The sequence below is a fragment of the Salvia splendens genome, chromosome 20, assembly GCF_004379255.2.
Source record: "Salvia splendens isolate huo1 chromosome 20, SspV2, whole genome shotgun sequence".
NCBI classification, from domain to species: domain Eukaryota; kingdom Viridiplantae; phylum Streptophyta; class Magnoliopsida; order Lamiales; family Lamiaceae; genus Salvia; species Salvia splendens.
The window spans coordinates 20,420,104-20,562,166 of NC_056051.1; the positions used below are offsets into that span (position 1 = coordinate 20,420,104).

Genomic DNA, 142,063 nt, shown 5'->3' on the forward strand with positions numbered 1-142,063 from the left:
TCATCCTATAAAAACGAATTGAGTCTAGATTCTAGTATTTTGTCATGTGGACGTGAAGGCCATGCATGAGAGAGAAATGGGAGTGTATCATAAAGATCTCTGGTAGATGATAAATCATGTATATACAACACATGTTTGATTATGATAAGGGGATAAATGCACAGTGCGAAGATAGGTGAAATTTGAAAAACATATCAAAAGGGTTGCGTGGTGTGTTATAGATGGGACCCACTGTTCAACAGGGTCATCTAGCACTAGCAGAATGACCCATTTCTTCCATGGACCCCTCTCTCTTAGACTCATTGCCAACTGATAGTGAAACCAAAAACATAAAAAAAATAAAAATAAATATGATACATGGGGATGCATGTTTGTTATGGACACATATGATCAATTTCTGTTGTGTTTTACTAACTAAATGGACCTCTCCTAACATGCTAGTTTTTTAGAATGAGATATCCTATATGGTTTGTAATATCAATGCTTTCATCGAGAGCCTAAACGACTCATAGTAATAGCCTGTGGAATAGAATTGTGCCTAAGGAGTACATTTGGAAGCCAACGTAGAGAGGTGGCCCGTGGAGTTGTTTTTCCAACAAAAAGCTAGTTATGACCAACGATAACTAGGAGTGGTGGTCTGAAAAAAAACTAGCTATGACCAATAAAAACGCTGGCCCTTCGGGGGCAGGGGGGTCAAAGTGTTACAGACTCAATATTTTACATCGGTTGTGATAGCAATCGATGTGAGGTGTTTATAGACCAAATGAAATATTTATGCTAATAAACTAGTTTTTTTTTACATGTTCTCCTATTTTGGTATGTAATACTCCATTCGTCCCTCTGTAGCTGAGTCGTATTCCGTTTTGGATTGTCCCACTGTAGCTGAGTCATTTCCTTTTTTGAGGAAAAAACAACAACTTTTCTTCCCTCTTACTTTATTCTCTCTTCATCTCTCTACCTTTTTTCTTTTCCTACTTTATTATTCATTACTTAACTCATTTAACACAACTTTTCTTAAATCCAGTGCCGAAAGAAACGCCTGTATACAGAGGGACGGAGGGAGTAATAATATCACTCCTTTATTTGCTAAGGGCATTACCCTAGCTATATATACCATTATATACTTGTGTACATATTTATTCCTTCCATTTTCTCTCCTCAAATCAAAACCCTTCTTGAAATCTCATTTCTAGAAACTACATTTCCTAACTTGGAAATTACACTTCCTAACTTGGAAATGTGAATTGCACACACACTGACTAAAAAAAACAGCAGATTACTAAAAATAGCACCTTAAAAATCATGGCCGCTGCAAAACACACAGCGTCGGAGACTTGCTCATTATATCCATTCCCGCCTTCCACGCCAGCACTCTCGGAGGCGGAGGAGCCGAAGATCAAGCGGATTCGAGAAGCCACCACCACCACCGGCGGCAAGCATCCCGTCTACAGAGGCGTGCGGATGCGGAGTTGGGGGAAATGGGTGTCGGAAATCAGGGAGCCGCGGAAGAAATCGAGGATCTGGCTCGGCACCTTCCCCACGCCGGAGATGGCGGCGCGTGCGCACGACGTCGCCGCACTGAGCATCAAGGGCGCCTCCGCCACCCTCAATTTCCCCGAGCTTACGTTGGCGCTGCCCCGCCCGGCCTCCCTCAGCCCCCGCGACGTTCAGGCCGCCGCCGCCAAGGCCGCCGCGATGGAAAAATTCGAAATCGTATCGTCTCCGTCGTCGTCGATTGATTTGTCCGCGGCGTCGGAGGAGCTGAGCGAGATCGTGGAGCTGCCGAGCTTGGGATCGTGCTTCGACACGGTGGAGATGAGGAGCGACTTTGTTTACGTAGATGACGACGCCGCGATCGAAGGGTGGCTGGATCCGCCGCCGTGGAGCGGCGCCGTCGCTGACGACGGTTGGGGTTTCCGGACTCTTCTCGTTGTGGAATTACTGAGAAATGATTTTAACAGATTTTTTTTAATTTACTTAATTTCGGTTTTGAGATTTGATAGTAATGTTGAGTTCGGGCGTACATAGTCAAACTCCTCAAATTTTTTTTTTCAAAGGTTGGGGGTAGTTGTTTTGTGTGGTCCATCATTGAATTTACTCATTTAGGTCAGCCCTTTTTTTTATTTTTAGATTTAAGGGCTAAATATTTTCCTTTTATCAGCTCTTCTTGTACAGTTTTAGAGTTTAGTCCTCATCATAATTCATCACATATGTTCTCTCTAGACACAATTGCGAATCTGATTCAGGTCTTCTAAATTATGCATTGATTAAAAAATTGAATCGAGATTTCTAGTCGTAGTAAATATTGAATGCAATATAACTGGTCAAGTGTGAATTTACATTATATTTATATATTTATGGCAATAATCCAAGCGGTGTGATATGGTGTCATATGATTTATTGTTAATGATCATATCTCTTTCTTTGAATATATATTGATCACTCTTAACTCTTAACTATTTTACTCTTTAAGATGTTTACAATCAAAAAAAATATATAATCATTAGATTTGCCTATAAGAGTGTCCACTGCCGGGTGAGTAAAGAAGCCTTTCAAATAACAAATAATAAAAGATTTGAGATAATAATAAACAATTAACTAAAAAATATGCAAAACCGAATCAAAAAATAATGCTTAAATTCTGAAATAGGTTATTTATTAAAACTGCTATATAGGAATATAAATAATGTGAATTTCTATGCATTGTGTATTAAATACAGATCCCATTAATTGTGCCAACTAACAGCCCTATTAATGACTAACATATTGTGTTCCCCTATTAATATTTGCCCTATTTTGCAGGAATACAAATAATAAATAGAAGAATATCTAATGAGAGAATAGCCGCCTCTCATTTTCAAGGTAAAGGAGAGAGAAATATAGCTGCAACAAATACAAAAAGAAAACCCTAGAAGATGCACGCCTATAAACCTCTTCAAATCTGCAACCTAAACCAGAATATATCAAATATAAGAGAAAGAATAAAGGGTACAAAATACATCTGAAATGCAAGGAGAAGGAGAGAGAATAAAAGAAGCAATAATTACAGAAAGAAGGCACAAAAGGTGCTGCATGGCTGAAGCCTTTTGGATTCTACACTCTACAAAGTAGATAACAGAAGAGGAAGAACGAATTACTCTGAAAAGGTAACAAAGTTTATAGATTATGTACAGCTAAAATATATTATCTTGACATTAATATACTTATCCACAAATGATTTAACTTGCAGGATTTTAATAACAAAAACATTTGAAGAACCAAGAGAAGAATTACAAAATCATATCAGAATTATTCCAACAAGTACTATTAAACCTATTACTATACTGTTTCAGTTAACATCCATATTCTTTTCAGATTTACATACTAATGTTCCAATGATTTCATTTGCAGGGTATCTATTCAATAATAATTGCAAGACTAAAGAAGGATTTTACATACTAACATCATAATTTGTCCAAAAAAAGGTATTACTCTTATTTATCTAATCTACACCGTGATGTTCAAGGTTAGATGTTTTAAAAATTAATTTAGCTCATGCTTTTTATAGATTGTTGATTGTTGATTGTGGATTGTTGATATACTAATCATTATCTCTTGTTATTCCTCTTAATTAATGCTATATCATAATCAAACTTGCATACATTTCTGTATGACTTATAATTAAGTATTTCATATTTGCAATAGTTATAGATGACTTTCTCAACTAATTAATTTTGATGAGGCATTCCATTTAGTGTTAATATCCTACTCATTCTCTATTTGCTATTTTACATGTTGCTATATGATTATCAAAATTGAATAGAATCCATGTATGACCTTTAATTATGCATTTCAGATAGGCTATATCTCTAGATGACTTTCAATATACAATTGTACATAGAGTTCATATTTCCAGTTCATATTTTAGTTATAAAAATGCAGTTATTTAATTTTCACCTCATATTTTAGTTGTACAAACATAGTTATATAATTTCATCCTATTGTTTATGTTACAAATGTATGAAAACCAATCTATTTTTTTATGTTTGTTCAGGTTGTGAGTTGCATTAGAACTTGGAGTATTTTTGTATCTTAAATCCTATTCAAATATGTATATATGTAATTCTCTATAATACCTATTTATTTGTAATAGAATAGGTTTAAGTACACACCAATGGAACTTTATATATGTATAGATGTCTTGTCGTGTTGATATTATTTATATTAGTAGTACTATATTATACGTGTGGTATAAGAGGGCTCACTCTGCAAATTATAAAATTCAAAGCTATATATATTAATTAAAAGCTTTACTTTTATGAAAAATTAGTTGTGAGTTTGAATTATTGAGTTGCAATATTTTTCTTGGATCTATATTTGATGTCTCTAATGAACCTAAAGCAACAATGGTTTGTTGATTTGCTAATTGATGACTGTTTTTTTTTCGTCTTATTTTTTTTTATCACATATATGAGTACTAGGTAATAGATCCAACATACTACTTAATTAGATCATTCAAGTTTTGATTAAAATCGATGACCAATTTTGTGACACCCTAAATATTAAATCAATTTTTTGATCCAATGTACACAAATAATATAACTATAATCTAAATTTAGTAAGTACTGTATTAAATTTGTTGCTAAAAACAGTTTGAAGCTGAAGTGATTCAAAAACTATATGGGCCTTTATTAATATCCAAAAGAAATGGGCTATCAAAATGAAAGGGATTAATATTTAAATGTAAGCGATTTCTGAGAGCATCCACAACGGTGGCGTCCGTCGCCACGGCGGTCCGCGCCGTGCCAGCGAGCAGCTGACGTGACGCGCCCTCATTCGTCAACGGCATAGCCGTTGTGTTTAATTTTTTTTTAATCGGTTTTTAATTAAAAAAACCGATAAAAATAAATAAAAAATTTCACTTCCCAAAAAAATTATATCCGTTTATAACCGTTTTTCCCACTTTTTAATTTTTTAAAAAAAAATTTACCCCAAAAATACACACTTTCATCTATAAATACCCCCAATTTCACTCCCAAAAATTCACATCAATTGGGGTTGGTGCCGCCGGATGCGTAGTCTTCCTCGGGTAATATTAGCCAATAATTGTGTAATTTTTAATTTTTAAGATTTTAATTATGTAATTTTTAATTTTTAGTATTTAATTATGTAATTTTTAATTTTTTGGATTTTAATTATGTAATTTTTAATTTTTAGGATTTTAATTATGTCTTTTTATTTTATTTGTAATTTGTAATATTTATTGTGGTTTTTTAATGAATTTTAGTATTATGGAAATATTTTGTGTAATTGAATTTTAAATTAATTGTGCTCGTCCTTGCGGAAGAGCACAGCTGTGGGTGTTGTGCTCTTGCCAGAGAGCAGGCAGAAAAAGTGGGGTCGGGGCCCACAACCGTGCCGCTGGCAAGAGCACGGTTGTGGATGCTCTGAAAGTATTGCTAATGTAAGCAAATTGTGACAAAAGGCCCAATTAATAATTAGTACTAGTACTATGTAACTAGGTATAAAAATAATGATAATTATGTAACTTGCTATATAAGATATTCAGTCTGAAATGTTATTTCTTTCCGATTAAAACAAATAAATGGTTGTTTTTCATTTTGATGGTTTCATTATGTATATTTCAAAAAAATCTTTATTTCAAAATTTTTGGTTTGGCAGTAGAAAAGAAAAGAAGCTTCCGCATAATCCATTTGATGATTTGTCAGTTCATTTACGGTTTTCTATTTATTTTCACAAATTTTGGTTGAAATAATCAAAATCTTGAAATTAAGACGTAGGAAAGTAACTATATGAGTGAATGGACCCGTTGACAAACAAAGTGATAAAACTAGTGCAGATGCAATATGTATTCATCCAAATATCAAATCAAGTGGTGTACAATATTTTTTCTAGAATTAACTAATAACTATATATACATAAATCTTAAAGGTAGGTTGGTTTTAAGTACTATGCGAATTCTTGTATTATTTGTGAACTTTGAAAATCATAAATTATGAGATTGGGTAAAAATTTTACATGGCAGGTCATTCTTCAAAATTAGCGCGTCAAAATAATATTGTTTCATATTATAATTTAGACTAAGTCACACATGTATTTCACGGCTAGCTATGTGCATGTGTTCAAAATCTACCAAAAAAAATCTATTTGTATCGTGTTAAGAAAATTGCATACTTTCAAAAGTTTGTGATTTCTTTACCGAGAGATTTTAATTTAATTTATAGTATTTAAAATTGCATACTGCTATATATGAATATAATAAATAACGTATCTAGTTGAATCATAACAAGCTGTAGCATTGGAAATTTTTAAAAAGTCAACTTACAATTTTAGTGACAAATTTTATATCGTTCATTTGTTTCAATAATTTGATCAGTGATTTAATGAATGAAAAAGCTAGTTGAAGGCCTAAAAATTAAATATTATAACTTGTATTGTGGTGATCCCTAATTTTTGTCCGCCACAAATTGAGCATTTATTATTCAAACAATTCAACTTTGGGTTAATTTTGTTGGAATCAAACGAAACATGAGAGCACTCAACTAATTTTGATGGTTCATTTTGTCCCACATTTTGTAGTAATTCCAAATACCAATTTGTGAACATTAAAATACACAAAGTGCCCACTTTCATTTAAAAAACGTAATTTAGTTGTTGGTCCATCTGTTTTAGCTTTAATAGTTTATAGTCGTCAAACAATAATTAGAGTAACGTAATTAGATGAAATTCTAAATATTGCCCAGACTATAAATTATGATTAGAATCATTTGAAAATATCAATAGATGATAAAATAATAGCAACACAAAATGTCAATACAGTATCAACGGTTGATGTTGTGTTGACATTGTGTTGACACTGTGTTGACATTTTGTTGTTATTTGTCATCTAATGACATTTTCTAATTATCCAGATTATAATTTGAAGTTTGTATAATATTTAGAGTTTGTATTTTATTATCCCAATAATTAGATACATACAAACTAATTATATAATTTTAAGACTGTTAGATATTAAAAGAATGTAATAATTCAAATAATTAGAAAAAAAATCACAATGGAACACTTAAAGAAATGGAGGGAGTAATTGTTTTATTCTACTATTAATTTTCTGAAATAATAATGATTTCATAATTGAGGTCCATTAGATATTTCTAAAATTAGTTTTTATTTCATTCTATTTTCCTCGTCCGCCACTGTCGTCATCTCCCTTACCATTGAAGAAGTAGTTGCCGCAGAGCAACTCATGCCCCACGCCCCCACCGTTTTAGTAGTGCAGTGTTAAGAGATGAGTTCTCTTAACAAGTTTTCGGCGTCGCAAAAGCAATGGGCGGAGGGATAAACGGTAGTCACAGGAGCTTTGTCCGTCGATCAAACCAATAAATTGCAATGCAAGAAAAGGAAAAGCGTAAAAGATAAAATAGAGTTTTGATATTTCTTCATTGAATAATGTGGAAGGATCCACACATATTTATAATATGTGGATACAATAATATTCTACCAATCAAATATTTAAGAAGATACGGGGAAAGATATGCTAAATTAATACTTAACTAAATAATAAAGATATGGAGATATTCCTAGAGATATGCTCATATTTAAGAAGATACGGGAAAGATGTGCTAAATTAATACTTAAGTAAATAATAAAGATACGGAGATATTCCTAGAGATATGCTCGTATCATGTAGCCATGAAGGTGCATTAGTGCTCGTTGCTGCTAGTCGTCGTAGATCGATATGTGCACCCACCATGTCGCGAGTCTCATCCCTTACCGGCTTAAATCAACATTTTTCTGATAAATTGGCTAAGTCATTTTCACTCTTAATCCCGACTATTTTTTCGACTGGCACGTCACACTATGCATTACATAGTCTTGGAACAGTCGATTGATGCAGTTAAGTATTTGGAATGGTGTTTTTTTACTTTGATTAATTTTAAGAAATTATTTCACTTTATGAAATGAAGTGGATTAAAGTGGATGAAAGAAATTAGTGAAATGTGAGAACTATTTTTTTTATGTATAACACTATAATATAAGTGGAAATAATGAGTCAGTGTTTGATTTAGTATAAATGAAAAAAAAAACTAGTTTTATGGATCGCACACGTAAAATGGATCTTTGAGAAGTGTAAATTTTTGCTGTTGATAATGCATCGTTACATGGCATGCCACGAATTCAATCCGATCATTGCATTGAATGGTTATTTATTTCGCTATTTGACTGATACTTTATTCAATATTTTATTTCACAATATGCTAATTAATCTGGATTCTACTTTATAATTATGGACATATCGTTTGGACTGTTTGGATTAATCTGTACAGGCCAATGCGGATCATTGGATTCAAATTGTAGACACCGGTCTTTAATAAAGAAAAATTAGACATGGGAAGATACGAGTAAACTCGTATCGGAGAATAATGGTGAGAAGTCGCCGGATAAAGGAGGTCCATTCGCGGAAGGAATTCCGTCGAGCAACTGATGAACAAAGCGGAAAAGTAAATTGCAGTAAAGTAAGAGACGATAAAGAGATAAATTGTATTTCTTCAATGATTCAATTAAAGATAACAAAGACTCTTATTTATAATACTCCATAATAACCTAACTTAGTGATCAAGAAATAGGAAAGATACGCTAAATCAATAATATATGAAATAATAGAGATATGAGAATATTACATAGATATACTCGTATTATGGGACTATAATAGGGAGTACTGCATTAATTATTCTTTGACATATAAATACTTCTTTCTCAGTTCCAAAGTACTCCAGTTAGTAATAAAAAACAAAATTCAGGTATTTCAAAAAAATAGTACTCCCTCTGTAAAAATACAATGATTTTAGAAGATAAATTATAAATAGAGCATCACTGTAATAAGAGAAAAGTATTATTTATAATGTACAAAAGTATAAATTAATATGAAAGTATATCCAAAATATGATACATTTTCCTTTTGGAAATCGTCATTATAATTCCTTAATAATGATTATCGACCATATAGAGGCTAAACATGAGTCACATGACTATGCTCCAAACGCTATGATCCAACTTTACTTGTCAAAAAACATGAGAATGGAGATTCAACGACTTTTAGTAGAGCTCAAATTAATAATTTAAATCTTGTTATTGCGTGGCCAGACTATTTCAATTAACTAGAACAAGAAAATTGTCGGATACCAAATTTCGCCACACCAAGACAAAATGTTGCAATCCCAATTAGGAGAAAAAAGATATATATATCCGCTAAATTAATGTCGAGATTAAGACTTTGTGAAAGTAATATTAAATTTATTATTATATTATGCATTAACCCAAGAAATACAGCATAATTCCACACGTCTCTTGATCAGGTGTGAGTGAACCTTAATTAATTACCTACGCACAACAAGCAGATGAAATTTCAGCTGTTTTCGTCACGGATTATTATTTATAAAATTATTTAGATCTTTGCACCTATCTTCTTATTATCCTCGGAATCAAATTAAACTCTACAATTTTGGAATATTTATAAGATTAGAAGAAAGGGGTGTTTGGTACTAACAAGTTAATTGAGTGCTATTAGAATCATCACCTACATATATAAGTTATATCCCATATATATTTGCAACCATTTAAAAATTTGATCCGTAGATATTCATTTTTTTTATACAAAAAGACTCAAACTAAAAAATGGTGAGCAAGAGTTCAACGACAATACCCAACAAAAATAAGATTTATTCAGTTATTAGTTATCATCATATTAATATTCTCAAAATTTGTAAAACCAACTAAATAGTGCATTAACAAATTATTGTAATTCATTTAATCACGTTTTATATCCATCCATAATAAATCTACCATTATGAGAAAATCATAAATGCATATGATTATTAAATTATACTACTCCCTTCGTTCCTCTGCAGTAGAGGTGTTTCATTTTCAGCACTTGTTTTGAAAAAATAATAATAAATAATTAAAGTAGAGAAAAAGTAAAACAACTCTTCTCTATATTATTCTCTCTTACTTTATTTTTTAAAACGAGTGCTCAAAATGAAACGCTTCTACTACATATTTTATATCCAATAAACAGAGGGACGGAGGGAGTACTATCCAATAAACAGATTTTATATCCTGTAGTATTATTTTATTTGAGAATTGTTATTAGCCCTATCATATTGAATTGAGATACCGATACTAATCTGGGTAAAGCTACGCCTACGTATAAATATATGGAGTATTATGATATATGAAGGCTTATAACGCACCCCTGAATGCATAAATATATTCTCGTCGGGTCATACTAATCTTCCCAACAAATATAGATCTAGTATTTATGTACTGTGTAATATAATTAAAATATATACTCCATTAGTTTATCACTAGAAATCTTATTTCTTTTCAATAATGGAATATATATTTCAATAATATATATATATAAAGTATTAGTTTTAAATTATATATGAGTAAAATTAGTTAATATAATATGAAATCTCTTACTATTTAGAATAATAATGAATTGGGATTTCTATCAACAACTTATCCAAAATAGAAAAATGAAATTTCTATTTGTCGACGGCACAAAATAAAATAAAAAATAATAAAATACTCCTTTGCGGGAGTTAATTTCTAAATAATATTTTAATTACTTTTTCTCTCTATCTCTCTCTTACTTTATCAATTTTGTCTTAAAATCTGTATCGAACTCAAAATGCATATTACTTCATCGGTCTCAGTTTAAGAGTAAAATTTAGTTATGACACGAGTTTTAAGAAATTAGTGGAGTGTGTAATAAATGAAGTGAGGTAGTGGTTGTTGTAGTGTGTAATAATTGAAGTGGAGTAATGGAAAGTGTAATCCTTTTGACTTTTTGTATGTTTAGAATTTTATTTTATTTTATTTTTATGAAAGTAATGTCATTTGAATGTAAATTTGATGAATAATGAGGTTAAATTTTATGTTCAAATATGGTAGATTCAAAATGTGTCTCTTAAACTGGAACGAAATTAAATGGCAAAATGTGACTATTAAAGTGGAACGTATGGAGTAATGGACTAAAAACAATTTTCAAATTCCAATGTGCTTTTATTTCTCATTTAAGCTTTTGACTTATCTATTTTTTTCTAGAAAGAGGCAACTACAGTGTCACGTGAAAGCTGAATATTATTTGGAGAAGATAGAATTATACAAGTCCCTATACAGCAAATATTTAATATAATAATCCGTCGACAATTCCCTATACAAAAATCAGTTTATTAACCCCTCTTAATTATAATATCTTTTTTAAGATATAATAATACTTAGTATTTTTCAAGAATCGAAATGATATTTATGAATAGAACTCCTTCCATTCGATTAAAAATTGCCTCCTTTTGCTATTTAAGATAATCGCGCTTTAAAGTTATACTCTTTCCGTTCCAACTAAGTTGAGACATAATTTTTGAGCACGAAGATTAAGAAATTTTGTTGAAAAGTAGGAGAGAATAATAAATTAGAAAAGATAAAGAGAGAGTAAAGTAGATAGTGGAATAAAGTAAGAGTGATTAAATGTTTTATTTTTTGTTATAAAAGGAAATGACTCAACGTAGTTGGGACATCCCAAAGAGGAATACGACTCAACTTAGTTGGGACGGAGGGAGTATTTTTTTTAGTAGATGAATCTCACTTATCACTCAATTAAATATATATATATATATATATATATATATATATTCCACTAATTTATTTTTCTATTTTTTTTACAAAGTCAAACAATTTTTTAAAACCTGTGACAAGTCAAAATAAGACTTAAATAGTAGACGAAGGAAGTATATTATACCTAATGTTTTAAAAATCATACCTATAAGGCTACTAGTTCACGGTTTAACTGAGTTTAGTATACTAGAAAAGCGTCTTTCGTATGGGTATATATGTTACTCTTTATCCATTTTTTACCATATTTATGAGAATAAATATTTTATTACGATGTATTTTGCTTATATATTTATATGCAATGTGTTTTACATATAAATGCATAAGAAAGTAAAATGAGTCTAAGTTTTCAACATAGTTGCCGAGTTGTGAGCAGCGTTCACAGTAGGTAACTTGTCGATTCTTGAAGAAGGAAAACTGTTTCACAACTTAAATAGACTTTGACCACTTATCGTGAAAGATGTGACGTTAGTCTGAAAATTGTCTTATCTTGGGAAATGAACAATGTCGGTGTGGTATTGCACTATAAGGACTAACGCTAAGATAAGTCTTTTGTGGTATTAACTGGAAGACAAGGTCTTGGTGATTTATCGTTTCTTAACCAATGTTAACATAACATTTAGCTTTCCATATTAATTGAAAACTACTTTAACGGATTAAATGGTGAGTGTCTTTCATTACCCAAGAATCCCAATAAATTGGGTAGTGATTATTATTATCTAGGTGGTGCTAGTATTGCAATGTCACGTGTGCTGGAAAAGTCCGATTTGATAATATATACAAGAGGTGTTCAAAAGAAGTTTTATAATTCTGTAACCTTGACGGCATAAAATTTATTCTATAAATAATAAATAGGGATTTCTAAAAAAGACCACTCTTGAAAAGATTAATTAATACTCCATATGTCCCATTAAAAATGAAACGTTTTCCTTTATGGGTTCCAATTAAAAATGAACGTTTCAAAAAATGACATCATCTCTACTTTTTCATTTTTCTTACTTTATTCTCTCCTCATTAACTCTTAAAACAACAGTATATAAATCTTGTGCCGAAAAGTAAATGTTTCATTTCTAATGGGTCGGAGGGAGTATAAGTCAGGTAGCAGACTTAATACTACTCCATCCGTCCCATTAAAATATGTGCACTTTGCATTTTTGCTCGTCCCATAAAAATATAGACACTTCCATTTATGAAAAGTTATTCCCAACACATTACTCATATACATCAATTTATTTACATCTTATACCACTATGTCTACCATTACAACTCATTAAACACTGATAATAATGTGGGTCTCAATATCCATTAACATTACTTTAACTACCATTCTTCTCATCTTTTTTACTTTACCAATTGTGTATTAATTCTCTGGTTATTTCAATTGCCCATATTTTTATGAGACGGAGAGAGTATTAAAATTTATACTCCATTTGTCCTATTAAATATGCAACATTTGGAAATCGGTACGGGTTTAGGGTTTAGGGAATTGAAAATTGGCTCGGGTTTAGGTTTTTATGTAGTGATGTTTTGTGATTTAATGTAGAAATTAAAGTAAGAGAGTTGAAAAAGTAGAGATAGAGATGTTTCTATTTTAGGAAACGTTTCATTTTTAATGGGACAATCCAAAAAGGAAAACGTTTAATTTTTAATGGGACAGAGGGAGTACATAATTAAGTAAATAAATATATTATCTATGTATAGGATTGTACTAAAATGACAAACCAAATTAAAATGACAACCTACCACTAATGAGGAGCCTTAGATCTAGGAGTAGATTCAACCTTAGTCTGCCACGTGGCAGGCTTGCTTGCATATGAATAGCGGATCGCTTGATTATCTCTGATTTCGTATCACGGATTGCTTGGAACAATATGTCGAGTTGCTTCCCTATGTATCGCAGATTGCTTGCTTATGTACCGCACATTGCTTGCCTAAGTTATCATTTAAACTATGGTGTCACCATAGTGCTCTGATTTCGAATCACAGATTGTTTGGAACTATATGTCGAATTGTTTGACTATATATCACAGATTGCTTACTATCGTAGATCGCTTGCTAAAATTGTCAAGTTGTCATTTTAACTATGGTGTCACCATAACACACCCATGTATGTATATTATAGATTTTATTGTAATTATAATAAATACTCTTAATATATAAATTTCTAATTTTAGTAAGTATTTATTTACAAGAATATAAAATTGAATACATATAAGTAATAAATTTCGGGGGTTTATATAATTTTTAATAAAGTTCATGTTACGTCATAAAAATGAAAATAGTGGAGTGGTGGACATAGTTAAATAACAAGGACAAGGAGGTCCAGGGTTTAATTCCTTTAGGACTAGTTTTATAATGTTTGAGATATATATAAGAAAATGAAAAAACTGATTCAATTGGTCACTGATTTCCGGTCAAACCAGTCGATTTACCCGGTCCAGTCCAAAACGACTCAACTGTCAACTAGTTTAATAGCACAAACTAGACTGGACTAGGCACCGATTCACGGCCAAATCGATCCGACCGGCTATTCCGGTCCAATTTCTAAAACACTTGTTATATCTATGTGTAGAGCTAGGATTTGGAAACTATAATAACTTAAATGCTTGTATAGGGGTATTACAAGAATACTAATATGTTAAGGTGGTGATCGGTTTCCTACATAAAATAGTACTAGCAAGATATAATCTATAATTAAGTTGTGTGATTATTTTAGTTGAAATGGATGGCTATGACTAAATATTGATAACTATCCATCTAGGATTAAGTTGTAAAATTCAATATCATAAAATAAACACAATACATATTTAATCTCAAGATATAATCTTGCCAACCGAACGATCCCTAATAGTATTAGATAAGTTTTGAACATTTTTCAAGTTTTAAATTTTGCTTTGAACAAGACATGAATGAATACAAAAGTTGTACTGTTAGATTAATTTTATCGCAAATAATTTTACATCCACCAAATTAAAGTTATACTATTAGATTAATTTTGTTGCAAACAATTTACATGCACCAAATTAAACTTTTACTCGGTGTGTTAAGAGACTAGTAACAAAGAAGGGCATTCCCATTTTTTTCTTTAGTGATAATGAACTATTTCGCCCACAAAGCGTCCATGATTGTAGGTTGCCATACCATGTCTTATAGTAAAATGGAATCCCATCATTCAAGATTCCACTACTTTCCATAAAAAAATTACTCAATGATGGGGTACGAACTAAACCCTAATGGCAAGCCCAATAACAGTGACGGCCCATCAGCCCAGAGCCCAAGAAAGAGTATCTGTTCGGCACCAAAGAGTTCGGCACGACCAAAGAGTTCGGACTCAGCCTACAGCTCGGTAAAAGCCGACCAGTCAAGCTCTCCTCTCAGATCGGCAAGAGCTGATCGGTAAAGTCCAGCAGTTCGGTCTCAGCATTCGACCGAACTAGGAGTTAGTGGACTCATGAAAGGCCTCCACGACCTCCACTATACCCACGATCTATTTAGTGGTACGAAGCAGTTATTGAGCAGTTATTGCTCACCCACGATCTTGTTAGTGGGGCTGCAAACCACGATCCTAGTTCAATGTATAAATAGGACTTAGATCAGATAGACAGGGTTAAGCTCTCTAGAGATAAAAAATCATATAGCAAGTCTGTGTTGTAAGCTGTAATCCCAGATCAAGCAATACAATCTTGCCCTCCCTTCTTCCCGTGGACGTAGATTTACTTCAGTAAATCGAACCACGTAAATTCTTTGTATCGTTCTTTAAAGACTGATCCCCTTTTTAGATCGATTATTAAAGACTATTGTGAGTCCAAGCTTCTAAGGAGGATATAAGACCACAATTCAGCTTAACAAGCAGTCCGTCTGAAACGAACTGCAATAAGCCAACGATTGTGAGTCCAAGCTTCCAAGGAGGATACAAGACCGCAATTCAGCTTAACAAGCACTTCGTCTGAAACGAACTGCAATAAGCCAACGATTGTGAGTCCAAGCTTCTCAGGAAGATACAAGACCACAATTCGGCTTAAGAAATAAGCACTTCGTCTGAAACGAACTGCAATAAGGGAAAGTCCGATCCACGCGATAAACCTCGCCGAATTAGGACGACCAAGTTCGGTCAAAGAAGTTTACCTCATAAGACCGGGGACGACCACGTCTAGTCAAAGAGGTTTACTGCATAAGACCACTTCGGTTAACTGGGAAAGTCCGATCCACGCGATAAAACTCGCCGAATTAGGACAAGGGAAAGTTCGATCCCGGCGACAAAAATCGCCAAATTAGAACACAAACCAAGTTCGGACAAAGATGTTTATTTCATCAAACCAAAGACGAGTCCGGTCAAAGATGTTTATTTCATCAGACCAAAGACGAGTCCGGTCAAAGATGTTTATTTCATCAGACCAAAGACGAGTCCGGTCAAAGATGTTTATTTCATCAGACCAAAGACGAGTCCGGTCAAAGATGTTTATTTCATCAGACCAAAGACGAGTCCGGTCAAAGATGTTTATTTCATCAGACCAAGGACCAAGTCCGGTCAAAGAAGTTTACTTCATAAGACCAAGGACCAAGTCCGGTCAAAGAAGTTTACTTCATAAGACCGAGGACAAGTACGATGAAATTTTTTCGCTAAGCTGTAAATACAGTGTTAGAAGCGAAAACAAAATTTCATTTTTCAAATCTTGTTCGGCATACAACTCCGCTACCCTACAAAATGGCGTTACGCTATTACAAAGGACTATTCTACTGTCCAGGGTTGCTGAAGTTAAGCCACCTATCTGCAAAATCCTCTGGAAGCCGAGTTCGGTTGTTCCGAGCAGATGAAGAATAAGCAGGTCGACGAGATGCTATCCTCGACCCAACACCTCTTCCGCGAGCCCCAGAAGCTCTAACCCCTCGGCGATGAAGAGTCTCTGCAATAAGCATCTGCTGATCTTGCTCGCTCATAGTCACAACTCCTCGGCGAATTTCAGCCCGTTCTCGTCTTGACGTTTCCGGCTGTTCCGGAGTTCGTTGTTGACTGGGAGTAGGATTTTGAACAAGGGAACCAGAGGCTTGATCTGGAGTACGAGCATCTGTTGGCGGGAAATGCCTAAGGAATCTCCCGATTGAGGGACGCCGGGAAAGAATGATGTCGTACCGAGAAGCCCAGCGCCGCAATGATTTCACAACTTGTTGGCAAGCCGAGCTCTCCAGCGCATTGTTCCTCCGGAGTACATGATATTCCTCCCACAGTTCGTCAACTCGACTCTGAACATCTGATATGGTCACTCCCCCGCGCACACGGATGTAATCCTCGTACGCAGTCCTCTCAGCAATGGTCGTATTCAGCTCGGCCTCCAGATCCTTCTTATCGGACTCTAAGTCCTTATTATCGGCCTCCAGCTTCACTAAACGAGCCAGAAGCTCGTCATTCTTCGTCTGATCGGCTATAGCTCTTTTCTCAGCTTCGTCTAAAGCCGAAGAGTACAGCCGTTTCCAGTGAAGTATCTCCATCTCCTTGAGTACAAAGCAGCTATATTAGTTCGGCAGCTGTACCGAGCAGATAGTGAAATACAACAGGAATAAAGGCGAGTACGAAAAGCTATACGAAGACAAGTGTAGAGAATTTTTCATTCACAAGGAAAATTTTTACACTAGGAGGGCTTCAAGGCCATTTTACAAGGAAGAAACTAGACTAAGAGAAGGGAGACGAAATCATACTCCGCCAGCTTCGTCTCCGGCTCCTTGGTCTGGTTCAGCTTCTTTCTCCTGAGCTACCTCAGCCTCGGCCTCGCATCCTGCCGGCCTCGCCTCCGCCTCCTGATCGGCTTCCTTCTCCGGATGCCCGGCCCGCTCGACTTCGGCCTCCAGCTCCAGCGACTCGGCCTCACCCTCTCCGTTGTAAGTCGAAGCGGGTGAAACGGGTCCCACGGAGGCAAAGATAGCCTCCAGGTTCTCGTCCCGATCAGCTCGACAACTCCGGACTCGGTCTGCAGAAAGCAGGACCGAGGATGAAGCGAGCTCCTCAAGGAGCGGCAGATTCTGAAGCCGAGCTGCTATCTCTCGGCTGTACAGAGGCAGCACGACGTCGGCCCCCTGCTCGCCCTTATCGGTAATTAGCCTTACCAGACTACCGACAAAGGCAGAGAACTGGCTGCTCAAAAAGAGTTTCTCCGTGTAAACACGGAGAGCCTCCCCCTGGGCAGCCACGGCGGCAGCCTCCTTCTGAGCCTCCCGGTGCTTCGTCTGCTCTTGCAGGATGATGAGCTGGTTTTTGGCTGACCGGGCTTCATCCTGAGCCGAGATCCTAGCAGCTCGGGCCCTCTCAAATTTGGCCTCAGCCTGTTCGGCCAGACTACGAGCAAGATGCAACTTCTTCTGCATCTCCTCGTAGTCGTGGGATGCTTTGGAGAGCTCCACGGAGACGAGCTTGGCTCTCTGAAGATGAACAAGGAAAAAACTCAACAGAATGGCCATCAAAAAATGTGGAAAAGAAGCCAAGTCAGAAAGCTTACCTCCACAAAATTCGTCGGCCATTGAAAAGGCTCAGGGACGTGTTCCGGGATGTCTGCAACCACCTCGGAGATGACCAGGTCTTTCCCCGGCACTCTTGGGGACTCATGAAATTTCCCCTTCCCTTTAGCCGAACACGACTCCGGCACTTTCGGATCCGAAGAAGAGGTTTTTTGCCTCTTCGGATTCTTCTCGGCTTCAGACGCCGAGCGAGGGGCTCTCTGCCTCTCCGGCTCCACAAGCTCGGAGGACTTTCGGATAGCCTTATTCAGCATGTACACTGCCAAAAAGCAAGAAAGCAAAGTCAGATTTTCTTCGTTAAAGCAGTAGAGCATAAAGATAAAGAGAAATCCTCACCCTCGGCCTCTTCGTCCGAAGACGAGATGTCGAACACGACGTCGCCCTTGACGAGCTCAGACTCCGTGTATTGTTTCCTAACTATGGGAATCTTGTTGAGCTCGCCATCGAGCTCGTCCAACGGTTCAGGCCGAGGATGACGGATAACGGACTTCGGCCCTCTCCAGGGAAAACTAGGAGCCGCGGTCCTATCATAGTAGAAGAAGCGGTTTTGCCACTTCGGCCACTTCGTTTTACAAAAGGCCCTAAAGGGCTGTACAGGGATCAAGTAAAACCAAGACCCCTTCCTCTTAAATTGAAAGAATTTAAGGATCGCCTTCAAAGACAAATCCCTTCCTAACTTACGGAGTTCGGCAGCGAAGGCCGACAAGTGCCTCCAAGAGTTCGGAGTCACCTGGCCTAAAGGAAGCTGAAAAAAATCTAGTAAATCTATAAAGGCAGAAGGGAGGGGGAAACGAAGCCCGCATTCTAAGCTGGCCTCGTACACGGTGGCGTAACCCTCCGGCGGGGAGTCAGCCCTATGATCACCGTCAGGTACCACCGCCTTCCCCCCAGGAAAAAAGTATTTTTCGGGTAGGGATATCACAGTATCCTTACTCAAAATACTATGGAAATACTCTACGGTCTTCTCCCCGGACTCTTTCCGGCCAGAAGACCCCTTACCGCCTTTCCTACCGCTACCCGACTCCGAAGAAGAAGAAGAAGACATTTTTCTTACTTTTTGAACGTGAAGAAAGTCTGAAGAAGCTCTTGAAAGCGGAAGAAAATTTCTCGAGAAAGAGAGAGTATAGAAGACGCAACAGCAAAAGTGTTCAAATGAGGAAGAAAGAGCATATTTATCAGATTCGGGAAAGATTTCGAAATCGTTGCGCTGTTTCGAATCCCACCTTTTCAGGATTCAACGGCCGGATTTTACTGTCGCATTTAATGCAGGCACGCGCAAGGCACATCCCCTGACGTCAGCCTCCCCCTTACCGTTATCCAGAATGCCGAAGTGACTCACCTCGCCGAAGTGATTCACTTCGCTTTTCGGGGGGGGGTAGTGATGGGGTACGAACTAAACCCTAATGGCAAGCCCAATAACAGTGACGGCCCATCAGCCCAGAGCCCAAGAAAGAGTATCTGTTCGGCACCAAAGAGTTCGGCACGACCAAAGAGTTCGGACTCAGCCTACAGCTCGGTAAAAGCCGACCAGTCAAGCTCTCCTCTCAGATCGGCAAGAGCTGATCGGTAAAGTCCAGCAGTTCGGTCTCAGCATTCGACCGAACTAGGAGTTAGTGGACTCATGAAAGGCCTCCACGACCTCCACTATACCCACGATCTATTTAGTGGTACGAAGCAGTTATTGAGCAGTTATTGCTCACCCACGATCTTGTTAGTGGGGCTGCAAACCACGATCCTAGTTCAATGTATAAATAGGACTTAGATCAGATAGACAGGGTTAAGCTCTCTAGAGATAAAAAATCATATAGCAAGTCTGTGTTGTAAGTTGTAATCCCAGATCAAGCAATACAATCTTGCCCTCCCTTCTTCCCGTGGACGTAGATTTACTTCAGTAAATCGAACCACGTAAATTCTTTGTGTCGTAGTCTTTATTCTCTACCAGCATTTACTAACATCAGAAATTCGCGGATCCATCACTCAACACTCTACTTCTACACTATACCTAAAATTTTTTGCCAACCTCAATTAGCACCTATAAATACGTTTTCGCAGCCTTGTTTCTTTTGCCTCACAATCACAATCACAATCACAATCAAACATACAAATACACACTCATCAACTCTTTAGCATCAATGGCTTCCTTAAGAATTTCTCCCATCGCCCCCTTCACTCAGTCGAAAAGAATCGACACCTCTCATCGAGATAAACATGGGTCGTCCTTGTTCAGGAAAACTTTCCCGAATAGGGTTTCGAATGAGAATCGCCCACTGTTAGCTATCTCCCAAGTTGCTACAAACCCCCCTTCTGAAGTTGTTGCAAATCAAGAAGGTGAAAATGTTAATGAGAAACATGTTGCTTGGACTAGTGTTAAGCAAGAGAGATGGCAAGGAGAGCTTCAAGTTCAAGGAGAAATCCCACAATGGCTGGTATGCACTATGTGTTTTCAATCTTGTTATGATCGAAAATGTTCTTGTAATCTAAAGCACTAAAAAATTAAAATCAAGGATTGATTCCTATTAGCAAATCATGTGACAATAGGGTTGGACTATAGTGACGTGCCTAGTCCAATTCCAAATTTTATTTTATTCCACCATAGTCCAAAATGCATACGTGTATAAAAAATTAAATAATGTCACAATTTTGCTATCATGCAGAACGGAACATATCTAAGAAACGGGCCGGGCCTATGGCACATCGGAGACTACAACTTCCGGCACCTCTTCGACGGCTACGCCACCCTCGTCCGCCTCAACTTCGACTCCGGCCGCCTCATGATGGGCCACCGCCAAATCGAGTCCGACGCCTACAAAGCCTCCCAAAAAAATAAAAAACTTTGCTACCGTGAATTCTCCGAGGCCCCCAAAACCGACAACTTCTTGGCCTACATGGGCGACCTAGCCAAGCTCCTGTCCGGCGCCTCGCTCACCGACAACGCCAACACGGGTGTCGTGAAGCTAGGCGACGGACGGGTTGTTTGCTTGACCGAGACCCAAAAGGGGTCTATTGTCATAGACCCCGACACTTTAGACACGTTGGGGAAGTTTGAGTATAGTGACAATTTGGGCGGGCTGATCCACTCAGCCCACCCAATTGTCACTGATACTGACTTTATTACTTTGTTACCCGATTTAATCAACCCGGGTTACCAAGTGGTTAGGATGGAGCCCGGGTCGAATGAGAGGAAAGTGATTGGGCGGGTGAATTGTCGGGGCGGGCCATCCCCCGGGTGGGTCCACTCGTTCCCGGTGACTGAGAACTATGTGGTGGTCCCGGAGATGCCACTTAGGTATTGTGCACAGAATTTGCTAAAGGCGGAGCCCACACCTTTGTATAAGTTTGAATGGCATCCGGAGTCTAAAGGGTTCATGCATATTATGTGCAAAGCTAGTGGCAAAATCGTAAGTTCACTTTGTTCCCCTTTTTTTTTATTATGTGCGAAAATAGTAATATTTGTTTGTTTTATTAATTATAAGGTGGCAAGTGTGGAGGTTCCTTTGTTTGTGACGTTTCATTACATCAATGCTTACGAAGAGAAAGATGAAGATGGGAGAGTCACGGCCGTCATTGCTGATTGCTGTGAACATAACGCCGATACTAACATTCTTCAAAACCTTACGCTTCAAAATCTTCGCTCGCGCAACGGCCAAGATGTGTTGCCTGATGCAAGGTCTAGTCTCTTTCTAATTAGTATTTGTTTGTTACTATATCTATATCAATTTTGATGTTCATTTTTTTTTAATGATTATGAAGGGTTGGGAGATTTAGGATTCCAATTGATGGGAGTCCAAATGGGACATTAGAGGCGGCATTGGATCCAAATGAGCACGGTAGAGGAATGGATATGTGTAGCATTAACCCTAACTTTTTGGGGAAGAAATATCGCTATGCTTATGCTTGTGGTGCTCAAAGGCCTTGCAACTTCCCAAATACCCTAACCAAGGTATTCATTACTCAAAACTTTATTCCAAAAAATATTTTTCTGTTGTATCTGAAGAAACATCTTAAATTTATAAAATTACCTTATTTTCAAAAAGGTATTCATTACTCAAGATTTCCTTAAGTTTGGACTTGTGAGTTTGTGTTAATTTAATTATATTGGTATGTGTAGATCGATTTATTCGAGAAGAAGGCTAAGAACTGGTCTGAGGAAGGATCTGTGCCCTCAGAGCCCTTTTTTGTGGCTAGGCTTGGCGCGACAGAGGAAGATGATGGTGAGTTTTTCGATCTCGAGAATTAATTACATCTTATATTAGTAGTAAGTTTGATTATTGAAGATCTAATTGTTGTATACTGAAAATGTAAATATGGTTGCAGGTGTTGTGATCTCGATGATTAGTGAGAAGAATGGTGATGGATTTGCGTTGGTGTTGGATGGAACTACTTTCGAAGAAATTGCGAGGGCGAAATTCCCGTATGGTCTCCCTTATGGTCTGCATGGAGCATGGGTTCCCAAAAACTGAATTTTGAAGTTTAATTAATGTTTTTGCATTTCAGAATGTTTAAGAGATTATTATCTTGTGTATGTTGTGAGATTGCATCTGAATTATGAAAAAGGAAAATTTGAAAAATTCTGCGTCGTTTGTTTGATTATATTGAATAATTCTCGTTTTCTAAGTAGTACTACTATTAGAGAATAATATAATCCATAATCAAGCGAATACAATTATAATTTATAGGAATGAATATCTGTCATTTGTTTGAAATATACTGCATAATTCTAGCTTTGCATGTGTTTTCTATTTTTATTATTATTCATTAAATTTCACTCTTTTCAATGCGCTATTAAATTTATTTAAGAATTATGAAAAATGAAAAAAATTCTAAAATGGCCCCTTTCAGCAGTAAAATCCTTCCTCTGCGGTAACAATCAAGAATACTTTTTTCAATATTTCAAAACAAGTTTAAAAATTGTGAGTAATAATGACAAATACTAAAACATTATAGTTTGTATGTTATACTAAAAGTTTTGACTGGGGCTATTAAGTTAATAATAGAAGCAATATTTGTCATATTGTATTTAGGTTCATACTAAAAATCATCATAAGATCAATGGGACAAAGGGACACATGAACTATACATAATTTAAAAATCAAACTAAACTTATTGTGTTTTAGCCTTATCCCATTTGAAAATTCAATGGGATACAGGGATCAAATAAGAATCGAATATGCTATCCATTATTCATGATTTTGTTTGATTTAGTTCTAATTACATATTGGGTTTGAACTGATAGTTTTCTTGCTTCACATGTTGAATGACTCCAAATCTATGTAATTATTTGTTTCTTGATATATACTATGTGGCACACACGCACAGAGTGAAGAGTGAAGAGTGTGTGTGTGTGTGTGAGGGGAAAGAGAGAGAGATTACAACTGAAAAGAGAGATTACTATCTTCCAAACTATTTACAAAGAAAGATTTTATGATCTTTTGAGTTGATCTGATCAACCAATTCACCCTTTATTTTTACAAATTTTCATTCTTGCTATCACTATGAACACAAAAAACAAAAAAAAAAAAAAACTTGTGTGTAGACATCTACAAACAGTAAAGTATAATGACTAAGATCTAGTCTGAAACACTCTATTATACCAAATAGAATGCAAAATCATATGAAAAACATCATACTTCACTGGCTTTTGATGCCACAGAAAATGCTGCTGCACCTTCTTCACCCTCCCCTGCATCTCCGAGTACCTCTTCCTCGGTATCGACTCGAGTATCCTCTTCAGGTCCGGTATATCCTTCTCGAGAACGAACACAGCAAACGCCTCCCAGTTCAGCGTCTCAAAGAAGGGGGGGACGAAGTTGTCCGAGATGATCACGGGCACGCACTCGTAGAATATGGCCTCCACCACCCGGGGGCTGTTCACCTCGAACCCTCGCGCGCAAATGCAGTACTTGCTGCTCTTCATGTACTGCACGTAGCTCGTCTGCCCCCTCGCCTTCTTGCGTATCTGCCCGAATATCTTCATGTCGGGGTCCTTGCCGTGCCACTGCTTAAGCAGGATCGGCCGGAGGTAGCCGTGCATGTTGCCCGCGAAGAAGGCGAGATTCCGTCTCTGGGACGGGGGCCGGCCCCCGAGCTGCCTTAGCGGGTTTTGTGGCGTTTGGATGTACGTCTCAGGGAGGGATGTGTCTTTGCCGAACGTGAACCCTTCTTTCATGTCGGCGTTGCAGAGGGACCGGATGCAGTTCGTCATGATCTCCCTCGTCTCAGCCGGCGCCTGAGGAAGAAAAACGAAATAATAAATGAGATTCTGATATTGCGTTTCTCTATCATTGACAACGATGTATGTAGGAAATGAGATATACCCAATCGTGACAGGCGACGAGGAAATGATCGGATCCGGTTGTTCTGTTCCAGAAAGGGTATTTGGCGGTGATCGTCTGGATGTAGTTGCTTAGCGTGTCGATCAAGGGCTTGCGATCGTGAGAGTCGGGAACGTAGAGAGAGACCTCCAACTGACGCGTGCTGAAAGGCAAGTAGAAGAGGTGGGCCTTTTTAGGCTTTTTGGTGACGAATTTCTTGTACGACTTTAGCTGCTTCATGAACCACCCTTCGGAGGCATATATGCCTTTAAGAGGCGGCTGGTGAAATATAGGCCGTTCGCCTTCAGCGTAGATGTAAACCTTGAGAGTCTCTTCCATCAACTCGTAGCTCCTGCACTCAACAATTTGGAATCGAATGAACAGATGTAGATAGTAATTTTACGAGCATGTTTCTCACATGAAGCAAATCGTAGTCTTATCGTACTGAACAACGCGTTTGAGGCAATATAGAGAAATTAATCGATTCAAGATTGTTTCCTAATTTAAGCTATGCTAATGCAATTTAAAGCCCGAACTTCCAAAACCACATTCATAACATAAGCAAACATTAAGCACCTAAACAAGTAAGCTCGAATCGTGAAGAATTTCAGCAACAAAGAAACAACACTTGCAGAAATTTACAAGGAGTTTTAAGTTTTCTCACCTTTTGAAAGCAGAGAAGTTGCGAAACAAGCTAACATCAAACTGAGGATCATTTTCTATCAACGGAGCATTCTCGATCAGGGCTTTTGCATTTCGTAGTTCACGATCTGCAGGTGAAGACCATTGAATCTTCTGCAAACAGATTAAAAATTAGTGACGATGGACCATACGCTCCATAAGTGTCTAACTAACACTAATTGAGTGCATATATATACCGGTGGTTGGTACGAGAGCTGACTCTGCTCGAGCATATTGCTCATTTTAGATATTGTTAGTACTGCAGGTTCCGGTTCACTAATTCTTTCTTTCGTTCTTCTGGAATGATCTGCATTCGGAATGCTGGGATTTTCACTTTTCAGCAGTAAATTGTCGGACTCTTTCCCCGTTGTTACATCTGGAGGAGGAGATTCTGTAGAAGTGCTTCGACTTGGTTCTGGATTTTGTGGAGGGAAAGATTGGGAGAGCAAACTAGACGGTGATTCAGCAACTGAAGGAGTTCCCTTAGAAACAAGTTCTTCGTTTCTACCAATACTTTGAACGATGTCTCCATTCCCATCATGCTTCATCGAATCATTAGCTCTGGAAGCTTCTTCCAGCTCCTGAAGCCCGTCATCAGTGCTCTCAATATAATTCCTCACTGCTGTATCAATGATTGAGTCGCGATCCATTTCCAACGAGTCCTTCAAAGAAATCTCATCCTCTGGATCAATGCCATCTTCGTCTATGGTGCCATTCAAGAAGGTCTTTCCATCTCCCAGACGAGAATCATCATCGCCTAAAGTATCGTTCAACCCATTTTCCAGATGAAAACCACCACCTAAAGTATCAACGATCCTCGTACCATTTTCAAGAACAAAGTCATCACCAAAAGTATCATTTGAAGCTTTCCCATTTTCCAAACCAAAACCATCACCTAAACTATCATTCAGAGTCTTTCCACTTCCCGAGACAAACTCATCTTTACCATTCCTTGTATCATCATACCTTCCCTTTATAGCATCTGGCCCCTCATCACCAACACTCGAATTTGTAGAATCTCTATTAATCGGATCCCTACTGGAAATGTTCTTAATAGTAGCTACACGAGACTTGCTAGTCTCGAACACAGAGGATAAGACATTCCCATATGGACGCTCGAAATACTGTACAAACAAAACCAACCCGAAAACCACCCCCATTAGCAACAGCATCCTCCTTGTCTCCACAAGGCATACATAACGGAGCTCGTTGCCCATGCTCAAACCCCTAAAATATTCAGAAACACGCAATCAAGAGCTAAATTGAACCTAGTGTGGCTCAAATGCATATATGCAAATAGAATTCAGTACAACAGAAGATGACAAATAAATACTCAATCCAGTTCAAAATTCTTAAAAGATCCCACCTCAAAGTTTCCAAATTTGAGATGGGATTCTTTAAAACATAGGCAAACAACGCAACAAACAATACACATTCAATTTATTCAAATACAAATTATATAACCATGGAAACAATTAAACCTATCACTAACAAAATAGCAACTCAATTATAAGATCAATATGGATTTTCAATCATGAAATACAGTAGCAAAACTCAACTTTTTCACCAAAACAAGCAGCAGCAACAACCATATCAATCACAAAACCCAAAATTCAAGAACCTAACAGAGTAATGAAATCAATTAATACCCAGAAAAGAAAATAATTGAAAAAAAATGCAAGAAACATATAAAAGAAAACCTGAATTGGTGAGCTGCAAGAACTACACTGGAAACGAACCTTTCAACTCAAAATCCGATTAATAAATAAACAACCAACAAATATCAATCATTGCATGCAATATTAATCAGTCAACTGCAACAACAATTGAATATACAAATTAAAAGAAGCAGCCATCTTTCTCGACCTCAAATTAGGTGAGCAGATTTTCCCAATAACAACCACGTGGAAGCGAAACTTCTGAAATTGATCACCTCACCTGCTCGATATGTAACAATTACTCATATATTCGATCCAAGTTCACTTTTTTTCCAATGGGTTTTTTATTCTGGCGTTGCTTCAGTAGTCGGTGAAAGAAAACAAAGAAAAAAGAGTTACAATAGTAATACACTTTTTCGTCTGTAATTTTCCATTTTTGGGGGTTTAGAAAATGTGTTCTAACACTCTTTTGAAATGACGAATTTAGCCTTTGACTTGTAATTTTCACGTCATTAAGTTTATTATATAGTAGGAGATCTATAACCAATAATAGATGATCTTTTTCCTTAAAATGGAAAATTAAAATAAATAATGTACTACTACTAATGAATGAAACGAATTATATTTATTTCCTAACATAAAATTATGAACAAATCTTTTGGAAGTTAGTATTACTGTATTAGACTATTAGTAACAAAAGGATTTCACTTTAATGTTATTTAGGGCATCAGCAGTGGGGCGCCCTAAGGCGCGCCACGTCATCAGTTTTATCGTCCTTCCCCCCACCTGCAGTGGGGCGCCCTAAGGCACGCCCTATGGCGCGCCACATCATCATTTTATTGTTTTGTTTAATTAATTTAAATGTTTTCAAATAACAAGTAACGAGTAAATAAAAAACGTCTAGATAACAAATGGCGACGCATTAATAAAAAAATGTTACACCATTCAACTTACAAAAAAAAATCACTAAGTTGGTGCAATTCCCAACTTCCGACGCAGCTCATCAATTAACGCCCGGAGATATTCGGCTTCGTCGGGGTCAGTACACTTCGTGAGGGCCTTGTGCGTCTGCAATAACGTCCTCGCCATCGACGTTGTTGCCAACGACTCAAACGCGGTGGCCGTCTGGGTCGGGAGCGTTTCCGAGAACGGAGATGGGTTTGCAGCGGTCGAGGATGAGGTCGCGGCCGCCTTCCCCTTGGCCTTCGCAGCCTTGACGCCGGGAGGACGCCGGGAGGACACCGGTGTGTCGGAACTCCCTTCATCCACGTACGTCCGGTTGAGGTCAACCGGGTGATTGCCGCTGCCGCTGCTCGTGTAATCACCAGCTTCGGTGGTCTTCGTCCTCTTCGGTGCACCAGTGTGCAGAATTCCACCTTGGAACTTCTGCTTGTCCCTCAAGAGCGCCCAGATGGCCTCGTGCTTGAAGTCGCCGTACATCGACCGGTACGACAACAGCGCTTTAGCGCGCACGTCGCTCAAGCTCTCGCCGCTCCCCTGTGCCCGCGTGGACTTCTCGAACTCCGCCGCGTACAAGTTCACTTGCTTCTTCACTTGATCCCAGTGCTTGCAGAGTTGCTCATGTTTGCGCTTGTACGCGGTCGGCGGCTTGGCCTCATTGTAGAGGCCGGCGATGCGCTCCCAGTACGCGCCCTGCCTCTGGTTGTTCGCGAAAATCGGGTCTTCCGATATATCTACCCAACACCGGGCCAAAATGAGGGTTTCGTCGTCGGTGTAGTTCGTACGGCCGGGGGCGTACTCATCGCAATTTCCAGGAGGCGGCAACTTCTGCGCCCGCTGCCGGTTCCGCTTCTTTTTGGCTGGGGCGGAAGCGGTCGCGGCGGGTTCGGGATCGGGATCGGAAGACGGCTCCATGTCAGACAACCCGTACGATTCCGTACAGAAATCGGGATCGTACTGGGTGTCGGCGTCGAATGAACGATATTCGCCGGGTTCTGTACCCGGCCAACGCGCATCTCCGCTAAACATAGGCCTATTGGGACTTGAATCCATTTCGTAGTAATTATGTAAATGTTATAATAAGTTTCGAAACTGAAATCGTGAAATGAAATTACAAATGAACTCTATTTATAAAAAACGAAACCGCGTGCCATCGTCCGCGTAGCCCACAGTGGGCCGGACGATGGTTCGGACGATGACCTATCGTCCGCGGCCATCGTCCGCATAGGCCGCAATGGCGCGGACGATGGACATCGTCCGCCCTATACTCCGCGCCCTTAGTATAGGGCGCGACGATCGTCCGCGGCCTATGTCAAGCACCCGCAATGGGGCGGACGATGGCGGGCGCGGACGATGCGCGCCATCGGGCGTGCCATCGTCCGCCCCATTGCGGATTGCCTTATGAAGTGGTTTATAACAAAAATATTTGTACTACAGTGTTTGTATATTTTTGGTACTTAATAAAAATGAATATCACAAGAGAATTCTAAACAAAATCATAATAAATTTGAGATATTTTCTTTATTATTTTGAATTTTTTTTCTTTACCTTTTTACCTTAAGGACTCTTTAGGTACATTTATTTCTCTTTCATCTATTATTATAATTCTTCTCATCTTTCTTTTTCTCTAATTTCACTCTCATCATTTATTCCATGTATCCATTATTATTTGAACTCCTTTTATATTATCATAATTATATCAATAAAATTGTCTTATTTTACAAATTTTATATACCTTGTTATATATAGACAATCATGTAAGGCGATATTATATCTATCTAATTATAGTTACAGATATATACTTTTTCATATTTTAATTTTAATATAAATATAATATTTTAGTGCATAGATTTAATATATTGAATACAAGATAATAATCTGTAACAATACATAAATATAGATATAATATCTTTATACATGATCATCTATATATAATGGAGTAGTAATAATATTTATAAAATTTTCTAAAACAAGTCAAATTTTGTTCATATAATAATTAAGATAAAAGAAATCCAAATAACAAAAGATGCATGGAATAAATGATAAAGAAGTAAAAAGAAATCAAACTATAAAAACTGATGAGAAATAAATTAATAATGTAAAATGGAAAAAAAGTCTGAAAATAGTGGGAAAATACCTCAAACTTGACACTCCCTCCGCCCCATAAAAAGTATGTGCATTTTCCATTTTTATCCGTCTCACAAAAATATGTGCATTCTATTTTTAAAAAGTTATCCTAATTATTACCACTATACATCAACTTATTTACATCTTATACTACCATTAAACCACCATTCTCTTCTCTACTTTCTTATTTTACCAATTTTATCTTATTTCATGTGCCATATCAATTGTCCATATTTTGATGAAATAGAAGAAGTATGTCTTAGTCCGTCTAGAAACCTCATATAATATATATGTTTATTAATTAATGAAAATATGCAAATACCATTGTTCGAAGAACTTTTTTTATCTCACTTTTATTTATACTAGTATTACACGAACTAAATTATTTTCAAAATATTGATCTAGTTTAAAATTAATTAAATGAAATTAGAAACAATATCATTGTATAAAATGATAAACAAAAATGTATATAATAAATATAGATTAAAAATAAATATGAAACAATCAATCACTTGTTAAATCATACAATAGGAGATAAAAGACCCATCATATTGAAGAATTGAACAAAAGAGGAGAATCACCCATTAATTTTTTAATACTTTTTTATACACTACATTACCTTTAGAATTAAACTAGCATATTTAAAGTTTTTAGGTTTTAGTACACCCATTTTAGTATAAATGTCACATCAAATATAATTTTACTCCAACAATTTACACTAAACTCAAACTTAAAAGAATACTATTTACGTTATGCTCTTTTTACTCACAAAATTTGGAAATTTTTTAAGTTTAAGTTTAGTGTAAACCTAAAGATAGGTAATTTTTTACCAAAAATTCATAAATGAGACATTAAATTGTAGGTATTATGAAATTGCAAAATGAGACATTATTTCACGAACGGACGGAGTACTAGTTTTCCATTAAAATTCATGAACGATTTTAGCTTCTTATACTGTTCCTCTTCCCGCTAAACCCTTCTTGTCCAAAACCCTAGATTTGAACTTCAGCTTCATAGAATTTATTGTTAAATCTTCAATTTAGCTTGGAACAGAGCGAAGAGCTTCAGAAAAAATTGATCTTCAATTGTGATTTGTAAAAATATTATAGAGATCGCATATCAATGGATGTAGAGAGAGCAGGTGGGCGTGGTGCTAACCAGCTGAGACCAATTGACTGTTCTCGCGACGTCCTCAGCCGCGCCCATGGCTCCGCCAGCTGTTCTCACGGTACAACTCATTTCCCCCCTTTCCTCTTTCTCTACATTTAGGTTTTATTTTTTCGATTAGATGTGAGCTCGCTTTGTTTTGTTAGTCTTATCTCTCCGTTGATTGTAGTGGCCTGGTTAATGACTTTAACAGTAAAAGCTTCGATTCTGAGTTTCTGATTTTCATTGCCGCATTGCATTTCTTATGTTGGTACTAATTTTGGTGATGACCTAAAAATGCTGAGGAAATCTTATTTAGGGCTAATCAATATCAACTCCAGAGTTCCTAATTGCCATTTCTTCATTATGTTTATGCTGAATGTTTTCTAGTTTACGTTTGCTCTGTTTCAGGAGAGACTAGGGTGCTTGCTGCTGTTTTCGGACCTAAAGCCGGGACGAAGAAGAATGAGAACCCTGAGAAAGCTTGCATTGAAGTCATTTGGAAAGCCAAAACGGGACAGATTGGTGAGAATTCATATAGTGTGTTACCGATTTCGTATATGTGTAGCTAGAGATGCCAGTTTCCATTTAAATGTTTGCAATTTTGTGAGAAGAAACTGAGTTTATGCAACATATGTATTCAAGCATACTTTTATACTCCCTCCGTCCCCCAAATATTGTCTCACTTTGATTCGGCACGGGTTTAAGAAATGTAATGAAAAGTGAGTTGAAAAAGTTAGTGGAATGTGGGTCCTACTTTTATATATTAGTTTTATAATAAAATGTGAGTAGGAATGAGTTAGTGGAATATGAGGTCCACTACCAAAAATGGTAAAAAGTGAAATGGGACAAATTTTGTGGGATGAACGGAAATGGAAAAATGGGACAAACTTTCAGGACGGAGGGAGTATTAAATATTCTAGTATAACGCTTGATGCATTTCATTTCATTTGAGCTTCTAAGCTTTGCTGGTATTATGCTAAGTTTTTTTTTGTTTTTTTAATCATGTTCCAATATGTGTCCCTAAGGGCTAATAACTGTTTGTACTCTTTTAAATTAATTTATCTGTTTGCTACTCATAGTTGATGTGCATGTGCCATTTGCTAATTTTTGGATATGGGAATTTGTTAGGAAAAATTGAAAAGGAGTTTGAGATGATATTGAAGAGAACATTGCAAAATATCTGCCTTTTGACCGTTCATCCCAACACCACCACATCAATAATAGTTCAGGTTGTTCACGATGATGGTTCTGTATCCTTCCTCGGTTTGTTTGTTTTCTCTAATAATAGGATTCTGCCTTTTGATTTGATACACTCACTGGGCAAAGGAGTCCATGTTACTCCTAACTGTTTTTAAAATATGAATATTGTTACACACCCTTGTTTCTTGTCTGGTTTGGTTGCATCCTCATTTTGAAGTCCTGTAAACTTCTGGATTCCTTGACCAAGCATTTGTAAGCTTCTTCCATGTGCCATACACGCAACGTGTGCTGCTCTTGTAGATGGTGGAATCCCTTTGAAATCTCTTGCTGGTAATACATTATAGTAGTGTTTATTTCTTATGTTTCTATCATCCAGCTTCTATAGATTGAGTAGAGTTTTGATGGTATTGCATTCTATTCCTCTAGTCTCCTTATGCTGTTGTCTCACCGATAGTGGGCAAATATTACTGGACCCGAGCAAGCTAGAAGAACAGGTAATCTTTTGTTGCAGTTTTTATTAATTTAATTTCTTCCTTATTATCGAGACCTGTGCAACCTGTCACTCTTTCGTGCTAGTTTCGTGTGAAGTTTCCAGGCCATTGCTCACATACAAGCAAAGTGAAACTCATCCCATGTTTTTCTGTTTGTAGTTATGTAATTTCACAAGATTTCTAATCTGTGTTTAGTTGGAATCACATTTGGTGCATTGCATTTATGTCTACATAAAATGCTTCTTTTTTTTGACATGGTAGTTTATTGTGGCAGAAAATGAAGGCATTTGTATGCTTAGTATTTCCCAGCTCAATTCATTGTTTACTCCCTGAAGAATCAACACCTGCAACCACAAAATCAACGGAGCAAGAGATCATTACGTCTCTTACACATGGTATAATGACAGGTAATCTGGCTTCTTCCAATCTTTTCATCAAATCTCACAACATTCTGATTGTCGGTGATTTTTCAAAAATGCACTGTACACAGTGGACGATTACTTTCACTGCGTAGAACAAGGAAGAGCTGCAATTACCCCGCCCTGTCCAATATTCTGAAAAAGAAGATGCGATCACAATCTGCAGGTAACTCATCCAAAGCAGCTTGACCTTTGTTACAGCCAAAAGCAACAATGCAAAGGAAAAATCATATTGCTGGGTATTGAAATATTCTTTAGATATAGCATATGATTTCAAATTTGTAGTTTATCAATTTCTCTATTTTTTTTGTGATATACTAGTATACAGTTTATGCATCGTTGTTTGTTATTGGTTTGATTTTATGATTCTGATTAACACCTTATGATTTTTAAGTATTGTTGTTTTAAGAAGGGTGGTGTAGCTAAATCAATTATACATCTATCCAGCAGATTTAAAACTTTTAATTGATTGTTTAGCTTTAGACATTTTTTTCGTATTTAGTTATGTGTATTAAGAAAATAGATCTTGCCTATTAGTATATGACTGTAATTAGTAGTACATTACAATATAGCAAAATTCAGATTACATAATAAATATGTTTGTAAATAATGATTAGATCTCACTATTTTCCCCAGTCAATTTATGCAGCAAAAAATCAATTCATTCTAATTCTAGTAAAAAATAGTAAGAATTTTCTCATCATAAAGTTTTTATTCACGTGGGAAAAGATATTTAGTATATTAAGTTCTGACCATTGTATGTATTTCCTCTCATTTTTTAATGTTTCTGTTTGTATGGTTTGTTGTAGTCAAAAACAAGTTGTTCATATTCATCATTCCCTCTGATTTCCTAAGATGTTTTTGTTTGTATTATTTGTTATAGCCAAATACAAGTTTCCAATGTTAATCCTTCACTTAAGATGTTTATGTTTGTATGGTTTGTTGTAGCCATACATAAGTAGTTAATGCTAAGAGCATCCACAATGGGGCGCCTTATGCACCGCCACGTCAGCATTTTATCCTCCTGCCCTTCCACCTGCAGTGGGGCGCCCTAAGACGCGCTCTAAGGGGCGCCCTAAGCATTTTCTTCTATTTGAATATTTAAATAACTACAAAAATTAGGAAAAACCTTCATTTTATTTATAAAATTAATACATTACAATACGAATTAAAAAAATATGCAAACTCAGGGACGGCGGTTACGGGCCCACATTGCGTCTTGCACGACTGCATTTAAGGCTCGAGTCAAGGTCGGACTACCGTCCTCCGAGGAACTCCGGTCGTCATCGTGGTTCATTTTGGTTTGTGAGAGATGAGAGAAATGAGAGATGCTAGAAATGTTCGTATGAAAAATAGAATGACAATCAAGGTTTAAATAGACAAATTTCGAAAAGAAAAAAATAAAAACGTGTTGCATCTTCCGCGTCGCCCACAGTGGGCGAACGATGTCGCGGACGATGCCCTATCGTATGTGCTTCATCCGCGGACTAAGCTTAGGGCGCGGACGACGCATCGGCCTATCGTCCGCCCCACGCCCTACTGCTTCCATCTTCTTTCTTGATATGTTTCACTTTGTAAGGTTTGTTAATGTTAATCCTTTTTTTAAAAAGTTTTTGTTTGTATGATTTGTTGCAACCGAACACAAAAATTGTTAATGTAAATTGTTTTAATACAAAATTAAATGTGGACCTTCCCTAATTTGTTCTTTGCTTTGCTTGGGTCTTCTTGGTCTAAATTGGCATTTCCAGTATTATCACCATAGATTGGCTGTTTCACAGATAATAAATTGTGGGAAGCATTCCTATGCGCGCATGACTCGACTTTTTATTTTTGAAAAAGAGTAACTCTGATAATATAAAACAATAATAATTTTTATTTATAATAACATAATCATTTTCAATAAAATAATTTTTTAATAAACTAACCTTATACGGAGTAGTATACATTAACAATTATTTTTTCTTGAAACTCGTAGTGATGGTGAGTATAACAATACCTCTTTTGTACTCCTTTCCTTTCTTTGGAAAAAATTAAAAAAAAAGAAAAAAAAAGAATTCAGTGAAGGCTGAACTGTTATCTTGTGTGCCATCCGTCCCTTATTAATTCATATTAATTTTTTTTCTGTACGTTCCTAATTAATTGATATCCTTACATTTTACTATTTTGGTAATGGACTCTACGTTCGGGTAATTCATTAACTCACATGTTATTATAAAATTAATATATAAAAGTAGGATTTTAATTTCACTAACTTTTTCTATCAATTTTCTACTACGTTTCTTAAAATTCGTGTCAAGTCAATTGATGTCAATTAATAGAGTACGAATACTAAATTAATCAGAATTTACTTGAACGCCATTTCCCTCAAAATTCGAATACAACAAGGCTCCAATAATTGATTATATAAAGAATGAAAAAAATATACTATTATTGGTTTTGAAATTTTAAATAAAGCCACCATCTTATCATATTGCACATACTTAAATCTCTTTTTCCAGATGCTCGAAACAACCGATGCAAATGTAAATAAATGTTTATCAAAACCAAGATTCAGATATGTGAGATGTCCCTGACCTAAATAAAATTCAATCTTTTCTAATAAATATGAATATCATCAAGGATGATATCTATGTTAATCTTTCAAAAAAAGTATGCACATATTTATGTGTAATATACTGTCGTTTGTTTTCTAAAAATAAAACTCTTTTTTTAGACTGTTTTCTTAAATAGAAATTCTTCTTTTAGAAAATGGTCACCACAGTCCAATGACATTAATTCTATTAATTTTTTTCTTTTCTCTTATTTTATCCATATTTCCTCATCCTCTTTCTTATTTATCAAAATCCACGTTGTTTCCAAAGTTCCTATATTTAATAAACGAAGGGCCTATATTATAACTACATAAACTTCATGTGCTATATAGATTCGCCAACTGTAGATGCAGAAAGATGCTACTTGAAAAGACAAAAAATGACTCATGAAAATAAAATCTCTTCTAAAATATTGATTTGTCCAAAAACCAACGCCTTATTTGTTTTATATACATGCAGTTTGGGAGTGAGTTGCTCCTCAATTAGACCTTCATGTCCCCCTAAAATCAACCATCATTCTCATTCTTCTCTCTCATATTCTTCCACCACTCTCAAGGTATTCTTTCTTCAAATGCTTACATATTTGTATACTATCATTACATGTGTGTTTCAGTGTGTGTGTTGACAATATGTAAGCTTATGAGATCTTTGGATATATACAGCCATTGCCGAAGGAGCTCCACAAAAGCAACCCCATTTTGCTCCAAGTGTCAAAAACGATCAAAGAGGCCTCACTGAGATTGTTGGATGCATTTGTCGATTCTGTATTCCACTTTATTGATCAGCCATTACTCCCATCTCAAGTAACACTTCTTGCAAATGGGATTCATAAAGTTTCAATCTTTTCCATAACCAAAAAAGAACGATTTCATTTTTTGTGAAAATTTCATGCAAAAGGGATTCATAAAGTTTCAGTCTTTCCAAAAACAAGATTTAATTTTTTTGTGAACATTTCATTCACAGAGCAATTTTGCTCCAGTGGAAGAGATCGGAGAAGCAGTAGACGTGACAGAATCGATAAACGGAAGGATCCCAGATGGTTTTCTGGCGGGCGTTTACATCAGAAATGGTAGCTTTCTTCGTTACTTCCAATATGATATTCTTTGTTTACCAGAAATTACCGTTATCAGATTAAAAATATAATAGTTTATATATTGTTCATATATTTGTGCTGCCATTGTGTTTGTAAAGCAGATTTGTGTCTGAAAGATAAGTCTTTGATAATGAAGTAGACAGTGACATAACAATGATCTTTTTTCTCATGTAGTTGGAGTTTTGGAGATTGTAGGAATCTTTGTAGTAAAAGCCAAAACTAGAGAATTAGTTTTTTGTTTGATGTAGAATAAAGCTCATTACAAGGATCTGTGCATAAGGCTCCAAAAATTCCTGTATGAATCGATGAAACAAACAGATCCATTCATCTATTGTTCTGCTTCACTTTGCAAGTTCCGTTTCTTGTGTTATCCTATGATGATTCTGTCATATCTGCTTGATTCTTACTCGTTGCCACCTATACGCACCGTCTCAAAAAAATTCCTTCCGTAATTGGAAAGGACAAATAGGTCTAAGATGTGTAAAAATGCATGGTCTATTTCCTAGAGTGTCCTTTCTTACACGTATATGGGATTATTACATAGTGTAGTAACATGGAATGTTGTTCCATTTATTTGAGGTTTCTTGAATTTTCCTGACAAAAGATGATAATGTTGCCTTTGGTGCAGGGCCAAACCCCCTATTTGGAGGTTTAGAATCGACAATTTCCGTATTTGGAAAGTCTAGCCACACTTGGATAGAAGGAGAAGGCATGCTTCATGTTTTATACTTCTCTAAAAATGGTGATGGAAGATTGGAGATTTCCTACAGAAACAGACATGTTGAAACAGACACTTTCAAGCAAGAAAAGGCTAGGAAGAAACCGGCGTTCCTCCCGGCTATAGAAGGAGATTCTCTAGCTGTATTGTCTGCTTATCTTCTTAACTATGTGAGGATTGCATATTTTTACAAAAAATTAGGTGGTTTTTGACCTTTATTTTTCAAGCTGAGATCACTGATTAGGTGATTTCTCTGTTTTCTGTTAGTTGAGATTCGGGTTTGTGAACAAGTATCTGAGCAACACCAGTGTGTTTGAGCACTCTGGGAAGCTCTACTCATCTGCAGAGAATCATATCCCTCAAGAGATGGACATTTTCACATTAGAAACGGGGCGGAATTGGGATGTGAATGGTTCTTGGAATAGGCCATTTACCAGCCATCCAAAGGTACATAACTTAATTTCAAGTAATTTTTTTTCCTTTTACTACTTGCTTCGTGCATTGGTTAACCTTTAGCAACGCAGAGAGATCCAGACACGGGAGAGCTTGTGATTATGGGGATTCACCCGGAAAAGCCTTACTTCGAGCTGGGAGTGGTCTCAGGTAGGAATGCTAGAATCTTTTACTACATTATTAAGAACTGAAAATTTTCATGGTTGAATCATTTACAATGAGTTTTCTTTAGTTGGTGGAGATAACTGCTTCACAAAGTAGATCTCGGACTAGACAGATGCTGCCTTTGCCACGAAATAGGGATCACAACGAGGTGAGAGCTCGTTGCAGAGGAAACTATATTCATTTTTTGGCTTCATTTATGCTGATGGATGGCCTTGTTTTGATCAGGTACAATGTAATCATGGATTTTCCTCTGACCATAGACATAAATCGACTGATAAGAGGCGGGCCGTGAGTGTTCTTCACCTTGATCATAAAAGTATCTGATAAATATAGAGCCATTTTTGATTGATTGCTCACTTGTAGTCTAATAAAGTACAATGAGGAAGACTATGCATGGATTAGCATCATGCCTCGTTATGGAGAAGCTGATTCTCTCAAGTGGTTCAACGTGGAGCCAGGCTGCACCTTTCACATCATCAACTGCCACGAGCAAGACGATGAGGTAGTTGTCTTGGCCTGCAGGGCCCGTGACTCCATGATACCAGGCCCCGACTTTGGCCTTAACAAGCACGAGTGGTTCTCAAAAGGGCTTGAGCAGACTGGTGCAGACGCCCAATTTCTTTTGCGTGTTTATGATTGGAGGCTCAACTTGCTCACAGGCGAAGTGGTGGCTGAGAAGAACCTCACGGGAACGGACTACTCCATGGAGTTCCCAATCATCAATGATAAGTATATTGGCAAAATATGCAAGTATGCCTACACACAGGTTTTCTGCTAAAAGGCCAGCTCCACATCAGGTAGCTCCTGTCATATTTCTAACGAGAAATCAAGCTTTTATAGTCCATAATAAGGTTCACACGTCGTCTCAGGCACACCAAAATATGGAGGGCTGGCCAAACTTCACCTACAAGAGAGGGATCAATTTGATGGGCAGGTCAAGGTTGAGCACCACAAGCTCCCGGGGAACACCTTCTGCTCGGGCATTGCTTTCGTGGCTAAAACAGGAGGCGGAGACGAGGATGATGGATGGATCGTTGCATACGTACATAACGAAGACAGGAACACATCTCATGTAACTATGACAGAATCAGTTTTAGTGATGAAGTTTTTGGTGAATCTTGACACATTTTTCTTGTAGGTGTACGTCGTCGATGCCAAGAATTTCTGCAACGAGCCAGTTGCTGTAATCAATCTTCCAAGAAGAGTGCCTTATGGATTTCATGGAGCTTTTGTGCCATGTTGACTTTGGAGAATCAACTATATTACATTAGGAAACAATAGCCATCACTTTGTCAAAGATATGTAACAATATAGTTTAGTGTGTTTGTGTCATTCAAGTGTTGGGACAAAGATTTAGAGATACTGTCTTAAATCTTGAACATTAGAAAAACTGATCATTCTTGTAAGATTTCACTGTATAATGTCTTTGTATACACATAAATTATAAAGATATTTTTTGTATTTAACTACTTTTCCCCTTTTAAATGTTTAATTCATCTAAAATAGGATTTAGATGTGTTAGATGTCGTTGATCAAGTACATAATCAAACTTTATCAATTGAATATGGGTATCATCATGCATATATGTTCATCTTTCGAAAGCAATTGGTGTATCAATGTTTGACATAAGTATATAACTAATCTCCTATAGATTCCCCCACTATAGAGGCAGAAAGATTCTTCTTGAAACGACAAAACATGACTCAAGAAATAAGATCTTTTCAAAAATAGTATAGTATTGATTTGTACTAAAACCCACACCTTATATATATACTACATGTAACTGTAAAACACACACAGACACATAGTTGAGATGGGCAGTTTTGGAGTGAGTTGCTCCTCAATTAGACCTTCATGTCCTCCTAAACTCAACCATCATTCTCATTCTTCTCTCTCATATTCTTCCACCACTCTCAAGGTATTCTTTCTTCAAATGCTTAAATATTTGCATACTATCAATACATGTGTGTTTTAGTGTGTGTGTTGACATGTAAGCTTATGAGAATCTTTGGCTACATACAGCCATTGTCAAAGGAGCTCCACAAAAGCAACCTCATTTTGCTCCAACTGTCAAAAACGATCAAAGAGGCCTCACTGAGATTGTTGGATGCATTTGTCGATTCTGTATTTCACTTTATTGATCAACCCTTGCCCCCATCTCAGGTAACACTTCATGCAAATGGGATTCGTAAAGTTTCAACCTTTTCCATAACCAAAAATAAAAGATTTCATTTTTTTTGTGAAAATTTCATGCTAAAGGGATTCATAAAGTTTCATTCTATTCCATAACCAACAAAAAAGATTTCACTTTTGTGAAAATTTCATGCAAATGGGATTCATGAAGTTTCAGTCTTTTGCATAACCAACAAAAGAAATTTAATTTTTTTGTGAAAATTCATCCAAAAGGGATTCATAAAGTTTCAATCTTTTCAATAACTAACAAAAAAAGATTTCATTTTATGTGAAAAATTCATTCAAGAAGGATTCATAAAGTTTCAATCTTTTTATAACCAACAAAAAAGATTTCATTTTTTGTGAAAAATTCATGCAAAAGGGATTCATAAAGTTTCAATCTTTTCCATAACCAACAAAAAGATTTTATTTTTTGTGAAAATTTCATGCAAATGGGATTCATAAAGTTTCAGTCTTTAAAAAAAAAGATGTCATTTTTTTGTGAATATTTCATGCACAGAGCAATTTTGCTCCGGTGGAAGAGATCGGAGAAGCAGTAGACGTGGCAGAATCAATCAACGGAAGGATCCCAGATGGTTTTCCGGCAGGAGTTTACATCAGAAATGGTGACTTTCTTCGTCAGTTCTAATATGATATACTAGTTTATCAGAAATTATTGTTTTCAGATTAAAAATATCATAAATTTATGCATGCAAGTTGTTATAGTTTTTGATCATGAAGTAGACAGTGACATAACAATGATCTTACTCTCATAAAAATAGATGGAGCTGTGGAGACTGTATGAATCTTTATAGTAAAAGTCAAAACTAGAGAATTAATTTTTTGTTTGATGTAAAATTAAGGTCATTACAAGGATCTCTGCATAAGGCTCCGAAAAATTCCTGTTTCAAGCGATGAAACAAACAGATCGATTCATATAATGCTTGTTCACTTGTTCTGCTTCACTTTGCAAGTTCCATTTCTTGTGTTATCCTATGACCGCTTCTTACCACCTATACCCACCTCAAAAATCTCCACAACAAATAGAAATTTAGTGGCATCAATCATAGTTGTAAAGGAAAAATAGGTCTAGGATGTGTAAAAAGGCAGTCTCTTGCATACAACGACCTTTCTTACACGTGTATGGGATTATTAGATAGTGTTGTAAGATGGAATGTTGTTCCATTTTTTAAGGTTTCTTGAATTTTGTAGACAAAAGATGATGATGTTGATGTTGCCTTTGGTGCAGGACCAAACCCCCTATTTGGAGGTTTAAAATCAACGAATTCCATATTTGGAAAGTCTAGCCACACTTGGGTAGAAGGAGAAGGCATGCTTCATGTTTTATACGTCTCTAAACATGGTGACGGAAGATGGGAGATTTTCTACAGAAACAGACATGTTGAAACAGACACTTTCAAGCTAGAAAAGTCCAGGAAGAAACCGGCATTTCTCCCGGCTGCAGAAGGAGATTCTCTAGCTGTGCTGTCTGCTTATCTTCTTAACTATGTGAGGAACACAAATAGTACGTGGTTTTCGACCTTTTTTTGGAGTTGAGATCACTGATCATTAGGCAATTTCTCTGGTTTGTGTTAGCTGCGATTCGGGTTCGTGAACAAGTATGTAAACAACACCAGTGTGTTTGAGCACTCTGGGAAGCTCTACTCAGCTGCAGAGAATCATATCCCTCAAGAGATGGACATTTTCACACTAGAAACGGGGCGAAATTGGGATGTGAATGGTTCTTGGAATAGGCCTTTTACCAGCCATCCAAAGGTAACTAACCTGATATCAAGTTTTTTTTTTACTTTAACTGCTTGCTTCGTGCATCGGTTAATCTTTAGCAACGCAGAGAGATCCATACACGGGAGAGCTAGTGATTATGGGGATTCATCCGGAAAAGCCTTACTTCGAGCTGGGAGTGATCTCAGGTATGAATGCTAGAATCTTTTACATTATCAAGTACAGAAATTTTCCTAGTTTAATCATTTCCAACAAGTTTGTCTTTAGTTGATGGAAATAGACTGCTTCACAAAGTTGATCTCGGACTAGACAGATGTTGCCTTTGCCACGAAATAGGGATCACAACGAGGTAAGAGCTCGTTGCAGAGGAAAATATATTCATTTTTTGGCTTCAATTATGATAGCCTTGTTTTGATCAGGTACAATGTGATCATGGATTTTCCTCTGACCATAGACTTATCGACTGATAAAAGGCGGACCGTGAGTGTTCTTCGCCTTGATCACAACAGTATCTGATAGAACAAGAGCCATTTTTTAATTGATTGATTGATTGTTCACTTGTAGTCTAATAAAGTACAATGGGGAAGAATATGCAAGGATTGGCATCATGCCTCGTTATGGAGAGGCCGATTCTCTCAAGTGGTTCGACGTGGAGCCAGGCTGCACCTTTCACATCATCAACTGCCATGAGCACGACGATGAGGTAGTTGTCTTGGCCTGCAGGGCCCGTGAGTCCATGATACCAGGCCCCGACTTTGGCCTCAACAAGCACTAGTGGTTCTCTAAAGGGATTGAGCAGACTGGTGCAGACGCCCAATTTCTTTCGCGTGTTTATGAGTGGAGGCTCAACTTGCTCAAGGGCGAAGTGGTGGCTGAGAAGAACCTCACGGGAACGGACTACTCCATGGAGTTCCCAATCATCAATGATAAGTATGTTGGCAAAATGTGCAAGTATGGCTACACACAGGTGGTCTGCTCAAAGGCCAGCTCCACGGCAGGTAGCTCCTGTCATATTTCTAACGAGAAATCGAGCTTTTATAGTCCGTATTAAGGTTCACACATCGTTCTAGGCACGCCAAAATATGGAGGGCTAGCAAAACTTCACCTGCAAGAGAGGGAACAATGCAATGGGCTGATCAAGGTCGAGCACCACAAGCTCCCGAGGAACACCTTCTGCACGGGCGCGGCTTTTGTGGCCAAAAGGGGAGGCGCAGACGAGGATGATGGATGGATCATTGCATACGTACATGACGAAGACAGGAACATATCTCATGTAACTAACTATGACAGAATCAGTTTTGATTTTATGTTTTAGTGATGAAGTTTTTGGTGAATCTTGACACATTTTTCATGTAGGTGTACGTCGTTGACGCTAAGAATTTCTGCAACGAGCCGGTTGCTGTAATCGATCTTCCAAGAAGAGTGCCTTATGGTTTTCATGGTGCTTTTGTGCCATTTGACTATGAAGAAACAACTACATGAGATTAGGATAAAATAGTCATCACTTATTAAAAATGCTAAGAGATGTGTAACATTATAGTTTAGTAGTCCTATGTTTGTGTCATTATAGTGTTATGACAAAGATTTGGAGTGACTGTCCTAAATCTTGACCATTAGAGAAACTGAGAAATCTGTAATATTTCACTGGCTGATGTCTGTGTATAATTGTATATACATAAATGAATAAGATTCCTTTTTGTATTTAACTACTTTTCTCCTTTTATGAATGTGCAAAGACATGTATGCTTTACAAGACATAGAAACCTATCACACCACGAGACGTTGTCAGTGAGTTGGGTTGTTTGGGAACAAATTCCGTGCAATGCAGGCTCTCGATTCAACCACCTTAGAACACAGACGTAGTGTGCGAGTCAACGGGCTAGTAAACCAGTGACCATTTAGACAAATTATAAGGCAACTGGCAATAGTTGCATTTGTTTTATGAATTGTCCTTTTGTGTATGAAAACAAAAATTATATTATCACTGAAAGCTACATCTGGAAGCAGTTTTCAATTTTCAATATGCTATAATTTAAGAATTCAATAATGGAGAGTTGACAGAGAATGGTGTAACAACTAACAAATAAGAGCATGGTTTTTATGGTCAAAAAACAGCCAGCAATTCCTATTAAAATATACAAAAAGCCCTCCATTTGAAAGTAACATCTTGGCTTCTTGTTTCAACAAGATAATGGCATCATCAATCAATCAAAGATGCTTTCTTGAAAATAAATTAAACATATGATTTAGGTGACAGAAAGATCCAAGAGTAACCAAAGGCATCATCATCACTAATAACTAAATTTGACTTAACATAATCTCTTCAACTCATGATCAAGAATCACATTGCATCAAGCAGAGTATTGATAAATTTGGAGAAAAGATCCATCTAAAATGGTTCATCTGAGACAGATGATTGCTGTCCTGTCCTTGCTGATATGTGTGGAAGCTCAAAACACAACCAACGAGAGAGATATAAGCGACGTAAATCCACTCCATCCAAGCATGCCGGTTGTCCTAGTAGTCCTATCCATCATGTTCTGCCTCACTTTCTTTATTCTGGCATATGCCAAGTTCTGCCACAGAATCAGATCCGAGCCGTCTGATCTGATACAGGGCCCTAACAGGGCCGTTGGATCAAGATCCCGGTTCTCGGGTGTAGACAAAACCATCATAGAGTCACTCCCATTCTTCAGATTCTCCTCACTCAGAGGCTCAAAAGAAGGCTTAGAATGTGCTGTGTGCCTATCAAGATTTGAAGACACGGAGCTCCTTCGTCTCCTGCCCAAATGCCGACACGCCTTCCACATGAGCTGCATCGACATATGGCTGGAGAATCACTCCAGCTGCCCCCTCTGCAGGAACAAGTTCGACGCAGGAGACATCAAGAGCTTAAGATACAGCAGCAGCTTCAGATGCCCGAGCAGCTCGAGGGAGGAGCCTAATCTTGAGTTCTTCATACAAAGAGAGCAGAGTCAAGGGAGGTCAATGAGGTTCAACTTTGCCCACACACTACAGAAGTTAGCTAGAGGGAGGAGAGACAATCCGTTGATTCAAGGATTCAAGAATCAGAGCGATGGAACGCAGAATCTGCACAATGTCAAGCACAGGATCATTGTATCATATGTCATACACAAGAGCAGGTGGAGCGATGTCAACTCCTCGGACCTGATGTCTCTCAGCTCCGAGATGCTGAGTGTCATGGAGGGAAAAGAGCTGTCCACAAGTGGGAGGTTCAACGACGAGGATGCAGCCAAAGAGCATATCTCGAAGATCAAGGAGGATATGGAGAGGAAGAGGCTGTTTGAGTCCAAGATTGTTGCAAGAGCTGAAATTACTAGCTCTGGTGAAACCTCTGGCTATCCCAACATTGATTTGGACTCTACCATGATGACCAAATCATTGGATCCGTCCCAGAAAAGATCGATGTCTGAAATTACAAACGTGTCGAGGTTCACAGAATTGAACTCAAGCAGCAGCAGGATCAGTGGATTCTCAACTTCAGTGAATTCAGAAAGAGATGACAAAGTTAGAAGGCTTTGGTTCCCTATAGCTAGGAGAACCATTCAGTGGTTTTCCAGTCAAGAAACGAGCTCGGGTGCCAGACAACCTACGGTGGATGTCTGAGTGCATCCTGCATCTTTTATTCACTTTTGTTAACACCAAATAGATCATAGTTGGCACAAAAACTGTATCTAGAAATTCATGACACTTTCTTGATGTTATATATTCTTGCATTCGACTACATAAAAGCTCGGTTATCTCCATCTACACAAACTGCGTCACTCATATAACTAAAACCAAGCAGTTTTCTGTCAAAAACAGAAAAAAACTAGTACAAATGATAGCCATGATCTGAGCTATCTACATCTGAATTAGTACTACTATCATGGTTCCTTCTCGTCGTTCTCAGCTCATCAACACGACTAACGCTGCTATGCGGGCTTTCCTCCTTAATCCTATTGAGCTTCGCCTTCCTCCATTTATACTTGTTGTACCAGTGCCTGACCAGCAGCCAAGCAAGCCCGGAGAACACCACAGACGAGCATCCACCTCCGAACACCAGCAGCTCCACGGACACCCAACGAGCCCCCTTATCCTCAGGCATGATGGTCCAGATAGCAGCTATGTAGGCTGCAGTCATGAACAACGTGGACAGCCACATCACCTTGTGCGTGGCACTCATGAGCTTCATCATCGTCCTCCTCGTGATGGGGATGATGCTCACCAGGACATTCACCACGCCCACGGACAGAAATAGCGCAGCTATGTTGCAGACCATGAACACCTTGAAAGCTGCCCTGTCCCCCCTCAGAGCCTTCCCATTTCCTTGGCTGAATCCACCAGGGGGGTTGATCCCCGCAGCAAATGTCACAGTTGCAATTAAGACTGCAACGATGGTCACAGTCTTTCTTGCGTTCCTCAGCCCCTCGTTCTGCAGCTCCAGCTTACTAGCCCTGTGGCGATTCTTGCAACGAGGGCGGTGGTGCTGTGGAGTTGTATTAGGCCAAGGCAGTGCCTTCCTATGGCTAACCTCACTGAACCTTCTAGAACTCGACTCGACCAACTGCTGGATGTCTCTCATCCCGGGAGAGAGCTGATCGCACCTCTTCGCTCCCGCCTCAAGCAATGCAGGCACGATAGCCAGAGCACCCGAGTTACTTGCATCAGATTCCACCACATCCAGAGCTGTGTATCCCTTCCCATTCAAGCAATTCACCTCAATCCCAATTTTAAGCAGGTATATAACCATCTAAAAACCATAAAAAGATTCAACTTTGAGACAATCCCACAACCAAAAATGATTAAAAAACATCAAGATTCACTCACAGCAGTTAGTTTCCCAGCAGTAGCCAAGTGCAACACAGTGTTTCCGTCGTTTTCTTGTATATTAAGAAGCTTCGTCATGTTGAGAGACTCGGTTAAGTACTTGACAACTTCATACTGATTGTTCCTGACAGCCAAGTGCAGGACAGTCTCCCCATTTTTGGTGGTGGCCTCAAAGAGCTCGAGGCTGAGAGAGAGGATCTCGTCTATTATGTTGATCCGGCCCTTGATAGCCGCGCAATGGAGAGGGGTACGCCCCTCTCCGTCTTGGATCAAGCAGAGATCAGAGTCCAGTTTCACAAGCTCCCTTGTTATCTCAAGGTGGCCCTTGCTGCAGGCTAGGTGCAGAGGAGTCCACCCTTGGGGGCTCTTTCTCCACGCCAAATCCGGCCGTCGATTCACAATCTCCTTCACTATCTCTGCACCACCAAACCACAAGGCAGCATATCATAAACACCCAATTCATCCACAGAAGCAACTTTTTTTCTTTTCTTTTTTTCTTCTTTTAGTCTCATTTTTTCTATTTAGACATACTAACTAACTTGATGTCCATATCTCAACTATACTTTTTCAAGAAACAAACCATTCCAGTAAATGTGCCTCGTTTCCCTTTTTGGGCCGTCCCACTTAAGTGAATTACTTTTTACAAACAAAAAAAATTCAAATTTAGTAAGCTCTCCTTGTCTCCTTATCCCAGTTTGAGAAAAGGTTTGTTGGATTGCAAACTCATCCCACATCGGAAGAATGAAGGAAGTTGAAAGCAGTATATAAGTGTTGTTCAACCCCAATTAGTTCGAGTCCTTTTAAAACTGACCCAAAAACAAATATGTGCGAGCTACTTATAATGAACCTGTATATCCAGAAGAAGCAGCAACGTGAAGGGAAGTGAGCTCCGTATCAAACTCCAGCAGGAGCAGGGCAGGGAAGCTCTCGGCGAGATGCTTCGCGACGAGAAGGCGGCCTGCCTGGCAGGCGGCGAAGAAGACGCTCTCGTTTCTTGAATTGAGCTTGTAGGCCACCCGTGGATCGGTATCCAGCAGCAGCTTCACGATCTCGAGGTGGCCTTGTCTGGATGCCTGGTGCAGGGGCGTCTCCAGCTCGGCGTTCTCAGCCGCAGCCATCTCCGGCCACGCGGCCACCACCTCGGCCGCGTAGTCCACGTGGCCGAGCATGGCCGCGAGGTGGAGAATGGTGTTGTTGTTGTGGGAGTGGGACCCTAAGGCGGATTGTTTCATCAGGTTCTCGTTGAGATGGTTCAGTTCTCGGAGAGCCTGGACGTCGCCGCGGGTCACGGATTCTTGGAGGCGGCGGTCCATGGCGGAATGCGGCGGAGGTATGGCTCGTGGCTGTGGATGTTGGATGTGGAGTAGTATTTATTTTGTACGATTAATGCATGGGTTTTTCCACAAGGGGAAATGGCTAGGAAGGTTCGGAGACATGTTGCAAAACGCAACCTTTTTGGGTTTTTTGTGTGTTTTAATTTGATAAAAAAAAAGACTTTATGAATTATCATTTGATTTAATGAAGTTGGATATCTTCGTATTATGTAAAACATCGTGTGAAGATATGTGGAATGACTACTATATTTATAGACGTAGTCTATTGTATGAGCCTGTTTAAAATAATGTTGTCATTCGTGCAGATGTAGAAATTAAATCGAGTGTAGTTGATCCGTTACTATGGTACAAAAGTTAAGTTAAGGCTCGATCCAAGGGCATGTCGTCCGGCGGCCGTGGTGGCATGCATCTGGACTTCACAACCGGTCACTTGTTGACATAAATCTCTTAAATACTTTTTTTTTAATTAATGAGGGTTCATTTATCAATATAATAATTAATTTGCAGATATATTGATATTATATACTCTTGTAAGAAATTTTAATCCACTTTCTTTTATTCATTATGACTCAATTTGGAAAAAGCGAATACGTAACGAATATCTGTTCGGAACGTATGTCGGTTCGGTACCATTTCATTTTATAAAATTAAGACTTTTGTCACTCATATAACCGGATCAAATTGGGTTGACCGGGCACAACTCCAACATTTTATAGTGTTTGACCGATTTCAATATTTTACACAAATATGTGATTTGTTATAAATTAAATGAATAAAATAATAAATATAATTAAAAAATTTAATATATTAGAATCAAATTAAATATATAAAACAAAATAAACAATGAAAATGTGCTTCAAACAAGAATGATGTCATATAAGACTTCATATAAGGCATCTAGCATATCATTTCCTTCAACCTATATATTTATATTTGATAATAAAATTTAAGATAGATGTCATCAGAGCAATGTTTGGCATGTACTAGAACAAGTTTCATGGGACTATACATTCGAATTAGTTCACGGCTGCCTAATTTTAGGTGTGGGCTTTTTCATTTCTTTTAATAAACTGAAACATCTCCTTATCAAAAATACTTATAAAATAAAAATAAAATATGCGTGCTCGTGTATATGCTTATAACTTATAAGATGGTTTTATATGTTTGATAATGTCGTTGCTAATTAATTAACTTTCGTACTAAAATTATTCCCACAATTGTAATTTATAAGCGTTTTGAATTTCTTAGCATGCTTTTTATTTCGTAGAGCAATATTAAAATTCTAGTACTACTAATTTTGAAGCTATGGAGCAATAAATTTCTATTTCTATTTTTTTTTGTCTTAATTTTTTTGGCAATAAAATTCTGTGTCATTTCAAGATTATATATTGCATGTTTAAGCTGTGATTCTCCTTTATCTTATTAATTTAATTCCTTTTGAATATACACTGTATGAAGTATATACAGTTGTATATATGTCCCTCCAAGCCTGAATAAACTTAATTAAAATAATATATTAATCAATCAAAGTTGTTAATTGTTACTCTTACTCCTATATAAAAATTATCATAAACATAGTTCTCAGCCTTAATAAACAATTCAATTCACGCTAGTTACCACAAAGAAAAAAATGAAATAATTTATGTTATGAATGGTACCAACAAGACCGGTACATGAAATAAAGAAAGAGAAAAATGTGATATATTTGCTTTCCTATTATAATAGAATAAGTTGAATATTGATGGCAAAGTCGGCAATGATCTAAGTCAAACATGGTTATTAATAATTAAGTTTCATTTTCAGATATTCTTAATCATTTCAATAATTTCCACCAAATTTCCACAAGATTATTTTATTAGTGGAATTTGTGAGCGACACATAATTTTTTGTGAGTTGACGACCTTTAATTTAGTCTTTGCCTTCTTTATATACTGATACACACCTCGTGTGTGGGTGGTGGACTTAATTTGGTTGATATTCAATCAATCATATAGTATATTAATGAATAATAGAATTTAGACGATTTGCATGCTTTTCTAATTATGTTTAGCTTAAAGGATTAATTTTAGGTGAGCTCATAATTGAAAATTCACATATTTAAATTTAAACGACTCTTTTTACATGTAGACTGGTGTGGCTATAGCAACGAAAACAAAGTTTACAAAAATAGCTATCACAATTGAAAAAGAAAAAAAGATACTTCCAAAACGGCATAAAAATGCAAAATTGACCCTCCCTCTAATTATTATATCTACTATTTTATAATACGGTTTATTTGCGTGATCATCCATGTAATTACTTTTTTCATTTCAGCGTTACACTATACACTCCCTTAGTCTATAAATAAATATTTATATTTTGATTTGATATGAATTTTTAAAAATATAAAGGAAAGTGATTAGAAAAAAATAATAAAATATATAACTCTCACTTTTATATTAAAACTTAATTAAAAGTTGAATATAAGATTTATTTACAAAATAATAAGATATTAAATAATGAATGAAATGAAATATTGAATTGCAAAACTATAGTTGGTGTTCGAAGCATCCTTAATTAGAGTCACAACGTACTTCCAACCCCGTGTTGCCAAGCGTCACGTAACATGTAATATTGTAAACACTACCATGCAATATATATTTGTGGAAGTTGTTGATACATTTCTGCAGATTGCATTTTAGTTATAGGCAGATTGCATTTTATATTGTTGAGTTTTGCATTATATCATAAATCGTCTACAATGCAAAATAAACTATATATAAATGCAATTCGTCTATATATATAATTCAAATTAAACAGTTTATGTCTACAATGCAAAACTCAACAATATAAAATGTAATATGCATATAACTATCATGCAATCTGCCAAAATCTACCTACTGTTTGCAATGTAATGTTTACATTATTGCATGTTATGTGCCACGTCACATGTGACAATACAAGGTTGAAAGTACGTAACTTTAAAATTAGATATTTTTTAAGCATATGGACATATGTCAAAATATCCGATAAATTTCTCTAATTCTATGTAACAAGAAGGAAAATGGAAGGAAAATCCATGAGCTAGCTAGAAGACAGAAAACAGAAAAATCTAGATAATAACTCATTAAAGATACAAGTGTGAAAGCCAAAAAAGTATGTGAGAAATTAAGGCTTGTTTATAAACTTTATGACAAATCAAATAGTTGATGAAGGTAGTACACTATGTGATCTTGTCCGATAATATAGCATCAAAACGTGTAACATTAATTAGGATTTCAATTTTTTAATACAGTTTGTAATTTAACTAATACTGAAATTTATTTTATTTTGAATATATAACTAAATGGATATAAAGTTAAAACGTGTAACATTAATTAGGATTTCAATTTTTAATACAGTTTGTAATTTAATTTATACTGAAATTTATTTTATTTTGAATATATAACTAAAAGGATATAAAGTTTAAAATGAGACCATCAACAATGTAAGAAAATAGAAGGGAAGATTGTGGGTGCTGTTTCATACTCCCTCCGTCCCACATAATTTGGGACACTTTGACCGGGCACGGGTTTTAAGAAATATAATGAAAAGTGAGTTGAAAAAGTTAGTGGAATGTGAGTCTCACTTTTATATATTAGTTTTATAATTAAATGTGAGTAGGAATGAGTTAGTGGAATGTGGGGTCCACTACCAAAAATGGTAAAAGTGAAATGGGTCAAATTATGTGGGACGACCCAAAATGAAAAACTGAGTCAAATTATGTGGGACGGTGGAGGGAGTAATTAATAAGTCAAAAGTAATGAGACCATCAACAACGTAAGAAAATAGAACTAAAGAATAATTAGGAAATAAGTACTTTTTCCTATCTTAAATAAATGTTTCATTTTTTATCGGTTTAGATTTTAAGAAATTGTGTGATTTTATAAAAAAAAGGATGTTCCATCTGTCCCATATTAAGAGTCACTCTGACTTCTTCTGCATTCGTTTTATAAAAATGACACTCCCTCTGTTCCGCGGTAGTTGAGTCATTTCTTTTTCTGCACTTGTTTTAGAAAAATGATAATAAATAATTAAAGTGGAGAATAAATAAAGTAAGAAAGACAATAATTTTGATAAGACTCTTATCTACCTTATTCTGTCACCTACTTTACTTTCTTTCCATTTTAACTATTTATTATCAATTTTGCAAAACGAGTGCAGAAAATGAAATGACTCAACTACCGCGGAATGGGGGGAGTAATAAATAGTTAGAGCGGAGAATTGGTAAAGCAAGAGAAAGATTATTATTTATTACTTTAATAAATTACTCTCTCCATCCCTCATTAATTGTCCACTTTCACTTTTTACCATAAATGATAAGTAGACCTCACATTCCACTAACTCATCTTACTCACATTTTACTATAAAATTAATATATAAAAGTGAGATTCATATTCCACTAATTTTGTCGACCCACTTTCCTTTATATTTCTTAAAGTTTGTGCCGAAAGTAAAATGGACAATTAATAGGAGACGGAGGTAGTAGTTAGCTAATTAATAGAAGGTAAAATAGGGCCGTGCTTCACTATCTGAGGTAATGGCCCAAATGCCCCAACTTTACTTAATGGGAATGAACAATGCCTTTTCATGTGGGCCAAGTGGGCCGAGTTTATCAACATGGGCCTCACATTTTGATATCATAACTATTAAACACAACAAATATTCTGCTAAGTCAAGAATAGTATCTAATCATGTCTTTAACTATACTGCCAAACAAACACTTACAAAATTGGTTGGGCCACTACTGGGCCACTGTAGCCCAAGGGCTTAACACACTCATGACTCCTCAGTGAGTACAAAAGGTGAATTCTATTTTTATTTTACTGCTCTTGTCATCGTCCCTGAAAATTTATTACTTATTTTTATTAAAGTTCATCCCTAAAAATTTATCATATTTCACTTTTACCATTTTTTGTAATGATTTATGGACTTCACATTCCACTAACTCAATTTCAATCACATTTTATTATAAAACTAACATATAAATGTAGGACCTACATGCCACTAATTTTTTCAATTCACTTTCTATTATATTTCCTAAAACCCGAGTCGGGTCAAATGGCGACAAATAGTGACGTAGGAAGTATTAATTTTATAAAGAATGCTGAGAAAAATGAGTAAGTAGATTGGGGGTCGCATTTATTGAATGAAAAACGTAAAAAAAAATTGGCAAAATGAAATAAAATATTTATTGAATGAAAAACGTAAAAAAACTGAGACATTTAGTAGTAGACGAAAGTGTTTTATATGATCAAACAAAGACAAAATCAAATAGGACGTGGATTAAACGAGTAAAATTATGGTTTTAATTTATAAGTAAAATCATCTTTAATGCCTAACTAAAAGTGATATCCTACTGTGGTGTTCGGTTGCCAATATAAATAATATCAAGATATAATGTATGATTGAGTTGTGAGATTATTTTAGTCATAAGTGGTTAGCTATGACTAATTATTCCATGATTATCCATCTAGGACTGAGTTGGAGTATTGAATTTCATGAACCAAACACACTACATATTTTTAATCCCGTATACAATCTTGTAAACCGAACACCCCAATGGATTCGGATCCTAGAAGCGACATTATATCGGGAATATAACATATTGTCCTATTGTTTTAAACGTGTTGATGTAAGTTGTTTTCGTGAGACGACCTAAAAATGTGGTCCAAGGCGTTGAGAAAGTTAATTTGAATCTTAATCTGGAATAATAATTATAAAAAATAGTAGTAGTATTTTTATAAAATGTAGAGAGGTGAATATAAAATAGAAGAATCAAACAACATTGCAGTTGCAGGTTACGTAAATCGTAAATAGTGCGGTGATCAGCTTTACCAAAATATGCACCACTACCTACCAAAGGTGATGCATCTTCAATGCCAATTAAATTCGAAATCAACCCACACCAAATACTATATCCAACTTCTTCAATTCACAACTCTCACACCGTTATGCCTATCTATACTTTTACAATATTAAAATAGGCTTAATCCTACTTCTTGTCCCCGGCCATTTATAAGCCTACTTTCTCCAAAATGTCTCAATTTATATTTTTCTTTTAGAAAATAGTACTACTATACTATTTAATTTCGCAAAAAGTTTGATTTATGTCTCACGTGATATATTCTGATGACAACGGAATAATGAATCAGCTTGTCAGATGCATTATATAAATTCCAAACACCCTAAAACACTCTCAATTCCCCAAGAGCCATGGAACACTATACCACACAAACTCCTCCTCCATGCACCACCTTCTACGACGACGGCGACGCCGCGAAACCCTACCAATCCCCGCCCCGCGCCTCCTTCAAATCCCTCCCCCAGCTCTACGACCACCACCATGACAACCTCCTCTACAGCCCGCCCCGGTCCTCCTCCGCCGCGGCCAGCCCCAACTTCTACTCCCTCCTCCCTCCCCCCAGCCCTGACTCCCCATGGAGCCTCTCCCCCCACCAGACCCCCTCCCCGGCCCTCCTCTACCACTGCATCGCCTCCCTCCACCGCCAAGACGGCACCATCTTCTCCATCGCCGTCTCCAACGGCCTCGTCTTCACCGGCTCTGAGAGCTCCCGCGTCCGCGCCTGGCGCCAGCCTGACTGCACAGAGCGTGGACACTTTAGGGCTTCCGCTGCCACGGGCGAGGTCCGCTCCATCCTCGCCCACGGCAACACCCTCTTCACCTCCCACGCGGACCGCAAGGTCCGCGCCTGGACATTCTCTGCCCCCGCGGCAGCAGAGAATTTCCACGCCAAAAAAATCGCCACATTCCCAAAACCAAAATCACTCTTTTCACTCTCCAGGAGCCCTAATTTCAAGCACAGGGACAACATTTCATGCATGGCGTACAACCACGCGGAGGGGATCCTGTACACCGCGTCGTGGGACCGCACCGTGAAGGCGTGGCGCGTGTCGGACGCGCGGTGCGTGGACTCGTTTGCGGCGCACGAGGACCAGGTGAACGCGGTCGTGGTCAACCAGGACGACGGCTGCGTGTTCACCTGCTCCTCGGACGGGGCCGTGAAGCTGTGGCGGCGCGTGTACGGGCAGAGCTCGCACACGCTGACGATGACGCTCCGGTTCCAGCCGTCTCCCGTGAACACGCTGGCGCTGAGCGCGTCGTCGTCGTCGTGCTTCCTCTACTCCGGGAGCTCGGACGGCGTGATCAATTTCTGGGAGAAGGAGAGGAGCTCGGGGAGGTTCAACCACGGCGGATTTCTGCAGGGGCACAGATTCGCGGTGCTGTGTTTGGCAGCGATAGAGAAATTAATCTTCAGCGGATCGGAGGATACGACGATTAGGATATGGCGGAGGGAGGAGGGGAGCTGTTTTCATGAGTGCCTGGCGGTGCTGGACGCGCATCGGGGGCCGGTGAAGTGCCTGGCGGCGGCGCTGGAGGTGGAGAAGGTGGTGGTGATGGGGTTTCTGCTGTATAGCGCGGGGTTGGATCAGACGTTTAAGGTGTGGAGGATTAAGGTGATGCCGGAGGAGGTGGAGGCTTCGCAGAGGAGGCCGCCGCCGGTGGAGACGGCGGCGAAGGGAGGGGAATATGAGGCCAGTCCGGTTTTGAGCCCGTCGTGGGTGGAAAAGAAACTTGGTACTGATCCGTTTCACAGATTTTTTTTTTTATATTTTAGTCATCACAGCTCTTTTATTTATTCTATTATTTTGGATAATATTAAGGGATATTAATCCTTTAAATCATGATTTTTTGTCTAATTTTGGTATTTTCCACAGATTTTTAGTCTACTCCCTTCGTTCCATAGTACTCCCTCCGTCCCGCTTTAGCAGTCCCAGTCACTTTTGAGCACTAGTTTTGTAAAAATGATAATAAATAGTTAAAGTGGATAAATGATAAAGTACAAGAGAGAATAACGTAGATAAGACTCTTCTCTACATTATTCTCTCTCTTACTTTACCATTTCTCTACATTAACTATTTATTATCATTTTACAAAATGAGTGCGTAAAAGTGACTGGGACTGCTAAAGCGGGACGGAGGGAGTAATAAAGACGGTTCTTTTTGACACAGAGATTAAGAAAAATTATGTTAAGCTAGTTAAGTAAAGGGAAAATAAAGTGGAAAATGAAAAAGGTAGAGAGATAGAGAGAGAAAAAAGTAAAAGAGTAAAGTAGGTGTGAAAAAATGTGTTGACTTTTACTACAAAAGAAAATAATTCTATTACTATGAAACATATCAAAATGATAAAATAACTATATTATTATGGAATAGAGAGAGTACATTTCATATTTTATTTTCCAATCAAATCATGTTACGTTGTTTTCAGCAAAAAGTTGTTATATTTGGGAAATCGTGTAACGTATATATGATTAAAATTATACTAGATCAATTTTAAAGTTTACAAGAAATACCAACAAAAATTGATGATAATGTTAGCTGGAACGACTTTGTACTAGTTTCCCTATTTATTTTTCTTGTTAGGGGTTTCCCTAATTTTAAAGTTTACAAGAAATACCAACAAAAATTGATGATAATGTTAGCTGGAACGACTTTGTACTAGTTTCCCTATTTATTTTTCTTGTTAGGGGTTTCCCTAATTATTTTCCCATCATTTCATTTTGTTGCTTTGTAATTAATTTGTCTAATATATTCCCACCTTGTATCGTCTTGTAAATCATCTCTATGCGAAGTTTTAAATTTAATTTCAGTTTATAATCGTCGTTTACTCATTCGAATCTTTCGCTTAAAATGTTTTATCTTCATCATCGAATTCCACGTGCGACTAATTTCTCCTTATCCGGACGTAAAATTTCCATGTTGGCCCCCTCTGTTTGCCTTCAACTTCGCCCCGAAGACCGAAAAAAATAATCATATCCGCCCTAAACCAAGCTGATAATGTACTCCCTTCATCCCTCTGTAGTACAGACGTTTCTTTTCGGCACATGATTTAAGAAAAATTGTGTTAAGTGAGTTAAGTAGATGAATAATAAAATAGAAAAGAAAAAAAAAGTAGAAAGGTGAAGAGAGAATAAAATAAAAGAGAGTAAAGTAAGAAAGATGAAAAGTTTTTGCTTTTTTGCCAGAAAAGGAAACGACCCAGTTACTGTGGGACAACCCAAAAAGGAATATGACTCAGCTACAAATAGACGGATGGAGTATATTCTGCCTCCTCCATTTCCGAATTCTGGATTCGCCATTGTTTGAATCCTCTGTCGATAATGTTCATTGACATTGCTAGAATTCATTTTTTTTTGTTAATGTGGTTCAATATTTTGATAGCTAGTATGCATAATAGAACGTATGTTTGTACATTAATATTTTAATCAAAACAGCTTTTTCAATGTATGTAGTAAAGCATAGTAATAAGGAGAAAATTAATGTTCATTGACATTGCTAGAATTCATTTTTTTTTTGTTAATGTGGTTCAATATTTTGATAGCTTAGTATGCATAATAGAACGTATGTTTGTACATTAATATTTTAATCAAAACAGCTTTTTCAATGTATGTAGTAAAGCCTAGTAATAAGGAGAAAATTAAAAGGAGACTTACAAAATTGATTACTATATTTTCTAATTCATCCATAAAAATTAGTTAATTTTACTTTTGTACTATATGGCACGTCATTTTCCCAATCTGTCTCCTATTTTCTCTCTGTCACCATATTAATGTTATGTAATTTGACGAGTCTCATTTATAAATTTACTAATTTAATTAAAAAAATCTTAAAATAAGCATTATTAGTAATACATAATAAAGTAATTTGCAAGCCTTTTTTGTGATGATGAAGTTTTTGCATAACAAGCAAGCAAATATCATAAATTGGATAAAAGTATATACACTATAAATAAATAAGGTTGGTAAGGATGAAGCCTTCTAACTACTTAGAGCATCCGCAGCGTTGAGCAGGACGGCGTCCGTCCATCCGTGCCAGCGGCATGACACCGATGTCCGCCGCTGCGCTCTTTGAAAAGAAGTTACGGAAGCTATGCAGACACACATACTGGAGATATGTTTAGAGAGAGAGAGCTCAAATCGGCATTTTTCATTGATTCAAATGTTTCAAGACACAATGCTTATATTCTTAATTCGAACAATCTAGAACCTTGCACTAATCTACTTTTTATGCTAAGTTAAACATGTTTCACTTTCTTTATCAAAACAGACTCTGCAAGTCCTTTCTCTTCTTTATTCAATTGAGCAACACGTCTCTCCAAGTACAATGGTGGTCCTCCACCTTAGCTGGCGTGCTCGGCTCATTCACAGCTGTAACTCGTGCGAGCTCTCGGATTGGTTCTTTTGGCGCAACGACCTTTGTCCTTTTTTTGTCTTATCTATCGCCTTGGCTTGTTTATCACGTGCTTCTCGCTTTGTCGCCATACACTGATAACCATGGCTAGCAACCTCAGCATTGTACGCAACAGCTTGATCAAATCGGCATGCTGCGACTTGATCAACAGCTTGATCAACTTGGCATGCAACGGCTTGATCAACTTTGTCAGCAGTAGCTTGATCAACTCGACATGTAGTGGCTTGATCAACTTGGTCAGCAGCGGCTTGATCTAGTCTCGGCATGCAATGTGAGCGTCGGCACACAGCAGCTTGATCAACTTTGTTAGCAGCGTCTTGATCATCTCTTCCAACACACCCCCTCAACCCGAGCGAGGCTAACGACACTATACCCAACCTTTCTCTTAGCTTCACGAAGGGTTGACGACTCAATGGCTTAGTGAAAATGTCCACTACTTGATCTGCCGTAGGAACATGCCTCAACTCAATTTCCTTACTCAGAACTTTGTCTCTAACAAAATGGATGTCCAGCTCAATATGTTTGGTCCTTGCATGAAGCACTGGGTTCGATGCTAAAGCTATAACACTCATGTTATCTACCCAAATCACTGGACTTCCCTTCTTCTTTATCTTCAACTCACCAAGCATTTAAGATAGCCAGCTCACCTCTGCAGCAGCTTGAGCTAGACTTCTGTATTCAGCTTCTGTGCTAGATCTAGCTACCACGGTTTGCTTCTTCACACACCATGACACAAGATTCCTTCCATGATAAGCACAAACACCCGTAGTAGACCTCCTATCATCCAAGTCTGATGCCCAGTCTGAGTCTGAAAAAGCATAAATGTCACCAGTCAATTTCCTAATCTGAATTCCATGATCTAAAGTTCCTAAGAGATATCTCAAGATCCTTTTAACTGCCCTCCAATGTGTGTTCAATGGTTCTTCCATATACTGACTCACTTTGTTTACAGCAAAGTTGATGTCTGACCTAGTGATTGTAGCATATTGCAAGGCTCCAACTATGCTCCTGTAAAATTTTGGATCAGATATAGGTTCCCCAGAATGCTTGCTCAACTCTGAACTTGAGAACATTGGAGTTGGACACCCCTTTGCACCTGTCATGTTAGCTTTCTTTAAAAGATCTTTGATGTAGTTAGATTGACAGAGGTGAAGGCCTCCATTGATGGTCTTTACTACTTCAACTCCCAGAAACAAACTCACCCCCCAAGATCTTTTAAAGAAAAGCATGAATTCAATTGTGAGATGACTTTCTGTATAGAAGCTTGAGAGGAGCCAGTAATTAGCATATCATCAACATAGATGAGAAGATAGATAATGTCTCCTCCCTTCTGTCTGATGAACATTGAAGCATCAGCCCTTGATTGGATAAAAAAACCCAAACGAATGAGGACAGAATGCACCGTGAAGAACCAAGCTCTTGAAGCTTGCTTTAAACCATAGATGGCATTGTTGAGTTTACATACCAAATGAGGTCCACCTTGTTCAAAACCCATAGGCTGCTTCATATATATATATATATATCTTCTTTGAGTTCACCATTCAAGAAAGCATTATTTACATCAAGATGAGTGACTAGCCAACCAAGGAAGACTGCTAGTAGAGGTCCCCAATCCGAACCGAACCGGACGAACCGGCCCGGAACCGTCACCGGCGGTTTCGAACCGGAACCGTCGGCGGCGGTTCGAACCGGCACCGGAACCCCCGGTTCCGCCGGGCCGGTTCCGGTTCTAATTTTTCGCTAACCGTACCCGCGGCCGCGGCCGCCGGATTTGACCGAAACCATGGGCGGAAACCGCCGGTTTTCACCGGCAAAACCGCCGGTTCCGCGGAAAACCGGCGGTTTCCGCCGTGTTTTTCAATTTTTTTTTTAAATCACAATTTTCCCCTATAAATACCCCCCAATCCTCTTCATTTCTACTCACCCCATTCTTGTGTAACTGTGTTAATAAGAATTTCTCTCACAATCTCAATTTCTCTATTCTCCATTTGATAAGTATCTTATTGGTGAAAAAAGTGGGTATCTTTGGGGCAGATGGTACTAGAACACAAATTTATATATGGAATCTGGATGAATGGGGATCAGATTATAGTTTAAAATGGGAAGCTGGGTTCACTGGCGGGAGTTCGTTTCATCAGGCCATCAGGGTGGTATATTCATCTGAGTCCGACGATGAAACGAACTCCCGCCAGTGAACCCAGCTTCCCATTTTAAACTATAATCTGATCCTCATTCATCCAGATTCCATATATAAATTTGTGTTCCAGTACCATCTGCCCCAAAGATACCCACTTTTTCACCAATAAGATACTTATCAAATGAGGAATATCTTTTAATGATCTTCTAAGTCTTTTTGTCAACACTTGTAAGTTGTAAATTTGTAAATGTTGTAACTTGTATTTAAATTTTTCGATTTGTAATTGTTGTAACTTGTAATTGTTGTAACTTGTATTTAAATTTTTCGATTTGTAATTGTTGTAACTTGTATTTAAATTTTTCGATTTGTAATTGTTGTAACTTGTAATTGTTGTAAGTAACTTGTATTTAAATTTTTCGATTTGTAATTGTTGTAATTTGTAATTTTAAAGTTGTAATTTGTAATGTTAAGTAATAAGTTGTAATTTATAATTTTAAGTTGTAATTTGTAATTTTAAAGTTGTTTGTAGTTTGCAATTTTAAAGTTGTAATTTGTAATTTTAAAGTTGTAATTTGTATCAATAAAATTGCATTTGAACATCGCTTTATTCTAATTTTATTTATGCAAATATATCTACATATTTTACTTGAATTACAAATTTAAAATGCAAAAAAAAAAAACCGCCGAACCGGATGAACCGGCCCGGAACCGGGCAAACCTAGGCGGTTCCGCGGTTCACATGAACCGGCGGTTCACGGTTCCAAAACCGGAACCGCCGATCCTTGGCCGGTTCGGTTCCGGTTCTATTTTTTTTCGAAACGGAACCGGCGGTTCTGAACCGTGAACCGCCGGTTCCCGAACCGTGGTGACGTCTAACTGCTAGGCTGAGAATTATTCGGATAGTAGTAGGTTTCACAACAGGACTGAAAGTTTCATTGAAATCAAAGCCAGATTGTTAAGAGAAACCCTGAGCTACCAATCTAGCCTTATATCTTGCAATAGCACCAGATAGATGTAATTTAAGCTTAAAAATCCAAGTACAACCAATAAGATTCTTGCCTGGAGGAAGTGTTGTTAATATCCATGTTTTATTGTTAAGAAGTGCATTAAACTCACTCAACATAGCAGCTTTCCAGTTATGAATCAGAAGGGCTTCTAGAGCAGATTTAGGCAAAGGGGGAGTTGACACAGAAAGAGTGTAGATCTTAGGCTTGAAGATGCCAGACTTTGATCTAGTAGTCATGGAATGAGTGACTTGAGGGGGGGATTGAGCTAAGACATGAGCGGGATCAGTGCGAGATGATCCAGATGAATCATGGGAATGAGTATGTGGGTGATGCTGAACTTGAGTGAGAGAGCTGGCAGTAGAATCTGTGGAAGGCATTGAGGAAGGAGATGAAGGTGAAGCAGGTGGTTGTGGACTATCTGGAACAAGAGAAGGAAATATGTGAAGAGAAAAAGAGTGATGGCATGGGGTGACTGATGGAGAAGATGGAACAGAAGTAGAAGTCTGGAAGGGAAAGGTAGATTCATCAAAAATGACATCCCTAGAGACAATTATTTTTCTATCAGGCAGGAGCACTTTATAGCCCTTATGAGATAAACTGTATCCTAAAAAGGTTCCTCTAACTGATTTGAACTGAAGCTTGTGTTTGTTATATGGTCTGATGTAGGGAAAACATAGGCAACCGAAGACTCTCAAGGCAGAATAGTTTGGCTTTTCAAGAAAGAGTTTTTCATGTGGAGAGAAATTATTGATGACCTTAGATGGCATGAGATTAATCAAGTAAACAGCAGTGACAAAAGCATCATCCCAAAACCTATGAGGAAGGAAAGACTGAGCTAACAAAGCTAGGCCAGTTTCAACAATGTGCTTGTCTTTTCTTTCTGCTAATTCATTCTGTTGTGGAGTGTATGGGCAGGAGACACGATGGGTGATCCCACACTCCTTAAGAAAGGGTACTAGACCTTGATATTCACCTCCCCAGTCAGATTGAAGCATTTTAATTCTTGATCCCAACAGGTTTTCACTCATGGCTTTGAATTGTTTAAAGACAGTGAACAAGTCATTTTTGTGCTTAAGAAGATAAAGCCAAGTGAATCTAGAGTAATGATCTACGAAAGACACATAATATGAATAGCCATTTCTAGTTTTCACAGGTGACGGCGCCCAAAGATCACTATGGACAAGTTCAAGAGGTGAATTATGTTGAGAAACAGACTGAGGAAAGGGCAATTTATGAGATTTAGATACACAGCAAGGATAGCAAAGTGAAGGAGTTTTCATTACTTGAAAGGAGATATTACGGCTGTTAAGAGCACTTTTCACCACATCTAAGGTGGGATGTCCTAGTCTACTATGCCATACAAACAAATCTGGACAGGAAAAGGAACTAGGACTATCACTAGACTGTGAAGTGCCCATGGTCAGGGAATGAGCAGCTGGATTCTCTGGTCTGGGAGAAGAAATGGGGACTGAGACACGCTTGATTGGTGTATGATCTACTAGGAAGTGATACAGGCCTCTCTCAAGAGTTCCTTTGAGCACAATTTCCTTGGTGCTCAAGTCCTTGACAAAACAGAAACTCGGGTGAAACTCAAAAAATACATAATTATCTTGAGCAAACTTAGATACCATGAAAAGAAACTGCGGAAGCTATGCAGACACACATACTGGAGATATGTTTAGAGAGAGAGCTCAAATCAGCATTTTTCATTGATTCAAATGTTTCAAGACATAATGCTTATATTCTTAATTCGAACAATCTAGAACCTTGCACTAATCTACTTTTTATGCTAAGTTAAACATGTTTCACTTTCTTTATCAAAATAGACTCTGCAAGTCCTTTCTCTTCTTTATTCCATTGAGCAACACGTCTCTCCAAGTACAATGGTGGTCCTCCACCTTAGCTGGCGTGCTCGGCTCATTCACAGCTGTAACTCGTGCGAGCTCTCGGATTGGTTCTTTTGGCGCAACGGCCTTTGTCCTTTCTTTTGTCTTATCTATCGCCTTGGCTTGTTTATCACGTGCTTCTCTCTTTGTCGCCATACACTGATAACCATGGCTAGCAACCTCAGCATTGTACGCAACAGCTTGATCAACTCGGCATGCTGCGACTTGATCAACTTGGCATGCAACGGCTTGATCAACTTTGTCAGCAGTAGCTTGATCAACTCGACATGTAGCGGCTTGATCAACTTGGTCAGCAGCGGCTTGATCTAGCCTCGACATGCAATGTGAGCGTCGGCACACAGCGGCTTGATTAACTTTGTTAACAGCGGCTTGATCATCTCTTCCAACACTCTTGCCGCTGACACGGCGCTGCTTGATGCATCGAGCACGTCCGTACCAGGGAACAGCGTACGTGGCAGCCTTCCATTTGAATTTTTTTAAGTGTATCCGCCAATGAAAACCTAGAGAGACTATATATGTGTGCATTACACATACCATATATTATTATTTCCTAATTTGCCTCGTCCAAGCTTCATAATTCGCAGTACAGTTCCTTAATAAGGTTATTAATGGGTTGCACTAGATAAATAAGTAATGAGTCTATTATGAAGATATGAAGCCCCTTCACATGCAAGCTTTTAATTTACTCTGAATTTTAAGCTTGGTTTAAATTCGATTACTCTCTTTCCTACTTAATTGAAGCAATAATAAGTGTTGGATAATTGGGTTGTGGACTATTATTTGGGCTGTGAATTAAATGAGGCCCAGATGGAAATTGGGTTGGTGGCTACCCTAGCCCAATGCCCGGGAGATATACACCCATGTCTCTCCTCCCTGCCGCTTGACATTCGATTCACTCTCTCTTCTCTCTTCTCTCTCTCTCGACTGTTGAATTCTCTCTTGTCTTCTTCTTCACCGATGAGTCTCCAGTTGTTTCACTGTGACCTTTCACGGTTATTTGAGTGATTGATCTTGTGTGAGTGTTGGAGAAGGCAACTACTTCGGTTGTTGGGGTGTTGGTGAAACTAGGGTTTTCTGTGTGAGGGATTTATGTGAGTTTGTGTTCGAAAGGTTTCAGATCTGGCATAGTGGAGTGGCTTGGGGTTGATATCTGGTGTGTGAGATGAATCACTGGTGGATTCAACGTGCTCCCTTGGATCTGGTTTCTGGAGAATAGATTCGTACTATTAGCGGGTGGCTGAGCCATTGCTAAGATCTATTCGGTTTCTTTGTGTTTCTTGTGTTTTCTGCTCGCTTGTTTGCTTTACTCTTAAGATCCGAGAGGATCCTTCTTGTTGTGCTAACGTGTGTGTTAAGTGTGCAGGTTTACTTGGTGGTCCAAGAGCTTCCGGTCAAGGAGGGCTAGGATTCTTGTGTAGTAGCTAGTTCTTGTAATAGCTAGATCCTTTGTAAATCAGCCGCGTGGTTGAGAGTTTGGCTGAGCTCTCTTGTATAAGAACAAAGAGGTCTCGGTAAATAGTGAACCCGGACTTGTCTGATCCCTATAGTGGTATCAGAGCCCTGGTTCAGGGGCTGGGCCTGTGTGGCTCGGGGTTCGGTGGGTTGCGGTTGCAAGTTCTCCAATGTCTCTGAGTGAGCTCGACCAAGACCTAGGTGACCTGTGACCTATGTGTGATCTTGGTCTGGTGGCCTTGGGTTGGGCATGTGACATGTGTGTTATCTTGGTCTTGGTCTGGTGGTCTTGGTTTGAGGGGAGGATTGTGGTGAAGCAAACCATATCCCACATCGGAGAATGGACAAGAGTTGCAAGCATATTTATAAAGGCTTCCCCAACTCCATTAGTATGAAGCCTTTTGGAGAGTACCCCAAGAGCAAAACCGTGAGGGCTTTGCCCAAAGCGGATAATATCATACTAATATGGAGTTCGGGTGTGCACCACCGGGACCCAACAATAAGAATATTAAATAGGTGAAGATTGTAACAGCACTTTACGACGCATAATTGTAGTGGGCTTATTCTAGCTACCATTGCCTAAAAAATAAAGACGTAATTATACAATCGACCATCCAAAACTACTTCATTAAAAGCAAAGAAGTATGTATACTACATGATTTATTACTAAACAGTTGTATAGTCGTTGTCGATATGATACTTAAATGGGCAAACGTGATGTGGACTTGTGTGGTCGGAATTTACCAACACCTATTATAACTTTATAAGTAGTGTATTATTCAATTGGTAAAGATGGTCTTTTTTTCATCCAAAAAATTTGGTATTCGAGTCACTTACTTACTGTAGATGAGGACCATTATTGATTTTTTAGGGGAACAAGTATAAGTAAACTTTAATTTTCTGTTTATAATTATGTTAAAATGAACTAATGGTTAAGACGAGATATCATTCATCTCGTCAGAAACTTTACCAATAAACTATACGTTAGTAGTCAATAACAATCACATGTCCATCAATCACAGACATATGCAGAAAATGGAACTTGTGGAGTCGGCTGGTTAGACTCCGATGCCATTCTCTTTGTTGCTTCCTCCACCGTTGTCATCCTCATCATCTTCTTTATTGTCAACTCGTATTTTCTTGCTCGAATACAGCAACAAAATATGTGGCTTGAATCGCAAACTCAACTCGTATTTTCTTGCTCGAATACAGCATCAAAATATGTGGCTTGAATCGCAAACTCAACTCGTATAACATTTGTTCCTTCTTAGTACTAAACATTTCTTAAATTTGATTATGAAATAGTTAGACCATACTAAGTTTATTAGCTTTTCACTGGGAAAAGACATCTTCTTCCTCATGATCAAACATGTTACATGCCATCGATAAATCCGTCAATCTGTTTTTTTAATTGTGAAATCTCTATTATGTGTATTTTCAGTTTACGTATTTATGAGAATTTAGTACAATAACACAGAGGCCAACATCATTAATGCGATGTAAGAACTCATCTGCTCATAGGTTTCGTTATCAATATTCCTAACCACCATATACGTTTTGATGTTTTTGTCGTCTCTTAAGTTTCCAGATGGAGTGGAGTGTTGAACATTTTGAGAAATACAAATTCATTTGTGTTTAATTTAATTAAAATGCATTATTTAAAATTGGATTTAAAAGTAATGCTAAATGCAAACTTATCATTTTTTTAATTAACGTTACTTCTTTTGTTAGAGACACATATTACTGCAATAAAATATTAAGTATACTGGTGACATAATATTTGAAAATTTATGATATGTCATTAAATAAAATTATGAGATGTTATTGTTAGGTAGCTATTACACGCGCGTGTAACAAAAATAAATATATGTCATTAAATTAAGTGATATATGAAGGTGCGGCTGATTTTATAATGCAACATGTCAAAATATAACTATATATTTTACTTTAGTATATCTATTTATAATTAATAAAGAATATGGTGTGCTTGGGTGTGTTCGTGTGTGTGAATAGAGATATTGCAAGGTTTATTTATATGCTTTGATAATAAAAAAAATGTATACTACTTATCAAATTTTATGACACCTTTCATGGTGCCACTAAAATTATGTCACTACTAATCTTTTTTTCTGCACATAAACATGTAGGAAATCTAAACATTCTAAAATTGTAAACAGTTAACATGGCTTATTGGAAAAAATTCTAAGTAATCGATCATTTTGACCTATTACCGCCAATTAAAACAATATCACTATATAAAAAGAAGAAATTGGTCGATTTAATGGTCAACTAAATGGGTATTGTACTCAACATCAATATGGGCTAATCGTTACTGGGCCTAAGCCCAAAAACCCGTTAGTTTCCAACATATATACCATGATCTTAATAATCTACAAAACCACTAAAATTAGAAAATTGTCAAGATTAATCTTTGTACAACTTAATCGATCACTTAAATTTTGTCACATCAAATAAATATGGACCCATGTAATTTAACCAGAAATAGTGATCACTTAAATCCTGCTAGTCCCGACCTGTGATGATTAAAAATATCAATATATAAAAATAAAAAAAAAAAAAAAAAAAAAATCCTGCTAGTCCCACTTATAAATAAGCATGTTACACAAGATGCAAATGCAACATATTTTGTATGCCTTCAATCCAGATGTGTTTGTCCTTGTTTCCACGTTCAAATTCAATCACTCTATCTTCAGTTTGCACCGCAAAGTACCCGGCATCCTCTGCTTCGCGCCCCGGCCATGCTGCCACGTCGTTGTAAACCCTCGAAACTATGCCTGCAACCACATTATTTTCATCAGGTTAAAGTTAAACTATCATAAACATATCTCAATTTGTAAAACCTTTCACTCCAATGTGTTGTGAGAGTTCAAGTCATTTTGTACAACAACAAAAAAAAAGATGCTTACATAGATTTCTTTTTCTTGGTGAATGTGCTTGCTCTTCATCTTAACCACCACTTCCCAATTGGAATTTACGTTGAACAACACTTGTTTCCAGTGTAAATCCCCTGCAACCATTCAAAATTAAACTTTTCAGAGTTTTACACAAACTATTTTATCCTCTATATAACGCAAATTATTGAATATATAATCAAATTCTGATGTGTACTTTCACACTTTTCAAAATCTAAATATTAAATCATGAAAGGTGAATTTTTTTCAATTATCTTATCCTCCATTTACGTGCTGATATGATTGCCAGTTTAAAAACGCGTGGATAAAATGACGTTGGGCAAAACGACAACATATAATTAAGATCGAAACGGTTTTTTTTGTCTACATTTTTTAAACCGACTATCACATCAATGCGTATTCAAAAGTGTGGGACGGATCATAATTTGCTCATCTTTCGTGATTTATTTGAGAGTAATTTTTTGCACAAAATATATAGCCATCTCCACCTTTCCTTGTGCACTTAAGTAGCTCGCCACCTTTAGCTACGAAATTAAGCAAATTAGAGACGCTTGATTCCTTGCAGCTCCAACCACTCTCCTCCGCCAATGCCACGGCGGCGCCACTCTCCCTATGAAGCCGCAGCTCCAACCACTCTCCTCCGCCAATGCCACGGCGGCGCCACCCTCCCTATGAAGCCGCGCTCGCAGCGTCGCCGCGCCTCTCAACGCTACACCACACAAAAATGAGTGCAGCCAAAAAATCAACATCATTTTAATTAGTTGTGACTGTGTGTGTTGGCCTAATTATGGTAAGTGGTTAATGTCCGAGGCTAAAGGTCTCGGGTTCGAGTACCCAGTCTTAAAAAATTTAGGTTCATTTATGAAAAAAAACAACATTTTAATTAGTTGATTGATGTTAATATATACCTGTGGCGGCGCCGTTAGTCCTCGCGTTGATCGCCGAGTGCACAACGGCGAGGATGTGATCGCGGTCGGCCCCCAATTCCTCGGCCATCTCTATGCAGTGTGACGCCACCAGCGCCGCGGCCGACGCAACTGCAGAGGCTTTTTTGGAAGGCTTTTTCTTGGCTTTTGCCGACGAGTTCGATTTTTCCGGCGACTGAGAGCGCCGCTTGGAGCTGCGCGTTGTGAGCTCAGATCTCGTGCTTCTTCCGCTCCTTGTGGTCTTTGATCCGCATCCCCATCGTCTTCCTCTTCACCGCGCTTTTGTATATCGGCTGCATTTTTCGGATTAATCGTTAATTTTAATTCCTATGTTTTTTTTCTGAAATCGAATGTTGTTTTTCTAGAACGTGCTTACTCCGTTAGAGAGAAGATGTTGGTGGGATTCGAACTCCGGGTTGAGGGCTTGATGTAGTAAGAGTAGCTCCTATTGTTTTAGAATTTAAACGAAATTAAACTCAATCATAAATATTTTATACACGACTCGACATGTATTAATTAATTAAGTCAAACACGAGATGTGATAGAAAAAAATGTTATAGTAATTACCTTAGTCTCGTCGCTCCCCCTTGGTGACTCCGGAGGGCTGCCCGAGGCTAACAATGGTTGATTGTCTTTCTACAATTAAATAAATATAGTTAATTTCTTCACACTCGTTTTAATTTCAAAGTATCACATGATGCACTACTTAAAAATCGTCTACGTACAACGAGCAAGGAGCTTCTGCAGTCGGGTTTCTCCTCACTGTGGGTGTTGCAAAGAGCCTTGGAGAGCTCGACAGCCGACACGCTCCACGACCTTGCTAGGAACTCCATCGACTCAGTCGGGGTCTCCGGCTGAGGGCACGAGACCGGCGGCCACTCCTCGGCATTTTCCTCCTCGATGTTCTTGAGCCGATTGGACTTGGACATCACTCACTCTCTACAACTCTCCAACCCTGCTAAAAATAAGCATAATAGTAGTGACAAACAGCACCTTCTATTTATTAGTAATGTTTCCTAAAATTAAACAAATAAAAATTACAAACCGATAAAGCTATTGAGCAAACTCTGTGACCAACTTCAAAATGTCTGCTTTAGTAAAAAAATTCACTTATTTTTTTTTCAATTTTCAGCTTTTTTTCTCTTGAACGGCGGGTCAAATTATTACAAAGGGATCTTTATAATCCTCCATTAACAATGTTTGTATGAAATGAGGGCCATCAATTCCATTATGTGGTAGCTTTATTTGGATTGAAATAATGAAGAATATTTGTCTGACCCAAAAATTCAGCTGATTTTGGGATATTGAAATTATAGTGCTTGCTCTCTTTAGATTCTATTAGTCTTGACCACACTTTGCAGAATTTTTGCATCGAATTGTCACCAAAAAAGCTACCAGTTAGAGTTGGTCGTATTTCTATGTCATCAATGTATACAATGTGCTTTTTTATAATTAATATTGGTTTTTATATAGTTTAAGCTTAGTGATATGATAGTTTATTCGAATGTTAAGGCACTTGTTTTGCAGTATCGATTAATCTGCAGTACAGAAGAGGAAATTCCTCTTACCAATAAAGTTATAATTCATCATCAATTATAGATTTATAGAATTTCAAATGATCCAATTTACTGTGCTTAATTAGTTTGTAATTAAATTATGGCTAGTGTTTCGTTTGTATATTGAAGTTAGCAGCCATATAGTAGTATATTACATGACGATAATATAGTGAATAATTGGAATTATGATGAGCGTAATGATGGTAGTTTACTAAATTCTATGCATATTGCATAAATAAGTTAAGTGTGGCTTTTAATCTTTGCTTTAAGTTAAGCCTAATCAAGTAGATTAATTTGATTGTGGTGCACTGAGTATAATTAATTAATTAATTAATTAATTAATTAATTAATTAATTCCCCCACGTACGCCATTACCAGCCTTTTAATCCTAGCCAACTTTGCTAGAATTTTATATTACTTGCGTTTTGGTTGGTTTCTTAAAGTACTTCATCAACTTAGTTTATTATTCCTTTTCACATACCGCACTATAATCCAATTTCATTATTTGAACTATTATAATAATATAATCTTAACTACAAAATTGGTTTTAGTTCGGCCTATTAACTCAATAAAATTGTTTTGTTCCTTTTAGATAACTGTAAATATGCAAACTCTATTGTCTAAAAAATATTTTTGTACTTAGTTAACTCAAAATAATAAAATAAAAATGCAATGAAACGTTTGCGGATGATGAAAAATAAAATATGGGACATTTAATTATTACTCCATTTCAGATGAAAATAAAGTCAAATAGGAAAGGTTTTTTCTCTTATTTTTTGGAAAATTCATTCTTTTGTTCATTCGTTATATCGACTCATAAAGCCATGTTAATAGATTCATATTTTACGAAACCAAAAAAAACTCCACAGATCATAAATTGAACATAGAATTAAATAAAGCAAATCATAGTTACATAGCAAATAATCCCCCACGAAAATGATGCTACTACATTTTCACCCTTAGCATTTTCATTTTCATTTGCACAATTGATCTCAAAGCTAATGATGTATCGACAATGAATCTTATCAAGACCACCAGAGATAGCACGAACGCTAACTCCACGTTAGATCTAACAACGACAAGATAGCACGACACGAACGAAAAGACATCACGGAGATCTACAAGCACAACAAGAAGAAGGACAACACAAAACGCGACGAAAAGACATATAAAGACGAAACACGTAGCAAGAGCTACAACAAACGATATGAAAGAACAGTGAAGTAGCGTGACCATGATCAGATCGATACCGGGCATCATCGACAATTAAATTTTTGAGCTTTCTTGCAGAGAATGAACATAAAAATGAAAAAGTGAAAACCTAGTGATTTTTTTCTTGGTGAAGGAAAGAATGAAGTGAGTTCCACTTATTCCCATCCCATCAAGTCTCCTAACTAGAGAGAATGCAATCTTCTCCTAAGAAAAGGCCTAACTAGAAGAGAGGAAAGCACTTTTTCTTTCACAAAGATCAACACATAATACAGTTGCAATTGCACCATGAAAATTTAGAAGAAGGGCAAAAAAAAAGTTATAATTGGCTAATATTGGCAAAAATATGCTAAAACTCCAACCACTCTAGCTTTCATGGCAGCATGTTTCCCTCCCATGGATGCTAGTAATCATATAAATTCAGAAGCTGTACATGAATAATATCCAACCTCGGACCTGAGACTGGGAAAAGACGCTCAAACGAATCTGCTGGATGTCTAATCTCCATGACTCTGACAAGGATTCGTTGCACAAGCTCGTTTACTTGAGGCTGCAGATGGCACCAAACATCGCCTGCACCTCGGTTCCAGTACTTAAAGGAGAAACAAATGAAACTTAATACGTGATTTAGAAGAAGGGAAACGAACAAAAGAAATGGTTAGTTATTATCTCATCTTCTTACTTGAACCAAAATTGCAAAGCATCAGTCAAGTGGAGTGATGGTGCTCGAGATACTAGTAAACCAGTTATGAGGGTATGAATATGTGTGATGCCAAACCATGATTCCCGAAGTCTCCGCAGAGAAGCACTCCATTTGGCTCTCATCCTCCACGAGCTGCTCGATGAACGTGGTTGCCTGCAACGGAGTAGATATGTTAGCACGATGCACTGACAAAATTAGCATCTTTCAAATCTCAAATTTGTTGTGCTTTTTCCTCCTTTTCAGCATATTAAGTTCTACAGCGTAATTTAAAGTTTCCCTTTGCAGCTTAGTACTTAAAATTACAACATCCCTTAAGCATTCATATCGTGGCTCGTGGTTTCTGTTTCTAGAAGTAGCATAGTGTACAGTTATACGCAAACTCACTTGCTTGTCTTGCTTCACTGTCTCAATCTGCCTAATAGGTTCATTTGTAGGCCGGTGCCATCTCTTTGTATCCCAAATGACGGTGCTATTAAAGGCAAAACCTGACATCTCAGCGTGGAATCTCTGAGATCGTTTCTTCTTGTCATCAACGTGCCACCCTAACACTTGGGAGCTATTACAAATCGGACCATCCAGAAGAATTCCGTCTCTGCTTTGCACCAGCTTGGCCGTTGTCCATGTCCCAATCCGACTGCATCAATAAATTGTTGAGTATCATCACAACTGGGATAGGTTACTGATTCAAAAGCTCCATGCATCTAAGTAGCTCGAAGAGATGAGTAAGTTCGACGCTAAAATTGTTACCTCTTAGAAAATTCAAGCATGTAATACAGAACACATAATAAAAATGGTGGAGATGGAGCAGTACCTGATGTTTCTCATTTGGTCGAAGAGGGCAATAGAGTATATGTTATCATCGTCTGCAAAGTAAGCAATCCCATCAAGACGGTGTGTCTCTATGTGTGAGAGGGCCACATTCCTAAGGAGTGCACTTCTATCTGTTATCTCGGTTGCGTTCTTGATACTGCATACGAGATGTCTGTACATGACACCGGAGTTCCTCAGCAATTCAGCTGTCTCCATGGATTGAGAATTCATCTCAACAACTATCCAGAGAAGAGGGTGTCGGATCAGTCTCAACGTTTGTGCCAAGCGATCAAGAAAGTAGGCCTGAAGCGGCCTAGCATGTGTAGGAGTGATGATGATCAGAAGCTTATCAAACACCCCATCACGAGACAGATCCAACGACTTATTTAATAGTGAATAATCAGGAGGAGGATTAACTTTAACACTCGCCTTCTCTATCTCCAATGTAGAGTTCTTTTGCAAAGAAACTTTACCTACTATTGAAATCTCATTTTTTAACCCAAGCAACTCATCAGAATCAAAAGCTTCTTGCTTAGGCAAGGAATTCCCGGACATACTCATCGGTACAAATGGTGTGAGCCCAGCAAAGATACCAACAACAAAGCACAACAAGAAATGTAAATACGCCCTCCGCCAATTCTGCCCCTTCATCCTCGACCTATCAACATCCCTTGAAGATCGTTGTGAGAAAAGGCCAAGAACGAAGCTCTGTACTCTGTACAACGCATAGTCCAAGGATCCCAACGAGGAAGACAACAAACCCCCTTGTGGAGGGTAGTTCTGACTGTTGGAAGACGACTTGGACAAAGGCGACGCCACTTGACAAGCCTCACCATTGGTTAAACCTCCCGGTCGAGGGACGGGAGACAATGTTCTTCTGATTGAGGCCATCACAAATCCCTACTAGGAGATCTGATTTCCCCAACCCACACAGTTTCTATCAATTCCTAAACATGACATCCCGTTTTCTCGAATTTCGCCCTAACAAAGACCCCTCCAATCAGATAATATGCTAATCATACCAAATGCAGTTTCCCACCTTTGCAAACATGATTATCTGATATGCCGCTATATCAAAGTAGACAATCCTCTCTTCTCTTCCCCTTTATATCACTTGAAACAAAGATTTGATTTTTATGATTCTGCAACGCAACAGACTCCATTTTGAGACATCATAATCAATCTTCAAAGCCTGAACATACACTAAATTCCTCCACAAACAAATCCCATTAAAAAATTCAAATCACTATTATAATTAGTATTTTCCTTCCAATCACAGATGCAAGCTAGAACAATAAACGAACATCAACAGCTACAAAGCCAGCAAAAATTCCCATATCAATCCTACAAAAAACTAGTCTTGAAGCTTAGATAATGGAAAAAAACAAGGTTGTAGCAAGAATCAGTTACCTTGATTTCATCCCGAAATGATAGGAGACTTCAATTTTTGCATCATTTCAAGAGATGCAAAGAGAGTGGAAAAAAGAGGGGAATAAATGTGTATACAATTACAAACCAAATCCAATAGAAAGTGATAAATTCAAACAAAGAGGGCCCAGAATTATCCTATATTAAATTATTACAGCCTAGATCTACAACAAAAAAGCTCAATTCAACTTTATGTTGATTCAAGTCATAGAAAAGTTTTTAAGTAAAGGAAGAGGAATAAAGACAGACGGTATCTTTGCATATATGTTGATTGGTATCATTCTCAAGAACAACACATAGAGAGATGGAATTTAATGTGTATAATTATTATTCAAAAAGTATTGCATTAATTAAATTAGAGATACCATATTGTTGCATAATTACCTCACATGCTTTGAGAGTCTTCAAATTTTATTTAACAGCTTTTTAAATATTTTTAACAAATTTTAGGACATAGTGTTGTGCATTTATTATGCTATGTTGTGAAAAGGAAAATTCATCAAGGTATGGTAGTAGCTATTAATACGAATTTGTGTGTATGCAATGTGTGTTAATTGTTATTAATGTTTAATCCGTGCTTTCACTTCTAAATTCAAATGAACATTAAGTTTAATCAACCATTTTAATTATGACTAATTACTCTTGAAAACGAGATACTTTCCATTTATTTATAGTACATATTTATAGTGCTAATTCAAATATTTCATTATATATTGTAAAAAATTGTTCATTTAACTAATCGATGCTAAGAGGCCTTTTATAATACTAAGAGCATCCACAGTGGTGCGGATGTCCCGGGGGACATCCCAAAAATACCTCCTGCCATGTTATAAGGACTTCCCACTGCATTGTCACGTCATAAGGACTTCCCACTGCACAGTGGCGGACATCCCGACGGACTTCCCACAATAATAAAAATTCACAAATTCACCAAATTAAACAATTTACAGGAATTAAACAATTTACGTAATTAAAATTTCACCACGATTACGGAATAAAAATTTCATTAAATAAAAAAAAGAAAGGCACATTTCAACAAAAAAATATAAAATAATTGGGACGTCCGTGGGGTCAACGCAATGGCGGACGTCCGCAAGGTTGTCGCGACGGACGTCCCGGGAACGCCGCGGAACTCTGGTGTCCGCAGCGGAACTCCGGTGTCCACAACGGACGTCCGTATCCGCGTTACCGCTGCGCAATGGAAGACGTCCCGCGCGGAACTCCGGCACGCCGGTCGGACGTCCTCCGGGACGGGCGCCATTGTGGATGCTCTAATGTAGAAGGCCCAAAATACAGGCCCATATCTTTCATCTGTGGAGGGAGGGGAGAGAGGAAATCGTGTTGAAATATTTTACAAATTACACGTAAATGAAAAAATTAAGGCTATGTTATTTAAATTACCACATGTTATATTTAAAACTAAATATAACAAAATTAATCAAAAAATAATAGTAGTTCATTTGCATGATTAGGTCGAGTTATTCATCACAAATTTACTCATGTAAACTAAACGTTGAATTAAATCTCATTTTTATTGTTACTTTGTTATTCTCGCATACCTCAATTGGATTAATTCTGTATAGAAGTTATGAGCATTTTATAAAATTTGCACTACCTAGTCAAGAGATTGGTGGGATTTTGGCAGAAATTAATTTGGGATTTTCAAGATGTAAATGTCCACTGAGGTCAAATCTCTTTCCTATTAAGATTTAAATCTTACTTAAGTCTCTTCCAAACTATGAATATGTATGTTTAGACTTTAAAATAAGTATCCCATTATCTATTATGTTCCTCAAGGATCTATTCTAGCAATTTATTAGTATGATTTACTATTAATATGATCCATTAGGATCAATATATTATTCCTTCATATTTTCTCATGATCTATTTCTTCATCCGAAGAAACCTTGACAAGTCTCAAGTAAGGAATTAAAAAGAAGTCTCAAGTAAGGAATTCAAAAGAAATCAAGTAAAGTATAAACTTTTTCTTCCGAGTTTTAAGAAATGCAAAGGATTGTAGTGAAAAACGTTGGCAAATGAAACGTAAATAGAATGAGACCTGAATGTAGTGAAAAAAGTTGGTGAATGAAATGTGAACAGAATGAAAGCAACACTCTTATAGTCTTATGCATCAAAACACACTTCCTTTTCTCCTCAAATTCAACAACAAATCAACTAGTAGAAGTGTTAGAATACCTACAAACCCTAGCTTCCTTATAAACAAGCCCCCATTGGCAAAAATAGCCATCTCTAGGGCTACAATGCCTATCTTCCGAGCAAACACACAAACCTTCAAGTGCACAACCATCCCCTCTCCCACCCTCTCTCCCAAATAGTATCTCATCCGACCACTCACTCGAAAATATCCCCAAAGGGTCCAAACCCTTCCTAGCCTCCAAAAACCTACCAAAATTAGGATATTTCCTCCCAACCCTAAGAAACCCCACCTTCCTATTCTTACCCCAATGTGGCCTTGCCATGTACTTGAAGAAAGCCATCTGCTCCACCTCCTCCCACACATCCCCGTGCAGACGAGGAGTCCCCGCCTCGTCTGCACGGTAATAGTTAAAGTCAACCACCACGGAGTCCTTAGGTTGACCTAGGTATGCGTCCGACTTCTTCACGAAGCGCAATAGGAAGCCGTTGTAGATGTCGGCCCCGCAGAAGCTTGCAGGACCCGCGAGGTCGCGGAGCTTCTTGACGTCACGGACGAAGGCAGCGAAATGGGCGGCCGGGAAGATGGCGGTGGACTCGAAGAAGGAGAGGGCTTTGATCCGCGGATCCCACGCGCAGGAGGTGGTCTTGTCGGACTCGGGCGAGTAGAGGCACGAGCCGGAGGTCTGCATGCGGCGTTGGTGGCCGACGACGGGGTAGCCGGTGAAGAGTAGGTTGTTGTTTTTTAATCCGTTGGCGATTAGCTTTTTGTAGGCGACGAAGGAGGATGCGAGGATGCATTTGGCGTTTGTGTCTCTTGATTTTTCTGCGGCTTTTTCTGGATTTGTTGCAGAAATGATCAGAGGAGATTTCATCAGTTATTGGTGAAGGAGAAGAAGATGCACCAAGGAGATGAGATTAGGTGGTTTTTTTTATTCATTTATTTGAACTTATAAAGAAAATGAATAAATTGAGCATTGATTTAAACGAATTTTGTGTCAAATTAAAAGTATCAATAGCATCTTTTAATATATTATTGTTGAACTAAATTATAAAACAAACCAAGCAACGCTAAACCTGCATCAAATGATCATATAATGTGCTCACATAGCATATCTTATACTCCATAAATCATGTGTATATCTAAACATAATTATAATTTATAATTGATTGGGTTAATAGGCCATTCTAGCATTTTTCACATACCAAAACGAAATTATATGCCATGTGAAAAAATATGGAAATAATTAGCCAATTTTTACTATTATTAAGCCTTTGCAAAATCATATTATTTTGATATAACAATGTTATATACACTAATATAAATTTTAGTTCAACAATGGCACGCAAAATTTCCCATATAGAGGTATTAAAGTCATAAATAGGTATCATCTCTATATTTTTATTCACGTGACTACAATTTCATATTACTGTAAATATGTCATAGGGCACATTTAGTCTCTATTTAATTAATTTATGATATGATGCATTGATAATAAATAAGAGTGATGATAACATACCTGATGCTCGAACTGTTTTTGCGACTAGGGCAAAATTCGATTGGAATCCGATAAAATCATTAACTCCATCACCCGGTGTGCTCATGGGAACCCGGTCGTCGTAGCGATACACAGCCTCGTGTCGTGACGGGTACCACTGGATGTCTCCGAACTCGTATTTATTGGCGTGGTCCATGAATTCCTCTTCAATGCCATCATCGCTACTGAAATTGAACGTAATGCTTCGTTTGAAAGCCGGTTCCAATGAGAACGTTACCTATAAAATGGAGTAGTATTTTTCTGTGATTACATTGAAATAAACATAAGGGTAATATATTTTTTGAGTTTCTATATAAATTGTCTTTCTTGTTTACAAGTAATATATTCCAATATTTTTAGTAATTAACGTTACAAAACTTTTTTCTTTTATTTATAAGCACCTAATTAAAGTAAAGACTATAATAATGTGGTTTCGAATTTTTGTTGTAGTGTATTCAACTCTCATACGCGAATTGCCATTAATAACAAGCATTAGTATTAATTAGGATGATTACATTTCGAATAAGATAATTAAGTAGTACTATTAATTATGGTAATTAATTAAATTTTGTTGATGGCCATATACCAATTAGAAGAGAGAGGCGCTCTTCATATTGAGCTCTCAAATTTGACGAATTAATGTATTTTTTTTTTATTTTTAGTCAGATAGAGCTTTTCTAGTTGGTATATATGTGCTTCAAAAAATTCAACTAATTAAGTATAGTACTTGATTATCTATTTATCTTAATTACTACTCCAGCTATCATGCTGCCTAGCTAATGCACGTAATTATTGCCATTTAATGGCAACAACGCGCATATGAGCGCACGATTTTGGCATATTACAATACGGAAACTCAATAATGTGCAGTATAAAATAATTATTTCATTTGAATATGAAAAGTTGAAAACTAAATAATTTATAGTAACAGAACTATTTCATTTGACTATGAAGGTTAGCTTAATTGATATAGATAATTTTGCATTCATATAATAAGTTGGAGAATATTTTGGAGCACAACTTGAAATATCTTATGCTCTATTAACTATTTAGAGTTTCTTTATCATCTATCATCTGAAAACAGAAATTTTTATACTAAGAACTTTTTTTCTTTCTAAAGAAACGGGATCCATTTTCTATTAACAGATATTTTTTTATATTTTTTCTATTTTATCAATTTTTTATTAAAATTCGTATTTTTTCAAAAGTTTCTATTTTAAGAGTAAAAATGATTTTATATTCTTTTTCCTATATCTTTCTTAATTTTGTGAAAAACTCAATCAGTTTATATAATTTGAATATGTGATATTTCTCCTATCTATACCAAAAAGAGCAATCTTTTTGTTAAGAGTGAACTACGCAAATGGTCCCTGAATTATGCGTTTTGCACGTAAATGGTACCTAAACTTTAAAAATATCGAAGGTAGTCCCTGAACTAAGGTATAATCACATTTTTATACTTTTTCACTATTCATCACAATTTTGCACCAAAAATGTCCCCAAAGACATGAAAGACATTTTTGGACTTTCATATCTAGATACTAGATTTGATATTTTCTTTATATTTCTCTCTAGTACTAAATATGATATTTTCATACAGTTTGAGTACCTAAAATGATATTATTCTCTTCACGTTTTCAATCACTTTATGCCATATCTTCTTTCTCTAAAAATTTTAGGAAGTAAAAAATTAAAATAAAAAATAGTATGAAATTCTTAAATATATTAATTATAAATTAAATTATAAAAATTATTTGTAACAAAATTTCATTTTGATTGTGATTTGATTATTTTTTTTAATATTAAAAATTAATTTTTAATTAAACTAAATTCTTAATTTTCAATTACTTATAATATTTAATATTAAAAATATTATTGAACCAGAATCAAATTAAATTTAGCTAAAATTTATTTTGATAATTAAATTTATAATTTTAAATTTTATTCCATATTTAAGAATTTCATAGTATTTTTTATTTTAATTTTTATATTCTACAATTTTTAGAGAAAGAGAGAAATAAGATATGACATAAAGTGATTGAAAAAAGTGAAGTGAATAATATCATTTTAGATACTCAAACTATAAGAAAATATCATATTTAGTATTAGAGAGAAAGATAAACAAAATATCAAATTCAGTCCCTAGATATGAAAGTCTAAAAATGCCCTTCATGACTTGGGGCATTTTTGGTGCAAAATTGTGATGAATAGAGAAAAAGTATAAAAATGTGATTATATCTTAGTTCAAGAACTACCCATAATATTTTTAAAATTTAGGTATCATTTGCATGCAAAACGCATAATTCAGGGATCATTTGCGTAGTTTACTATTTTGTTAAAGATTGAAAATTTAGGATCACCTTAGAAATGACTCCAAGCAATCCCAGCGAGACTTTGGCCGCACTAAAAAGCGAATCTCCCTCTTTCAAATCCACCACCCTCGCGAAACCCTCCGCCTCCCCCGCCGCCACCACCATCCTAATCCCCACCACGTGGTCGTGCAGTGCGCCGCCGCGCCCCCTCCACGAGCTCCCGTGCGCGCCGGTGCTGATCGCGCCGCCGACGCTCACCCCCTCCCAGTACGGCGCCGCCGCCAGGCTCAGCCCCGCCTCCGCCGCCCGATCGATCACCGCCCTCAGCCCGGCGCCGGCGTCCGCCGTCACGGCTGAATTAGCCGGATCGACGGCGATGCTCGAGTTGTACCTCTCCGTGCTTATCAGGATTGTACCCCCGCACGCGAGCTTCGGAATCGTGTGCGAGAATTTGGAGACGGATTTCACCTTCAGCTTCCTCCTGCTGGCGTCGGCCACGGCGGAGAGGAGCTCCGATTCGGTGGTAGGGTAGAAGGCGGTGGTGACGTGGCATGGCTGGCGATCGCCCCAAACGCCGTAGGAGTTGGATAAGGTGCAGCCGGCCTGGTTGCATTGGACCGGGTTTTGAGGGGGCATGGCTCCGGTTAGGGCTGAACCGGACGTTAGGAGGATAATTAGGGCTTGGAAATAGAAATTGGGGATTGGCATTTTTTTGGTGGTTGGAAATCGGGGTGATTTGTTGAAGAGGTTTGTTTGTACAAATGAGGTTTTTTTTTATTTTTGCTTGCCATGGTTTGAAGGGAAGGTTTGGTAACTATATTTATTATGGTTTTGGTTGAATTGAAAGTTAAGAGCATGCACAGCGGTGGACGGACGGACATGCCAGCGGCACGGAAGACGTCGTCCGTCGCTGCGCTCGCGTCGCTGGCACGGCGCTGCTCGATGCATCCACCACTTTTTTATTTTTTTATCCCCCAAAAATACACATTTTCATCTATAAATACCCACTTTCACACCCAAAAATTCACACCATATTATCTCATTTCCATTCTCATCTACATTCTCTCATCTCCACTCTCAATCTTTCTTCCACACATACAACATAACAATGTCCGGCCACGGCAATAACCCCCCGGACTCCCACGGTTGGAACCCCGAGTGGTTCTGTTCACAACCGTTTCCGAGTCTGGAAACGGAATATTCGGCCTCTCCTCAAACCCAAAGTTCGGGCGTTCCGGGTGGCTACCGACCATACCCAATCGACGACCAAGATGCCCCCGAAGGGCGATACGGGTGGACACCCGAGCCTAGGGTCGACCGCCCCCTCCCAAACTCCGACTCCTCCTACTCGCGGTGTCCGCACACCGTACTCGCCGGCGGAGATGAAGCAATTGTTCAAGGCATATTTGTCAATCTCTGAAAATCCGGAGGTTGGCACGAACCAATCCGGCGATCACTTTTGGTGGCGCATCTGTCGCCGATGCAATGAAAACCGGCCGGAGGGAACAATCGAGCGCAACGAGAGTATGGTGCGCAACGCCATCTACCGAGCCAACGATGAAATTAACAAGTTCCAGGGGTATTACCTCCAGGAAGAGCGGTCGGCGGGGAGCGGCCGGAGCGAGGTCGACATTATCAATTCCGCTATGTCGACCTACCAATCCATGAACTAAGGCTGGCAAATTGTGCGGATTGGGTCGTTATCGGGTCAACCTGATAATGACCCAACCCAATAAGGCCTAACCTGAACCCGACCTCTTAAGGAAACTGTAAATCCGAACACGAACCCGACCTGCTACCTTCAAATCCGAACACGACCCGCACCCGACACGAACCCGTTATCGACACGATATAATATGGGTTGACACGACACGATAACAACCCGAACCTGATATTACACGATTAAAACCTAATATTACACGATTAAACCTTATTTTTTAACCTAATTTACACAATTAAAATTCGCTTTATACTATTTAAACCTAATTTATAAGAAATTAAAAAATTAAAGATATATATATTTTTAAAATAATAATATTATTTCTTAATGGGTTACCCGTATCCGACCCGAACCCAACCCGAAATTATCGGGTTCTTAATGGGTCAACCCGATAAGGACACAGATCCAATAAGACTAGACCCCAACCTAATAATTTCGTACGGATTCGTGTCAGATTATCGTGTCGTGTCATGTCGAAAATTGTCAGCCCTACCCTGAACTATAAGGAGTTCAAGTACCTCAACATTTGGCAGGAGACGCGGTCGCATCCGAAGTATAGGGGAGGCGTAACATCCTCCTCTAGCGGCTCCTCCAAATGGTCAAGGTCGGTATCCCTATCCGACTCCGGCTCCGAAGACGTGGTTAGCCAACTCGCCGGAGCTAACTTGGGTGGCCCCGACGCCGGCCCGAGCGGTTCCCAACGCCGACCGCAAGGAAGGAAGAAGGCGGCGGCCAACCGCTGTCGCGCCGCGACTCCATTCGGCGATGCTCCCGACCCCGCTCCCTTTCCCGTTCCCTATGCGTCACCTCCACCCCCCACCAACTCGTTGTGGACCCTTTTGGCCCAACTCAATATGGCCGATAGGTCAACTATTACCCCATCGCAACTTCGATCGCACGAGGCCATGATATTGGGCCTCCAAAAATAATTGGGGGTAGTGCCGCCGGATGAGTAGTCTTCCACGGGGATATTTCTAGCTTTAATTAAGTAAATTTTAATTTTTAGTATTTTAATTATGTAATTTTTAATTTTTAGGATTTTAATTATGTAATTTTTATTTTTTAGGATTTTAATTATGTTTTTTTTATTTTATTTGTAATTTGTAATATTATTTCAATTTTTTTAATAAATTTTAATGTGATGGAAATGTTTTTATTTAAAATGAATTGTGATCGTCCTTGCGGAAGAGCACAGCTGTGGGTGTTGTGCTCTTACCTAGGAGCATGCAGGAATAGTGGCGCCGCGCCCACAACCGTGCTCATTGGCAAGAGCACGGTTGTGGGTGCTCTAAGTAAATCGTCTATCTATTTAAATTGCAACATTGAAGTGTGTAAATAAAATTAGGTAACTATATTTATAATGGTTTTGGTTGAATTGAAAGTTAAGTAAGTCGTCTATCTATTTAAATTGCAACATTGAAGTGTGTAAAGAAAATTAGGTAACTATATTTATAATGGTTTTGGTTTAATTGAAAGTTAAGTAAGCCGTCTATCTATTTAAATTGCAACATTGAAGTGTGTAAAGAAAAATATTTCCTCATCAGTGTCCACTCAAGATGTCCATATTTTTATTGGCATGAAATTTTAGAAGGAGATGTTAGATAAAATTAGTAGAGAAAAAAAAATAGTAATAATTGATTATTTTAATAAGAAGAGAAAGATTTATTTGCATATATAGAAAATGGATATCTTAAGTGAGAAAAAAGAAAAATTGAATATCTTAAGTGGAACGGAGAGGATATTGTTTTATTGCATTTTACATGTGATATATAGATGCCCACAAGAATAATAGATTTTTTTCACAAGAATAATAGACTTATGTAAGGATTTGATTCGAAGTAAACATATTTAGATCCTTACTTTTTTCATTTAACGTTTTTTAATTCTTTTTTTTTCTTTTTAATTTCTAATCATATTGATTCATGACTAAACAAAAAAATTACTGAAATTTAATTCAAATGGTGAAGGAATAATGAAAAAATACATATTAAAATTAATACTATAAATTTTGTAAAAACAAACCTCACCTATAATGGACCTATTACAATATATCCATATGTGTGCATGATTTGTGTACAAATACATCCATGTGTGAATTACATATTTGTGACTGCCAATCACTTAATGTTGATTAGAAGTGACTTGTAACTGTTTTTCTGCATTAATGGTGAAAATCATAATACACATTACCCATGTATTTTTATTCCTAACAATTTAGTCTTAAGAAAAAAAATTGAAACCATTCCTTAATGATCTCAACTCTCAAGTCTAGGAATACTAAATCTTTCGTCAGAGGTCAAAATGATTAAATATAAAGGCAAGTCAAATGTCATTTCCTTGGAATATATATTCGATGATCATATAGCATGGGTGCCGTTTCCTATGATGCGTACAACATTGATTATTTGCTATAAGTTTATTATTTTTGTGGTGATTCATTATGTATTTCTAAAATTAATTTTGGTATTGATGTATAGATGATAGGTCTAATAGTTCATTTTATTCTCTACTTAATTATGTATAGTTTGCATCGTAATAAATCGAGTTGTTTTTTTCCCATGATCTAAATCACAATATAATATAGTAAAAAATTTACCCAATAGTATTTTAATTTTAGTCAATTTTACGCGCTACATTTTTTTATTTATATAACACAATTTATTAATTAATTGTTAACAATTTTATGTTGTTTATAATTTTTACATATATTATCTATATTTAATAATTCAAAATAATTTAATAAGAAAAAATAAATTATTGATAATATTTCTGTCATTTAAGTATGAAAGAAAATAAAATAAGACAATTCAATTATAAAAATAATTTAAATAAGTAGGATTATGAAAGTATTTAATAGTGTAATCATGATTATTATAGTGATACATATTTATAATTATAATAGATTTTTTAAATTTGTAGAGTATTTTGAATTTAGTAAAATAAATTTATCTGTAAATATTTTAATTGTATTTATTATTTATAATTATATAATTTTTATATGTAGTTTTAATTGATCACACTATTTATTGGGGGTATGCTATATTGCTAACTATTATGTATTGACATTTTAATGTTATCGTGTTGACATTTTTAATACACTACATTGATGAATTAACAGAGTTAGCAATTTAAATAGTTAACAATTGATCGCACTATTATTTATTGTATATTACATTGTTGTTATATGTAGTTGTTAATTGTCCGTCTAAGGTACTCTTTTCATGGATATGTCTCAAACCCATACCTATGAACACTAGAATGCGTATGTCATTAATTCGAATTTTAATATTATAGTTAACCTTGTATACTACTCTCTTACGTGCAACAAAATAGACTAGTTTTGCTATTTTGGACCATCCATCAAAATTAGATTAATTTTAAAAATGGAAAGTTTTTAACTAATACTCTCTCCATTCCATATAGACGGGTGGAGCTTAAGCCCTTATCCAATAGTTTTTTTTTTCTAATTTGTAATTTTTTTGAATTTTTTGAAAACCATGTACTTAGCCCTTACAAAACCAGGATTTCTGAAGACTAAATCATTGGACTGAATTTGAAATTCTGAAATAGTTGAAGAAAAGCAACAACAGTGATAAGTGATAGTGGTTTGAGGAAGAAGAAGACAATTAAATATTAAATAATCTATAATCCAATTGAATTCTTCTTTAATTTTAAAATTTTCCTGGACTATAATTATGCAAATACTCTATAATTTATTATTAAGCTTATCCATGGTTGACTTTGCTTGGTATAATTTTAGTTTTCTTGTTTGTTTTTCAATTTAATTATACGTAAGTTTGTATGTTTAAAATTATTCATATTTACTTTATTACTTTATTAGGTGAAATTAATAATAAGAAAATTTAAATTATAAGAACTTTTTATTTACTGAAATTATTGATTTGCATTTGAGCTGTTTAGATGATTGATACCTAACAAATTCGGAGTGTTAGTTGTAATTTAATAGAGAGAATATTTTTTTAGTCCGCGAACTTTGCTAAATATTATTTTTGGTCTGTAAATTTTGAAAATATCTTTTGAGTTCCATCATGACTCAGTATCATTTAAGCTACCTTTTCACTATATCAATTTTTTTGAGGATAAAAATACCTCCAAGACCAGTGGCGGACGTAGGATTTTGCGGATGGGGGTCCAATATATTGGTAACAATTGTAGTCTTGTAGTGTATTTTTTTATGTCGTCATAGCTGAAAGTTGCGACAAAAATACGCATAAGATAAGTAATGAGATAGAAATAATTAAATAATATGAAAATTCAAGGATGCGCATAAGATTTCGCAATTGGGTATAGAAATAATTAAATGATATGAAAATTCGAGATATGTATATATTTAGTATTATTAATTATAAATAAAATTTGAAATAAGTTAAGTGATAACATCAAAATTTTGGTGTATAATAGTTATAGAAAAATGAAAGATATCCCAAAAAATTGCAAAGGAAATGAAATTATTAATTATGAATAAATTTTAAAGTAAGTTAATTAAAATGTTTTTATGAATAACCACTTGCGCAATTGAGCAGATACGTGATTGGAATTAATATAGTTAAGTTTATTTGGAATTGTTGGGGGTTCCATGGGTTCCCCAAGACCCTTAATAGGTCTGCCACTGCCCAAGACCATGAAGGATAGGGTGGGTATCATTTACAGTATAGCCCCTACTAACCAAATTTTATGCGTCCACCCTTAATAGTAGAGTAATTTCATTTTTTAGTAAAAGTGAATACATTTATTCTCACTTACTTTTTCCTCTCTCTTACTTTCTTTTCTCTAGTTTTTCTTTTCTCATACTTTATTATCTTTTTATTTAATACATTGCACATTTTTTTATTAATCAGAAAGAAATGTCTTCGCTACAATGGATGAGAGGGAGTATTAATTTTAGACCTCACTCTCTCTTACTCCCTCCGTCCCGCACTACTCGCACGTATTTCCTTTTTGGGCGTCCCAAGTTACTTGCACTCTTTCCATTTTTAGTAAAAATTTTCACCTACAGCCGTCATTTTTGACTTTCCTATACACTCAATCCTTAATCTCCGTGCCGAAAAGGAAATGAGCGAGTAGCTCGGGACGGAGGGAGTACTTTATAATTTGTCTATTTTTTTTTGTATGGGGAATAGAGTATTTATTATGAGATCCAATTGGCAGGTGGGTGGGGCCTTCTATATTTATTTTGCTTGGACAACTGGAGATGGTGCCATGACATTAGAATTGTGTCCGAAAGTGGCAGTGGAGAGTGGACCATGTGCATATATATAATGAACTATAGTATTTGTGTTTATGCTACGAATATAAATAAATAAAAATTGACATAAAATAAACATTCCTAGAAAAACTTCGGTAGTGTAAGGGCACCCGAAACCTATTTTCTGTCAAGCATTTAAATCTCAAGAATTTAGTAGCCCAAGTGTTTATCTCTATTTTCTACATCCCTATTTATATACATGTAAAGCACACAAAATTAATCTTAAACAATTAATACTATACAATTCCGATTTTAAATATGAAATTATAAAAATATTAATAGTATGTCATTAAAAAAATTAAAATAACATAATTAGAGAAAAACTAAATCACATAATTAAAAAATTACATTATAAAAAATGAAGTCATAGGATCCATGTAATTGAGCCCTTATGGTAATAAACAAACTTCTTGTGTGTCCTTGATCTTCTTCTCGTTGAGACCGGACAAATCTCTAGTCATTGTCATGTAGTACAAAGCTAGGAAGCCAATGTCAATGGATTGTTTCATTTCCGCGCGCATTCATTACTCCTATATTTTCGGCCGGGGAAGTTGAAGATGTAGTCACCACCTTGCCCTTCCCCTTAATTGTGCTTCACTGTCTTCTGCCCGATTGGACGGCTTCTACTTGGCGTTTGGCTCACCAACACGTCCTCGGGGGCATCTTCGAAAGTGCTATTCAATCTCGTCAATCAAACAGAATTTAGTAAAGATGAGATCATACTGTCACTTCGAAGATTATCATGCGACAGAAAGTTTTATGTGAAATTAATGGTATTTAACCACTCTGTAAGACTGTAACTGCTGATCTCCCAAAATTATCATACTGTCATCATTATATTTAGATTGGACTGAATGTATTAGTAGTAGTATTTAGAAGCACCAGTTGCTGAAGTAGCACATTCATATTGGAAACAAAGATTTCATGAAAGAAAGGAACATGTTGAGAGTCCAAATGCACATATAAATTTGTAGTAGTAGTATTTTATTTCATTCATTTATCGTCCAGTTCACATTTGGAAGTTGAGTTTTGTATATGAAACTAACAAAAAAAAAAACAGATACTGTGAGTACTAAATACAAACCAAAACGAATTCGAAGCAAGAGGTCTACTAATAACAACATATATATAATTTTATGTGCGGGCTACAAGTTATAATCAGCATTCTAACTCGTTCTTCCTGCAAGCCATTCTTTGTCTTTTCCTGCCATCGACATTCCCTAACCGCGACCTTTCTTTCAAACCATTCCTCTTCTTCCTAGGCCTCAAATCTTTTGCGCTTATGGTGAACTCATTTCCTACTTGAGGAAAGCTGAAGTCTGCAGGATTCCTGTTGAGAGTGCACTCACCAAAGGCTTCATTACTTCTTGCTGTCCGTCTCTCAAGCTCATCCGGTCCATCCAAGAGAGTGGTTTTTGAGTTTCTGACCACTTTAGGTACTAAAGAAAATAACACAATCAAGATAAATATTGTCAAGATAAAAATGAAGAAGTATTGCAGTAGTGAAGGGTCTTATCTTATCTTACTTACCTCTTAAATTAGGTGAAGATGTGAAAGAGCTTTCGCCAGAGGAATAAACACCATATCTTAACAAAGAACTGCCATTTTGAGGAAAGTACGGCCCGCGAAGGAAGCTGTGGTTCTCCTTTCCATTTAGACGCGGGTGGTGCTTGCAGGAAGACAAGGGCTTATTAACAGGACCTACTTTGTAAGAAGGGCCCGATTTAACTCTCTGATCCATCAAGGATAACAACTGCATTGCTGGAATTGTATCGTTCTGGTAAGGATCTGATGATCCTATAATTCTCCCCTCTTTGAGCTCAGCCACATCAGGTACAGCTGTCTTTCCCTTGCCGTCGACAGTCCTTCCTCTGTGACACTCGTCTAAGAATGAATGTCGACTCGGCTGAATGGGGGGATTGCTGAGACGAAAAGGTACATTATCCATGGCACGGGAATACAGCATATCTTCCAATGAAATAGACTTTGGTCCAGCCATTATAGAAGCTGATGTGGGATACTCCGGTTTCCTCAGTTGGCTTGGAGTAGATGAACTCGAGAGTCTAAAGTGACTTTTCTCTGGTTTGCTCATATCCATCCAGTATTTATTTGGTTGGACACCCATGTTTACATTTGCCACTTTTAAACCATTTATTCTGCTGGGAAGAGGAAAACGGACCGTGCCATCCACAGCAACTGCAGAAGAATATCCTTTCGTTGTATCATTGATTCCCAGCAGATGTCTCCTCGAATATTCAAGTTCTCTTTCATGTTGGTTTCTGGCCAACAGTTCAACTATTTCTATTGGTATGTCATCTGATGGTCCAAGTTCTGCGTTGTTATCCTTGTTTCTCGGCTCAGATATTCGCTTGCCTTGTCTAACAGTCTCATAACTGCAGGAGACAGGGGCATCCTAGAGAAAAAAGTAGCAGAGGAGAAATAAGGCACACCAAAAGAAAACAGATTTTAAACACAAAATCTTCATTTGTACAATTTTGATCATGAATTGGCATGCTACTTAAGGGAATTAACACCATTGATGATTAATAAAGACAAGAAATCTAAAGATAATGAATACGAAACTTCATCTTTTTAGGTACCAAATTTTTTTGCAGGGGAAAACGCCTCTCCTCGTAAAGAATAGTGGATTGTTGCTCTTCTTCCATAGCATCCTTCTCTGGAAATTTTAAATTGAGATCAGGAATGAACCTATGTTCCCTGACACTACCTACAGCATCCATAGAACTATTGAGTGAAAGGCCGAATGCCATGGTTCCTCCGATATTGCAATTTCTAAAGATTCTTTTTCTGGGAGGCAATAAAGTGTCATCATCTGTTCCAACTTCCGGTGTCTTAGCCATGGAAGGAGCACCTCCCAGATTTGTCTCCACAGGAACCACTTGTTCCTGTAAATTTGCAGAGGAAACGTTGTTTGGCTCTCCCATTTGGGCCATTTCATCCTCTCTACGGATGTGCCTCATCTTTTTGTTCGCATCAATAGCTTTAACCTTTTTGGGCTGGACCTGCTGAGTCCTTGGAAAATCCAATCTCATAGAATCAACCACTTTAGTTACGGTATCAGTAATTTCGACTCGCCTAGAACTTTTTTCCGCATCAAGCACAGGGCCCTTAGTTCTCTTAGCGAAATCCCTTGGAAAGGTTGCTGCTAGAGGCTCTCTGTCTTCTTCAAGAACGATCTTTCTTTTCCTCCCAGGACATTGAGCAGCTTCTGCAACACCAGCAGGGATGGCTACCTGAAGCTGAGGAACTAAAACTGCTTCCATCTTAGTAGATGCAATCTGCACTCCACCTGATGAGGCAGATCTTGTCCTTGGAATACTGCTAGTTTGATTCCTTTTTTCCACCAATATATCAGCCAAAGATCGTAGCTTCGGCTTTCTCTTATGTGGCAGTACACTGAAAGTACCATCGCTTCCCGATGATGTGTTATCTGGCTCTTCAACTGCGCATGAAGAGTGGTCAGCAAGACATACCATATCTGCACCATTAGATACAAAATGATCTTATCGTTGCTAGAAAAATAAACAGTGAGCAGTTTCAGATACATTATTATCATTGTTTTCCCCTTCTGCAGTTTTAACCAATATTGTAAGGGTATAACAAATACAACAAAAAATTCTCAACACAATGTTGTTAACCATATCTATGGATCTACCGATGCACAATTCAAAAATTTTGCACAAGAAACCAATTTATCTACTCCTGTCACAAATACATGGTTTACCCATAGCGATTTACCATATTTATGCATCTCTATGACTCTATAGTTCCCAAACTATACACAAAGCACACCCTTTTAACAAATTTTCCTTGAATTTCACTTAGTCTCCCTTTACCTGTGTTGTCTCTCCTGAGTATGGAGAAGCCATCCTTTGCTCCAACATTCTCACAAGAACTTGTACTGGGATCACTTTTGGTCGCCACTTCTTTTGTTGTTCTCTTCATTTCAACATTTGGAATGCAGCTTGAACACTGCCACCATCGAAATTCAGGAACAAATAGAGGAGGCAAATTATTCACTGGATCAATGTCTTTGCCTTGAGAAGCAAACGGAAAACATGTCTTCCAATCTTTTTTTCTCATCCCAGCAACAAAACCACTGCATTAACATTGGAGAAATGAATATATATGTTGTAATAAAATGAATCAGCACGCATAAGAAATGTATATCATTTCTATCAGACCTCTAGTTTTTTGTATCATCGTCCAATATTCTATCAGATCACACCTTAACTATAACGAAAAAGGAATAAAGCAATATCTAAAGAAGAAGATGGAAAGTAAGAAAATTACTACTGCTAAAACATTGACATTTGGTTTTTCTAAATACTATACCCGGTATTCATACATAAAAAGATCGGTTGTTGTGCAAACTGGATCAAATATATATCACTTCCTGATTGAAACATCCATAAAGGAAAACATGCTTCTATACAACAAATTTTGAGCCATTACACTTCACATAGTTGGAAGCACTCAATATCCCACGCGATTCTACCTAGATGATACATCTCTAGGGCCCGTCGCACCTACAATATGCACTGTGCAGAAAACGATATCAAATTAATTAGCTTGTACTCACCGTATAGAAAAATGCTCATGTTCTGGTGGCTCAATCGCTTCCATGGAACTACTAATGTCAATAGCTATTGAGCTAATCTGAACAAATGATCCTACTTTCGATGTAGAATCTGCAAAACCACTGTTTCCTGGACTTTCTCCCAATACAACAATATCCATTTCAATAACATAAACCTAAGAAGCGGTTAATAAATGAAGTTATTAGTACACAGTCGCAACAATTAGTGCATAAAATCATGGTATGAAATTCCTATAACCTAAGAGTTTAAAGATAAAGATACAAGCAGTTACAGTCATTAACAGAATAAACTAATAGACAAGCAATTAGCAAAAGTGAAAGAAGCATATCCATCAATTGCAAAGTGTGAATTTATGAGTCTTGCTTTTACTACACAACAGTTGAAACCCTAATTAAGAATCCCAGCAAAGGACAAGCTTTATCCCATAAAAAACATACAGATGACATCATGCGATAGAGATAAACGAACCAAAAAGAAAGCAAAATGAGACAGCCCATAAAAGAACAGTTTCAATTTTAGGGTTTTCCTGTTGGAGAAATTCAACTTTCAACTTTGAATGAGATCGAGAAATTCAACTAGGACCAACAATTAACTCAAAAACCCGTACAGCTCAGCAATCACAACTGTGGAGAAACGGAAATGTGGATCATGATTTTATGTGTTAATTTGCTTAGCTAAAATTAGGGTTTATTGAGTCATAAAAGCTGCGATTATTGACTTATTTCGTTACACCAACTTCACCAATGACAAAAACAGTAAAGAATAAGCAATAAAAAAAGTGCTCAAAATGATGAGAACGTGATAAGAAATAACACACCAAAAAAAAGGACAACAAAAATAAATAGATAAACAAACAAAGGTAAATTTTGAAATCCACTGATAAATAGATACGGATTTATCAGGTAAAAAATCAGCTAAAACCTAGTAAATTTTCAATAGGCGAATAATAAAAAAGAAAAAAACAATAAATCAGAAAAAATAAAAACGTAAATGATACTGGAAGAAGAAGAAGAAGAAAAGAAAATATGCACCTTTTTCTCGGATCGCGAAATCAGATGGAAAAATCCGAGAAGAGAGAAATTTCTCCAGAAATCACTCCGAAACAATCGGATTCCAGCATAAGCTTCTCTCCAAATTAGAACAATCTCCACCGTTTCCTCGAAGCGATTCCACAGCTGCGCCGGAGAAATTGGCGCCGGAAACCGCCGCGTGCCCTAGCGTATTAGGTCTGAAATCCGAAATAGAAAGAGAGGAGAAATGTTTTAGAGAGAGAAACATGAAAATGAAGAGAGAGGAGCTGAGTTTCTTTTTTCTCTTTAGGTACAGATTTTTTGGCGTCTATACATACAAACCCATGTGTTTGTATACAGAGAGAGCTCCAACCAATGAAAGAGCGCCAGCGCGACATTGAGGTGCGATGTTTATCACTACCCACGATGAAACCCTAGTCAAACGAGAGTCCAGCCGTGACGCACACGCGCAGATCCGCGAGGTAGGTGAACGGTCGCTGTCTTGTCAAAACATGGTCCACGCACTTAATTCGCATCTCATTTGTGCGTGCCTTCACGGAAGGAGAGTGAAAGTGGGCTGGGATTTGGGATGCGAGGAAAAAGAGAACCCTAAATTTTGTGGTAATTAAGAAGGAAGGTATCAAAAAAAAAGAAAAAGAAATAAAAATAAAAATTTTTGGATTAATCATGTTCTTTATAAATATGTAGGTAGGTGGGGATAAATTGTGCTAGGGTTTCATTTTCTCTTTTTAAGCTGTATTTGCCATTTTATTAAATTAGTAAAGTTTTGTTGTTGCATGGCATAGAAGTCATGTGAAAATCTCACCTTTGAATTTGCATTTTATGTGTTCAATTATTGTAAAATAATAAATTAAAAGTATATACTCCCTCAGTTTTCTTCCGTGAAAATATGTCTTATTTTATATATCTAGGATTTAAAATATCATCTACGGAGTACTTTTTTTTCCATTTTGGCTAACTTAACCTCACTTCAACCAAATAATCACAATTGCATTCTATTATTAAATAAATATATAAAAGTTGGACGCGCATTCCATTAATTATTTCTTCGTTTATTTTTATAAAGTAAATAATATTTAAAATCTGTGTCGAATCAAAATGGGACTATAAACGGCGGATGAAGAGAGTAAAATGGTGTTAAATATGTATGTATATAATGCAACGTTTTATTGAATATCAATAGTGTTTTGCACTGTCAAGACAGATATAGTGACAGAATGATATCTAACCCACATGTATTATGTTGATTTCTATAGATTGAACTTTAATTCTCGATATTCACTTTTACTAAGTAATTAATGTTCAAAACCTAAAAAGTAAGAATATCATGCCGTTTTCAAGTAATTTTAATTATAAGGCACATAGTGACTCTAATCAAATACGATAGGACACTTCGTTTTCGGTACTATATATTGAAATATAGGTAGGTTTCTTTCATAATAGTAAATTAATTGAGACCATATAATGTAGTACTTATAAATATTTTATAAAAGATGAACTGACACGAAGTCTTGATTATTGTTGACAGTTTGAAATAATTAAGGATTATATGGTTACTTTAAATATGTGTCATAGGTTGTCACATACATGAAAATAAAAATTAAATTTTGTAATAAAAATGAAAGAATTGGTTCTTATGATATGTCTCAATCACGACCAAATGTCAAGAAAAAACCCTACCTCATGTCTGTACCCAAGCGAGCCACAATTATTTATCTGAGCAAAAACAGAAAGAATTATTTTCAGTATTATTTGGTACTCCTATATTGCATATGCATATATACTTAAATAATGTATCATCTTTAAGCAATTCTCGAAATAAATGTTGGAATAATTATTAAAAAGTTATACTTTTTTCTTATTTAAGCAAATGATTATAATGTTAACTTGCTAACTCATTAACGCGTTGTATTGAAAATGTCAACACGATCACATTAAAATATTAACACAAATTTGTGTTGACATTTTAATATATTGTGTTGACATTTTAAAATATCAACTCATCAACACAGTGTATTAAAATACTATCAACTAAGTTTATGTTGACATTTCAATATCATCATGTTGACATTTTTAATGCACTACATTAATGAGTCAACGGAGTTAGCAACTTAAAAAAAGTAGCAACGAATCACACTTCTGGCAGTATATCTAATATATTTAGTTTTGATAAACTTAACTTAAAATACTGTGTACAATTGAATAAAAAAGGTTGTCCTTTAGTCGAAGTATAACTAATAATCACGATAAACGCATTCATGAGATTATGAATTTGGTATGTTAAAAATTTTTTTAGTTAATCTTGTTTAGTGGTAGAACATTTTGAACAACTTATTTAGTAATAGTATTTCATGTAAAATTAATCAAAATAAATAAGAAAAATTACATAATATATTAAGCAGTTGCTCCATTAGTGTGCTTAGTTAGCAATATATATTAATTATCTATGAAATAATCCAACGGGGACCAGTAAAAATGTTGTAGGTTAAGTAACGTGGATTATTAGCAAGAATTATGCATTCTACTATAATTGATATACATTATGCGAATTGAATGTAATTTGTTATTGGACATAACATAAATATACTCATACTCATACCGTGTCCTGTCGGAGAAATTTTGAAATGAAAATTAACAAATCATGTTCACACATTTTATTTAATTTGTTTTTATTTGTTAAGCAGTTCATGTATGTTCTCGGTCGCACGTGTTAATTGGATATTGTTAATGTAAACAGTAAAAAGTTATTAATAAAATATTATATTCCCCGGTGCCTGTATTTATGGCTCGTTTCTTTTAGGTGAATTATATTAGATAGAAAAGTTGATGGTCCACATGTTTAGGGTACTTTTGTAAGGTATAATTAATTCTTGTTAATTAAGTAACATTATAGGAAAATTTTTGAATTTAGGGTGGGTTTAATGTAAATTATATATAGGGTACTTTTGTAAGGTATAATTAATTCTTGTTAATTAAGTAAAATTATAGGAAATTTTTTGAATTTAGGGTGGGTTTAATGTAAATGTCGACATGTTTAAACATGTCAATGTCATTTGCGTTTTTCATATTTTGAATTATTTGTGTTTATATTCTACTATTTTAAAAAGTGAATAATTTGAGAAGACTTGATTATTCATGAAGCTGTACAAACATGTATATACAAAAAGTTGAAATTTTGTATTGGCGTATTTAAATACGCCAGGGGCATTGTCATTTTCCTTATTTATAAAATCCAAAAGATGTTCCCGTTTTAGGGAACTATTTTTCTAACTCACCCCAAATTCAAAATTTTCAAAAGTATAGTTGATGTTTATCATGTACTATTAACTCGTTAGTCATGAGCATAGCTCATATTTAATCCATGCATGTATATTAGCTTCATTCTTTTCCGTTTTATGTATACAATTTGGTTTTAAAAGCTAAAAATTATAATGAGATTAATCATTTATTTAATTACAAAGTACATAAAAACAAATGTGGCATTTATTCTTTTTTATCTACATAACTTTTAGATAAATTAATAGATACTACTAACTTATGGTTCAAATTGACCTAAATCAGACAAAACTATTGGACTTTGGATAATATATATATATATATATATATATATATATATATATATATATATATATATATCAAATTATCAATGATTTCGTAAAGTAAGACTATTGAAAAAAAATCATACTCCAATATGCTACTCCAAATCAATTAAAACAAAGACTAAACTAATAAATGATTATTTTACCCTCAGTCGAATCGAAATCTGTTCAATCTATTTCGGTTGCTTGCGATTCGAAATGCACCACTGTTAAGTTATTGAAGGGTTATAAACTTCAGTCTCTGTATAAATTGTCCAAAACAAGAGGAGCAATTTTTTAGATTTTTCTTTGATGTCCAAATATAGGGATGTGGGAGTTTTAATTATTTAAAAACTGAGCCTAGAATTTCAAAATTAAAAATCCTGTCATAAAAAGACAAAGTGGGCCCAACTGATGACCCACCAGCGATAATTCTCTGCGTCTCAATCAAACTACGCTGAAGAATCTGTCCAATGAAAATGTCCCACGTGTCAGAGTGCATCCTTATGCAACCAGCAGCAGATTGTATCTTCTTTAGCGCCAAAATTCCGGTTCCCTTCTCTCCGTTTCCGAGTAATTTCAGTTCAGTAGCTGTAGCTCCATAATTAACTCATTTTATGAAAGAATCCATCAACGCGATTTATGCTGTTGATCTTCAATCAAATGTGTACTAATCACGGAATCGGATAGAAAGTCACAGGAGAAGAGGATTGTGAATTTCAGCCACCAATCCAAACCCTACCGAATTCCGCCGAAGCATCGCCTCCAACAGCGCCGCGGTTGTCTCATCCGGTGTAAGGCTTCGTGTTTATGTGTTTGTTGATTTTGGATCGGCCTTTTTCTAGTGCTTCAACTGAATTACCCATTCCTATTTACAATGCCATCTATATTCGTTGCTTGTTGTGGCAGAGAGAAAAAAATTGAATGCAATTTAGCAATTCGAGTCATTAGATAAACCTTTTATTCTGTGTTATCTCCCTGAAATCACGAGAACGTAATCGAGAACAGAATGATGGCTGAAGTTGTAAGTATATGTATCCAACCTCTGAACTTAGCTGGCTCAAAACGTATGGTAATGTGATTGATGAACTGCATCAATTGCTACTATATAAAAGCGGACGAGGCTGATAGGAATTAAGCAATTGATGCAGTTTTGGAGAGAAAAACCCGATGGATTTGATGATGGGGTATGCAAATGATTCTATGATGCGTGTGGACTCTTTGAATTTTAATTTGAGTTCCTGAGTTTTCGTTAAACCTCTGCTTATAGGGGTTAATCATCTTGATGAATGTATCAGTGTTGTTTTGACTATTCCTTCTTCTCTTTCCCTCTGTTAGCTGTGGTTTTCCTTTGGAAAAATTGTCAAAGGTAAAATTCAGCAAGTTTTTAGTTTTTTGAACAGGTTTCCTGTCTTTGTGACATCTTCAATTGACTTCTAAATTTGTATATTTTTCGCAGAATGATTTCATATGATTTAGGTAGAGCATAATAGAGGATGCCACTGTAAAAGAACTGGGTGTTTTAAGAAGTATTGTGAGTGCTTCCAGGCAAATATTTCTTGCTCCGACTAATGTAACTGGAAAAACATTGAAGGATGTGAAAGAGAAGAAAACTGGTCTTTATCACCATTCAGTAGATTCAGTAGCATTTATCCAGCAAGCCAACGCGGCCATCAATGGAGCTATTGGAACTCGAAGCAAGAAGAGTAGAAATCCGCGCATTGGTTTTGATTGGACATCTAGTAGACAATTTTAAGGTCATCTCATCAATTTCCTTTTCCTATATAAGGTGATTGGTTTATATCTGATGAAATTTTCTTTTCTATCAGGAACCATTCGAAAACTCATGTTTTCCGTCATTGTTCAGCTGTCTAAACCAGACCACCCTGCCAAATTAGGACTTTGTTAATCCGTGCAGGTGAATTTTGATCCTTGTGGTTGTGTATTAACTTGTTAGTAACCAAGTGTTTTTGGCATATAAATGTAGTTTCTCTTCCTATGATTGAAGGTCTCTTTTAAGTGGCATCCTCCAATTACATCATGTGAAGGAATTGTGCAAACTCTTGGTTGAAGTATCAACAGAAGCAGAGTGTTCCAGGTAGGTTTCACCGCCTCAGAGTTTGTGAACTGTGCAGTTTCAAATCGTTGATCATTTTGGAAACGGTGACGAGAACATCTGCAACGTAATTGTTAGTTCAGCGCATGCGGTTTTGTTGATTGCTTTGATGGATTAGCTACGTAACTATTAGGAACCATATATATTTTTGTGTTATCCGAGACTTAAAATTTGACAGTCTTGAAGTTTTGTATTTACCTCCTTGGAAGAAAAGAGAGTGGTCGATGGTGGCATTGGACACCATCAAAAGCCAACGGAATGCTGTGGAACTGCCGGGAAAAGTAGCATGTAAAGATAGGGCATCACTTTGTGAATCTGATGGCTATGATATTCAAAATGGAAGACCATTTGTGACAAACGAGATGCAACGTTTATGGTGGCTGCTAAGGCTCCATCCACTCACCGACTCACAACCGAAAATTCAATATATTCGATATTTTTTCGATACAATATTTTTCCTCATCCTAAACTCATGTTGTTGGGAATCATGGCTGGCCTCTCGTGCAGGGAGAAGGGTCAATACTATAATGGTTCGGTATTATTGTACTGGTAAATAAATATTTGATTTCGTACTATACTACATTTGTATAATATATGGAGTATGCTTATTTTGGGACAAAATTCAGATGGTAAAATATCGTGTGCCTCGCACTTCGCAAATTGATGACCATGGGTAAAATTTATGTATGATTAAAAATTAAATAGTCTATTACACACAAAAAAAATTTAAATACGCATTTTTTCCCAAGACCTTGTTTTATGTTACACAGTCAATTTATACTTCACCTACTATAACGCTAATAATTAAACTCAAGTTTTCTGAGATTGGTTTTTCTTTAATCAGACAACTAATTATTTTGTTTGTATTCACAAAACATATTTAAAGCCTAAATGATTAAATATAAGTACATAATTTTCTCTTAGTCTCTGTTCTTGTTCTACCTACTATACAGTATCTTACTTAACAAAATATTTAAAACATCGTATCTTGCATGTTACAAGTATGATTAAAATCAAAACTCAATAATTTGTACATCATTATTGCTCTATTTTACAAAAGTAAAATTCAAATTTTAGTACTATCATGGAGCCGATTAATAACAGAAGTGAGAATTCGTGGCTTTTGCTCTGATCCGTAATAATAATGGTGGTTGCGGTGTGGCACGTGCCGAACTTCATCTCTCACGTGCGAGCCAATTCAGTCTCAACTTCCTGCTATTAGAGCATCCACAATGGCGCCTAGCGCACCGCCTAGCCGAGCCCCGGCGCTAGGCGGTCCGCTAGGCGAACCATTGTAACCGCCGAGCCGGTTTTCGAAAAAAAAATCGCCTAGCGCTAGGCGATGTGTGGGCGCTGGGCGATCCGCTCGGCGCCATTGTAGGCTCCGGATCGCCGAGCGCATCGCCCAACGGATTTTTTTTAAAAAATTTTCGAATCACTATATATATGCGCTTTGTACTTCATTTTCATTCGCACCACTTGTTTTAACGAGTTTTCTCTCTATCTTAATTTCTGTACAAGAGCAACAACGCGAAATGAGTAACTCGGGTGGTAGTGGGGGGATGCTGAGGAGTACGAACGTCGAATGGCCGAAGCGTTGGAGGCCTATACGACCCGCGAGATAAACCAATGGATGCAAAGAGCCTTGCAGCCGGCGATACCTCGACCTCGCCCAGTTGTCCACCGCAGAGAAGTGATTGATCGTGATCACGTAGCTGCACATCAGCGCCTATACGAAGACTACTTCGCAGAGGAGCCGCGGTTCAACGCCAACCTTTTCAGGCGACGTTTTAGGATGAGCAGGGCCCTGGTTATGCGTATTGTTAACGCTTTCGAGCATCGATATCTGTATTTCCGCTTCAGGCACAATGCGGCTGGCAGACCCGGCCACACACCTATTCAAAAGTGCACTACGGCAATCCGGCATTTGGCCTACGGAGGCGCGGCAGACATGTGGGACGAGTACTTCCACATCGGTGAGACGACTGCCCTGGAATGTATAAAGTATTTCTGTCAGGGCGTGATTGAAATATTCAGTGATCAGTACCTTCGAAGCCCTACCCTCGAAGATTGCCAGGACCTGATGCAAATGCAAGGGAGAAGCATGGGTTCCCGGGAATGTTAGGCAGCATAGATTGTATGCATTGGGAGTGGAAGAACTGTCCCACTTCCTGGAAGGGGTTCTACACGACCGGCTACAAGGGAAAGAATCCCACGATGATCCTCGAGGCCGTAGCTGATTATCGGTTGTGGATTTGGCATGCGTATTTTGGAGTAGCCGGTTAGAACAACGACCTCAACGTCCTCAACTCGTCGCCCCTTTTCAACGAGCAGTGTCAGGGCGTCGGTCCGGCCATCAGTTTTCTCGCCAACGGCAACCGGCATGATATGGGCTACTACTTGGCGGATGGGATATACCCTAGGTGGCCCGTCTTTATGAAAACGATCCGAGGCGCATCAGATGTGAGGAAGACCTACTTTGCGGCACGACAAGAGTCGGCGCGCAAGGACGTGGAGCGGGCATTTGGTGTGCTCCAGTCTCGATGGGCGACAGTTAGGGGTCCAACGCGTTTGTGGCATATCGACTGCATTGCTGATATAATGTACGCATGTATTATCATGCACAACATGATTGTCGAAGACGAAGGTGTACAACTGACTAGTTGGGCCAACGACGATAATGAAGTCGGTCCAAGCCACGGCGTGGCCGCCCCCAACGTACGGAGTGGGGTACCTCACGATGAAGCCGGCCTCCTCCAAGCACATGCCGACATGCGCCAAACGGATGCTCATATTCGACTTCAAAATGATTTAATTGAAGAGTTATGGTCGCGGAGGACTGCACGGAATTAGTTTTTTTTTTAATTATGTAATTTTTTAAATGTACTTTTTTTAAATTTTAAATAAAATTATTGCAAGTTCTGTATTTGTGGCGTAAATTTAATTATGTATTTTGTGTGATTGTTAATTATTTGTTTTATATAATTTTGAGTGATGTGGCTAGACTATGGCTGGGCTATTTGCTTGTCTTGATGATATGGCAGGAGGATTTTTAGGTGATGTGGCAGGAGGAGTATGTGACTAGGCTATGGCTGGGCTATGGATGTGGCAGGAGGAGTATGTGACAATAGCGCCTAGCGCACCGCCTAGCCGAGCCCCGGCGCTAGGCGGTGCGCTAGGCGAACTATTGCAGCCGCCTAGCCGATTTCGCGGAAAAAAACCGCCTAGCGTTCGACGGTTCCGCGGCGCTAGGCGGTGCGCTAGGCGATCCGCTAGGCGCTATTGCAGCGTCCGCACCGCCTAGCGCGAATTTTTAATTTTTTTTTGTTTCCGAAACACTATATATACACGACTTGCCCGTCATTTTCATTCGCACCACTTGTATTAACGAGTACTCTCTCTATCTTAATTTCTGTACAAGATCAACACCTAGAAATGAGTAACGCCGGTGGTAGTGGTGGGAGTGGTGGGGATGCTGAGGAGTACGAGCGTATAATGAACGAAGCGCTAGATGCCTATACGAACCGTGAGATTGATCAATGGATGCAGAGGGCCTTGCAGCCGGCGGTACCTCGACCTCGACCAGTGGTACACCGCCGAGCGGTGATTGATCGTGATCACGTAGCTGCACATCAGCGCCTATACGAAGACTACTTCACACAGGAGTCGCGGTTCAACGCCAACCTTTTCAGGCGCCGTTTTAGGATGCGCAGGTCCCTGTTTATGCGTATTGTTAACGGATTGGAGCAACGATGAAGACGACCGCCTCCAAGCACATGCCGACATGCGCCAAACGGAGGCTCATATTTGACTCCAAAAGGATTTAATTGAAGAGTTATGGGCGTGGAGAACTGCACGACATTAGTTTTTTTTTTTATTATGTAATTTTTTTTAATTAATGTACTTTTTAAATTTTATTAATATTAGAGTGTCCACTATGGCATGGACGCGGCTATAGCCGCGTCCACGGCGGGCGGCGGGCGGGTTATAGTGGAGGGCGCGGGCGGACGGCGAAATCGGGGCGGTAGGGGGGCGGACGCGGGATAGCCGCGTTCGGGGCGAGCCCGCGGCTGGGGTGAATGGAGGAAGAATGGGTGGGGCGATGGCCGCGGCGCCCTATAGTGTGGAAACGGGGCGGATGCGGGCGCCGCGGCGGTGGGGCGGCTGTGTGAGAAGGGGAGGCGGCGCGGCGGGCGGATGCGGCACCATAGTGGACACCCTTAGTGAATTTTCTCGTTTTTGTGGCGTAAATTTAATTCCGCATATTGTGTGATTGTTAATTATGTCATTTTATATAATTGTTATTAGTGATGTGGCTATTGATGTGGCTGGGCTATTTATGATGTGGCTAGGCTATGGCTGAACTATTTATGATGTGGCAGGAGGATTTTTAGTGCTGATAATGTGGCAGTGGCTAGGCTATGGCTGGGCTATTGCTGGGCTATTCCTATCGCGGATGGCCTTATAAACCCAACTGCTACGCCAAATTACCACACCACGCAATTGCTACTCGATTCCACTCCGCCGATCGGAAAATGGACCATTCCGCCGCCTCCGCCGAGATGCGCTCCGACTTCCTGCAGCTCCTCCGCAGCCGCCGGACTGCCGAAGGTCGTTTCTCACTCACTTCACCCTGTGTGTTGATGTAATTTTGTCAGTGTTTCGTTGAATTGCGGTTTTGTTGAGAATGATTCTCGCGTGATTTAGTCTCGGATGAGAACTAGAGTTGAAGCAGATGTTACAGTAATGGTGCTTGTTTAGCATCGCCTGATCGCCTCATCACTTTGATTGCACATTCTTCTGCTATTTGCACAAGTTTTGAAGAAATTTCTGAATTTCTGGATTTTTTTTTTGGCTATAATATGTGGAGATCCTGGTTATGAATCTGTTATTCGTCTTAAACGCATTCAGTATCACGAATTATTGTTTGTTGCAAAATCTGTCACAATCGTCGAAGCATTCGACTAAAATTCAGCAAAACTGTGCAGTTCCTCTTTCTGTTGAATCTGCGCAGCCTGTAAAAGATCCACTATTTCAGGAAACTCCGACGCCAACCTACAGTGAGGTCGAAACAGCGTTGAAATTCCTTTTCGTATCACTTGATGGACAAACAAGCAGAATCTAACTCACAAATGTTGTTATGATGAATCATCAGGCTATGGAGTCGTGTCCAAAGAAAGAGATTCCGAATTTCAAGGAACTGCTTCAAGAGGAGAATTTTTACCTAACTACTGAGGTACTATGATTTCTGTTTTCTGTGTGGTTTTTGTGAGTGTATGTGTGCGTCTTGAGCTTACACAATAATAAGACTATTGGGTGTCTATCATTTGCGATGTCTTCAGAGTTATGAATGTGATACGATGGTAGATATATCTCTTAAATTTGAAATGAATTTCTGACCAGGCAGGGGAGCAAGGACGTCTGCCGGTAATGCTATTGAAGCTGAAAGAGGTTACTCCGGAGAGAAGGCCAGCAGTGGTTTTCCTGCATAGCACACATAAAAACAAAGAGTGGTTGAGGCCACTACTTGAGGTATAAGATGCTTCGTGATGATTAGGCGTTACCTGGTGTTCCGTTTAGCAGATTGATCCATAGCATGTTCTTTTTTATATCTTCAGGCGTATGCTTCAAGAAATTATATTGCTATAGCCATTGATTCGCGTTATCACGGAGAGCGTGCTAGAAACTTGACAACCTACCAAGATGTATGCCTCCTAAGTTCCAAGTCTTTATTGGTAAAATCAATATAATTGCACAAAATATGAGTTGGATTAACGTTTGTTACAATGTATGTAGGCTCTAGTATCATCGTGGAAACATGGAGATACGATGCCTTTCATTTTTGATACGGTATTGTTCCACCCTGTTTCTGTAACCGAATAATTGAAGAAATCAGCTCTTTTTCCCCTTAGTTTGATATTCTTGCGTGTACTCAATATATCAGGTATGGGACTTGATAAAATTGGCAGATCATCTTGTAGAAAGGCTGGATATCGATCCTTCTAGGATAGGAATTACTGGTGAATCACTGGGAGGTAAGTTACTGCAAAGATGGTAGTATGTATGAAAATCTTATTCTGTTTACACCTTTCAGTAAGATATTCCATCGTTCAGGAATGCACGCATGGCTTGGTGCGGCTGCTGATACTCGTTATTCAGTAGTTGCCCCCGTAATTGGAGTTCAGGTAGCTGTTCCTGACACATACATGACTACGTAAACAAGTATACAGTCTCAGTACTTAAAATATTTCAGGGGTTCCGTTGGGCGATTGAGCATGACATGTGGCACGCTCGAGTTGACAGCCTTAAGCACGTATTTGAAGGTTCATGACTCAATATAAGAACCGTGTCTGCATTTCATTGATTCCTGCAGTATATATATCTTGACTCCTAAACCTGAGGAGGATTCTTTCTGTGTTGTTGGTTTTCAGAGGCGAGAGTTGACTTGGGAAAAAGTGCAATTGACAAAGAAGTGGTGGAGAAGGTGAGGTTTGATCTTGGCTCTGTTGTTCCAACAGAAGCTGCTGCATTTGAGGTTAATAAGAAATCTGTTGACAGGTTTGGGACAGGATAGCTCCTGGATTGGCATCCCGTTTTGACGCCCCTTATACCGTTCCTGCAATTGCTCTTCGTCCTCTGTTGATATTGAACGGTACAATAGTTGACTGTGTAAGAATCTTTCATGAAACCAGCCCATTTTGGTCTGAAAGTGGCAACCATGATTTGTTTAGGTGAGAAGGATCCACGCTGCCCCTTATCTGGACTGGAGCTTCCAGAATCAAGAGCTAGAAAGGAATATGAAGAGGCCAGTTCTGCTGAAAATTTCAAGGTGTTTGTTTAATCTCTCTCTCTCTCTCTCTCTTACACACACACACACAGTTCTACTCTCATATGTATCTCTATCTATGCTGTGTTTTGCAGTTGGTAGCTGAACCAGGGATTGGGCATCAGATGACACCTTTGATGGTGAAACAAGCCAGTGAATGGTTTGATCAACACTTGAAACCATGAGGGCAGCCTAATATCATCCATTTTAAATCTGAGTGCTACTGTATAAATTGTGTTTAGCCTGCAAACTGCATCGTTGCATGGAATGATCCATTCTGTACTATTTCCAATTTTTATGGTTTCCCCATTGCTTAATTTCTGAACGAGAAAGCTTTCTAAGGTTTTACAACATTGATTCATTCGTAGGGGTGGTTCGGTACGGTATACCGTAACGTGAGTGTCATACCGTATACCGTACCGAAAGTTACGGTATGACAAAACACCATACTGATACCGTACCGAATTTTCAGTATACCGAATTCCGGTATATCGTAGAATTCGGTAAGGTAGTTTTTAATACCGTTACCATACTGTGTTTTTGGTATACTGTATCGCAGTTCGGTATACCGCAAAAGTACAGTATACCGAAATGCGGTACGACATACCGTAATACCTGTTATACCGGGGATTTTTTTTTTTATACTCAAAATATGAAAAAAACAATTTAATTTTTATTTTTGTATAATAGAGAATTCTATTTTTAAATTAGTATAAATATAACATAAATATTATATATGCGTGTTTATATATATAATAAGCAATCGATATACCGATATACCAAAGCGTATGCCGGTATATACCGATATACCAAATATTCGGTATGCCACGGTATACCGCGATATAAGAAATCTAATACCGTTACTGTACCGAATCTTTCGGTACGGTCATACCGTACCGAAAACTACGGTATACCGAAAAATCGGTATTTTTTCGGTACGGTAAGTCCGGTATTTCGGTATAATTCCCCAGCTCTATTCATTCATCAGACATCAGCTATGAAAGGGAAATGAACAATTTGGAAAAGGATGCTAAAAACATGTTAACAAATGCACACTTGAATGAAAAGCACATGGTTGTAAGGTTGAAACATACACTTATACATGCAATTATGTTATGCATCATCACACTTCCAAGAGCGAGAAAATTACTCCGAACTTGGGTAAGTCGGAATCCAGCGCTATAAAATCCTTCTCTTACCCCTTCTTGGTCATGGCTGCAAGTCTTGTGTACATCTTGGCCATAGACTGGAATCCTCTGACGTCACCAGACCGGAGAAGGTTGCCTATGCAATGACAGCCAACCAGAAACACATCACTAAAACTACTCCTAAACAAATCACAAGACAAGCTAGACTTCCCCAAATCACATGTTCAGAAAATTAGATTGTTGCATGTTCTTGAGAGCGGGAATCTGAATTCAAATAATTTTAAGTGCCATTTCAAACTTATCTCAATGTTTCTTGGAAGCTGTAAAACTACTCAGAAAGTACCACAATACCACACGGGTAGTTTATGAAGGAATCTGGGGGGAAATACCTGAATCACAGTTCAGCGGGCTATCAGCCTCTGGATGAGCCATCAGAGCGATTATAGCTCGACAAACTGATTGCAGCGTCCATGCTGGACTCCAAGCATTCTTCAATATATCAAGGCAAATCTCACCTGTCTGCAGGAAAACAAAAATCACAGCTTTAAAATTATTCCATATGACATCTGCTATCTCAAATAAAAACATCAACAGAAAATGCCAATAGGCCATGCTTCATCTTTATATGGTAAGTTAACAATGATCGCAGAAGTGTAAGTGACATGGTCAAGTTCAAGGATTTTTAGCTATGATATTGCGGGCTAATAGTATGCCACGACCATAAGCATGTGCAGATGCTTACGAAGTTCAACTCATTACATTCATTTAGTCATATATACCCAAAGCATTACAATCTCAATCATTTCATGTCACAAACTATGGCATCATTTGGATCCTTAGTTTCGTCACTCAAAGCATACGTGCTGTTTCTAATGCAGAATTTTTAAGTTCCACAAACAACTATACAGACAGAATTCCAGCATATTTCATCATCTACCTTGTTCAGTGAGACTAGAAATTATCGCTTTGTCTGAAGACAATATACCTTAAAACTTTAGGAAAGACAGTAAATACCTTGAAATGCACATTTGGATGGAATATTTTGGTTAAGAACCGAACTTGAGGTGGCTGCAAAGGATACTGCTCAGGTACAGAGAAAGCAAGCTGGAAAACTCCACCCTCATAAGGAGTTTCGGATGGCCCCTACGTATCACAGAAGTAATATTTTATCAGATGCTCTACTTGGAAAACGTCTCATGGCACACAACGAAGAACAAGAAACAGTAAAATGTACCTTTATGAGTGCAGTCCATTTAAATATGTTTGAATCATCACAAACGAGTTGGATATCAGGATCTGCCGTTTTCTCTCGCTGCACTTCTTTGTATTCCTTAAAGAGCCTTGCCCTTGATGCCTATTTTAAGAGCATTGACTCAATTCGAAAAGTTCTCAAATCTCAACAAAGACTTAGCATTGGATAATTTGATAGTTGAGGCCTTTTCGCAAATAAAAGGCATGAAATCCAAGTCTCATCGTCAAAGAATACGCTTCAAGAATCTATTCCTCCAGTTCAGTGAACCCCCTTCTAAAAATAACAATCCTGATAGATAGTGACCAAAAGTAATTCACTCTCCCACTGCCTCCCAATTTATAATTCTTTAACTTATGGATATCTGTTCAGATCAATTCTCAAGCAAGACCCATTATTTTCGTATTAAGTTTGCAGTTGAACTCGAGTTGGTATCTTATTTCAGCTGGATATTCAGTTAGAATGTCAACATAGTTTAGTAATAACTTTCAACTCGCCTCCTTATCCCTTCCAATAGAGGCATGAGTACAACAATGGTGTAATCATACAAAGTTGAGCTACAAAACTAAACAAAAAACAAATTTCGTCAAAATGAAGTGGAAGCCTAACAGAAATTTCAACATTCTAGGGTTACCACCAACATGCGAAACAACGAATTTGTATAAATTTGTGAAATGGAATCTATTCCCAATCATACGAAAAGATAGGTTAAGATTGAAAACCGAAATCATCACAACACTGAAAGCGGTCAATAATACTAACCTGCATTTTGAACAACGGCTTTTGCTATTAAATTCACACCAATTCTCAGGTACGGTCTGCATCAATTGAAGAAAAAATCGAACTTTTAATCAACAATTAGCAATATTATGCTACCGATCACAAAACCGAAAGGCCGAGAATCAGTTAAACAGATACACAGAAGCGATTTTCTCTGGCTAAAAAAAATAATCAAACAAAACGAAAAATCCTGATTCTAACTCAACGCAATCGCAAATTCACATGAAAAAAAATACTTACCGTAGTGAATTGATGAGGCTCAGCTGAATTGAGATGGAAACTTGAGAATGAAAAACGTCACAGAGAGGGAAGGAAAAGGAGCTCTATGTGGAGAAGCTGTAATCATATGCATTACGGCGCACCGTACTCCCAGGAACCGGTAATCCTCTGTGTGACGGCGCATTACGCCAAAGAACGCATTCTACAAACTCACTCATTAATTGTAATTTTTATGGCCATGTTTGGTTGGCGGGAAGTTGGTAAGGAAAATGATTGCTGGGAAAATAAATCCCGGGAATATGATTTCTAATAACTTTACTTTCTCGTGTTTGAAAAATATCAAGATTTGAAAGTATATATTTGATTTAAACACTAAACTAAAAATATACTTATCATTTTTTATTTATAAAAAATAATAGTAATACATATTATTTAATAAATTATTAATTACAAATGATAATAATTATATTATTTTATTTATTATTACGATGGATAGTTTAAATATGGATTATACATCATAATATATAATAATATAATAATAAATAAGATTATTATTATTATTATTATTATTATTATCATATTTACTTAATTTTTAATTGAATAAATTTTATAATTTAAAATTTCACTACAATTTTATTGTTAATTACTAATTTATAAATTAATAACTATTATATTATTATATAATTATAATTATATTTAATTATTTAATAAATTATTATTATTATTATTATTATTATTACGATAATAAAAATAAAAATAAATATTAATAATATAGTTATAATTATGATAATTTGAATTATAGTTATTTATTATCCTGAAATTAAGTATGGTTTATACTTTTAAATTATTTTTAAAATATTGTAATAAATAATAACGATGATGATGATGATGATGATGATGATGATGATGATGATGATGATGATGATAATAAATTTTACTATATTGCATTAAATATGTAAGAATCCTAAAACTGAGAAAAAGAATACCTAAGAAAAGTTAGGATTCAGAATCCTGGAAAGTTGTACTAACTTTTCTTGTTTCAGGATTTTGATTACTTTCCCAGTTTGATTAAAAACGGAAACAAACACAGGAATTTAAAATTTAAGGAATCAAATTACTTTCCCAGACAGAATCTTGACAACCAAACATGGCCTATGTGTAATTTTTTTTTTCAACCAACTGAATTACGCTTTAAAAATATCTATATTACGGAATGCATGCATTACAATGATCATATATTTATGCAATTTATTGTTCTATATTAGTTTATAGATTTTGGTGTTGTTTCTCATTGATTTGCGACTTTCCTTTCTTTTCCCTTCTTTCTTAGAGCATCCGCATCGCTGCTTTCTCTGACGGACGGCGCCTATGCCGCTGACGGGGCTTTGTGCTGTCCGCCGTTGTGCACTTGTCGCTGGCACGGCTCTGCTCGATACATAGAGCACATCCATGCCGCTGAGCAAGCTGACGTGGCGCGACGGGATTGGCCAACAGCAAAGCCGTTGGCATTTTCAATTTTTTTAAAAAAAATTGAATTTAATTTAAAAAATATTTTTTACATAAAAAAAATATTTTCCCACTTCCCAATAAATTATATCCGTTTTCTCCTCACTTTAAATTTATTTTTCAATTTTTTCCCCAAAATTCACATTTTCATCTATAAATACCACCACTTTCACACAAAAAAATTCTTACCACACTACACAATTCTCATCTAAATTCTCTTATCAATTCTCAATCTTTCACTGTTACAAAAAAAAATGTTCGGCTCCGGTGATCACCCATCAGACTCCCGCGATTGGAACCACGAATGGTTCGGCTCACAACCATTCCCTAGTCCGGAAACACAATTCTCAGCCCCTTCTCAAACCCAAGGTTCTAAAGTTCTGGGTGGCTACCGACCTTACCCGGTGGACGACCAAGATGCCCCTGATGGGTACCCGAACCCGGATCGGGGAGCGGCGGCTCTCAAACTCCTCCTCCTCCTCGTGGTGTCCGCACCCCGTACACCCCGAACCAAAGCGGGGATAGTTTTAGGTGGCGCGTCTCCCGCCGGTACAATGAAAACCGCCCGGATGGAACCATCGTGCGCAATGAGAGTATGGTGCGCAATGCCATCTTCAGAGGCAACGAAGAAATCCAAAAGTTCCAAGGGTATTACCTACAGGAAGAGCGGTCGGCGGGGAGCGGCAGGAGCGAGCTCGACATCGTCAGTGCCGCCTTGGCGACCTACCAATCCCAACATTACAAACCATTCAAGTACCTCAGCTCTTGGCAGGAGGTGCGTGTGCATCCGAAGTATAAGGGAGACGTATCATCCTCCTCCAGCTCCTCCAGCAAACGGTCGAGGTCGGTATCCCTATCCGACGCCGGCGAGGATGAGGTGGCTAGCCAGCTTACCGGAGCTAACTTGAGTATCCCCGATGCCGGCCCGAGCAGTTCCCAACGCCGTCCGCAAGGAAGGAAGAAGGCGACGGCCAACCGCCGTCGCGCCGCGACTCCATCCGCCCCCGCTCCATTTGTGCCACCTCAACCCCCCCACAAATTCGTTGTGGACCCTTTTGACTCAACTCAATTTGGCCAATAGGTCAAATATGACTCCCGAGCAACTTGATTCACATTTGGCAATTATACGGGTCTCTGAAAAACATTGAGGATAGGGCCAGAAGACTAGTCTTCCATTGGGGTATTTTGTAGCCTTTAATTATGTATTTTTATTTTTTAGTATTTTAATTATGTATTTTTTATTTTTTGGATTTTAATTATGTAAATTTTTATTTTTAGGATTTTAATTTTGTAATTTTTATTTTTTAGGATTTAATTATGTAATTTTTAGTAATGAAAGTATTTAAATTAAATAATGGAATGGTGGGACCCTTGAGCATGTCCTTGCGGAAGAGTATGGATGTGGGTGTTGTGCTCCTGGAGAAGAGCAGGGAGTAAAAAATTAATAAAACTGGGTCGGAGCCCATATCCATGTTCTTGCCAAAGAGTACAGAAGTGGATGCTCGTAGTACTCCATCTGTCCCCAATAAATGTAAACAATATGTAATTTTATGCAATGTTGTTTTGTGTGCTAATTAGTAAGAAATAAAGTAGAAATCAGATAAAGTTATTTCTATTTTATAAATGGTTGATTTTGATTGAGACAATCACCTTCTACTTTGGAACGGGGGAGTACTAATATGCGTCTCGTATAGTAATTTTAAATACGTGTTATAATGTATGCTCATCTATGCTGTTACTCACCCAACCAAAGCAAAAAGAGAGAAAAATGTTTCTTTCTTTTATACGAGTTTCGTTTCTACAATGAAATGTACCTGATTCTAAGGGCAATCGCAATGGGGCACCCGATGGCGTCCATCGTCCTCGGGTGCGGACGATGCCCACATTGTGGGTGCCCGCCATCGTCCGCGCCCGATGCATCTATTGCTTGGAAGGTAATAATCCAAACCGGTGGACTACAAACAATAGTTGAGATATCTTGAAAACTAAATTATTTTATACATTTATTAAGATGATAATGTGATAAAAATGATAATTTATGATTAAAAAGTAGAATTCGGTGAAAAGAGAATTTGCTTCTTCGAGTTATTAAGATGATTATGTTGTGTGATTGAAATGAAGGTTTTTTATAAATGTATTAATTTTTATAAATGTATTAATTTTTAATTCGTATTGTAATTTTTTAATTTTTATAAATGTATTAATTTTTAATCAATGCAATCTTCGCCGATTTTCAGTTACTCATTGTGTTTTTTAATTAGTTTGCATTACATATTTGAAAACATTTAAATTAATTAACAAAACAATAGTAAATATATAGGGCGCGCCTTAGGGCGCCACATTGCAGGTGGGGGTAGGAGGATAAAACTGATGACGTGGCGCGCCATAGGGCACGCCTTAGAGCGCCCCATTGCTAATGGCCTAATGACAAGAAATCCATAACAAAAAAAAAGAAAAGAAGAGGTGATAAATTGCAGGCAACACGGCGCAAGGAGGTGAAGAATATATATGCAGCAGGCCACGCGAGTTAGCAAACAAAATAGCAAAAGTCAAGGCAAATGAAACCATGTATCTCTTCACATGCTCTCAGCTCAACCTGGTGCTGTCTTCCCCGGTTTGAATTTAGAGATGTCGACAAGAATGCTCGACACTGGATTCTTCAGCCTGCTGTCGTCCCTCAGATATGGTTTGCTGAGCAAAGTAGGCATATTGCATTTGATTTTGGCGTTGTGGGTAGCCATAACCAGCAGGCATTTGGTTGTTGTACATGTGCTGAGGATTATACATGTATCCCGTCTGGGGAGGATACAGAACAACGGGTTGGGGGGTAGCTGCGGGTTCTGCATCAGATAAGGATGCATTGCTGTGAAGTGGCTACTGTTATACACACCAAGTGCCGCCTGATCATGGCTGACCTGTAAGATAAGCTCCGCTAGGCGATGGTTGGTATGATTTACTATTCCTTCAGTTGCTTGGCTGGTTTACTGCTGTCAAGTTCTGCTTCCCATGGCGGAGGGGGGAGAGAGTCACTTGCCTCAGCGCCTATCACACCAAAACATAAAATATAGGTACGATTCTGGTTCAGCTTACAACCTCTTTTTTGGTATAGTTTACATAAAATCAAGAAAACATGATGATACCATAAGGAGGAGGAAGAGGAGGAGGAGTCGACAGCTGGTTGTTATTACTATCTGAAAACATGTCGATGAGAGGAAGAGCATTGTGCTGTGAAGCAACGGGGCTAGTTGGTTGAGGATGTCCCACGGGAACAAGTGCCACACAAAATTATTTGTCTCGATGAGACCAAAAATAATAATAAAATTACAAACAGCCATATGAAAACTGTTGTATGCCAAAATATTATGTTGATACCTTATCGAATTTTCAGTATATTGCAAATAGGTGATATGTATAGTATTTCATATTAAAAATTGCGGTATACCAAAAATTCGGCATGATTAATTTTTTTTATACTATTACCGTACTGTTATTGCAGTATATCGCACTTTTACGGTATACTAAAGTACGGTACGGTACACCATAATATCGTTATGAAAAAAAACTATTTTATATACAAAATATTTTAAAATACTATGCTTTTCGAATATTTTATCTTTTTTAATTCTATTTTACATAAAATATATTAAATATAATATAATATAATATTTAAATAATATTCAACATATACGAGAAAAAAAATCGGTATACCACAGTGCACTGCGGTACAGGGAAATTGATATTGTTACTATACGGTATCATACCATACCTAAAATTGTCATATACCAAAAATACCAGTATTTCGGGTATATTTTTAGTACGGTAAGTACAATATTTCAATATTTTTCTTCATCTCTAGACTAAATTATCAACATTTTAAATTCAAATTAAACTAATGGCAACTTCTTCCCTATGGTGGCATGTATTTCACCTCAGTGAATGGAACTCTCACATCATCGCTGCACCGAAATTTAAACTTAGTTAATTCCTTGAAAACTAATTTGGCTACTCACGCGGGCATTTGTAAGTCAACTTAGTTTCATATTGTGGTGATTAGGACATAATTTTACAATTTGTAATTCTAATATTCTAAAAAATCTTTCAGTTTATTGGAAGAGTTATGAGTTGGGTAGACTTTTAGCTCAGGTCAAAGTTCGAAATTGATTTACTGTTTCATTTTATTGTATGAATTCTCTGGTTAGAAATGAGTCACTCACTCCTTAAAAGGTCTTATATATATGCACAAATACAAACAAATAAAATGCTAGACACTAACTAATAAAGGAAGACAATATCAACTAATTACATTTTTATTTTTAATTTCAACACTCCCCCTCAAGATGGAAGCAAAACAAATGTTATCATCTTGGAAAGGAAGCATCAAACTAAGAAGAGAACTACAAGCAACTAAGATTTATTCTAACTCCGTGTCAAGGAAAGATGAACTTGATCAATTGCAAACAATCACTTTGCTGGAACTGAGCATCTTCTGCCCCTAGAAGAGTTCTTTGCTGTGCAACAACTACAAATGCAACTTTTGAAGCCATAATATCAGTACTTCTTGAATCAGATACATGATAAACTCGTATTTTAACTGTTTTATTGGACATTAAACATGATCTTTTGTGTGCTTTCATTGCATTAGCTTAGAGTTTATGTCCATATTTCACTATAAATGTGCTTTGATGAGTTTATCTAGTGTTTGAAGTTAAAATATATAAAAAATGGTCAAAATGAGCCAAGACGAGGCTGGGGTCTACTTTAAACATTAATCTGCCTATCAAGATGGGGTCCAAATCCTATTTTGAGATGACCATTGTCTTCATCATCGAAAGAGCTTCGCGTGGGTACCTCACACGCCCCAATCGGAGTTCGGATAAGAGAGATATGCCGATCTACGAAAGCCGCGCTGTCCAAAAAAATCTCACGCGGCCGGGTGAATTATTACCCTATAATTCCACCCGGCCGGGTGTCTCAAATTCGTCAGAAACTGGTCGAAAATCATCACCCGGCCGGGTGATTTTTACCCTTTATAATTCCACCCGGCTGAGTACGTTGTTTTGTCGTATTTTTATGCCAAAAATGCGATTTTTTTATGGGGATTAAAAGGAGAAAAAGGCCAGGGTTGCAGTCTACGCGATTCATTCTACACCGACCGCTTCCAACACTCACACATACCCCGAAGAACACTTTGAGAGAGAGAATTGAAGATTGAAGACTTCCAATCGGAAGATTGAAGTTGACATTCCGTAGATTCATTCTTACAGGAGTATCTTAATCTTTTCTTCATGTATTTCGTAGAATCTTTTGTTTCAAACATGGTTTTTATGAAGAACATGAGTAGCTAAACATATCTTGTAGAATTCTTGGTGATGATGCACTGATTTCATAGTTTTTATCCGATTGATTTTGTTCTTGCCTTGCTCTTGTAGTTATTTGATTATTCTTGGGTTTCTTCCTTTCAATTGATTGATCACCAATTGCTTGTGTAGGATTAATTAGATTAATCGGGAGATGAAATAATTAATCTGGAAATAAGAAAAATGCACACCTTAATACAATAGAACTCGGGAGAGTTGAGGTTTTGAGTGAGGTCATTGACCTAATTGAGCTTTTGGGAGTTAGGAGTGTAGGATTAGAAGGGGACTTCGATCCTAGCACCTAATCTACAGGTTTCTCACATTGGGAGGGGGTTTAATCAATAATTGTGGTCGGCTTAGTAACTCTAGAGACACCAAAAGGTAAGGCGAATCGATTGGATAAGAGCTTGGAATTGTGCATCGGATCCTTGAGTTCTGCAATTTTCTCCATATTATCTTCTCACATCCTTTTCACACCGTGTTTCCTTGTTCTTAATTGTTACTTGCTTACTATATGCTTTTATTAGTTGTTAGAACAAACCAAACTTTTCTTGATTGTCTAGATAGTAGTTGATTTTTGTTCGTGGTAGTTAAGTTGATACAAAATTGTCTATGTGGGATACTATACTCTTGCTTACTAATTGCTACACTAGTCTCATACACTTGCGGGTATCACTTGTGTTAAAATAAGTTGAGTCAATACACCATATCACAAACCACACAATATGCCAGATGCACACACATCCTTAGCTTAGCAGAAAAACTAAATTTGATCTCAACTCCCCCATAGCAAGAAATTCATCTTGAGCAAGACTAAGAACAATCAGTCTCAATTTCCAATCCCATTCCAGCGCATCAAGCTCAACAATCAAATGATTTAGACCATCCACATCAATATCATTAGGTACTTATAGCTTCTACCAAGTGATTTGGATTTTAATGCTAGCATTCATAAGATCTATCAGATTATCCACAGATAAACACTGATCCAGCAGATCCCCAGCAAAAAACTGAGATGCCTTTCCAACACCATCTTTTAAACCAACATCAACACCAACACCAACACCAAATAGCCTTTCCTCCTCACCCAAACAAACAACAAATCTGGCAAACTGACTTCTCAATGAAGATCAAAAACACATTTCAAACATCCATGAACCAGGCTTGAAACAGATCCAACCGAACAATCGGTGAACAACAAAACAAACATCCGACATACAATCGGAAAATCAGAGATAAATCTGAAAACATATTCAGATTCAACAACAAATTTGAGAAAACATATTCTCAAACCGAAACACTCAACCGATTTTATTCGGAGAGATACAAACTTAGATCATACAAATCCAATTAACAAAGGATACAAACTTGGATCATACAAATCCAATGAGCAAACGAAAACGAGGGAGAAAACAGATTCGAAATTTCAGATCTGCGGAAATTAACGCCGAAGAGAGAGAAAAAAACATGACAGACTTTGCGGAAGAACTACAGCGGGAAACAACAACATATCCGGCCTGAAGAACTCTCCCGGAACAATAAGCAGAAAATTCTCACGAAATCACAAACCCTAGCTCTATGAAAAAAAGGCAAACGAAAAATCAAAAAATGATAGAGAAGATAGAGGTAATCAGAGGTGCGCAGCGGATTTACGCTCTGATGCCATGTTGAAAATGTAGAATTGATTTGGATTGAGAAACCTCCATTGGAGCAATAGAGAAACCTACAAAAGATGAGAGGAAACCGTCGACTGTAGAGATGGAGAGAAAAAAGAGAAATTTTATTAATGGGCTACATTTTTACTAAGTGTTAATTGCAAAATACAAAAAAGACCTTATAAGGGGGAGGGTTATCCATACTTTTATAGATGAGCTAGGATCATCACCAAGTCGATGTTGGACAAGATATTAAGAATTTTAACACGCCCCTCATGTGTGGGCCGGAATAACACATCGGACTTCCATCACGTGGGTAGGCAAGAGAAGAGATAAAGAGATAAATTCATCATCGACTTGGGCCCGCTTTGATACCATATTAGAAATGGACCACCCACCCATTAAAAGGCATAATAAGGGAGAGGGTTATCCACACTTATATAGAGAAGAGGTAAAGAGATAAACTCCATCATCGACTTGGGCCTGCTCTGATACCACCATATTAGAAATGTGTCATACATAGGCACAAATACAAACAAATAAAATGTTAAACACTAACTAATAAAGGAAAACAATATCAACTAATTACATTTTTATTTTTAATTTCAACATCTCTTTTATGTATTTTCGATGTTGTCATTTTAAATCTTAGTTCATTATTTCAAATTTATTAAGAATTATTCTTTTTATTGTACAGATTCTCCTTTATATATTGTCATTAGATGTGCCAAGTTATGATTTGAACAGTGCCAAGTTATATTTCTTATTGTCTCAGAACAATTATCTAATGTTGTCATCAAATAATTGGGAACAATACCAAAGTCACAACAAAATGAAAATAATTGTATGAAACAATTAAGAATGTAAAAAAATATTTTAATTCGCTGAATTTAAAACAATGAAGGTGATAAATAAAAAGAAATAACTATTATAGCACATATGTTTTGAATGTTAATAGTATAAATATTTAAAAAGTCTACAAGATTACATATAAGTTCAAATGTCAAATAGTAAGTAATAAACATAAGTTCTTATCTATACCACATAACAATAATTTTAAAATAATAAATTCAAAGCAAAATCTACTACTCTCATATTAACCTGAAATTAATATGCAATTCAAGTCATTAAACTCATTGTTGATAATACAATTCATATCATTAGAGCATCCGCAACGCGTCTCGTTGTGGGCTCTATCTCGTCTCGATCGCATCGAAACAGCGTTGCGGGCTCCGTCTCGTCCCGGTCTCGTCCCCAGCCCGTCTCGTGTCTCGCCGCGGAGAGGCAGGTCTCGAGCTGTCTCACCACGCGCGTTGGCCACGTGGCGAGCTGTGGTTCGTCCGTGACGCCCACACGCCGGCCCGCGAGTGGGCGTCGTTTATTTCCGTTGAAAATGTATGTTTTTTTTTGTTTTTTTAAAATTCATAAAAAATTCGAAAAATAAAAAATATCCCATAATTATACTAGTCGTTTATAGCCGTTTTTTACAAATTTTTAATTTTTTTGTATTTTTTAAGCACCCAATCACTTCTATAAATATCAAATCATTCCCACAAATTAATCCACAAAAAAAACTCTCTATTCTCACTCAAACACTCTACATTCTTCATCTCAAAACATTATTCTTCTCCCAAATTTAATCCATTCATGGATCCATTTGAGCAAATGCGTCGAATAATGGAAGAATCGCTAGAAGAAGATCGACGTAGGGAGGAGGAGGAAGCCGCGGCGCCTCAAAGGCGATCCCGGACTTACATCCATCGTAACCAGGAGGAAGCCGCCGCTAGGTTAGTGCGCGATTACTTCTGTGAGAACCCGGTATGGGTTGAGACCTACTTCTGTCGCCGTTTCCGCATGCGGAAACGACTATTTCTGCATATCGCAAATACATTGACAGCCCGAGAAGAATTCTTCCAAGAAGGGTTCGATGCCGTTGGCCGTCCCAGTCACACGTCGTTCCAGAAATATACTGCAGCAATCCGTCAGCTTGCTACTGGACAAACGGTGGATTTGTTCGACGAATACCTGAACATTGGGGAAAGCACTGGGAGAATGTGTTTGATGAACTTCTGCAAAGGCGTTCGGGCAGCCTTCACCGACGAATTTCTCCGGAAGCCAAGCACCGCAAATTGTCAGTTTCTGCTCCGACTTCACGAACAAGTGCACGGATTCCCCGGGATGCTTGGCAGCGTCGATTGCATGCATTAGCAATGGAAGAATTGCCCTGTGACATGGAGGGGGTCATACACGAGCGGCCACAAAGGCACCCACTCCACCGTTATACTTGAGGCCGTTGCCGACTACCGGCTATGGTTTTGGCATGCGTATTTTGTTAGGGTTTTGTATACTAGAAATCACCTTTCGAGTAATTGGATACTGTAAAACTCTAATGGTTATTTTTCAATAAATGCAACAGATTATTTTTGTCATAATAGTGTTATGTTTTACATTTAATGGTTGTTTATTACATATTTAAATGTATGAGCAAACGTAACAAAGTCTAAGTCTTTGTTTTAGTAGACCGGTTGTGGGCGTCGTCCAATTTAAGGTAACACGGTCAGTTCTAAACAAAGAAAAATAAGAATTTCGCAACCTAGATAGGCCTAGACTACCTATCGCGAAAGGTTGCAATGTCAGTCCGATTATTTCTAAACCTTATTGAAATAAGATGAAGTTGGTGTGGTATAGCACTGAATGGATCTAACAGCAAGACGAGTCTTTATGCTATCTACTGAAAGACGAGGTCTTGAAAATTAATTTCTTAATCAATGTACGTTAGCATTGAGCATACGATATTGAGGATCCACTACTTTGACTTACCAAAGGTGCGGGTTTTTCGTAACCCAACGATCCAGGTATATTGGGTAGTGGTGATCGTTATCTAGAGGTGCTAGGATTGCTATTATGTTGAAACGTGCGCGAGGAGAGTCTCGTTTGATAACATCCACAAGAGGAGCTCGAAACGAGGTTTTATTATTCGGAACCTAGCTAGTTGGAGTTTGATTACTCTATGAATAATAAATAAGAGTTTCTTGCTAAGTCCACTCTTGGAATTCGAAATATGTTAATTAATTAAGTCTATAGCTGACATTAATTGATTAATGAATGTTTCCATCTTAAGCGCGGGAAATGAATCAAATGCAATTAAAGGAAACCCGGAATACTTGTAATTTCGGATTTGGAAGGCAGTGCAATATTACTTCTGTAGTGGCTGCTCGTAATATTCCAATATAAGCTTATATTAAATTGTGGGTTCAATTTAATTAGTAAAAAGCTAATTGGGTGAGGCCTGTTCCAAATTCTTCCTTAGATCCCTGACTGGGCCCAATATGTGACTTATATAAATAGGAGAATAAAGGAGACAGAAAACATAACAATTTATTATCAAAATTTTCGGCCCCCTCTAAAGAGAGAGCTCGAAATTTGTGCCTCCTCCGTGAGCTGAGTTCTGTCTTCCATTATTCGAGTCCTAGTACGTTGGTGAGATTTGCCCACACAAATATCCGCGTATAGTCCGGGACACCAGTCAGAAGATCTGAGGTCTTGTATTGAAGATCTTCACGTGGAGACGGAGCAAACCATCATCGATTCTTGATTGAATCAACAAGGTAAATTGGCTAATTCCGTAGTAAGCATGTTTTAGGGATTTTATGTGCTAAAGCATGTTTTAATTCAAGTTATGAGCATGATACATGTGATAATTACGCGAATAGATTTTGTCTAAATAATCTGCTAAATAGATCAAATTCATGTGATCCGTTTTGAACGCACGCTTCCGCTGCCAGCCCCTTCATATTTCGGGGTCCCCGGATTGAACAACGACGTCAATGTGCTCAACCTTCACCGAAGTTTTGAATGGTAAAGCGCAAGCCATCAATTTCATCGCTAACAACCGGCAGTATAAAATGGGGTACTATCTTGCTGACGGCATCTATCCGAGATGGACAACCTTCGTGAAGACGTTCAACAGGCCGATGAACGAAAAAACAGGCTCTTTTTGCGCAGAAGCAAGAGGCTGCTCGCAAGAATGTGGAGAGAGCGTTCGGGGTTCTCCAAGCTCGCTTCAATATTATCAAAGCTCCGGCTCGTACGTGGTTTATGGAGAATATGGTCTACACCATGTATACATGCATAATTTTGCACAATATGATTGTCGCCGATGAAGGACCTGAGGCGGGAAATTGGTTCGACCCTGAAGCCCCGGGAAGCTCTACCGCAAGTAGTCCGCCTCGCAGTGGAGTGCATCCGTCTATGCAAGATCGATTGTCTGTTCGGGCAAGGACACATGATTTTACCGCCCACGCCCAACTCTAGGAGGATCTAATGGAGCACATTTGGGTAAAATTTGGCAACCAGTAGACGCACATGATCAACATTAGACAACTCTTTCTTCTGCTTCTTTGAGTTTTGAGATTTTGAATTTAGAGAGACTGAACGGAAGATTTTAAATTATGTAATTTTTAATTTTTCTAGGATTTCATTAATGTGGTTTTTATTTTTTTAGAATTTTACGTTGTAATTTTATTTTATTTAATGAAGTGTGTTTTTATTAATTGAATTTGTTGGAAATAAAAATAAAAAATGAAATTGAATGAATAGTTAAGGGATGAGATGGTTAAGAAATAGAGGGTTGCAGGTGTTGTCTCTTAGTTAAAAGATGGGATGAAAAGTGAAGAGATGAGACGGTTAAGAGACGGCGTTGCGGATGGACTCGTTATTGATACTGAGAAAATATCCAAATGGACCTTTTCATACTGAATATTTTCTGTATTGATACTAGTAGAATTTTTAGAGAGACTGTTAGAGCATCCACAATAGTGGATGAGCGACCGGTGAGCGCCCGACGGACGAGAGGTCGTCCGTCGGATAACACGGACGTCCGTCCTCTCGTCCATCCGCTCGTCCGCTATTGTGGGTGGTCGACGAACGAGAGCATTTTTCGATTTTAAATTTTTTAAAATTTTTTAAATTTCAACTCTATATATTCGGCTCGTTACACTTCATTTTATTTGTTCGTTACACAGCTAGACTCCTGTTTGGCTAGCGGCAAACTATTAAGATTCAAGGCATACTAACATATACTTTGTTTAAATTGTTTTATTTTTATTGCATTGTACTATTTTAAATTTTTATTTAATAAAATTATTATTCCACTTTCTCCGTCCGTATTCGTGTTGAAATTTTAATTCCATAATTGAGTATTTGTGAATTTTGAATTTTTATTATTGTGCTTGTCTGCCGGAATGTCCTAGTGTTTGTCCACTATTGTGCAGTGGAGTGAGAAGTCCTAGTAACGTGGCAGAAGGTGTTTTTGGGATGTCCTAATACTAGTTCGTGAGGATATTCTTCCTATTGTGGAGGCTCTTAATCAAATATTAATATATCTCGCAGCAACAAAATTAGCTATTAAGAAATCTCCCCATTTCCGTTTAAACTTCCCCACTCCACCCACCAATCCACCAACCCTAGATCTGCGACCAAAATTAAAAAGAAAAAGGAAAAAAAAAGAAGAAAAACACACACAATTACAAAAAGACTTCGTAACATGTGAGGAGATTCACCGTCACAGCCTCAATCGCAAATGGCGATCATCGGCGACGCTCTGCGCCAGGCGTTCATGCCCAAGCACGAGTACGAGAGCCTCCGCGAAGAGGACAAGGCATGGCACAAGATGCAGAAGCCGCTCATCCTACTCGCTCTATCCCTAATTTCTCTCGCCATTTCTCTATCCACTGCGATCAGTTTCAGAATAGTGTTTCCAGCTGACAACCTGCGCCGCCCTTTCTGCCGCGACCTCCGGATTCAGCCGCTGCCCGTCAATTTCACTGCCTCCGCGGCGGGCGACGGAGACAGAGAGTCCGATCTATTCCCTAACGCATTTGTTCTCACGGATCAGGAGACGGTTGATTACTACTGGATGGTGGTGTTTCTTCCGTCCGCGATGCTTTTTGCGGTTTCGGCGGTTTACTTGATTGCTGGTGAGCAATTGTGGATTTGAGATCTTCTTAGATTGTACTACTCCTTTGATTATCTGTTTTACTGAAATTTGTAGGAGTTTAACTTATCTCTTATCTATAGCTGCTCACATTCGAGATATTTGATTGATTACTGTAGCTTTACATACTCCTGTCTAATATGCTAGTTACTGATCTATGACTCCCAAAGCGCTGAGGATTTGAAATCCAAAATTTTTACATTAGCTCTTTAGATATGGTTGAGATAGGGGAATTTAAACTCACAACAACATAATTAGCCATTCCTACCTAAACGAATATGCTAACCTACATTGCTTTGCTTCAGTGTCACGTCCCCTGGTTGTGATATGGCTGTTACATATCTACAATCAAATGCTGTCCAGTATTGAAATGCTATATTACAAGTATATGGTAAATGTACTCTGATAAGCAAGTACAGTCCATACACGAGTCTCTTTTTCTGGTTTGGAAGAACTCCTCATTTGTGCTCATGATAGGGGAAATATGGTTGACATGTACTAAGGGGTTTTAATGTGTTCCTTATCTCCAGTAAGGTTCTTGGTAGGGAGGTTTTGAGAAGGAGAGTAGAGGAGGAATGGTTATAACTGCTTGTGATAGAGTAGTATAGTAATTTTTATCCTTTACTTTTGGATAATGAGCCATATCTTTCATTCCCCTACACCCATGGTTCCTTTGATATTGACCACATCCCGTATTCCCATAAAGAAAACCTATCTCAAAGATCAGTCATTACATCCAACAATGCCATGCACATCACATTTTTAATTCAAAATTCAAATTAACTTTAATAATTGTTGCTTGTAATACAGGAATCATTGTTGCCTACACTGCCCCTACACGAAATGGATGCTTGAAGGTTGTTGAGAACAACTACTGTGCCTCTAGAAGAGGTACACTATTTTATTTATCTTTTTGTTTTCCCATGTTTTTATGGGACTTCTAGGTATCTGGACGAGGATGTCAAAGCTAATATACCAGTTTAAGCATGTGTTTCAGGCTTTCAGAACATCAATTTACTGACATAATTGTGGGTGTGGTACTTCTTATACTCCCTCCGTCCCGGGCTACTCGCCCCTTTCCTTTTCGGCACGGAGATTAAGGAATGAGTGTATAGGAAAGTCAAAAATGATGACTGTAGGTGAAAATTTTTACTAAAAATGGAAAGAGTGCAAGTAACTTGGGACGCCCAAAAAGGAAATAAGTGCGAGTAGTACGGGACGGAGGGAGTATATAATAGCTGATGGATGGATTTGTATCTGTTCTGAAATGATTAGATGGACATCCTTCTTGTTAGAATCAGGGTGCTGGTCCCAAGACAGAAACAATTAACTGAAGTATCTCTGCATGTATATAGTCCTATGAAATCATACTTGGCCTGCACTAAAGTTCTTGTTGTACAATGCTGATGCTGTAGGAATTCTAATTGTTTGTGCTGTTATGGGGTTGTTGGGACTAGGGGTGGGTCGATACGAGATATCGTATCGAAAACGTTGTATCGTATATCGTATCGAAAATATCGATATGAAAGAATTTCATATCGTTATCGTATCGAAAGTTTCGATATATCGAACTTTCGATATGGATAATATCAATATTGTTATCGTACCGAAATTCGATATATCGAATTTCGGTACGATATATCGAAATATCGATACCGTATCGAATACCTGTATATCGAAAATTATAATTTCAAAACTTAAAATTCACACAAAAATTAATAAAACTTCAACACAATAAAATTAATAGTGTTCTTATCTCCATAATCAAAATACAACACAACCAAGTACAATTAAATGGATTTATATATATTTATAATTTTAAATTTTAATATGTATTGAATTTCAATATGTTTTGATATATACGATATATATCGTATATTCGATATAAAACGATATATCACGATATAAGGAAATTCATATCGTTATCGTATCGAAAACCTACGATACGGTATCGTATCGTATCGAAAATTACGATATATCGAAAATTCGATAATTTTTTGATATTTTTCAATATGATACGAGCTATATCTCATTTTTTCGATATTTTTCCCCAGCCCTAGTTGGGACCAGGGTCTTAAGATTGAACAGATGTTTGATGCATTGCAATTGCATATAGAAAGAAATAAAAGCATGTTAATGCTTTATTTGCTAGAACAAAAACAATTTGAGGGATTGTCATGGCTACCAACTTATTGAGAATGGTTATATTCTATTTCTAGTTGTCTAGGTGTCCTTCATCACGCTATTTGTTTATTTACCATTGGATGACCTCTTGTAGTTTTTGTATTACTATTTGTTTAGAATAGTATAATGTGAATATTTGCTTATTTTATCTTGTTTTGGAGTTTTGGACTATAAGTGGCCTTTCTTTAATGTGTTCCAGGCTCGATTAATAATTATGGCTGAAATTTTGTGGCTGGAACTTAATTAAAGAGATTAGGTTCTTGTGGGTGCATGGCTCTTTGGTATACCAAAGATTGCCATGATAAGTGCACTGCAATTTTTCTTCCTTGTGCTTGACATCTTATAAGGTTCCTCTTTGTTATCATTTATAGGCGGTGTTCGATGTCTATCCATACTGAATCTCGTGTTTGCCATTTTATTTGGTCTTCTCGCACTATTCCTTGGCTCCACTCTGCTAACACTTGGTAGCAGCTGCTCCTTGCCTTTGTTCTGGTGCTACGAAATTGCATCATGGGGTTTTGTCATTTTACACGGAGGAGCTGCCTTCTTTCTGAGACGCAAGGCAGCAGTGATACTTGATGAGAGTGACTCAGGTAGTAGAAACACTGGGCTGGAGATGCTTGAAGCAAGCCCAATAGAAGTCACACCAGAAGTAGAGAGACGTGTTACTGAGGGTTTCAAATCATGGATGGGACCGTCTATCCTATCCTCAGACGATGAGGATGAACCTGATGATTATCTAGAAGTGCCAAACGTAGCGCGTTCATTCTCCGCTCGTCAAAGAGTGTAATTCCGTCTCCCATGTGGCATAGAGCTCTCTATCTATCCCCATGACCTCTGAGATGCGCACTGAGCAATGTCTGTAGGAAGATACGTTCTCAGGCATATGGCGTTATGCACATATTGAAACCGTTGGTAGCCGGTAGAAAAAAGATGTACAAAATTCTACTGAGGAATGTTCCATTGGGGCATGGCAATTGGTAAATTCCTCCACACACCGTGAATAACTTTTTGTAGTTTGTTAAGAACTTGTGCCAAATATAGTTACAAGTTTGCAGTTTTTTCACGGCCATGAAGTAGTATTTTGATATATATAGTCGCACACTGATCTTGAATTTCTTCTATCTTCTCTCAGCATGATCTTGTAATTTTACTTGTATTTTTAGTGTTTTGAATTTGGATTGTAAAAAACTCCCTCAAAATAAATTCTGGAGATTGACTTGTGCTCAATTTGGTGATTTTGTATAACCACTAATCACAAAACAAACTATATAATGCCAGCAGTAACATTTTGTACACCACACAAGCATTATAAATAGGGAGTTTTCTTTACTCAAAATTTAAAGTAGGTTTCATAAACAGAATGGAAAACAAAAACAAACCCTTTGTAACCTAAAGTGCAATTTTACTGAGCATTAACATATAATAGTTAATCATCAAGTTAATCACTGTAGGTAAAAATGAAAATAAGTAACATAACCGTTATATACTAGTTATAACATTTGATAAATTCCATAAAGCTCAGTAACCCCATAATTCAGGAACAAGCAGTAAATAGCCAGACTAAAAAAGCAACAACAAATAGATAGAGAACAGAATTGGTGAAGGGGGGCAGTGATGCTTTGCCTATACTTTCTGAGCTTTGTTAGTGCGATGATCGTTGTCTCTACCGCGGGAATGCTTCCAACCGGAATGCCTCCCAGCACCTCGGTTGTTGTGCCTACCTCCCCTATAAAAGAACAAAGAGCAATACATTAGGGGCAGAATTTATCAGTTGAGTTTTGTGCCGGAAGGCATGTAACAGGCTAACTTCACATTAAATCCTTTGGTAATTTGCAACAGGAGCAGCAATATCTTAAAACTAGAGCAGTGGTAAACAAAAAGTGCGGTTGATATCATACCTTCCACGCCCATTTTTGAAGTCGCGGTGTTTCACTTGACCACTACGCAGTGCGTTCCAATAGTCCTTCTCAGCATCACCTGAATCAACAAGAGCACAATATTGGAAACAAATGTTGAAGCAGACACGCATAAAAAGAATAAGATTTACTTCCAGTAGGATGTAAATAATAAAACAATTTGTAATTCGAAGAAGAATAATTCAAACCAAGGAAGAGAATGTAGATACCAGTCATTGGGTCCAGATTGGTAATGAAATTTTTCACGACTAAACCCCCCTCCTCGGCTAGCACAGTGGCAGCCCGAGCTTTCTGAGCAGATTCAGCATTTTCAAACCTTATGTATCCAGAGTTTTCGCCAATCTGGAAATCAATGAACTGCACAGACGACCATGAGATATTAAACAAAATATATAAAGATAAGAGTTCTAAAAATTCCCCAGGAGTGAATTAGAAGCAAACAGATTATATAACATCCTTCAACAACCCTTCCAATCAATATGTTCACTGGAATATTGCCTAACTATAACTGTTAAGTATTCAAATCATTTGTGTTGAAAGCATGTTTAATAAATAACATTAATCAACAGTATAGTTCAAATTTTGAGACTACACTGCTTCATAACAAAATAATGTGTTAACTATTTTCAATTATGTCATTTGTCAACCACACCACAGGATCTATCTATGGCATCATCATCAATTGGAATTACAATGAATGGTGAATACCTTGATGGTGCCAAACTTTTGGAAAATGCTTTTTTAGATCCTATCTTGAAACAAGATCTTTATTGTCCTTGCAAGCTGCAAGGGTTATTCTTTCTTCTTTTGGGATATCTTCAGATTTTTCATTATCCTCAGGTTGTCGGACTTCCGTGTCTGCACCATTGGTATCTCCGTCCTTTTCTTCATCTGCATTCTCTACATAATTTGTCGCATCTATAACATCTTCCGCAATATCTTTTTTAGTCTCTTCAGAATCAACCTGAGTTTTTTCCTGATCTCCATCTTTCACAGAGACATCATCGCTCAGCTGTTTGTGATTACCAGTTTGTTTGGTAGAATCATCCGCAGACATGCTCTTCAATGTGAAGGCAACAATTAATCCTTTAGGACAGCTGCAAACAACCACTAACAAATTTAAAAAATAATGGCAGCAATAAAGAGGACAATTACAAATAATGATCATACAAAAACTCACTCAGGTTCAGCATTGTTCGTCTCCTTGCGGTTTGTACCCACTTGGTTTCGAGTTTTCGCAACCTCCTCTTGCTTAGCTCTTTCATCATCATATTCCTTCCGGCACGAAGGTGGTAAAAATCAGGTTTGATGGATTGAAGTGTTCCAGAACTATTAGATACTAATACTATTGATGCTTAAAAATAAAATAAAAATAAAAAAAACTAACAAGACTTGATGCTTATATAAAGCAGATGCACATTAGAAAATACTGGATAGTTCACACTTCCCACTGAACAAGATTACAACAAAAAAATGCTAAGCCTATAAATCAGTTGATCTGTGACTATCTACTTGAAAGGTTCAAAAACAGTGGCACCAAGTTATTACATTTCAAACATGTATACCAATCTTTGGAAATTTAGAAACAAACAACAAAGAAATAAAACAAAAAATTGAAATACTTTATATTTTTATGAGGCATTCCATCAATATACTCACCTTGGCTTTAGTTCTAACTCAGGGTTTGCTTCAAAACATTTGCAGCATCCTCCGCATAACAGCCTGTTGTCGGCAACATGTCGAGGCAACCTCACACTATTTACCTAGAATAAGAAAAGGAAACATAGTCACACCAGTTACCCACTTTCTGAGCCAAAGCTTTCAATAAGTTAATAGTAGTCATTTGAACTCTCAGTTTATAGATAATCATATAACCATACATGCATGCAAAGAACGAGACAATTAACTGGATACATCTTGGCTGAGCTACAACAAAGAACCTGTATCATCATATTGGCTGAAAAACGATTCTAAATGTTCGAGCTGGACATCATATTCCAGTGGAGATGCCACCATTCAATGATCTGCGAAAACTCACCATCTTCAGAAAAGTTGAGGTCTTCAGAGTTTCAGCCACAGTCCGAACAATATCTTCTGATACATCTTCTGGTTTCACATCTCCTAAATTCAAGTGACCTCTCATTCGACAGAACGAGGAAAGTAAAGACAAACTTACCACTGTAATCTAGTTAAGAAGGCAATTAGTTCAGACATGATTTGCAGATTCCCAAACTAACAAACTCTTCTTATCTTATTTTAACATATTATTGTTTTTCTCAATGAGAACTTGATAATATTAGTCCAGCGCGAGAATGCAATCAAGATTCTACAAAAAAAGACAGCTTTTTGTGAGCAATTAACTCAATAGTGTATTGTAAAACTACCAAATACTGATGCGGAAAAGGATACTTCCATCATCACTTTACCTGATGGTTTTCATCAAAAACTTATCCCTCGGAAGATTACTGTCGCTAAAATAGAATTCCACCTGAAATCGGGCAAACAAATACTCAGAACTTTTTTCACCTTCCATTACATAAAGTTGATAAGTAATTCAAAATGATACGTCGTTGTCACCTGACGAATGACTTTCTTCGCTGTTTCATCGTCCAAAAGCGCCATCCTTGCTGCACTGAGCTAGAGAGAGAAAGTTGGAGCTTGTTCGTGAATGAAGTATGTGTATGAGAGAGAGGAAAAAAGAGAAGCGGTTTATTGATGGTTTAAGATTGGGGGTGAAGGGTGATTTTTAAGTTTTGAAATATTAGTCGGAAAAGACCAAATAACCACCACTACTAAAATCATTCGAGACTTGGAGTAGTAGTACTAAAATGGAGTACTCCACACGCATCTTCAACCATTTATACCAAACTTAAATCCATTTTTGATTATACGTTACACTAAAAGATAGTTTTATTTTTGAGTATACGCCACACCAAAAGATAGTTTTACTCCAACCATTTACACTAAATTCAAAATTTACACCATTTTTGAATTTTTATCTCACAAAATTTTTGCAGTAACACCATATTTGGTGTTGTTTCACAAAAAACGCCAACAATGAGTTTGAGTTTGGTGTATGGTTGCAGATAGACGTCACCACGGTTCGGGAACCGGCGGTTCACGGTTCGGAACCGCCGGTTCCGGTTCAAGAAAATCGTGAACCTGAACCGGCCCGTCCTAGGTCCGACGGTTCCGGTTCCTAAACCGTGAACCGGCGGTTCATCTCAACCGCCGGAACCGCCGGTTCCTATCCGGTTCCGGGCCGGTTCGGCCGGTTCAGCGGTTCATAGAATTTTTATTTTTTTTATTAACATTGTAAATGTAATTTAAGTAAAAATGTAAATATACTTGCATAAATAAAATTATAATGATGTGATGTACAAATGCAATTTTATTGATACAAATTACAACTTAAAATTTACAAATTACAATTTAAAGATATAAATTACAAAAGATTTAAAGTCTTGATCACAATTTACAAATTACATATTCGAAATAAATGGGAGAAAAAAGAAATAAATGAAAATGACTCGAGCACAACTTAAATTTAAAATTTAAGTTGAGATGTCTGCGTATCCTCAATGCTCAATTGCATTTTGGAATCAAAGTCCAAGTAGTTCTCTTACCTTGCTTACCTATTTGGCTTGATAAGAGGAATTGGCCTACTCTTCTTCGCCGGAGAAGTAGTCTTGGTCGGGTTGTACTACTTGATTGTCCCAATCTACTAAAAGTATTTTATGTACCCAAACTTGCAAAGTATAGTTTTATATACCATACCGCCATATGTATTTAATACTTGCAATGTTATGTACCCAAACTTGCAAAAACGTTGTACATCTAAGACCATTTTAAGGTTAAAGTATGTGAGAAATAATTTGGTGATGTTAGAACTATTTTAAAATTATATCATAATTATTTTTATTTTGATTTTGAATGTCATTGGAATCATTTTATGTAATAATTAATGTATAGAAGAATCTTAAATTTTGTGACAATAATGAAAAATAGACATTTTGCATAGTCAATATCAACAAAAAGTAAAACATTAAATGATAAGTTATAGTTTTTTTTGTGTAAATAGACTGATTTGTATTTAATAAAATTGTACAAATAAATATTATTTTAGACAAAAATAAAATAAAATGACAACTAGAATTTAAAATCATTAAACTATTTAATATTAATTTTTATAAAATATATATATAAAGAATAAGTAATGTTTATAAAAGTTGCCGGAACCGCCGAACCGCCGGTTCGGAACCGGCGGTTACGGTTTGCCAAAATTTGGAACCTGAACCGACCCGGGGGAACCGGCGGTTCCGGTCACGGTTCGAACCGTCGCCGACGGTTCCGGTTCCGGGCCGGTTCGGCCGGTTCAGTTCGGTTTGGGGACCTCTAGTTGGAGATGGTCTAATACGGAGTATTATTAGTCGGAAAAGACCAAAACCACCACAACCTAATACTACTATTATTAGTCGGAGTATTAACTTAAAACATTCATGAAACATTGACATTTTGTATGTATGGACGTATGGTGTAAATTTAAAATTTTGTAATAATTTCAAATCAGCCAAAAAGATGTATACATTGGAGTTCAAATCACATAACAAATGAATAATGAGAAATAAAAAAATAAGGCAAGAGAAAGTATATATTGCAACGTCGGGATTCAAACAGTCTAAGATTCCAAGCCCAAATACAATGCCAATTGTACTAAGTATGTTATATGTTGGGAGTTCCCGTGGCCCCCATAAGACCGGGTAGATCTGCCATTGTATTCACAAAACATTTTGTATGTATGATGTAATTTCTCCCAAAAATGTTGTTTGTGTAAGTTTAGTTAGTTATCATTTCTTGTATTATTTCTAGATCGTTTGAGAGTTTTTTTTTTGCATATAGATTGTTTGAGAGTTTAGGGTTCTTGAGTGTTGTAATTTGTAAATAGAGCTTTGGAAATAAGATCATTCAACTTTTATCTTCATGGATGTAGATCTATCAAAATAGAACCACATAAATCTTATTCGGTGACGGACTAAAATAGTAAATCGGGAATTCTACTAGCGGATGGACGAAGTAGTACTATATAGTATAGATGTGATAATTTCCCTCTTTTAAATATACATTTAAATAATTCAAATATTATTCCCCTCAATCCCAATAATTTGTTTCAACACGATTAGGGCCGATAATTCGGTCATCGGTTAGTCGGTTAACCGATGACCGAACCGAGCACCTCGGTTCTCGGTTAACCGAGAACCGCCCAATTTCGGTTATTGGTCATATTCTGTTCCAATCTGCATGTCTTGATCGGTTATCGGAACCGATAACCAATCGGTTTAACCATATAGTCAATTAAAGAACCGATTAAGGAGTATTAAATTATGATTATTCTTTTATTTTATTATTAAAATAATATAAACTTGCAGAGAAAAGAAACGGGCCCTAATTTGTCTTACTGTCTTAGGGCGTCCACTATGGGTAGGACGCGGCTATAGCCGCGTCTGGGGGCGGTGGGCGGGCGGCTATAGTGGGGAAGGTGGGCGGACAACTTTTGGGGGCTATTGGGGCGGCGGACGCGGGATAGCCGCGTTCGGGGCGAGGACGCGGTGGTGAAAATGTAGAATTTTGTATTTGGAATTTGGGGGCTATTGAAGGTGTCCACTATAGTGGCGTAAATAGAATTTTGGGGCTATGGACAACAAAATTGGGGCTATGGACAAAAACTGGGGCGGGGCTATTGGGCGTGTCCGCCTTATAGTGGATACCCTTAGATTTCAAGCGGCTCGGCGCTCCTTCTTCAATCTTCCCGGCGACTCCTCCTTCCCCACGAGTCCACGACCAGCGTCCAGCGGCGCTGCGGCGGTTTCCTTCAAGCAGTGGCGGATCTAGGGGGGGCAGGAGGGGGCGGTCGCCCCCTCCGTGCGACTATTTTTCCCTTATCGGGATGTAAATTTACCATGTCCGCCCCCTCCGTTTGCCTCCGGCGTCGCCCCGAACAATAAAAAAAATAGCCATGTCCGCACTAAACCAAACTAATACTATATATTCCGCCCCCTCCATTTCCGGATCCTGGATCCGCCACTGCCTTCAAGCCCGGTCGGCGGTCAGTATTAATTTTAGTTGGTTTTTATCCAATTTTGTGAAGCTTTTGTGAGGAATTTTCAATTTGTGTTTTGAATTTGATTCTGGGACAGTGGGATTATTACTGTTTATGTTTTGTTGGCGCAGTATCAATTTATGTTTTGATACTGTAAATTTATCATCGTCATCATCATCGTATAAATTTATCATTCTGGAGATTGTAGTATAGATTATTACAGTATAAATTGTAGTATAAAATCTGGACATCATCATCGTCATTCTTACAATTGATAATCGCAGAATGAAAAAGCCTTTTCTTTTTCTCGTCATTATTTGGTTTTTTCAACAATTCTCCATCTGTGACGGATGGTTTCTTCATAAGCAATGTTAATTTGTTTGTCTATGGTGGCACAGTTGTAGTAATATTTAATTTGTTAAGTTTGTTTGTAAAATTGTAATTTTATAGCACTATTTGTGACAACCATTTTCATATCATCGTTTCGTTTTATTGAAGCTGTGGTTTCTAAAATTGCACTCAAAAACCAAAATCATCGACATTTTGGTCAAATATTGTTTAGTAGTACAGTATATGCTACCAAAACTCCTGTTCCTGTCTTTATTTAACGATGATGCTACCACGATATCTCTACACGTGGAGTAGACAACTAATGAGTAATGTCATAATCCTACTTAATGGAGTAACTCTTTATACAGAATTGTCTCTTCGTTTACATTTCTAAATTCCTCTAGATATGTGTATGAACTGTGGCATCGGTGGATTGCCAACATCATCGTACATGTATTATATAGCAAAACATGATTATAGAAAATGATGAAAACATCGTACAGTATATGCTACTAAATAGATCGACTAATCTGCGATTTCTTGGTAGAAGTTTTTGTAACATTCTTTGTGTTGCTAGTGAGAATGATGATGATGAAGATGGAAGCTCAGAGCTCACTCGTTACTTCGCAGAGAGGCAATACAAGGCCAATGAAGATGATGATTTTGACATTCTTATATGGTGGAAGACATACGGTATTTCCTATCCTATTTTATCAGAGATGGCTAAAGATATCATTGCTATTCCTATATCAAGCGTTGCTTCTGAGTCGGCATTCAGCATGGGGGGGCGTGTGCTGTCGATATTTAGAAACTCTTTGGCACCGGAAATGGTAGGAGCTTTTATATGCTCCGAGGATTGGTTGAGGTCTAGTTCTAGTTCTGCCGATCTCATGGAAGAAGAAGGAGAACCAATACCATTTTTGAAAAAGCAATACTATGAAAGTGAGTAATTCATTGCTATTTACTAATATATTTATTTATTCTTCATTTTGAACTCATTTTCTTTAATTCATTATTTTTTTATAGCGGTGGGGGCACTCCATAAGGATGGCAAAGTGACGTGGCCATTGGACGATGTAGAATTGGGAGAATTGGAAAGAACTTATTCAAGTGATCATGATGAAAGTTAAATTTATCGTGCATTTGTTTTGGAATTTGAAAATATTGAACTTGGAGTTTTTTTTTTAATATTTGAACTTTGAATGGTTGTTGAATTGAGTATGTTGTATACTTTGATTGATTGACCTTGTTGTTTTAGAAGCTTTGAGATTGAAGTTGTTTACTTTTATAAATATTTCAAATTTTGGATTCAGCAGGTTGTAAACTTTTTTTGTTTTGTTAGATTAAACAAGTTATAGATTGTTTTTATTTTTTTAATTTATAATATAAAGTACATACATAAAGTTTGAATTGTTGGTTTTTGAGTTGGACTTTTTTCATCGACCTGATCAAGTGATGACGGGTCAAAATCATACACATTTACTACTTATCATAATTGTTCCTTCGAATTTTCATAACAATCATAGTAACAAATTCATAATCTTCAAATATTTCAATTGTTACACCCTTTTAATGCTACACATCGATATTTGAAAGCTTTTGTATTATTTGATATTTACCAATTTAATTGTTTATTCATTCTCCAACTAAATTAAGGTTAAGTTCTCCTTCCTATATAATTGCCGTAATCATTGCAAATTTTATACGAACACGGCATGAAACTATTAAACATATTAATTCCGCAAAATGAGGAATCTTCAAATAGGAGAATTCGGAAAAGAAAAACAAATCAAATTGACTTGATCATTATTATCAACCCATTCCATTAACAGATGATCAATTAATGAAAAATTAAAGTTTAATTTCTAAATAACTTTTTTTTATTTTGATTCCGGTTCGGTTAACCGGGACCGAACCGAGGCAAATTCGGTTTTGGTTCGGTGCTTCAGTTTCGGTTCCTTTTGATTTCGGTTAATTGGGTATTCGGTTCGGTTAGAACCGAACCGACCGAATACCCTGCGCTTAGCACAAAAGAGTAATCTATTATAAAAAAAAAACCGCATTTACGGTATAAGTGTACTTCTTTACAAATCATTTGGTTTCAATATGGTTAATGCATACAGATTTTTTACTACTACTAGGAAAGACACCAAAAATATTTCATTGAACCAAGTTCACTCAGTAAGAGATGAATATGTTAAAACTCAAAACCCTTGATCCTAGATGAACACTATATATTTTTTGGGATGGTAAGATGAATGAATTTTTACAATAAAAGATTAATAAAAAATTACAGGTCCAGCGATAGTAGGATACTTGCTGCAGTGAAATCATGAATATCATCACCTGCAACTCCTCAACAGATAGGATGATGGAGTTGCAACACCACCACTGCCTGAAAATTTCATACCCTTCCTTACCTGGTGTTCCACGTTCGCTGAAATTCATTACCATAGTGAATATCTTAAGCGAAACATGTTAAAGAAATTCATTAGATTTTAAAGGAGAATTAAAATTTCACAGAGGGGAAAGAAGCTAAGATAGCTCCTAATGAAATTTCGACACAACCATCAAATTTGAAGCTGAAAGGGATTGATGTTCTGCCGGAGTGTTTGGAGTGTGTTTGAACTCCTTTTCTCGTTGCTCTTTTGTGAAGCATTTCCCCTTGAGTAATGACTCTGGAGTAGTTTCATCTCCCAACACCTTCTGGGCATCAGCCAATGCACAAGCAGTCTGCTCGCCCAGCTCAATGGCATCATAACTTCGACCCCCGGGCTCAAGTAACCAATTTCCTACAAAAGATGCATATTCTGGGACAAGATCTAATGGAAAAGAGCTTTATAATTCTTGATTACTTGCATATCCAGACCTCAATGGTTATACTTATATCAGGCTCGACTCTGGGTCCTGGTATGCAAGTGTTAATCAACCCAAGTGGAGGAGATTCCATGCTCCTCTTAAATGCTGTCCCCGTGTACCTAGTAACAGAATAAAAAAATCAAATCAAAACTGAGAACGCGGCTGCTAGTAGATAAGATACCTATGCAGGTACATTACATGCCAGAACTTTCGGTTTTCTTCTCTGTAGGATCGATGATTGTGCAGATGTAGGTATAAGCAAACTAGTGTTGTCTGTCTCAGCTGAAGACAATTGACCATGATTATAGATAAGGGTGATAGGCATTACAATATGTAGACCTGTTTTCTTCTCTTAGGAAATTGAAGTGCACTAACATTGGGCACAAATTTTCTATAACAAGATTTTGTGAATTTTTTTCTTGGTTAAAGCAAAATTCAACTGCAGTCCAGATTAGCACCATTGCCCTTCAATCAATTCACATGGAGAAGGAAACCAGAAAGCACTCACCCTATCCATCAAATCTTTATCCATGGTGTTAGTTTGCTTTCCTGAGCATTCACTGACGATATTATCTTGCTGTGAGTTTCTGCTTCCTGCAATGAGATGACTTTGATTATCATCATTCATTGCCTCTTCGCAAGAATGGTTGAAGTTTTCTTTTTCTGTAAAGTCTCCTTGCCGGTTCAAACCTTTCTGGTCTTCCAAGCATTCGTTGAAAATAACCTCTAAACAAGCGATTTCATTAGCTATATTCGAAACTGATTCAGGCCTAAAGCTTTCAAGCTTCTTCTCATCTCTTTTTTCTGACGAAGGGGACAACAAGTCATGGTGTCTTTTCCTCAGTATTGATGGTGTACTCGTAAAACTTTTCACAGCACTTTTTAGAGCAACTACAGGACTACCCTCTCTGGTTGGTGAATCCCAAAGTTTGAACGGCGACATGGAAGATAACATCAGCTGACGGATTCCCAGTGGACTGTACTCCTGATGCATATCACTACAAGACTGTATTAGATCACAGCTGAAAAAAGGAATATCCAATTTTGGAAAACGAGGAGGTTCGTAGAATAGAGCTCCTGAATCCTGCTGATCAGCTGAATCTTTTTCCTTGGAAGAACAACACGATGAATCAATATTAAGTGGTTGCAATACAAAGTCATTAGCAGGAACTAGTTTTGATGATCTCTTCGCCTCATCAAAATTTTCCTCGCGAGGAGAGCAATTGGATTCATTACCATAGAAAAACTCGTTCAGTGTTCCCGGGGAAATGGACTCAGGCTCACCATTCACATGTGCGGAATAGTCAAACTGATCTGGATATGTTCTCAATAAGACTGGACCATCATCTGGTGGAAGTTGAGTAGGAACATGGTTAGGTTGAGCAGGCGAAGCTCCTGGTATACTTGATGATGCATAAGGTATCTCATGGTTTGAATAATTATGAACTAACGGGTTTTCTGATTCGTGAGAATCACAAATATCATTTACAGAGGGATGTCCACCATGGCCCACATCAGAATATACCCTATTTCCGTTTGCATCTGTTACTAGATTCGGGGTACCAGAACCCATATCCATGTTTACCATGGAAACGGAATCATGCAAATGCATGTAAATCTCCTTGGGAAAGGGTATTGTATCGTGATTATCACTCCCACTTAAATTTTGCATGAATGTTCCAGAGGTCTCTTGCCCAAGATCCAGCATAGACATGTCAAGGTCATCGGTATTTGCTTGCCAATCTTTCCCGGCAAAGGTCCTCCAGTCTATAGATGAATCCTGCTGAAGATTAGCACCTGGGTCACATGGTGCTTCTGTTGTGGCATATGTGACTCCTTGAAATGCAAGAGGATAATCTTCAGGACTGGGTAAGGAAGGCGATCCTGCAGTTGCTCTGCAATCCTCATCATGTTGAGCAGTTCTGTTTATTGTGCTGCTTACAGGTTGAGAAGTGCTGGGAAAGACTGAATCTTGACTGCATCCAGAAGCTTCCTCCACTTCTGCTGCATCTTTATCCTCTTCAATGCTTTTTGGTGCCTTTAAAGAAGAAGAAGATGCTGACTGATTTGACAGGCTAACAAGTAGTGGTGTACCTTGGTATTGAGATAGTAGCCCTGATGCCATATACATGTTCAGTTTCTTCTTGACAGAAGAATTCCAATGATTTTTAATTGCATTATCGCTTCTGATGGCATACAAATGCATATAGAAACAAAATGAGTATAAACAAGACGATAACATCATAGGACTAATTCTTCTTTTGTGAAAGCATGTCAACTTACTTCCAATTTAATGAAGAGCAATAGATTAATTCCCGCATAGTGAGTGACGCATGACATTTGTGCGTCGCTATTAATGAAACGCACAAATGTTATGCGTCTTTACTGAAAGACGCACAAATAATATGCGTCTTTAATAAACACGCATACAGATTATGCGTCGATAAACGACGCATATATGTTATGCGTCGTTATTTAATGACGCATAACATATATGCGTCATTTGTTAAAGACGTATATTTTTTGTGCGTCGTTAAATCGGGATTAAGAGGGCAGAATGCTCGTAATTGACAGACGACGCAGCGAGCAGCGAAGGAGGGGCGATTTCAGCGACGATTTCCGGCGATTTGAGGCGTTTTCCGACAGATTTCAACCAAATACCAAACATATTTCGGTAATTATTCATCCATTTGGCTACATAAATCAATAATTGCTGAAGTTATGGAGGTTTTCCCTAATTTAGTAAAGTTAGGGTTTATATGAAATTGCTCAATTTACGGACGATTACTGTTAGTGTGCTGCTTATTTGTGTTGTTTTGTTGCGTATTTGTGTGTTTCACATGAATTTAGGGTCAATTGTAGAAGTAAGTGGTTCAATTGAAATTATATACCCAAAGTGCAGAAAATATATATATTCTTGTGCAAAAATGTGAAAATTTTAGTTATCTTATGCTATTATATGTTGGGTGAATGTTTTGAAGTAGATGGCATCTGCAAGTTCTGAACAACAGTTATGTTATGGACCTGAGGATCCATCCGTACTGTTTCATCAAAACGAACATATTTCAGCCTCATTGTTGGCGAATGGCACAACAAATGTGTTCAGAGTTCGTAGGACGGAGAGTAAGGTTTGGGCATTGCCAATACATGAAGATGTGATGCATTGGCTTGATGTTTGGGGGTTCAGAGGTGTGATTGAATGTGGAAGGCCAAGAAGGATGGACAATGACCTAATAACTGCATTGATCGAGCGATGGAGGCCTGAGACCCACTGTTTCCACCTTCCAGTTGGTGAGGTAACCGTAACCTTACAGGATGTGCAAAACCTGTGGGGTTTGAGAGCAGACGGTCGTGTTTTCACTGGCTGTGACTACCCTATTGGATATGAAGATTGGCCCAGCAAGTGTAGAGATGTGTTGGGATGGATACCTGACGCAGAAACAGAAACGAAGCACGGTGGGTTGTTGATGACGTCTCTGATCAACCAAGCGACTATGCCGTTGGGTGATGGGCTGCATGAGTATGCATACGTCCAAAGAGCACGTATACATGCTCTAATCTTGTGATTTTTGAACATTTTTGAAAAATTGTTTAAACATATTTCGTTACACTTTGCCCGATGTGGTCGTATTGTGATGTTTGAACATTTTTGAGTGGGTGAAACACGTTTCGGGCATGTGGTGGTATTAAAAATACTTGTCGTAATAAAAAGCATACTAACTGTCAAAATAAAAAACATAACAATTGTCGACTAACATCTCACATATGTTGACACATACACGATAGGTATCACATCAGCCTCAAACACAAATACATAAACATAGTAGTTGATACATAAACATAACATACCACGACTTTACTGAACGGCACCGGCTGAGCAATTTCTTCGGTCATGCCCCTCTATCCCGCAATTTCTGCATGGACATCCATTTGATTAAGTATCCTCCTTCTTCTAACGCGGCCACGCGTTCTAGGAATCAACTGCTGAGGGGTGATGCACAATTTCCATGAAGGTGCAACCCAATACTCTTCGTGTCTTGGTGCATCAAATGAAACTTGAGTATAGTACTGGGATCTCCATGTACCTAGGTAGTACTTCTCATCTATGAGGTCCATCATAACATGACCTCTGTCTCTAGCAACCGCACAAGCATGCGAACAAGGGATTCTCCACATCTGCCACTTACCACAACTGCAACTCGATTCCAAATACCTGACTATTTGAACATTGTTTCCCTTTGACACTCCTTTTACGATTCTTCCTCGAGTTCGGACATGGTACTTCCCAACATCTTGGTCAATGACAGTGATGTAATGTTTTCGCCCCTTTGAGTCATTCTTAGCAAGTTTGTCCCTCGCCCATGGGGTTAATTCACCTTCGGTGTGTTCGATTGTTGTCTTCTTCTCCACCCACCATTTCACCGTCCTCTAAAATGTCAAATCAACCAACGCTCTAATCGGCAACTCTCTCACACCCCTCAAGACGTTATTGTAGCACTCCGACATGTTTGTTGTGGCCACCCCCCACCTAAGTCCACCATCGTAGCACAGTGACCAACATTCTTTTGTAATCCTATTTAACATTCGAACCGCACCACTGTTGACATCATATAGTGCTCGACGTCTTCTGGCAAATTTACGTTCCTGAGAACTTACCCCCAACTTCCATATAATGGCCTTCACATTGGGACCCTTGTGCTTCTTCAACACATTTGCCCTAACATGAAGCAAACAAAATTTGTGGTGTATCTGCGGGGCCCTTGTCATGATTTCAGACTCCATTGCATTCAAGAGTCCTTTATGCCTATCTGATATAATGCACACCTCCCGCTCGTATTTCACCACATGAGTTCTGACATGATCCATAAACCACGACCAACTGTCATTGGTTTCTTCATCCACCACAGCATATGCAATAGGCAAGCATGTCTTGTTAGCATCAAAACCACAAGCAACAAGCAACTTACCTTTA

General features: G+C 37.5%; 14 protein-coding genes, 1 long non-coding RNA gene and 4 pseudogenes across 19 annotated transcripts in view; 10 read left to right on the forward strand and 9 right to left on the reverse strand.

Moving 5' to 3' along the window:
- Positions 1–1,118: 1,118 nt before the first annotated feature.
- On the forward strand, positions 1,119–4,197 carry LOC121780773 (ethylene-responsive transcription factor TINY-like). Its single transcript, XM_042178401.1, has 5 exons — positions 1,119–1,906; positions 2,803–3,146; positions 3,230–3,300; positions 3,391–3,464; positions 4,034–4,197. Exons 1-2 carry the CDS (start codon positions 1,303–1,305, stop codon positions 2,910–2,912), a joined length of 714 nt encoding a protein of 237 aa, XP_042034335.1. The 5' UTR covers positions 1,119–1,302; the 3' UTR covers positions 2,913–3,146; positions 3,230–3,300; positions 3,391–3,464; positions 4,034–4,197.
- Positions 4,198–20,270: 16,073 nt separating this feature from the next.
- LOC121780680 (carotenoid cleavage dioxygenase 8 homolog B, chloroplastic-like) lies at positions 20,271–22,745 on the forward strand. The gene is made up of 6 exons (XM_042178311.1): positions 20,271–20,603; positions 20,832–21,575; positions 21,651–21,844; positions 21,928–22,117; positions 22,286–22,388; positions 22,492–22,745. The coding sequence occupies exons 1-6, from the start codon at positions 20,310–20,312 to the stop codon at positions 22,635–22,637; spliced, it is 1,671 nt and encodes a 556-aa protein (XP_042034245.1). The 5' UTR covers positions 20,271–20,309; the 3' UTR covers positions 22,638–22,745.
- A 798-nt stretch (positions 22,746–23,543) lies between these two features.
- Positions 23,544–27,244, reverse strand: LOC121780679 (probable glycosyltransferase At3g07620). 2 transcript variants are annotated; one of them, XM_042178309.1, is made up of 5 exons: positions 27,108–27,244; positions 25,367–26,396; positions 25,153–25,283; positions 24,492–24,840; positions 23,544–24,403 (listed from the first exon to the last, which is right to left on the reverse strand). In XM_042178309.1, the coding sequence occupies exons 1-5, from the start codon at positions 27,131–27,133 to the stop codon at positions 23,738–23,740; spliced, it is 2,202 nt and encodes a 733-aa protein (XP_042034243.1). In that variant the 5' UTR covers positions 27,134–27,244; the 3' UTR covers positions 23,544–23,737. The 2 variants fall into 2 exon arrangements, with proteins under 2 accessions (XP_042034243.1, XP_042034244.1); XM_042178310.1 differs by having other exon boundaries at positions 27,036–27,202.
- A 3,619-nt stretch (positions 27,245–30,863) lies between these two features.
- On the forward strand, positions 30,864–33,655 carry LOC121781023 (exosome complex exonuclease RRP46 homolog). Its single transcript, XM_042178699.1, has 7 exons — positions 30,864–31,142; positions 31,472–31,585; positions 32,192–32,313; positions 32,521–32,593; positions 32,690–32,757; positions 33,029–33,161; positions 33,245–33,655. The coding sequence occupies exons 1-7, from the start codon at positions 31,037–31,039 to the stop codon at positions 33,310–33,312; spliced, it is 684 nt and encodes a 227-aa protein (XP_042034633.1). The 5' UTR covers positions 30,864–31,036; the 3' UTR covers positions 33,313–33,655.
- A 1,687-nt stretch (positions 33,656–35,342) lies between these two features.
- LOC121781640 lies at positions 35,343–39,436 on the forward strand (annotated as a pseudogene).
- A 570-nt stretch (positions 39,437–40,006) lies between these two features.
- LOC121781641 lies at positions 40,007–43,590 on the forward strand (annotated as a pseudogene).
- A 799-nt stretch (positions 43,591–44,389) lies between these two features.
- Positions 44,390–45,779, forward strand: LOC121780707 (E3 ubiquitin-protein ligase ATL42-like). The gene has a single exon (XM_042178334.1). The coding sequence runs from the start codon at positions 44,503–44,505 to the stop codon at positions 45,733–45,735; it is 1,233 nt and encodes a 410-aa protein (XP_042034268.1). The 5' UTR covers positions 44,390–44,502; the 3' UTR covers positions 45,736–45,779.
- Positions 45,780–45,800: 21 nt separating this feature from the next.
- Positions 45,801–48,269, reverse strand: LOC121780705 (ankyrin repeat-containing protein At5g02620-like). The gene is made up of 3 exons (XM_042178333.1): positions 47,786–48,269; positions 46,939–47,354; positions 45,801–46,861 (listed from the first exon to the last, which is right to left on the reverse strand). Exons 1-3 carry the CDS (start codon positions 48,249–48,251, stop codon positions 45,941–45,943), a joined length of 1,803 nt encoding a protein of 600 aa, XP_042034267.1. The 5' UTR covers positions 48,252–48,269; the 3' UTR covers positions 45,801–45,940.
- A 6,166-nt stretch (positions 48,270–54,435) lies between these two features.
- LOC121781267 (protein JINGUBANG-like) lies at positions 54,436–56,041 on the forward strand. Its single transcript, XM_042179007.1, has one exon. The coding sequence runs from the start codon at positions 54,507–54,509 to the stop codon at positions 55,983–55,985; it is 1,479 nt and encodes a 492-aa protein (XP_042034941.1). The 5' UTR covers positions 54,436–54,506; the 3' UTR covers positions 55,986–56,041.
- An 11,519-nt stretch (positions 56,042–67,560) lies between these two features.
- On the reverse strand, positions 67,561–69,946 carry LOC121782106 (annotated as a pseudogene).
- Positions 69,947–71,913: 1,967 nt separating this feature from the next.
- LOC121782098 (probable beta-1,4-xylosyltransferase IRX9H) lies at positions 71,914–74,901 on the reverse strand. The gene is made up of 5 exons (XM_042179809.1): positions 74,613–74,901; positions 73,204–74,344; positions 72,777–73,026; positions 72,372–72,545; positions 71,914–72,281 (listed from the first exon to the last, which is right to left on the reverse strand). The coding sequence occupies exons 2-4, from the start codon at positions 74,091–74,093 to the stop codon at positions 72,393–72,395; spliced, it is 1,293 nt and encodes a 430-aa protein (XP_042035743.1). The 5' UTR covers positions 74,094–74,344; positions 74,613–74,901; the 3' UTR covers positions 71,914–72,281; positions 72,372–72,392.
- Positions 74,902–76,723: 1,822 nt separating this feature from the next.
- LOC121782090 (L-gulonolactone oxidase 3-like) lies at positions 76,724–81,411 on the reverse strand. The gene is made up of 3 exons (XM_042179799.1): positions 80,683–81,411; positions 78,305–78,560; positions 76,724–77,622 (listed from the first exon to the last, which is right to left on the reverse strand). The coding sequence occupies exons 1-3, from the start codon at positions 81,340–81,342 to the stop codon at positions 76,802–76,804; spliced, it is 1,737 nt and encodes a 578-aa protein (XP_042035733.1). The 5' UTR covers positions 81,343–81,411; the 3' UTR covers positions 76,724–76,801.
- A 7,164-nt stretch (positions 81,412–88,575) lies between these two features.
- LOC121782083 lies at positions 88,576–93,556 on the reverse strand. Of its 3 annotated transcripts, none has more exons than XM_042179791.1 (6): positions 93,274–93,556; positions 92,224–92,350; positions 91,478–91,740; positions 90,221–91,119; positions 89,151–90,033; positions 88,576–89,059 (listed from the first exon to the last, which is right to left on the reverse strand). In XM_042179791.1, exons 2-6 carry the CDS (start codon positions 92,265–92,267, stop codon positions 88,779–88,781), a joined length of 2,370 nt encoding a protein of 789 aa, XP_042035725.1. In that variant the 5' UTR covers positions 92,268–92,350; positions 93,274–93,556; the 3' UTR covers positions 88,576–88,778. The 3 variants fall into 3 exon arrangements, with proteins under 3 accessions (XP_042035725.1, XP_042035724.1, XP_042035723.1); XM_042179790.1 differs by having other exon boundaries at positions 90,221–91,083; positions 92,224–92,396; XM_042179789.1 differs by having other exon boundaries at positions 92,224–92,396.
- A 3,855-nt stretch (positions 93,557–97,411) lies between these two features.
- LOC121782128 lies at positions 97,412–99,588 on the forward strand. Its single transcript, XR_006046252.1, has 3 exons — positions 97,412–98,608; positions 98,681–98,769; positions 98,860–99,588. It is a non-coding gene; the product is annotated as an uncharacterized LOC121782128 (long non-coding RNA).
- Positions 99,589–103,474: 3,886 nt separating this feature from the next.
- Positions 103,475–106,110, forward strand: LOC121782101 (putative esterase YitV). The gene is made up of 13 exons (XM_042179811.1): positions 103,475–103,578; positions 103,956–104,032; positions 104,123–104,203; positions 104,371–104,499; positions 104,586–104,672; positions 104,764–104,817; positions 104,912–105,002; positions 105,082–105,152; positions 105,221–105,290; positions 105,399–105,451; positions 105,526–105,619; positions 105,699–105,796; positions 105,889–106,110. Exons 1-13 carry the CDS (start codon positions 103,503–103,505, stop codon positions 105,976–105,978), a joined length of 1,071 nt encoding a protein of 356 aa, XP_042035745.1. The 5' UTR covers positions 103,475–103,502; the 3' UTR covers positions 105,979–106,110.
- A 681-nt stretch (positions 106,111–106,791) lies between these two features.
- Positions 106,792–109,311, reverse strand: LOC121782121 (protein PEROXIN-4). Its single transcript, XM_042179841.1, has 6 exons — positions 109,211–109,311; positions 108,953–109,008; positions 108,176–108,295; positions 107,956–108,084; positions 107,331–107,460; positions 106,792–107,077 (listed from the first exon to the last, which is right to left on the reverse strand). The coding sequence occupies exons 2-6, from the start codon at positions 108,956–108,958 to the stop codon at positions 106,989–106,991; spliced, it is 474 nt and encodes a 157-aa protein (XP_042035775.1). The 5' UTR covers positions 108,959–109,008; positions 109,211–109,311; the 3' UTR covers positions 106,792–106,988.
- Positions 109,312–123,138: 13,827 nt separating this feature from the next.
- LOC121782105 lies at positions 123,139–127,116 on the forward strand. The gene is made up of 3 exons (XM_042179816.1): positions 123,139–123,685; positions 124,513–124,593; positions 126,258–127,116. Exons 1-3 carry the CDS (start codon positions 123,289–123,291, stop codon positions 126,674–126,676), a joined length of 897 nt encoding a protein of 298 aa, XP_042035750.1. The 5' UTR covers positions 123,139–123,288; the 3' UTR covers positions 126,677–127,116.
- Positions 127,117–127,423: 307 nt separating this feature from the next.
- LOC121782100 lies at positions 127,424–130,427 on the reverse strand (annotated as a pseudogene).
- Positions 130,428–136,322: 5,895 nt separating this feature from the next.
- Positions 136,323–142,063, reverse strand: part of LOC121782084 (transcription factor MYB3R-1-like) — an 11,169-nt gene continuing 5,428 nt past the window's right edge. Inside the window, exons 8-9 of one of the 2 annotated variants that reach the window (XM_042179793.1) lie at positions 137,600–139,277; positions 136,323–137,210 (exon numbers count right to left, since the gene is read on the reverse strand). In XM_042179793.1, coding sequence (XP_042035727.1) covers positions 137,190–137,210; positions 137,600–139,277 — 1,699 coding nt within the window. In that variant the 3' untranslated portion in view covers positions 136,323–137,189. Of the gene's footprint in view, positions 137,211–137,391; positions 139,278–142,063 lie in introns of those variants that run through there. The other variant, XM_042179792.1, reaches the window with a different exon arrangement.

Bases quoted from the DNA above. Each gene is read 5' to 3' on its own strand.
- LOC121780773 (XM_042178401.1), top strand. From the start codon at position 1,303: ATGGCCGCTGCAAAACACACAGCGTCGGAGACTTGCTCATTATATCCA. The intron at 1,907-2,802 runs GTTGGGGTTTCC...CCTATTTTGCAG, and splicing joins CGGCGCCGTCGCTGACGACG to GAATACAAATAATAAATAGA.
- LOC121780680 (XM_042178311.1), top strand. From the start codon at position 20,310: ATGGCTTCCTTAAGAATTTCTCCCATCGCCCCCTTCACTCAGTCGAAA. The intron at 21,576-21,650 runs GTAAGTTCACTT...ATTAATTATAAG, and splicing joins GCAAAGCTAGTGGCAAAATC to GTGGCAAGTGTGGAGGTTCC. The intron at 22,118-22,285 runs GTATTCATTACT...TGGTATGTGTAG, and splicing joins TCCCAAATACCCTAACCAAG to ATCGATTTATTCGAGAAGAA.
- LOC121780679 (XM_042178309.1), bottom strand. From the start codon at position 27,133: ATGAGTAATTGTTACATATCGAGCAG. The intron at 26,397-27,107 runs GTGAGGTGATCA...TGAATATTTTAG, and splicing joins AATTGTTACATATCGAGCAG to GGGTTTGAGCATGGGCAACG. The intron at 24,404-24,491 runs GTATATCTCATT...TTTCTTCCTCAG, and splicing joins TCGTCGCCTGTCACGATTGG to GCGCCGGCTGAGACGAGGGA.
- LOC121781023 (XM_042178699.1), top strand. From the start codon at position 31,037: ATGGATGTAGAGAGAGCAGGTGGGCGTGGTGCTAACCAGCTGAGACCA. The intron at 31,586-32,191 runs GTGAGAATTCAT...GGAATTTGTTAG, and splicing joins AGCCAAAACGGGACAGATTG to GAAAAATTGAAAAGGAGTTT. The intron at 32,758-33,028 runs GTAATCTTTTGT...TTATTGTGGCAG, and splicing joins CGAGCAAGCTAGAAGAACAG to AAAATGAAGGCATTTGTATG.
- LOC121780707 (XM_042178334.1), top strand. From the start codon at position 44,503: ATGGTTCATCTGAGACAGATGATTGCTGTCCTGTCCTTGCTGATATGT.
- LOC121780705 (XM_042178333.1), bottom strand. From the start codon at position 48,251: ATGGACCGCCGCCTCCAAGAATCCGTGACCCGCGGCGACGTCCAGGCT. The intron at 47,355-47,785 runs GTTCATTATAAG...TTGGTGGTGCAG, and splicing joins TGCTTCTTCTGGATATACAG to AGATAGTGAAGGAGATTGTG. The intron at 46,862-46,938 runs GTGAGTGAATCT...TATGGTTTTTAG, and splicing joins CTGCTGGGAAACTAACTGCT to ATGGTTATATACCTGCTTAA.
- LOC121781267 (XM_042179007.1), top strand. From the start codon at position 54,507: ATGGAACACTATACCACACAAACTCCTCCTCCATGCACCACCTTCTAC.
- LOC121782098 (XM_042179809.1), bottom strand. From the start codon at position 74,093: ATGGCCTCAATCAGAAGAACATTGTCTCCCGTCCCTCGACCGGGAGGT. The intron at 73,027-73,203 runs GTACTGCTCCAT...TTATTGATGCAG, and splicing joins GACCAAATGAGAAACATCAG to TCGGATTGGGACATGGACAA. The intron at 72,546-72,776 runs GTGAGTTTGCGT...ACTCCGTTGCAG, and splicing joins CAGTGAAGCAAGACAAGCAA to GCAACCACGTTCATCGAGCA.
- LOC121782090 (XM_042179799.1), bottom strand. From the start codon at position 81,342: ATGCCAATCCCCAATTTCTATTTCCAAGCCCTAATTATCCTCCTAACG. The intron at 78,561-80,682 runs GTGATCCTAAAT...TCCATTTTATAG, and splicing joins TGCTTGGAGTCATTTCTAAG to GTAACGTTCTCATTGGAACC. The intron at 77,623-78,304 runs GTATGTTATCAT...CAACAAATCCAG, and splicing joins AAAAACAGTTCGAGCATCAG to AAAAAGCCGCAGAAAAATCA.
- LOC121782083 (XM_042179789.1), bottom strand. From the start codon at position 92,381: ATGGATATTGTTGTATTGGGAGAAAGTCCAGGAAACAGTGGTTTTGCA. The intron at 90,034-90,220 runs GTACCTAAAAAG...TTTTTTCTCTAG, and splicing joins TTCCCCTGCAAAAAAATTTG to GATGCCCCTGTCTCCTGCAG. The intron at 89,060-89,150 runs GTAAGTAAGATA...TATTTTCTTTAG, and splicing joins ATCTTCACCTAATTTAAGAG to TACCTAAAGTGGTCAGAAAC.
- LOC121782101 (XM_042179811.1), top strand. From the start codon at position 103,503: ATGGACCATTCCGCCGCCTCCGCCGAGATGCGCTCCGACTTCCTGCAG. The intron at 104,033-104,122 runs GTCGAAACAGCG...ATGAATCATCAG, and splicing joins CGACGCCAACCTACAGTGAG to GCTATGGAGTCGTGTCCAAA. The intron at 104,204-104,370 runs GTACTATGATTT...ATTTCTGACCAG, and splicing joins ATTTTTACCTAACTACTGAG to GCAGGGGAGCAAGGACGTCT.
- LOC121782121 (XM_042179841.1), bottom strand. The intron at 108,085-108,175 runs GTACATTTTACT...TGTGATACGTAG, and splicing joins AATGGACTGCACTCATAAAG to GGGCCATCCGAAACTCCTTA. The intron at 107,078-107,330 runs GTATTTCCCCCC...GTCATTGCATAG, and splicing joins CCCGCTGAACTGTGATTCAG to GCAACCTTCTCCGGTCTGGT.
- LOC121782105 (XM_042179816.1), top strand. From the start codon at position 123,289: ATGGCGATCATCGGCGACGCTCTGCGCCAGGCGTTCATGCCCAAGCAC. The intron at 123,686-124,512 runs GTGAGCAATTGT...CTTGTAATACAG, and splicing joins GGCGGTTTACTTGATTGCTG to GAATCATTGTTGCCTACACT. The intron at 124,594-126,257 runs GTACACTATTTT...TATCATTTATAG, and splicing joins CTACTGTGCCTCTAGAAGAG to GCGGTGTTCGATGTCTATCC.